Source organism: Girardinichthys multiradiatus, chromosome 3 (genome assembly GCF_021462225.1).
Source record: "Girardinichthys multiradiatus isolate DD_20200921_A chromosome 3, DD_fGirMul_XY1, whole genome shotgun sequence".
Classification (NCBI taxonomy): Eukaryota; Metazoa; Chordata; class Actinopteri; order Cyprinodontiformes; family Goodeidae; genus Girardinichthys; species Girardinichthys multiradiatus.
In genome coordinates, this window is record NC_061796.1 from 13,179,553 (window position 1) to 13,323,731 (window position 144,179).

Consider the following 144,179-nt stretch of genomic DNA (forward strand, 5'->3'; position numbering starts at 1 on the left):
ACAGCGTCTGTCTGACACCTAGTGGATACAGAAACTGCCTGAAGGGTCCGATGCAGTTTTAGTAAAACACTTTTACTGAATACCATGGATCTTGTTTTTCAGAAATTTTCACACTAAAAAAGTCACAAAAGCTATGCAGTGCATTTGAATTTATCCCTCTTTACTCTGATACCCGTAAATAAAATCCAGTGCAACCAAAAACCTTCAGAAGTCCATAGATATCACCTGTGTGTAATTCAGTCTTAGTATAAATCCAGCTTTTCTGTGAAGGCCTCTGACATTTGTGAGAGGAAGTAAATGAACAGCATCACGAAGACCAATGAACAGAGCACAGAGGTCAGAGATAAACTCATGGAGATGTTTTGGCCAGCGTTAGGTTATAAAACAACATCCCAAGCTTGAAACATCTCACAGAGCACTGTATGGTCTGACATCTGTAAACTGAAAGAGTCTGGCACAACTGCAAACCTACCAAGATATGGCCATCCACCTTAACTGAAAGGGTGGGCAAGGAGGCCATCAATCAGTCAAGTGGCCCATTGTAACTCTGGAGGAGCTACAGAGATCCACAGCTCAGGTGGATAAAAAACACAGGACACCTATTGGTCACACTCTCCACAAATCTGACCTTTAGGGAATTGTGCCAAGAAGAGAAAAAGCCAATAAAAATACTCTCTGTCATTTGCCACAAGCCATGTAGGAGACATAGCATACATATAGAAGAAGGTAATCCTGGAAGAAGACCTGTTAGAGGTTGCAGAAGACATGATGGTTCACCTTCTAGCAGGAAAACGTCTCTAAACATGCAGCCAGAGCTGCAATGAATTGGCATAGATCAAAACATATTAGAATGGGAATTGAGCTATTTTGCAAAGAACAGAAAGCACGTTTTTGTTGAAGTATGTTGAAGTTGGTATTTTTGACAAAATGCATGGATGCTTTTGCAAACTAACAGATTTAAGATATTTGTTTTAATTTAAGTATGCCACACTTAATACAGCAGCTGCAAAAATAAACATCAACATTTACTTTTTACATTGCCATGGACAATTTTGTGCCAACAAATTAACACCAGCATAATACTCTTTCAGCCAAGAGAGTATTTTATTGGTTGCATGTTTAATTAGCAAATGGATATCTGGACAGTTATGCAGACAATAACTGATCAGCTGATGTGTGAATTAGCAAACTACTCAGTCACCATGACAGTCTGTTAAAAATATAGCCAAGAAAAATTTCTAATGTTAGGTATAATTCCTCAGGATTTTAATCACATTGCACCTGATTCTTTAATGAAGATCATAGGTTGCAACTCCATTAGGAGCTTCCTCACTAGTTGTGGACAGGTTGGCAGGGTAAGTCGGCACAAAGATCTGTTTGTGTGAACACCTGGTCTTTTTAAATTTGATGACGAATGCGAAAGTCGTGGTGTGTGTACCCAGCTTAAGAGGAGTTCCTGCTTGGGCATAAACAGTGCAAATTTACACTCTATACCTATGAAAACACGTGGTTGTGTCCTTGCGTGTATGCCTGATAGAGTGGCTTATTTAAGTCTGTTTCATGCTACAAGTGATCAATAGATGAGTCATTTTGGACCAAACCCTCACATTTTTAAAGCTCAAATTGTGACCACTTGGTAACATTAGGTGTCTCAAAAATAAACGAACCTGAAATCGCAAGGCTTACGGAAGTCTGTGGTTCATAAATCTAAATTGGCTTGGCTTTAAGGGTGTGTAGAGCTTTTGACACAGTATAGGTCAAATCATAACCCATCTCTCCGGGCAATGTGTCATTCCATTAAAAATAAAAGTGAGTGGCCAAAATTGTAGGAATTTAGCCAGCTGTGCCTGATTCCGCTCTGGAAGTGAAGCTTGTTTGGGCTGTAAGTCTCGGCGAGCTTAGTCAAGCGCAGAATCGGTGCCCCAGCACCAGCAAGACATTGTCTAAACAGAAATGACACAGTGACAGGCCAGGCCACAGACTGCACTTTACAAGTTAACAAAGGGGAGATTTTAGGAGGAAACTTAGAAATGAAGCAGTAGCTGGTGCTACAAGGCGTGAGGAGGTGCCTCTGCATAGCTGTAGAGACTGATGAAAATGTTCTTCAGCACTTTCCCATTGATTTAATAAAAAGGGCCTTAACTGAGCAAACACTGATGAAAGGGAATCATTATCTGTGCATGTATAAGGTCGACCGCTCCCCTGCTTCCATATTTATGGCCAGCGGTTTGTGTTTTATAAAGCCCCGCACACATTTTACAGGGAAAAATTGTACAACATCAACTAAATACCGACTGTTTACAGTGACTTGCAAAAGTTTTCACACCCCTTGATCTTTTTCCCATTTCCTCACATTACAACCACAAACTTGAATGTATTTTATTCAGATTTTATGTGATTGAACAACAAAAAGTAGTGCACAATTGTTAATTGGTATAAAAAAGAAAATGCTTTTCAAAATTGTTTACAAATAAAAATCTGAAATGTCAGTTGTGCATTTTTACTCAGCATCCGTTACTTGGATACCTTTAAATAAATCCCAGTGTAACCAACTGGCTTCAGAAGTCACCAACAATAGAGTTCACCTTGGTGTACTCTAATCTCAGTATAAACACAGCTGTTCTCTGAAGGCCTCAGTGGTATGTTAGAGACAATTGGTGATCAAACAGCATGATGAAGCCTGAGTAACAATTCAATTCAGTTTTATTTATATAGCGCCAATTCACAACACATGTTGTCTCAAGGCAATTCACAACAGTCAGGTACATACATTCCAATTAATCCTAACAATTGAACAGTGCAGTCGGAGTTAGCTTTTTATTCAAATTGGATAAAAAGTTTTTCTATCTTAGGAAACCCAGCAGATTGCATCCAGTCAGTGACTTGCAGCATTCCCTCCTCCCGGATGAGCATGTAGAGACAGTGGACAGTCACTGGCGTTGACTTTGCAGCAATCCCTCATACTGAGCATGCATGTAGCAACAGTGGAGAGAAAAAACTCCCTTTTAACAGGAAGAAACCTCCAGCAGAACCAGGCTCAGTGTGAGCGGCCATCTGCCACGACCGACTGGGGGTTTGAGAGAATAGAGCAGAGACACAAAGAGAACAAAGAAGCACTGATCCAGGAGTACTTTCTATGGGAAGGAAAAGTAAATGTTAATGGATGTAGCTCCTTTAGTCGTTTCATCTAGAAAGAAAGAACAGATAAACTTTGAGCCAGTTTTCAAGGTTAGAGTCTGAAAGAGAGCACATAGAGTCAGTCACAGTAAAAGCTCAGTCAATCGCCATGTCTAGGAGAGAGAAAGGGTTAAACACTAAAAGACAGGGCTATGTGGATCATTGGTAGAGGGTGAGCATTAAGTTGTTGCCAGCAGAAGCTTGGACAATGCCCCTCTCCAAAAAGGTGTCACAGGTAGACAACAGAGTCAGTCCAGGTGTAGCTTCTAGGAAGAGAAAAGAGAGAACAAAGTTAAAAGCTGAAATAACAGCAAATAATGCAAAATTGGAGAGTAGTGTGAGAATGTAGCGAAGAGGGTGAAAGTGGTCGTTATGTCCTCCAGCAGCCTAAGCCTATAGCAGCATAACTACAGAGATAGTTTCAGTTCAGATTATTTAGTTAAACGGCGCTTATTTACAACAATGTTGTCTCAAGGCACCTCACAAAGGGTCCCACTGATGGTCATTGTTATACTAAAAACCACAATGATTGGGATACCTCTCTCTGTCAGACTGATTATAACCATTGGAAAAGAGAAGGGGTCATACAGGTAGCAGAAATGGAGGGTAACCAACAGGGAGGGAAGAAGGCTAAGCCACTCTAACTATAAGCTTTATCAAAAAGGAAAGTTTTAAGCCTAGCCTTAAAAGTAGACAGGGTGTCTGCCTCACGGACTAAAACTGGGAGCTGGTTCCACAGGAGAGGAGCCTGATAACTAAAGATCTGCCTCCCATTCTACTTCTAGAGACTCTAGGAACCACCAGTAAACCTGCAGTCTGAGAACAAAGTGCTCTGTTAGGAACATATGGAACAATCAGATCTCTGATGTATGATGGAGCTAGATTAAGGGCTTTATATGTGAGGAGGAGAATTTTAAATTCTATTCTGGATTGAACAGGGAGCCAATGAAGGGAAGCTAAAATAGGAGAAATATGATCTCTCTTTTTAATTGTCATCAGAACTCTTGCTGCAGCATTTTGAATCAGCTGAAGGCTTTTAACTGCATTTTGTGGACATCCAGATAGTAACGAATTACAATAGTCCAGCTTTGAAGTAACAAATGCATGGACAGGTCAGGGAAAAGGTGGAAACATTTAAAACAAGAAATAAAACACAAGCTTTGAACATTTTACAGAGCTTTGTTCACTCTATCAGCCAAAAAAAAAAGAAAACGTATGGCACAACTACAAACCTACCTAAATGGACAGGCCAGGCAAGGAGAGCATTAATCAGAGAAGCAACTGTGGTAAGAGAGGGTCATGGTAACTCTGGAGGAGCTGTAGAGATCCAAAGCTCAGGTGGGTGAACCTGTGACAGGATGACTATTAGTCATGCATTTTGCACATCAGGCCTTTATGAAGGGATGGCAAGAGTAATTAGTAAAAAATTCAACCTCTACATATACAAAGCTGGTAAAGACATGCCCCTAAAGTCCTCCAGGAGTTGTTTGAGCAATATGCACTGACTCAGGTCACCACATAGAAAACCATTTCCCTTCGTAATTATGCACAGCTCTGTGTCATTTTATCAAAGAAAATCCCAAAAAGCTCATTTAAAGCTTGTGGTTATAATGTGACATAAATGTGAAAAAACGTTCAAGGGGTGTACTTTTGCAAAGCACTGAAAGGGGAGCAGTTACATCAAGTCAAGCACAGACTGAACTCTCACTTACTTTCACCCCCCCACCCCCTCCCCACACTCTTGTTTTGTTATATGTAGTGAGGACCATGTGTTGACTCCCATTGACTTCCATTGATTTTCAGTCATTTTCAACCCTTTCTATGCCCTAACCCTGACACCATTACCAGTGCATGCCTAACCCTAACCTTAACCTAAACTCAATTCACACCTTAGTCCTAAACCTAACTGTTAGCAAAATAGGTCGTGAGGACCAGCAAAATGTCCTCACTTTGGTAAAAATGCTCCTCAGTTTGATGGTGAAATCGGAAAATTGGTTCTCACTGTGATGCCAAAACAGGAACACACACACACACACACACACACACACACACACACACGGTTTGATCTTAATCTCCTGTGTCTTGTTTCTATTAAACCAAGCGCTCAGGAAAAGACAATCATTTGGTGATTTGAGAATGCCACACTGGTGGTGGGCAGCAGAGGCATCATTTATTTTGCTCCTGTGTAAAAAAATGCGTTGCTGCATCCTCAACTTTTAATATAGCTTGTTGCCTTCAGGCAGACATTAATGAGCCCCTTTTTGTCAAGGTGAAGGAACAGAGAGAGCAGACAATGTGCCCAAATTTAAAATGATGGTGTCACAGAGCTGAGTGGGTTTAATGTGTGGGTAATGGGTTGACACTGCTGTGTTCAAAGCAAAGACGTTAAGCTTAAACATTTGACAAAGCAGATCTATAAGACAGCTTAAATATATCTATTTGTTGAAGTTTTATAACTAAAGATAACCAACAGCTGCATACAACAGCTTTCCCTTTGGGATTAATAAAGTATTTTTGAATTGAATTGAATTGAATATAATAACCACCATAAATCTATTGGTTTAGCACTGACAAAAAAAGCAGGTCAAATTTTCAAAATGTTCTTGACATAAATTTTGATAGCAGAGCCACTAGATGATGCTGTTTAGTTGTTACTTGATTGGTGAAGGTGTATTCCCGGCTCTACTGCCAGGATTATCATGACCCAAGTGTTTATTACTACACTAACATTTATCTTAACTTTAGTGTACTTGTTTTGCATCGGATGCAGCACACAAACTGTATAGGTCTGAGTCTTGACCATGGATTCATACTCACTGAATACAATTCTGTGCCCACATGCCGCTCAAGCAGCTTTTTGTGTATAATTTGCTGTGCTCCGTATAAAAGCCAGAGTACAAGGAAAACATGGTACATTGGTAAATGTGATGACTAAAATGGCTTTTTTGTTGCTTATCTGTGCCCACATTTCAGAAACATGCTTTGATTCTTCTCCAGCCGAACAGGGAACAAACAGACAATCCCATTTGTGGATGTCCTCCACAAAAGGTGAGCAGAACGAACCTTTTCTATCTTAGGGAGCACAAAACAAATAAGATGGAAATTAGCTTGAAAAACACAACCCCCCGGAAATGCAAGCATATTTTTTGTTGGTGTGCAGTTAAATAAGAGTCCTCATGAACGCCATCTGTAAAAGTGAAGCCAGGCCCTAATTTTTCTCAGTTTAACCCCTAAACATCTTGTTGCCAGAATATTCTACAAATGCTTGTCCTTATTTCTTGAATGCCAAACTCCCTATTTCTCTGTTTATGTTGCCTCAACAGTAACATAATACTGTTTTTATACCCCTGTGAGCTCCAACAGACCGCCTGGCAAAGAGAGCAGACAGCAAAATGAATGTTCAAGTATCAAGTATCAGTGCCGCTACAATCATGTGCCAGACAGAGAAACAGATGATGGGTTGAATAGAAATGCAAGCTATATAGGTGAAAGGGGAGGTCTCAAATGTTTCTGTGTTTGAAAATAAAAATGGAGAATGAAGTTTCGAGAAAATAACTTACAGGAAAAGAGAGATGTTTATGTGATGGAGGCAGTCAGATTCTGAGAATGTTCTCTTCCATGTCACATGTGAGTCTGCAGCAGAGTTGCTAAAGAGGGGTTTCTATTTTTAGGGGGAGGAATGTACACAGGCCTCGTGGAAAAAGACCATAACAACAAACAGTGTACAACTCTCTGTCCTACAAAAAGAGAAGCACATGCAGTCGCACAGCATCACCACAAGAACGAGAAAGAGAGGTACAGCAGAATGCCAAGATGCCTTTTTTTCTGACCTTGCTTTAAAGACGGCACCCTCTGCAAAAAACACATCTGAGAAAAAAAAGGGAACCAGGTAAGAGACGTTTGGGAGGGTGGTTTTGTTGCGTTTCATGCTTTGCTCTTGTGTTTGCAAGATGTGTTTGGAGTCATATTTTTTCAGACAAAATGTAGTACTGATGAACTGCATTTTTTTAGATTAAAACAACACATTTTCTGCACTTTTATGAAACATTGAATAAAAAATGCAAGGCTGCAGCTGCACATTTGGGAAACAAAACACACCAATGATTGTGTTTAAACCAGAAATCCTGACAAGTAACCTAGACTGATCACATATACACAGCCACTTTTTAAAAATATCTAAAGGCAGAAGTGCTGAAACAGCAACAAACTACAGCTTTCAGTTAAAAGATTGCGAGTCTTTATACAAGCTCAGGGATGTTCAGACTGTGGTACATGTCCCACCTGTGGGACTTGTACCACAGGTGGGACTTGGGTTGTTTGGTGATATTTTGGTGATTGTTTTCAAGTAAAATGCTACATTACCCATAATTGTGATGTAGCACCAACAGCCAAAATAATGATTTGTTTAAGCACATTGATGTTTCCCTAATCAGAAACTACCCAACAGAGAAAAGCCACTGACAACGATCAGCTCTGGAATTTCCAGTACCAACTAAGGCAAACCACAGTGAACCAGTAACAAGTACTGGTGGTTGATTATGCCGTTCCATGTTCAATGTGCATTGGACAATGTCCATGTCCAAGGCAGAGTCAGAAAACCAATAGGATTTGCTAATCGACCATGCTAGCACCTATTAGTTTTTCATGCTATTGACAATGTGTTCTTCTGCATTTTGTACTTTTTAAACCACTTTCAAGATGTTCAATAAAGCCAGGTGTGAGAAGGAAAATCTTCAAAAGACCAAATAAACTGTTTTAAGTTTTATTCACGCAGCAGCCATTTTGGATTTTAAGGATGATAAGAAACGTCTGACTTTCCCACTAAGTGTTTCATCAATTATTCCAACTTGAAACTTGAAAATGGAACAACTGATTCAGTCCTTCAAACAGGAACATTTTGTTCTTCTTGGTTTGTTTTTGTGACATAAAGTGACAAAATGTAAGTCCTGTTCTACATCTGCTTTAAAATGCCAGTCAGATTAGAGGTACTTGGACATAAAAGGTTATGCAGTGAAACTTGTCATAAAAACATTAGGAACCACCATATTAGACATTTTTTGCTTAGTAAATAGGGAGTGAAAAATTAAGGGATGCTAGCAGTTTCTATGAATGAAAGTCGAGGCATATAAAAATATGAGGGTGTAACTGCTCATTAAAACATAACATTAAATGGGTTACCATTGTCTGTTCTCAGCATGGATTCACCTGCGCTTGAAATCCTTCACTACAAAGATGATGAACAGTCCTCAGCCCTGCTTCTGCAGCTGAACAAACTGAGGGAGGAGAACATCCTGACAGATATCATCATGTGTGCTGATAACACTGAAATCTCCTGCCACCGTAACGTCCTGGTGTCCAGCAGCCCCTACTTTAGAGCCATGTTCTGCAATAACTTCATAGAGACCCAGCAGACCAAGGTTGTTATAAAAGGAATTGGACCTATCATTCTGACCAGTATTGTTGACTATGTTTACACTGGACTCATTAGCATTAACCTGGATAATGTGCTCCATCTGATGCAGGCAGCATCCATGTTGCAATATGGCCGCCTTTTTGAGGCCTGCTCATGTTTCCTCCAGGCACAACTGAGACCAGACAACTGTTTGAGCATGATCAGACTCTCAGATATGATGGACTGTGACAGTTTAAGAGAAAAAGCCAAAAAGATGGCTATAAAGAGCTTCACTGATGTGTCCTTGTCTGAGGACCTGTATGAGCTTTCTTTACAGGAACTGATGGAGTACTTGGATGATGACAGACTTTGTGCTGAGGAGGAGCAGGTTTTTGAGACACTTGTTGCTTGGATCCATCATGATCCTATCTCCAGGCATGGGACCATCAGCAACCTTTTCAAAAAGGTTCGTCTTCGACATTTACATCCTACTTACCTCTTCCAATTCATTGCAAATGACCCTCTGATCCAGTCTTCTACCCTCTGCAATGAGATCATTGAATCTGTAAGGCGCCTCATGTTTTCAGTTGGCACAAGAAGCATCAGAGACTTAATGGTTGACTTTAAAACTTTGTGGGCTGCACCACACCGCTGCAGCTACAACGATACATTAGTGGTGATGGGAGGAAGGAGAAACAATGAGCAGACTTCAAGGGAGGCCTTGATCTTTGACGAGAAGAACCAGAAGTGGCAGCGGCTCACCAAGCTTCCTGTTCGTCTTCACAAAGCCTCCTATGTAGCCCTTCACAGCATACTGTATGTTCTTGGAGGTTTGACCACAAACACAAACTGCAGCCAGGTCAGCCGGACTGTCTACACCCTCTCCCTCAAGACCAACCAGTGGAGGACAGCAGAGCCCATGCTGGAGCCTCGCTTTGCCCACCAGAGTGTCTCCTACCTGCACTTCATCTTCATCCTGGGTGGCCTCGGGTCTGATAGACAGCTGACAACCAGTATGGAAAGGTGAGACCTCAGTCAGAGCATTCTGGTGGTAGGATAGTGAGGTGCAATGGCAAAAAAACTATTTTTTAACATTGTTCGAAGGTACAATAGTATGTTCAACCAATGGGAAGCTGTGTCACCAATACCAGAGGCTGTTCTGCACCCTGCAGTTGCTGCTACCAACCAGAGAATCTACATGTTTGGAGGGCAGGATGCCACATATAACCCAGTCAGATTGATACAGGTAAACTCATAGGAAAATATCCCCTAGTTCCTTTGTTCACCCCTTCTCCCCCAAGTATCCACTCATCTTATGTCTCTTTCCCTTTGTTTTCTGCCCCCAATGACAGGTATATCATATTGGCAGGAACATGTGGTCCAAGATGGAAAACAGAACAGTGAAGAACGTGTCTGCTCCTGCTGTTGTTGTGGATGAAAAAATCTACATCATTGGAGGTAGGTATATAGAACAAACACTATTAAAACTACAAAACAGAAGATACAATTGTGTTTCAAAAAACATGGTTCAAAGAAAGAATAAGGCTAGTTTGGTTGGATGGATGGTCACTATAATAAACATTGCTAAGGGCTAGTTAAATTTAAGTTTTATGTTTGTAAAGGAAGGTAAAGATTTGGCATGCCTGAGTTCAGTAAACAAACAACCCTACAAGGTGTGACCTGCGAACCGTTAGCAGGGATCCATCAATGGATCACACTGGATATGTACGAGGTCAATAAGTCTGTGATGTATTTAGCGGCCAGGGCATTTAAAGCTTTGAAGGTGAGAAGGAAGATTTAAAAATCAATTCAGAATGTATCAAGCAACCAGTGAAGGAAGCAGAGCAATTAAAGCTTTCATGTCTTTTAGACCTGGTAATTAATTTAGCCGCAGCCAACTGGAGAGAGTATAAGGAGCTCTGAGTTAACTGTAAAGAAGTCGTGTACTAGAAATAAAAATGGCCCAAAGACTGATCACTGAGGTACACCACAACTTAACTGAGTCACTAAACTATGGTTAAAATGAAGAAAGGGTATACCTTTTGTTGGGAACTATGTTTGCAGTATGATTGCAATTAGGAGACGGGACCTCAATACTAACTCATAGCTAACAATGCAGGACCTGTAATCGGAAATAACAATGACAATGCTTATAGAAAAGAATATTTCAAAAACCAGCACCAAACTCTAAGACATTACACTTCAGAAAGCTTCACATATCAGAAAAAGCAATAAAGAGAAGAATATACAGTTAAACCCAATATTATTCATACCGCTGAGAGATTTAGGTTTTAACTAATCTTTTAATTTCACAAACATGTTTCTTTTGCCTTTAAGTAATAAGTGTTTTAGAGCGGCCCAGCCAGAGTCTATGAATCTATGAAGCAAGCCAAAGATGAGGTTAATGTCAAGGAGGCCTTCCGAGGTCAAAAACTGGGAGCTCATCTCCAATTAAAAACCGTTAAATACCAGTATGCAAAAAGTTGGCCAGCATTTAGAACAAGGGTTTGTTTGCTGAAATGTTACTGATTTTTTAAAAAGGGAATAAAGGATTTTTTACATGCCATTTAAAAAGAAATTGAAATCTGTACATTTACTTCACGTATCAGAAAGTTCTTAGTAAAATAAAAAAGATAATTTTGGGGTTTACTTTGAGTTTTAGAAAACAAAGTGCTTACCATTTCGTACATGAGAAGACATAAGTTAAATTTCTATGTGTTATAAGTTAACAGGCATTCTGAAATGTTTTGTTTGTGTTTGTGTTGTTTCTGAAACATTTTGCCTATTTAGAAAACATTTTTTCACCTTTAACATAGATAGGTAAATGTATTATTTTAAATAAAGAGACCTACATATATTAGCAAAATGTATAAATGTTGACATATATTTCCTTTCAAATGCATTTGTGGATTGCAACACTGTCCTAGCACTCCAAGTGCTGTCTCTCATATTAATGCCTCCCTCGTCACAGGATACACCAGGAGAGTGATTGCCTACGACACCGAGGCCAACACGTTCATTAAATGTGCCAACCTGAAGGAGCGGAGGATGCACCACGCCGCTGCCTGCCTCAACAACAAGCTCTACGTCACTGGCGGACGTTACATCAGCGGTCATAATCTCATAGAAGACCTGGACACTTTAGAGTGCTTTCACCCAAAGACAGACACTTGGACACATAAAGGGACCTTGCCATATAAACTGTTTGACCACGGCTCCCTGACGCTGACATGTATCGTGCAGAACTGGAAGAAATCATAATAAAGGCAAAGGAACATTTTTAAATGTTTACAATTTTTAACTGTGTTGCCCTGCAATGGACTGGCGACCTGTTCAAGGTGTACCCCGCCTCTCACCCGTAGACTGCTGGAGATAGGCACCAGCTGCCCCGCGACCCACTATGGAAGAAGTGGGTATAGAAAATGGATGGATGGAACTAGTTGTGTATTGAAAGTTTGTACTGAAATTTTAATGAAACAGATTTAAAGCTTGTTTATAAAATGCAGTTGCACAATAAACACCTTTTTCTTAAGAAAATAGTCTGATGCCTGAAAAAGCTTTTTTGCAAGATGTTTCTTTTCAACACATACACCTTTGAAAGAAAGCTGCTCTGCTGCACAGCCTGTTCTCAACCAGTCTAACTTCACAAAGGGTGAAAGCACTATTTTCAGCTTGCTCTGAATCATGAGATTTCACTTGTCACGTTTGAATCCCAGAGGCTCATTGGTTTCAGCTCTCAGGTCTCAGTCTGCACATCTGTCTGGCAAACATTATCCAAGGTTTAGTGGAAGCTGAAATCAAATGGTTTGGATGAGATTTTTAACATTTCTTTTATAAAATGTTCCAATCAAAACAGGAATAGTAAAAACATAGTCAGCTTTTAGTCAACCAAGGCTTTTATTCTAGACCCTTTAATTCAGCATCGTTTTTCCCTTTTGAAATAGTTGTTTGTCTCTCTTTTTATCAACATTTTCTGTTTTTGTTTCCAGACATGCGACTTCTTCCCATATTTAACATTTTGTTACATCCCAAAGGATTTTATGTTCTAGACCTACACAAACTATTACATAATTCTGAAGAGGACGTGAAAGGACCGTCAATACCTTGAATAGCCACTTTTCACTGCTATTATAGTTGTAAGCCTTTTAGGGAAAGGCTTTGCAATCTTAGAAATTGAAAACTTAAAAATTCTTGTTGACAAAATACTGAAACATCAATCAGCTTGGTTCTTTTTTCGAGTCTTAACATTGATTCTCAATTTGACTTAAATCTGGAGTTTGAGTCATTCTAACACAAGAAAGCGATCCATTTAGGATCATTGTCCTGTTGGAAGGGGAACCTTTGGCCTCTATTTCACAAAGCCCATCTCCCTGTACACTATAACCAATTTTATGGTTCCTACTCGAGAAAAATATCCCCACAGCATGATGCCACCCCCACTGTTTCTCATTGGAGATGGTCTTTTCAGGGTGATCTGACCAGCAAACCTTCTTCCACAGATTCTGATACAAATTTACTTTTCCTAAAGATCTATTTAAATATTTTTTATTTGTTTTTAATAATGTTATTTCTGTATTTTTTTCTTGTTTTGTCATATTTTAACTTCATCACATTTTAATTTTCATATGCTGTCTTTGCAAAGCATTTTGTGATTTTTATCTTGTGCCATTAATAAGTAAGATGTACTGAAGCGGTTACAACCTCCTTAAAGATGGGTATTGTGGAGTGGACAACTAACAGCTGACAGATTCTACCACCTGAGCTGTGTATCTCTGCAGCTCCTCCATGGTTACCATGTTCTTCTAGGCTAATTTTCTGATTAATGCTCTCTTGCCTGTCACTCTAGGTGGACTGCCTTGTCTTTTTAGGTTTGCACTTATGCCATACTCTTTTCATTGTTTGGATGATGGATTAAGCAAGCACTGTGAGATGTTGGTATGTTGTTTTAGAACTTAAACCAACTTCAAACTTCTACACAACCTTCTCCCTGAACTGCTGTGTTCCTTGGTCTTCATGTAGCTGTTTGTTCACACATGTTCTCAAACAAACCTCTGAGGCCTTCTCAGAACAGCTGCATTATACTAAAATTAAATTAAATACTCATTATGAAGACAGTTTGTTGAACTAGAATTTATTTGGAAAATTGATCATTCAGAGAGCTGAATTCATATGCATGTCACACTTGCAGATTGTAGATATTTACTTCTAAAGAAATAATTTTATACTATGCAGCAGTTTTGTTCCCCTTCACATTTACGCACTACTCTGAGTTGGTATACATTGAGGTTTGTGGCTCTAATGTGACTAATGTGAGAAAGGTGAGCTTAATGAACATATACAACTGAATAAAGTAAATATAACTATATTAAAATAAGGTATCTGTAAAACCAGAACTTACTTATCCTTCTGTAACAGGCTTTCAATTAATAGTCCAAGCAACAGTCTGAGAGGAAGGCTGGAAAAAAACTATAGGTGATCTGACGTTATTTTGAGTAACAAACAAGAAGGCAAATGTTACACCACGTGAAGTATGTGGCTCTGATAGTGAGCTGGCAGATGCGAAAGAGAGCAGAGACAGAGAGAAACCGATGAGCCGTGTTTCACAACAGAGAATTTGAGCGAGTGATGAAACTCATCCACGAGGAGCTGCAACAGGTGTATATTTGGGCAACCGTGCGTGTGTGTGTGTGTGTGTGTTCCTGTGATTAAGGTTCTTGGCGGGTCGACCAGGACTGACCAGCTGTTGTGTCTTATCACAACATCACAACAAAAACAGAGGTACTGGAAATGAAGAGAGAGAGAAAGTGGTATAATAACATAGTTTATATATACATGCAATGAGGTTTAAATGTCTAATTCTATTACCCAACACTCATATTTCAACTGACTGTAGGTAGATTTCAACTAAGCCTAACAGCCACAGCAACCAGCTCATATTTAAAATGCTGAAAATATCCCATTCTAAGTAGTAGTAAGCACAGACCTGTTTCAAAGTCAGAAGATTTTCTAATACATTTCTAAAATCAAAACAACAAAATGAGAATATTAAAATACAAAACTAGTTTACATTTCGTAATGTTACAGAAACCAAGTTTAACATATTTTATCTGGATTATATGTTATGGACAAATGAAAAAAATCTAAAGAGTCATAGTTTAATCCCCTTCTAAATACAGCTGTTCTGGAACGCCTCACAGAAAGAAGGTGCTCTGGTCAGATGATTAAACGTTTTAGTCAAAAAACAAAATGTGTGCAGTGGAAAACACATTATCCTGAATGCACCATTGGCATCATGGAACATGGTGTTGCCAGCATTATGCTGTGGGGTGCTTTTCTTCAGCAAGAATGGGGAAGCTAGCCAGAGTTGATGGGAAGAAAACAGACATAAATAACCTGCAAAAGACTTGAGACTGGGCCAGAGGTTGACCTTCCAGCAGGACAATGACCCCAAACATATACCAAGAGCAGCCATAGAAGGGTTTAGATAAAAAAAAAAAAATTGTGTGTTAGAATGACCCAGTCAAAGCCCGAACTTGAATCAAAACGAGAATCTGTGATAAGATATGAAAATTGATGTCTACAGATTATATCCACCCCAATCCCAGTTGGATTCAATTTGGTGGATATTGAGCTGTAGCTATGGCTTAAAAATACTTTTTGTTTATAAGCTTTGGTCTGTCAAATAAATTTTGTTTAGATGTTAAGTTAGCTTGATGCAATATAAACTCAAATTATACCTATTATTCCACCTTTAACCAGAAGACATATTATCTGATGTTGGTCCACTCAGTAAACTAAACCAAAACAACTCATGGTCTGAGATCATAGCTTCGTCACCCACTGACCAGACACTTGCTGGGACTTTCCATGTCATCCTTTGGTTGAGCTTGCTCTATAAATAGAATTAAACAGACCTCAGGGACAAACTGCAACATATTAATTACTGAATGTTCTTCAGGTTCTCACAGTCATGTGTTGTCAGCCATGAAGCTCCACTTTTGTTTTACAAATATAACATCATTCTATGCAACAAACCACATGGGGAACTATTTACAAAAGTAAGTGTGAATGCAATCACATCTAGAGATCACTTCACCTAGCCAGTGCACATGCAAAGTGCACAGTGAGCTTTGTTGTTTTGTTTTCAATCCTTATGATCATTTTATTAAGGACTTAAAGTAAAAGTATACATATCCATTAAACACTTTTACATTTTGTAATCTTACAGGCACAAATGTCAACATATGTTACTGGGATTTTATATGGCAGACCAACACAATGCATGGATATGTAATCTGGGTTAATTCTTTGTAGAACCACCTTTGTGTGCAATTACAAGCATTGCACACCAAGAGACAACATTTTTACACTCAGTCTTCCCTAAGACATTGCTCAAGCTCAGTCAGAGATGCGTGGAGAGTTGATGTTGATATCAATTTCCCAGTCTTGCCATAAATTCTAACACATAGATGTGCTTTAATCTACACCATTCCCTTGTTGCTCTGGATATTTCCTCAGGGTCATTGTTCTGCTGGAAGGTCAACCTCTGACCCAGCCACAAGTGTATACAGTTTCTAACAGGTTTTTTTCCAGGATTGCCCTGTATTTAGCTCTAACCATCTTCCATAAACTCGGACCAGCTTCCCTGTTCCTGCTGAACAAAAGCATCCCACAGCATGATGCTGCCACTGCCAATTGTCACTGTGAGGATGGTGTACAGTTAGCTGAAAGCCATTTATCGTTTTCCTTAGTTTTCACAATGATGCTTTCACTAATCCTGCCAGTGAAGAAAAGACTCTTCACTGGCGGCTGCATCAGAAACATGTGATAGACAGGACATAACACAACACATGCAGGTCAGCTGAAAACTGCCTGACATTTGTTAGCACATAATTTTAAAAATGCAAACATTCCTTGACAAAAAAAAACTTACTTCTATTGCTGCAGCCTTTTGATCTGAATGATTACATCAACTCCATGTTTGTTGTGCAGGAGGACTTTGAGAAAGTAGCTGCAGATTACATCATCTGTCAGACTGGACACATTTCCCTTGGTTGAGACAGTAAAGACTCTTTGATCACTTTTAGCTATCTTTCTTTCCAGATTGCAGAGGATAAATCTAAAAACACATTCCTTTTTGATCCATCTGTTCATTAAAGTTACTGTTCATTAATCGTATTACACATTGTCAAATAACAGTATAAACCCATCAATAAACACTTGAAATTTACCTCTAATGATGTAATTATCTCTTGTGACACAGGTCAACCCCCCCAATATGCTCTAGAAGAATCTGAGTACAAGTCAAGCTATTTCTAACCTCAGGATTGACAAAAAGCACCAGGGGCTTTACTGACAGTTCACTGGGAGGCATGAATGTATTTTCCCCCATAATATTTGCACTGACAGTCATATTCTCCAACATGAATACATTATGTTTTATAAAATGTACTAATTCCACTGAAATCTCCTAGCAGTCTTAATGTTGAAATGTGCACTAATCTGTAGTGGATTCTGACCTTAACCATATCCCAGTCTCATTTCTTACCTTGAGTTGTCAGAAAAACAACCATTGCCAATTTTGCATTCCATTTCCCATCTACAGGGGTAGGACAATGAAACTGAAACACCAGTCATTTTAGTGTGGGAGGTTTCATGGCTAAATTAGACCAGCCTGGTAGCCAGTCTTCATTGATTGCACATTGCACCAATAAGAGCAGAGGGTGAAGGTTCAATTAGCAGGGTAAGAGCACAGTTTTGCTCAAAATATTGAAATGCACACAACATTATGGGTGACATACCAGAGTTCAAAAGAGGACAAATTGTTGGTGCACGTCTTGCTGGCGCATCTGTGACCAAGACAGCAAGTCTTTGTGATGTATCAAGAGCCACGGTATCCAGGGTAATGTCAGCATACCACCAAGAAGGACAATCCACATCCAACAGGATTAACTGTGGACGCAAGAGGAAGCTGTCTGAAAGGGATGTTCAGGTGCTAACCCGGATTGTATCCAAAAAACATAAAACCACGGCTGCCCAAATCACGGCAGAATTAAATGTGCACCTCAACTCTCCTGTTTCCACCAGAACTGTCCGTCAGGAGCTCCACAGGGTCAATATACACGGCCGGGCTGCTATAGCCAAACCTTTGGTCACTCATGCCAATGCCAAACGTCGGTTTCAATGGTGCGAGGAGCGCAAATCTTGGGCTGTGGACAACGTGAAACATATATTGTTCTCTGATGAGTCCACCTTTACTGTTTTCCCCACATCCGGGAGAGTTACGGTGTGGAGAAGCCCCAAAGAAGCGTACCACCCAGACTGTTGCATGCCCAGAGTGAAGCATGGGGGTGGATCAGTGATGGTTTGGGCTGCCATATCATGGCATTCCCTTGGCCCAATACTTGTGCTAGATGGGTGCGTCACTGCCAAGGACTACCGAACCATTCTTGAGGACCATGTGCATCCAATGGTTCAAACATTGTATCCTGAAGGTGGTGCCGTGTATCAGGATGACAATGCACCAATACACACAGCAAGACTGGTGAAAGATTGGTTTGATGAACATGAAAGTGAAGTTGAACATCTCCCATGGCCTGAACAGTCACCAGATCTAAATATTATTGAGCCACTTTGGGGTGTTTTGGAGGAACGAGTCAGGAAACGTTTTCCTCCACCAGTATCACGTAGTGACCTGGCCACTATACTGCAAGAAGAATGGCTTTAAATCCCTCTGACCACTGTGCAGGACTTGTATATGTCATTCCCAAGGCGAACTGACGATGTATTGGCCGCAAAAGGAGGCCCTACACTATAATAATAAATTATTGTGGTCTAAAACCAGGTGTTTCAGTTTCATTGTCCAACCCCTGTATATGTAAATAGAAGTTGGAATTACAACTTCTGTGATGGTGCAAATTGTAAATCCACAGCTAAATTAAATGTGTGTATGTGTTCCTGTCTGAGAGGCTATTTATCTGATGTATTGAAAATAGCACCAGAACTGAAACTGAGGGCAGGAGCAGTCTGGTCAAAGTACAACCCCCACCACTACACTCAAAATAAATGTTCTTCCCAGTCACATAATAGGTAAATACACTATATTGCCAGATCAATTGGGTCACACCACCAAATCTATGAATTCTCGTGTTACAATCACTTCCATGCCTGCAGGTGATCGGTATCCTGTGTCCCTATCTTTCCATGATAGCAAAAAGGCTTCACTCCTCCTCTCCTCTGTCCATGAGCTGTCGCAACATTCAGGTTGATAAACAAAGCCACGTGTTGCGTTGAAGTTTCCAAAGTGGGCGGAGCTTCAATGGTTCCGGGTTTTGAGTCGGGGGATAAAAGGCGAGCTGCGCAGAGTCAATGCAAGCACACAAACGCATTTAACTTTAAGAAGAAAGACGCAGTTAAACAAGGCAGCGGCCTGAGTGGTATTTTTTTTTTTCACAGCTTTCTCTTAAAAGTTTAGCTGTAAGTTGCCGAGTCGGGATGCCTTTTCTCGGACAGGACTGGAGGTCACCGGGTCAGAACTGGGTGAAAACCGACGAAGGATGGAAAAAGAGGACAGCAGACGACAAAAACAACAACGTCTCTGTGGAGAGGTTGGTTGTTTAAAGGCTGGGCTAGAGAAATGTAGCTGTCTGAGAAAGTTGCGCAGTTTGTTTTAGTTCAAATATGGAGGGATTATGAAGGAAGAGGAGGGAGATTTTTTGAAACGAGTCCAAACAGCAGTGCAAACAAAGGGCAGAATGAGAGGCCTTCGTGTTAGTTTCCATCAGTGTTTTTCTAGTTGCTAAGTTCCTTTTCAGGCTAATCACCGGGCTAATAATAAACCGACAACAAGTGAGGGGATTAACAAACGTCTGCTGAACCTGGCCATTGTCCAAAATATCTCCATTTACTTTCTAAAACTCGAACTGATCTACATTTGATCATTGCCAGATGGTACAGCCAGAATTACCTTTTGGATCATTTTCTAACTTTGTGTTTCTCACATATGAACTTTTTAATTTCCCAGCTTCTGCAAAGTCAATGAGCCAGAATGTTTCAACAAGGAGAACCGACTGCTCTCTCTCAGCTATGACATGTCTGCCAAGAAGAGGAAAAAAGATCTGATGAACAACAACTCCAAGGTCCCCTGTGAGTCCCTGTGACGAGAACCAAACACCCTGACATTGTACAACCACGCACAGAATATATTAATAAGGCACAAGATTCATCTTCCAGATCAGAAGCAGAACTTGTCATGATTTATTTTATGTTTAAATGTAATTTTTATGCAGAGGTGCACAAATTGTTCAGCCAGAGATGGGGATTTGCAACGTTTCCCATGAATAACTATGATTAGTGATCAGCAGATCAAATGCTGCATTTAAAAAAACAAAACAAAAAAGACATCAAATTATGAGATGCATCAAAACATTATCTGTGCATGTGATTCATCTTGGAAGTTGGTACTCAGGTCTAGAATTGGAACACACTCCAGTGGGATTTGCTATTAATTTTGGTGCTGGCAAAAATGAACAACTCAAAGCAGGAATTATGCATTTCCCTCCATTTTATGCATACAAACACTAAAGAATACGTGCTCAGGAAAGGTTTAGTACTACGTGTGCTACACGCTTTAATGAGATACAAACTGTCACAAGTGCTGATAAAAAGTTCATACCTGCAGCGTCGAAACATTTCTTTCTGCTGCTATATGACCTTAGGGCTTCAGGGCAACCTCTAACTTTTTCCCCCGGTTTTTGGAACCCAGAAATTTGAACTTCCAATTACAAATAAAATTGCATCAACCTCAAAAGTTAGGGATATTTGATTTGATGGATAAAAAAAGAGGATGCATGGGCAATCTCCTTCTTTTCTTCATCAAAGAAGCTGCAGTACATCCATTTTTTTATGTGTTATACAGTCTTTTGACATAAAAGATCTTAAATCGGTACCAGAAATCCGTATCGGCCTGGAAAAGTGTGATCGCCGCATCTCTAAATGTTGAGCATTTCATTACCATTATGTCAACAACTAAAGCAGCTCTGAAATTGTATCTTATTTGTGGTGCGTGCTTGTGCATTTATCCCAGAGCTTATGAGCAGCATAATGAAGGCAGGCCACTAATATAAACACTTTCGTCTTTGTTTCTGTCTTGCAGATTTCCATAGGGAAAAGTGGATTTATGTTCATAAAGGAAGCACCAAGGAGGTAAGACCAGTTCAATTAGTTTTTCTATCAGCTTTTGCAATCACAGCTGCTAATGTAAACAACTCCATACTCTTGCGGAGGATTGCTGCCCTAATACTCTGATAATTAAATTCTCCCAGCGCCACGGATATTGTACACTGGGAGAGGCCTTCAACCGCTTGGATTTCTCCAGCGCCATCAAGGACACGAGGAGATTTAATTACGTTGTCAGAGTGAGTCCTGGTCTTTCTTTGCTTTTTAGTTGCTTCTGTCTCTTTGTGTTTGCTAATAGAGGTGTTTTTGTCAGGGACAGAGAAGGGGGCTAAAGTTAAAGAGGGTGGGTAGCCTTCTGGGGGGCTCTTATCAAGGCTCTGCAGACTTCGGCAATGATACTGAAGTAGACGGTATGTGTTTGTCCTATAATTGCCAAAAACTCCCTGCTGTCCCTACATCAAATTAAAACAAGTTTGTATTTAAAAATGTGGTTCTGTTTTGTCACCAGAGATTTATTTTATCTAAACTGTAAGAAGGTTTACATTTGGAATTCCGAATGGGTCACCCTGACTCATTCCATTAGTGCCAAAACGTTTTCATTTGCACTTTTTCCCCCTCTTGTGCAGTGGGGGGGGGGGGGGAGAGGTTTGTGACAGCTGTGCGGTGAGGTGCAGGAGTTTATGAAACCAGACCTGATGCTTGTCAGGTGATTCAGACCCCCAAACACACACACACACGCATGCACGCACTTGAATCTGCCCGATTAAGTCTTCCTGTCTCCTCCTTACCCTCTATTTTCTCTCTTTCTGCTTAGTCACCAGTGCAGTTTGTCTCCTTACACAAGTATCATCCTAATTAATTCTCAACCTCATCTGCAAAGTGTCAAAACTAAGCGGAAAGGAAGAGATCAACATGACGGTTCTGGCTTTGTATGCTGTCAAATATCCATTTATTTCAGTAAAAATAGTTCAAAACCCTAGGCATTTTGCTTATTTTAATCATCAATGAAGAGTTTTGAACCTGGTATTTTGCACAGGTTCCAGCCAACAAGTGCACTGCAGTGCGTTCGGCCCAAAGAACAATACAAGTGTAACTCTAGTATCCGGCCAATGTCCGAGTCGGGTCACCGCTGCTCGCTGTGTGATGGCATGTTAGGGTTTGTTTAACTCGTTCTCAGTTACACAGATCAGCTTGTTCTTCAGCAGAGACAAGTGGTACTCTCTGTTCCTGGGGCTGACAAACTGAGGTTACCTTAATGAACCTCTTAACGCCCCCCGTTCCTCAACCCTTTTGAGCACATGCAGAAGCTTGGTCTCTTATAAAGAATTTGGGGAAGCTGTCAGTCATATTTCCACATTCCTGTCATCTTACGATCATCTCCATTTGAGGGGGAATCTATCAAATCTTCAACTGAAAAGTTTTGTACTAGCAGGGGAAAAAATGCATCTGAAATCACACAATAAAATCTGAAACTGGAAAAACATCTGAAATATGAAAGGAAAAAAAAAATCCAGCAAAGTTTAAAGTTCATAATCACCTCTAAACTTTTTTTGGTTAAAACATGTGTTTAAGTTTTATTTAGTTTCCAGTCAGCAATATGGCCCTAACTTATCTCCATAGCGTTGATGTGCATGGGAGTCTAAAAGTGAATATGGACGCACACATTGTTCTGCCCGGCTGCTCTGCAGCCAGAGAAACGCTTCATTGAGCGGCTAACGGGAGAAAGGCAAGGGATTAGGTATTCGGAATGAAACTGGAATGAAGGAGAATGGCATGTGGAAAGTTGAGACTGCCAAAGCTACAGTGTTGGAAGTCATTCTTTATAAAAAAAAGCACTTTAAGAGGACTAAACTCAATCAGATATCAATGTTATGGGACAAAGAAAGTGGGTAACGTTCCTGTTTTCTGCTTCACGTTTGGGTCAGAACTGATCATGGCTCCAACTCCAGTTTCTCCATGATGTCACGGCGCCTTTCGGATGCCAGTCGTGCCCTTCTTTAACCCACCGTTTGTCTGACAACACACACACATACACGCACACTGTGAAATTAGTTGGCTAATTCACTTGGCTGGAAGATCAGGGGTCAAATGATTTAAGGTTTTTTTTTTTTATCAACCGACTCTTACCCCCTAGGCTGTTGCCCAACACATTTCTAGTAGCTTCTTCTCCACAAAGTGACTCTAATCGAGGAGTGGAAATGTTTTTCTAAGAATTCAGCCTACCAAACATGAAGTATGGAGGCAGTATAACAGAGAGTCTCAGAGGCTGACGGGGAGAAATTTATGTTGTTTCTGTCTTTTCTTTTTCTGCTGCAGCTCCTGGAACTTATCGCCAAGTCGCAGCTCCCTTCTCTCAGCGGCGTGGCGCAGAAAAACTACATGAATATTCTAGAGAGAGTTGTTCAGAAAGGTAAGCCTCATCACGGCTCTCCTCCGTGTGTATATCCAACCTGATAATTTGCATCTCAGATTCTCTCAATTGTCTGTCTGCTAGCCTTTTATTTTTTTTTCCACATCCAGCTCTTACCGTTTTTATTTGCCATTTTTGTTCTGCTTCAAATTGACTCCTTATATTACTGAAAGGTAATAATGCAAATAAGTGAAGGTTTAAAATGCCTTTCAAAAGTATTCACACCTCTTGAACTCTTTCCTATTTTGTCATGTTACAGCCACAAACCTTGGTGTATTTAGATTTTAACTGATAGATCAACATATATTAGTTTATTGTGGCATGCATATATATTCAGCCCTCTTTACTCTGATGCATTCAGATAAATCAGTTGAATCCGGCTCCCTTCACAAGAGACCTGGTTAGTATGGGGGGAAAAAACTGTAGAGAAGTTTTAAAGCGGTGTTCTGTTAAGCAGTAACACCCCAGGACTTGAAAATGATGGTGGCAGCATCGTGCTGTGAGGATTCTTTTCTCCAGCAGGAACATGGAAGCTAGTCAGAGTTAATAAATGGAGCTGAATACAGGGCAATCCTGGAAGAACATCTGTCTGCAAAAGACCAGATACAGGTTCACGATTACCCTAAACATAAAGTGTTACAATGGAATGGTTTAGATCAAAGCGTATTCATACGATAGAATGGTCTAGTCAAAGTTAAAATCTCAATGACTTTAAAGATCAGTGACAAGTCTTGAAAACTGATCTGAGTTTGCATTATTTTGTCCAGAAAGTTCAGTATCTAGATGTGCAAAGCTGTTGGAGACGAGCCCAAAGGGCTTGAAGCTGTAATTGTAATGAAGTGAGATTCTGTGAAGTATTGACTGGGAAGGGCACTTTTCTATCAAATAAATACATTAAAGTTTATAGTTGTAATGTGTCAAAATGTATACAGTTCTAGGTTTATGAATACTTTTAAAACGCAGTGCGTTTGCTTTTGTAGGCAAGTGAATGAGCAAAGACATCTAAAGACAGCTTAGACCTGGCTCTCTAATAGCCTTGTGAAGAACCCTGACAGTCAGCAGACCGCTCTGCAAGCCACAGTGTAAACTAAATGTTCCTTCTGCTAAACACACGCAGGTTGTTTGGGGAGCATCACAAAACCTTGGGGCCAAATAATATAAATGCAACTGAGAAGATTGTAGCCACTTTAAAACAGTGATGATGTTTTTGAGATGATTGACACTGAAGATGTACTGCAGAATTTTTATGTAACACCTAAGGTTTCCTGTGGATATTCAGTTTTTAATTAATCATGATTACAAATGTGTTCCATAGTTCTCAACGACCAGCTAAACGTCCGTCCTATCAAAGAGCTCCTGCAGACCCTGTACGTCTCACTGTGTGGTCTCGTTCAGGACATGGGCAAGTCTGTGCTGGTGGGAAACATAAACATCTGGGTGCACCGCATGGAGAACATCCTGCAGTGGCAGCAGCAGCTGGACAACATCCAGATCAACAGAGTGAGTATCTGTCCACATTAGACATTCCAATAAACAGGGCTCGTTTCTATCATAGCCACAACTGTTTCTGCCACTTCTCCCCCTCCCCTCAGCCTACATCTATAGGGATGACTCTGACCGACCTGCCTGCCAGTCTGCAGCTAAACATCATGCAGCGACTAACGGACGGCAGGGACCTGGTCAGCCTGGGCCAGGTGTGCCCGGAGCTGGGGACCCTCACAGAGGACCGTCTGCTGTGGAAGAAACTCTGCCAGTACCACTTCACAGACAGACAGGTACTTAGAAGTTGAGTGAAGGAATAGAACATTTGACTTGCATGACAAGTCTGATGTGATTATAACCTAGTCTCTGATGATGGAGCTGTCAGAATCACAATGCCTTGCAAAAGTACTCACTCACGTGGACCGTTTCCACACTTTCTCCTGTTAGAAACCCAAGTGTTTATGTCAAAGCGCAAAGCAGTGCTTATTTGAAGTGGCCATTCATCTAAACTGAAATGCAAAGAAAATTGTTCAGCCAAGAGGCCCAAAGTTATTCTGGAGGAGCAGTTTAATTTCCTTTCCACTTCACAGTTATGCTCAACATTATGTTGGTCTATCACTTTAACATCCCCTGACGTTTTTGGTTGTAAGACAACAAAATATGAAAAATTAGTCCAAAGACTTTTTCAAGGCGCTGCAAAGGTTGCTCTGGGTTTAAGTGAAACATTTCTAGACTTTCAACAACTACCAACGTCCTTTGAGGTGTGTAGCTGTGAATGGGGCCCAAAAAAAAAAAAGCTGTTTCTCTGACGGGTCACATTTTTAACTTCTGCGTTCCTCTCCTCTAGATCCGCAAACGTCTGATGGTGTCGGAGAAAGGTCACCTGGAGTGGAAGAAAATGTACTTTAAGCTGAGTCGCTGCTATCCTCATAGAGAGCAGTACAGCGACACCCTGCACCTCTGCACACACTGCCACATCCTTTTCTGGAAGGTGCTGCTCTCTCTTGCACTTTAATTTAGAACAAAGGAAGCATTTCAACTTGATGTCTAACTCTGTCTCTGCTTTGTTCTCAGGACACAAACCACCCCTGCACAGCCAACAACCCTGAAGGCTGCACCACGTCCCTCTCACCTCAAGATTTTATCAATCTGTTTAATTTCTGATCCCTGCAACACACACACACACACACTCCCCTGCTCCTTCAAAAAAAAAAAAAAAAGGTATTCATTCATATTTCCAAGTATGGACTGGGCTGTACATACTGTTCTTGTACATAAAAAAAAAAAATCTTTTTTGTTTCATATCCCAATCATGTCCTGGATGTATATTTACTTGCGGCATGAATCTGGAGGGGACCCAGGCTGTGGGACAACTATGCAATTTTATTTAGTTTGAGTTTTCGGATGAGATTAGCAGCTTGAAGCATTTGAAAGTGACCGAATGTGATGGAGAACGAAGGGAATGTGGGAGCGACTGGCCTGGGTGACGGTGGGGTGGGATATTTGGCCATTAAAGTTTTGTCTTAGTTTAATGGGGCCTCTGAGGGATTTTGGTTTTATTTTTATTCAAATTTTAGTAGTTCATACTTTTGTTTTTATTTTTTTTTATCTGAAATAGAAAGATGATCAGATTAAAATGGTGAAATTAAAAGGCCTCCACTCCTGGGAAGGTGCAATGTGTTTTATGTGGAGCTGTGGTCTGCAGTAATGGGTAAGGGGTGAATACAAGCAAGGGAATTGTTGAGAAACCACAAAATGCTTGAATTTTGTTTTTATGCTTTTTTTTCACTTTTATATGGATTTGATATTTTGTCTTCTGCTCTGCCAGTTACAGCAGCAGCTGAATGCAGTATTACCAAACATTGTAATCAAAGCCAGTGTAACAGTGGTGTGTGCCTTTTTATGAAACTTGAAGCAATTCCAGCAAAATATGTCTTGTTTGCAGCTTTTCTAAACCGTGATGCTGGTTTTTTTTGTTTTGTTTTTTAATAATGTTTCATTTTACAGAGAAGTTGAGGTGCGATGCTCTGAAACCAAAGGTCGTTAGTGGGGAGAACCTTTTTTCTGTGAAGACTCCTGCATGTGTTTTCAAGCAGCCAGCTGATTGTGTTGTTTACATATTTATTTCTTGAGATTTTTGGCGAATGGTTCAAATTTCATACTTTTGGATGAAAGAAGTGAGTTTTAAGTGTAATGGGGGCCCTTTGTCACAGCTTGAACTTTGAGGAACAATGTATGTGCTATGCAATGCAGTCTGTTTATGTTGAATAAATAAAGAAAGTGAAACTGATCAGTGCTGTCCATTATGCATGTAGGACAGTGAGGTTGCGTGAATTCATCAGTACTTTACAAAGTCTAATACACAAATTTGAAAAGAGCATGGGTTTCTTGATGATGAGCAGGTTTTTGAAAAAGTTTACAGATAGTGTGCCATCTACTGATCAAACTATGAACTGCATTGCTGAGGAAGAAGTTGACAGCCTTTTTTTCTCCGAGATTGTAATGTATCATAGGACATTTAATGAAGACACATTAGTTGTACTTTCCCTGTTAAATTCATTTAAAATATATTTTTTTTATTCTTGAATACGCATTCATGATAAAACAAAAGTTTCTTTTTTCAGCACTTGTTGGATTCAGACAGTCGATCCATTACCTACACTGCTCAAAAATTTAAATGAACACTTTTTCATCAGAGTTTAATATGAAGTCAGTTAAACTTCTGGAATATTGATCTGGCCACTTCGGTATTAAAGGGGGCTGTTAATCACTGTCCGCTGCTTTGGTGTAAATGAAATTAACAACAGGTGCACTAAAGGGGCAACAATGAGACGACCCCAAACACAGGAATGGTTTCCCTCCTCATTTTTTTGACTGCTTTTCAGTAGTTTTACATTTGACCAGGGTCAGTGTCACTACTGGTAGCATGAGGTGACACAGACAGTCCAACTCCATCAGGATGGCACATCAATACAAGCCATTGCCCAAAGGTTTGTTGTGTCTCCATGTACAGTCTCACAAACATGGAGATTCCATGACAGACAGGAGAGCTGGACAGGTCTGTCAGAAGTCATTAACCTAACTGCAGGACCAGTATCTGTTCCTTTGTGCAAGGAGGAACAGGACGGGTACTGCCAGGGCTCTACAAAGTGACCTCCAGCTGGCCACTGGCATGAACTTCTCTGATCAAACCATTAGATACAGACTTCATGAGGGTAGCCTGAGGGTCCGACGTCCTCTAGTAGGCCCTGTGCTCATTGGCTGACCTTCACTGGTGCAGTGGGTTCTTAGTTCATGAGTAGCATACTCTTGCCACATAAGAAACCCAGCCTCATGTGGCAAGAGTATGCAGAAATTTCTTGGAGGATGAAGGAATTGATACCCTCAACTGGTCTTTCGGTTCCCCTGACATATTCAGCAGAACATTTCTGGGACATTATGTTTAGGTCCATCCAACGCCACCAGGTTGCAACTCAGACTGTCCTGGAGCTCAGTGATGCCCCAGTCAAGATCTGGGAAGAGATATTCCAGGACGCCTTTAATCATCTCATGAGGAGCCTGCCCCGACGTTGTCAGGCATGCATACAAGCACATGGGGACAATATAAACTACTGAGTACCATTCTGAGTTGCTGCAATGACATTTGAGCAAACTGGACGAGTCTGCTGCATCAGTTTTTCAGTTTAAATTTCTCTGTGACTTTGGCTTCAGCCCTCTATGAGTTGATTTTCATTTTCATCAAATGACGTGGCGTCCTTTTGCTCCCAACACATTACCCATTCCACATCAGTATGGCTATCCAGCATCATTTGTTTTACAGTTGAGGTCTGAAGTGTTTTCAAAGTGTTCCTCTAATTATATTGCAATTAACAATAAAAATAAAGAGATGCAAATATTGGTTGAATTTTTGGCCCCTAAAAACAGTCTCATAAAAAAATAAAGATTGTGTGGAAAGTTTTACAACTGTTTTATTTAAATCTTAAACTGTTCTGTTATTTATTTTACTCCACCATAATGCTTTACTTGTTGATTATGTGTATAAAACAGTACTGAGCCTGGATCGGTGTGTGGCTGTTTGGACCTTCCACAATGACAGTTCACAACAAAAAATGATAAAGAACTAACTAACGTTTTTAAATATAGATATAATAACAAATGCAGGTTTTTAGCCGCTTCATTTTCAGATCTATTTTTCTTGTCATCAAAGTGGAAACTGTTTTTTTCCATCATTTTCCATCAGTAACCCATCCCATAGAAATAAAGAAGATATTCATCCTCTTTTTGGAAATGTTTTATGTTCTCTTTGTTTTAAAACCTAAAAAACAAAAAATAAAATGGTGGTTCTTTTAGAATGACAGCAAATTTACTTTAGCAGATATTTATCAAAAATTTATTTTATATTGCTGGACTGAGGGCAAAAATGGCTCTAAAAGTTTCTGACCCCTTGTATGGACTCTAGGTCGAACTTCCAGCCAAAGAACATTACCGTGATTGGCCAGCAAACTTGCCTGACTTGAACCACAAAGTGTAGGGGATATTGTCAAGAGGAAGATGAGAGACACCAGACCTAACAACGCAGATGACCTAAACGCTGCTAATAAAGCAACCTGGGCTTCCATTACCGCCCCAGCAAAATCACAGGCTGATCGCCTCCATGCCACGCCACATTTATGAAGTAATTCATGGAAAAGGATCCCCGACTAAGTATTGAGAGCATGGAAAAAACATACTTTTCAGAAAACAGTATTGGGACAGTGAATTTTGGGTTTTCATTAACAGTAAGCCATAATCATCAAAATTACAAGAAATAAGGCCTTAGATATTGCACTGTAATATGAGTAATTAATATTTATAATATATGAGTTTCACTTTCTAAAATGAGTGATAAAAATATGACTTTCCCTACCAACCTTTTTCCTCCCACTCAAATTTCCATTTGAATGAAAAGAATTTCCTCAGCCTCGTTACCAGGCCTCTGCAACAACTGATAAGGGAATTCAGCCACATGCATCGGGTGCGTTGGAGAAGTGCTGCATCTAAATGTTGCAGGATAGTAGCTTTCGACGGCTGGACTTGGGCACCCCTAATCTAATCTATATTGTAGCTCTGGCTGTATGTTTGCTGAAGAAAAGCATCCCCACAGTATGATTCTGCTACGGCCATGTTTCACAGTGGCGACGGTGTAGTCAGGGTGATGTGCAGTGTTAATTTTCTGCCACATGTAGGCTTTTCCTTGTAGGCAAACAGTACAATTGTGGTCTCATTTCACCAGAGCAACTTCTTCCAGATTCTGTGTCCCCTACATCGCTTGTGGCAAACTGAAAAAGGAGCTTTTATTACTTTATTTCAGGAATGGCTTTTTTCTTGCCATGCTTTCAAAATGATCAGATTTCTGGACTGCAAAACTAATAGTTGTCCTGTCTACAGATTCTACAACATGAGCTATGGATCTCTGCAGCTCCTCAAGAGTTACCATGGACCTCTTGGCTGGTTTTCTTATTAGCCAGGTGGTCATTTCTTGAGCGGTTTGCAGTTGCGCCATATTCTTTTTGTTTTCAGATGATTGATTAAATACTTCTCCATGACATGTTTAAAGCTTAGGATATTGTTCTATGGACTAACCTTGCTTTAAACTTCCAACAACATTCCCCATGACCTGTCAGGTGTGGTCAGTTGTCTTGATGATGCTGCTTCTTTACTGTTCTCTAGCAGACCACTGAAGCACCGTACTATTAACTGTTAACTTTTACTTTAGGATTTTATTTTTTATCTTGCTGTGTTGATATGGCTACAGGAGGTTTTTCAGCATGGCATCAGTACAACCATCAGTTGTGTTCATATTTGCTTGCTTGTTCTTTTTTATTTTAGACCAATTTAGGCCAATTAGACCCAAAGACACACTATAGTTTTTGAACAATAAGCTCTGACATCAATCATCTTTCTCACTTCTGCTTTAATTATTTTAGTATTTCTTTTCATTGCAGTCAGGCAAAATTTGAGATCAAAAACAAAAACATTTACTGGTTTTAATACAACATAGATAAAATTAAAGTGATACCATTACCTAAACGCATTTATCAACTTATCATATGTACAAATATGTAAATTGTACTTCTATCTAGAAACATCTTTTAGCACATTAGTCAGTGTGCATCATGGCACATACAGTACTGCTCCTGGTCTTCAGGAAACATAGGTTGCAGCTATGGATAAGCAGAGCATTTGGAAGCATGATGCGTATGACTGGCAAAGGCATGAAACTAAACAACGGCATCATTTTAAGGCCAGATAAATGAGAAAATCTGCCCACCTTGAACATCAGTGTGTATTTGTCTTCATCTCTTCCTGGTATTTGTTTGAGTTCAAATAAATGAAAGTAACGTTAATTGTACAGTCGAGTCTTTCATTCATATTTCTTTTAAATTCATCATATTTCTTCACCAAAGTCCTTTCTGTAATACCCTTGTCATGCCAAATTGTGCAAGATCTGTAATTTCTGTCTTGGATTCAAATCTGGTTGACCAAGTATTGTTTTTAGACATTACATTGAAGTGATGTCATACCTCCTAGGAGAGCGTATGATCTAAGCTTTATTGGTATCCTCCTACAAAGGTGTTTTTAAAATAATATGTCTTGTAAATTGATAAATGTATAGATTTGTCCCTGTGTGACAAACACAAAATTAGACATCAAAGCTCAAACATATACAGGGGTTGGACAATGAAACTGAAACACCTGGTTTTAGATCACAATAATTTATTAGTATGGTGTAGGGCCTCCTTTTGCAGCCAATACAGCGTCAATTCATCTTGGGAATGACATATACAAGTCCTGCACAGTGGTCAGAGGGATTTTAAGCCATTCTTCTCGCAGGATAGTGGCCAGGTCAGTACATGATACTGGTGGAGGAAAACGTTTCCTGACTCGCTCCTCCAAAACACCCCAAAGTGGCTCAATAATATTTAGATCTGGTGACTGTGCAGGCCATGGGAGATGTTCAACTTCACTTTCATGTTCATCAAACCAATCTTTCACCAGTCTTGCTGTGTGTATTGGTGCATTGTCATCCTGAGACACGGCACCGCCTTCAGGATACAATGTTTGAACCATTGGATGCACATGGTCCTCAAGAATGGTTCGGTAGTCCTTGGCAGTGACGTGCCCAGCTATCACAAGTATTGGGCCAAGGGAATGCCATGATATGGCAGCCCAAACCATCACAGATCCACCCCCATGCTTCACTCTGGGCATGCAACAGTCTGGGTGGTACGCTACTTTGGGGCTTCTCCACACCATAACTCTCCCGGATGTGGGGAAAACAGTAAAGGTGGACTCATCAGAGAACAATACATGTTTCACATTGTCCACAGCCCAACATTTGTGCTCCATGAACCATTGAAACCAACGTTTGGCATTGGCATGAGTGACCAAAGGTTTGGCTATAGCAGCCCGGCCGTGTATATTGACCCTGTGGAGCTCCTGACGGACAGTTCTGGTGGAAACAGGAGAGTTGAGGTGCACATTTAATTCTGCCTTGATTTGGGCAGCCGTGGTTTTATGTTTTTTGGATACAATCCGGGTTAGCACCCGAACATCCCTTTCAGACAGCTTCCTCTTGCGTCCACAGTTAATCCTGTTGGATGTGGTTCATCCTTCTTGGTGGTATGCTGACATTACCCTGGATACCGTGGCTCTTGATACATCACAAAGACTTGCTGTCTTGGTCACAGATGCGCCAGCAAGACGTGCACCAACAATTTGTCCTCTTTTGAACTCTGGTATGTCACCCATAATGTTGTGTGCATTTCAATATTTTGAGCAAAACTGTGCTCTTACCCTGCTAATTGAACCTTCACACTCTGCTCTTACTGGTGCAATGTGCAATCAATGAAGACTGGCTACCAGGCTGGTCCAATTTAGCCATAAAACCTCCCACACTAAAATGACAGGTGTTTCAGTTTCATTGTCCAACTGTACAAACAAACAGAGAAATGTTGAGATACATGTATCTTTGCAAGTTTCAGGGAAACCAGACTTTTTGTAGCCATCGACAAGCTTCTGGCATCATTCTAGGTGAATATTTGACCACTCTTCTTATCAGAAATGCTACTTCAAATTTAAATTTGTTGATTTCTTGGCACACACCTAACTTTAAATTGATTATATATATATTTTTTAAAGTGTTGAGGTTGGGGACTTACAGAAGTTTGATGTTAGCCTGCTTTATCCATTCCAAAACCAGTTTTAACATAAAATCCAACCGCTCCAAATTCAGAGATTTGGCAGTTGTTTTGAGGCATAGTTGAAGAATTTGAAGTTAGACTTCCATCTTCTTTACTAACCAACGTACCAACTAACCTACCAATTTTTCCAATACAACACCACCACTGGGGGCAAACTAGCCCCACAGCATGATGGTACCACCACCATGCTTGACAGTTGGTGGAGTGATCTTACAATTGAAGGCATCCTCTTAACATTGTTCTTGTCATTGTGGCCAGATAGGTCAACCTCTGTTTTGTCTAACCATGTTTCTTTTTTTCTATAGAAAACATTAGGATTGTCTATGTGAGCAGCTGCAAAATCCAGACGAGCTTTGAAGTATCCAGTTTTGGTCAGCCTCCTCTCAGTCTATTTTGTCATTAAACTTGCTTCATACTGGCCAATGACGCTGGTGTTCCAGCACCTTCTAGTATAAGGCTGGGTTAAGCCTTAGTGGTTACTGTAATGTTGTTGAATGTCCTAACCAATTTTCTTTCATCTGAAGTTCAGTTTCCTTTTAAACTTCCACAGAATGTTTCAAGGGGACAAGGATACAAAAACACACATCAAACCTGTTCCTGAATTGATAACATAAGTCAGCAGTAAGCCTCTGGAATGACCAAAACCTCAACACCAAAGACAATATATGGAGTGTGCTTAAAGGCCAAGTTGTGCCAGGGCATGAACCAATTTAAATGAACTCTACTATTTCTGATAGTAATATTAGTGGAAGTATAAATTTGACCTTTCTTGGATAAGACAAAATCCACAACAAATTCAAACTTATGGTTCAAATAAAAACACTGATGTTCAAAAGAAGTTCAAAACTAATATGAAATTCATGCATGTGATCTGTGAGCTCTTCATGAGAACGTATTTCTATTTTAAAGCTAATCAAAATTGGCAGTTATCAAGCAGTTAGTTTTATTCCACATTAAGATAATTATTTTCAACCTGCTTCAAACTAATCAGAATAATTTATTAGGTCCCAAAACACCAACACTGGCATGATCTTTTTGCATTTACACACAAGTCCTAACAGCCCAGCCCACTATAGGGCTAAATAATAAAAATAACTTAGCGCATCTTCATGTGCAGTACTTCAGAAAGACATATTATTTTAAAAACACTATGTAACTGAGGTTAAATCTCAGATTTTTTTCCAGGCCTACTTACCCGTACTAGTAAACTGCTGAAGACTGACAGATAGAGCTGATGTTATGCATGGAAAATATTGGCGATCCAGGACTGAAACTAATATGGCAGATATAAATCATGGCCAATCCATAATATATAATTTTTGTCAAGTGTAACACAAGATGAGCACCAGTAACATCTCTATACTTTAACCCTCTGCCACCATAGAAGTTCTCAGTGTTCAACAATACAGTATTAAAGTAATTCAAATAAAGCCTTAAAGCTAGTTGCATAATAATAAAATTGCACCGTACCTTGTTAAAAAAAACGTGTGTATCTCCCCGTTTCATCCATTTTCTATATCAAGTATTTTTCTTAAGGTATCACTTTATAAGTAATATAGAGTAGTAATGACATTCAAAATTTGTCTGCTAGGTTTGTTTAGTTGACACAACTCTCTGTTTTGTACCCTGCAGTTACTGGATTGAAAATGAGGAGTTAGCAATGAGCCACAACCATCAAACCTGCCCACACAATCTCAGAATGTTTCAAGAACCATTTCATTTGGCAAAGGTTTAGTTTCTTTTACATGAAACAATCCAACTGCAGCGGATCGGCAGATGCTTAGAGCTCCCCTTCAGGTACGAGGAAAGCTGTCGTCTGTGGATCTGGAATCCTACGACTCAAACAACAGAACATGTTTTATGAGATAAAAAAGACACTTTCTTTTGGCAATCTGATACAATTGAAGAACAAGTCTAAAGGAGGGCAGAGTTACCAGTTTCAGTAAATGTCACAGAGCGGTACGTTCTCCCTTTCAGAGTTTTGAATAATCCATTCAATGGCATCCCAGCCCTAAGGATCGACACAGGGAAAGAGATAATAAAAGACTTCACAGACGAGGAGACAGTGAAACATCCCTGTAAATATTAACATGCTCACTTCTCAGACATGCATTTCAGTAACTATGGCATGCAGACGTTTGGTCAAAGTGATCAAAACATTTAAACGCAAATGTCATAATTATAAAAATAACACACCTTTTTATATTACGTAATAATACATGTTTTTAGTAAAAGTTTAATGTTTCAGTTCTTCTTTGGACATTTTCATCCTGCAACAGACTTGATGAAATTATTTAGCTCTTGTAAAAACGTTCTTTGAGGGTCTAGTCATAAAATGATATTTAAGCTGGAAAACTGTGTTGTGTCAGTCTTACAGCTCTCTAAGTAGACTGTTGTTGATATAAAGATGAGTTTAAGATCCTTTTACATTTGCAAAAGTTGCCTTCAGTTTTTTTTAATAATGATACAACATTTGCCACCTGAATGTACTGGTATTTATTTGAATCTGCATGTTGCTAAGCATGACAAATCCCCAAATCATGATCAGTCCACCCTCATGCCTTACCAATAGACAAGGGTTCTTTCATTTCTTTCTTTTAAAATAAACATAATTTTGTAATCATTTTGCCTCTAAACAAGGATTTTTTAGACTTTTTGAGCAAAACAAATTGATGCACAAAATTCATGGTAACAGACGTTGGGAACTGTGGAAACAGCCACCTTTTTTGTAATCTGCAAGACTTCTACTTTCTCTGCCACAAATGGGGCAAAGAAAAAGCAACACTTCCAACAGACGTCGAGCACCTTTAAAACTGGTAAATTGAATATTATACTATGATGGTGAAGTGGCTAAATAGGTAACAGCCTAAGTTCCACATTTAAAAAACAATCAGATGAGAGCACAAATTTCTTATATACACTACTGGTCAAAAGTTTTAGACACACTTTCCCATTTAATGGTTTTCTTTATGTTTATGACTATTTACATTGTACATAGATTCTCACTGAAGGCATCAAAACTGCGAATGAACACATATGGAATTATGTAGCAAACAAATAATTGTAAAAGAACGTTAAATATGTTTTATATTTTAGATTCCTTAAAGTATCCGCCCTTTGCTGTGATGACTGAAATATTAACCTCTGGACGTCTCTCAATGAACCTCTGGGAAGTTCTTTCCAGACTGTTTGGAAAACCATTTTAGATGACCACCTCATGAAGCTCATGGAGAGAATATCAAGAGAGCAAAGCAGTAATCAAAGCAAAGGGCGGCGGCTATTTGGAAGAACCTAAAACACAAAAATGTTTAGATTTCACACTTTTTGTCTACTATATAATTCTATGTAAAAGAACTTTAAATGTGTTTTATATTTTAGATTTCTTAAAGTAGCCGCCCTTTGCTGTGATGACTGAAATATTAATCTTTGGTCGTCTCTCAATAAACGTCTAGGAGGTTCTTTCCAGACTGTTTGGAAAACCATTTTAGATGACCACCTCATGAAGCTCATGGAGAGAATATCAAGAGAGCAAAGCAGTAATCAAAGAAAAGAGTGGCTATTTGAAAGAATCTAAAACATAAAAATGTTCAGAATTATTTCACACATTTTGTTTACTACATAAATCTATGTGTGTTCATTTACAGTATTGTTGCCTTTGGTGAGAATCAACAATTTAAATGAAAATAAAGAGACCCGTTAAGTGAGAAAATGTATGTAAAACGTTTGACCTGTAGTGTGACATAATGTTTGAACTTCAACACCTGATTTGTAAAAATCCATTTTACTGATTGACAAATAACAAAGATAAAGAAATATGAAGAGAAAATTTGTAATCAAGTGCCTTGAAATACTGTTAGCATATTGTCATGTTACAACCACATGTGCTGCTGTGATCTTCACAGGGAAAGGATACATAGATCCCTTTACTCCAAAACTGCAAAATACAATTGTGGCAGAGGTTCACCTTCATTAGACATACAGCCAGAGCTACAAAAGGATGGTTTATATCAAAGCATATTCATCAATTAGAATGTCCCAGTCAAAGTCCAGGCCTAAATCCAATTGTATAACCTGTGGCAAGACTGAAAATGATCTACACACATATGTTCTCCACTCAATCTGACTATGAGTTGAAGAAGAACTGCAAGAATGCCTGTTTCTAATTGTTTAACGCCTGTGGAGTCATGCCCCAAAAAGACTTGCAGGAATAACTGCAGCCAAGGAAGTTCTGGAACTCAGAGAGCCTGAATACAAAGAAACATCAGACTCTTCATGTTCATAACCATTCAATTTCACATATATGTGCTACATTCTGTTGGTCTATCACATAAAACTCAATAAAAAACACGAGATTTGTGGTTGTAATGTTACAATATACTAACAATTCAATGGGTGTGAGCACTTCTGCAAGGCACTTTTTAACATATGGTCTTTATAGTGTACATTATTATATTAGTAATTATAAATACAAGGAATTTATTCTGTCCTACCTTGCGGGCGTTGGCAGACATACTCCTGACCATCATCCCCTCTAAATAGCTGCTCAGACTGACTCCCTTCACTGTAATGATGGCTTCCTGTGTTAGGACAGTACTGAGGAGCAGACACAGAGATATACAGAAAGGGGGAAAACGTGATTATTGTAAAATCTTGGAAATTCAAGAACACAGCTTATTTTATACCACAATTTGGGTAACATGCACTCTCTAACAAAACAGATGCTTAAAAAAATTAGGTGCAAAATGGAGCAACAGTCACTTACACCTCTGGGTTCTCTGGGTGTGTCGTGTAAACAAGCCTCTCATCTACCGATATCAAGTTGGTAAGGGTAATCTGGTGGATGAAATTTATTCAAAATATGTTATAAATAAGACATTTACATGGAATTTTATACTGCAGAAAGAATGATTACAGATAGATGCAAAGATTAAATGTTTATGATCAGTACTGTTCCACAGTTTACTCATTCACATTTGTAGTTTTTTAGGTGCAAAGGCAGCATATTACTGAATAAAATGTTGGGACTCACATTTGTTGAGCACAACTCCATCTTTTTCTCCTCTGGATCGACTATGGAATGTTCCTTCACGTATGTCTGTGTCTGGTTGGTTCCCAGTATCTACAGACACATAAATACTCAAGCCAATCTCGGGGAAGGTGCTTCAAGATCAGTGATAGGACTTATGTTAGTCACGACTTAACACCCTCTATTAAAACCTAAATGTAGATATATTTCTCTACACCTGAGTGTTTAGGACTGACCGCTCGTACGATACTCGGTAGCCCCCACTCCGTGCTGAGAAGTCTGTGGCTGTGAAGGCGTCCCTCTGCGTCCAGACTGCGATCCAACACATCCACCCCAACCACATTGGGGTTCATGGGGTTGGGGTACTTCCTCATGGCAGCCTTGATCACAGTCTCCCAGGGGTAACTGCACAAAAATCAGGGCAGAATAATGTCAACCTGCAACAATAAAATGAAAAACATCAAATATATCCTGTTGTGGGACAAAATGGGACTTTGTACACGTCTAAGATAAAAAATATGATTCAATTTACCAGTGCTCCGTAAAATGATGCAAGGGCAACTATAACATCATAAATATTGGTGCTTCTGCTAGAAACCAAACTGATGGGGCAATTTAAAATAAGATACACGATAACATGAGTTGCACAGCTGTATAAAGCTTGCTGATGGCAATGCATCCTTTGTCCTGTATCCCCTCTGCTTTTTACTGTATTAAATACTCAAAATCAACCACACAAGGCTTTCCAGTTCCAACATGAAGTGTAACATCGTTGGGGAGTTGTCCGGGATGTACCACAACATACATATATCAGCATGTTGAAGAAACGCTTACATGATTATATGCAGTATATTTCAAGTCCAGATCATTTTCTCTGCAACGGGGTTATTTTTACGAGGTTTTCCCAAAGGGATCAGGCATAACATTATGACTATTGGCAGGTGACATTAACAACAATAATTGCCCATTAGTCATGATGCATGTTTCTACGGCTTCTTCCAAAGTGGCTCGCGGGGAAGCTGATGCCCATCTCCAGCGGTCTATGGGCGGGAGGCGGGGTACACCCTGGACAGGTCACCAGTCCATTGCAGGGCATTGACCGCAAAACATGCTGGGGATATATTTTTGCCTGATTGCAGTATTTCTAAAAGTCAGCCTTTGAACGATATAACAGAATTTGACATTTCCAATAATGTTAATTTCCAACTACAATGGCATTGGAGGTTTGTGGATATGGGCCACATGGGTTCCTATTTATCTTGTGTGTGTAGCTGGTGGAGGGCTCAGAAGGAGGGGCTCGCCCAGGGCACCAGTCATTTAAAACCCGCCACTGCCCATTGGTAGGACCGAATTTACTGACAGTAAAAAACAATAATTATGTAGCTGAATAATTCACCATTACAGACCTACAATCATAGACAGTTTTAACCTTCTTTAATAATGCTCCAAACAACAAACATCCGCAGTACCGACCTGAAAACATGTTCGGTGCTCCAAATCTTCATCATACCAGAGTCTTCTCCTCACTGTTGGAAAAAGAAATAAAAGCCGAAACTACACCTTACCGGATCATCATGATCACCATACAAGAAAAACGATCGATATGTTGAAACCGGGCCTGAACACTGTTCTGAGCTCACGACAGTCAAAGGGCCGAGCCCTGAGGAAACATCACCGTGCAGGCTGTCATGTCTGAGCCGCGGAAAAACTGCGCAAAAATCCTCTGCTGATTCACAGCTAGAAAACAGATAAAGGGATAAAGAATGGCTGGGACAAGAGCCGGTGCAGGAGCCGATTAACAAAGTGTCAAGAGTCACAGAGTAACATACGACATTCTCCTCAACAATGCCAAAATAAAACGCTGCTGAACTCTTTAAACACCGTTTTATTCGAATGCCAATCTTAGAAATGTCATATGAAGTCACATAAATATGAATAATAAATACGCATAATACAGCTGTAGCTCAGGATATTATTTATCCTAATAAAATTATTTTAAAATACTTTTACTATGTTGAATCCACAGACAACTGCCAACGGGCTCTGCTCTTCCTGTCTGCTCTGTCTGGCTGACGTGATGCAGCTGATGCTTTGCTGCTGCATCCGACTCCCGTTGTGCGCATGCGCATCACATCTTCACCCCTCCACCACTCTCCCTCACTCAGCCCTCCTCAAGTGGAAGAAAAGAGGTGCGCAGTATCAAGCCGCACAAGGATACCGCAAACTGCTCCGGAAATTCCTCTCATGGCCATCAAATAAAAGAGGGACAGCTGACGTAACTACATTGTTACTTTCGCAGACAAAATTATTAGAAAGGAAATGTAACATGTTGTGTAAATTAATTAGATGGGGATGTGGATTTAAAGTAATTTGTTTCTTGATGTTACTACTTGTAGAAGATGTGTCTTCTATTTGGGTTTAGATTAATTTTGCAGAATGACCAAAAAGTATCTCTCATCAAAACCAGATTAACAATATATGAAGGAAACAAAGATGCATGCTCTGTTTTACACTTTGCAAAAACACACATAATATAGTAAAACTACGAAAAAGAAAATGTTAATGCAGTCAGGTATAAATAAATGTGTATATACACATGCATATTATTCAAAACAAACACATAGGCACTTGAAACACAACAGTTTGATCCAAAAAAAAGACTTTTACCGAGTTTATATTTCATATTTTTGAGAGATGGACTGCACTGCAGTTTCAATATGACCAACAGTTTCGTATAAAACAGTAGAAAGTACAGCTGATTTATCTGTCTTTAATCATGACAGGGAGGAATATATCAAGTAGGCCGATGTAGACTTGCATACATAACAACACAGGTTCTAAACATATTTATGTATAATGATGCACCCATCCTGGGTTTAACTGCCGCCCCCAGGTCATTTACTGCATGTCTGCCCCTCTCCCTGTACTGCTACTAATAAATAAAGGCCACTAGTGCCACAGAAACCTTTACAACCTGGATCTTAAATTCACTAAAGAATAGTCCTGAATGATAAAACATTTAATTAAATGGCACAATTAGATAACTCCCCAGATAATATTACAATTTATAAGATACAGATAAATCAAACTGTATCAAATAGAAAGAGAATTTAGACCTGTATTAATAAATTATTTTTAATTAAGAAAAAGAGTTGGATTTACAATGTTTTTTTTTTACTTGTAGGTGTAAATATGATACATTTAAATTATAGTTTTAAAACTAAGACCACATATAAGAAGAGAAAAAAGTAAAAGCAACCTTATGTTAAAATATTCCAGTAGTGGAAGAAGATTAAATCAAGTAATGAAATACAATTCAATACATGGATACACTGCTGATTTAAAAGACAGAATGGCTATAATTAATATAAAAGAAAAACTAACACACCCTATTTGGTAGCACAGAAAAAAAATCTGCTGGTAAAATCACATATTTAAAGGTTGTTTAAAAGGAAAAGTGAATTAGCAAATTTTATCCTTCTAGGTGGACTATTACAGAGAATGGGTGCCTTGATAAAAAAAATCTGAATATCATTGGTTCTCAGCATGAACTATGGCACAGCCTTGGCTGAGGGCCTCATGTTTTGGCTAAGAGTGTTTGGTGTTAGGAGGTCAGAGATGTACTTTGGCCTAAACTGCTGGACATTAGTGAAATTTTACAATCAAGTCTAGAATCCCCTTGTTCCAATAAAGAGATGCTAACATATGATTAAGGATGCTTAGTTTGTCTTTTTGATGTATCCGCTGTTTGTTTATCCTTGTTCCTTTGATCTTCTGGTCTTTGTAGGAAGTCTGGCTAATGTATACGGGACCATTTTTATTTTTGCCAGCTTTCTAACTCAAACAAGTGTAAAGTGAGTAACAGCAGTCTAATCAAGACAATGTGGAATTTTGAATGACGTTAGATAAAACTGAACATCAACATGGCATAGGCATAAAAAGTCACACTGTGCCTGCGGATGGCATGTCTCAGATATAACATGCACACTAAAAACTGAAAGGATCCAAGCACACAGCCCTGAGGAACCGGACAGTTCATCTTCCTTTATTACACTTCCCAATGGCCACTCTAAAAGTCCAGCAAATACAGGGGTTGGACAATGAAACTGAAACACCTGTCATTTTAGTGTGGGAGGTTTCATGGCTAAATTGGACCAGCCTGGTAGCCAGTCTTCATTGATTGCACATTGCACCAGTAAGAGCAGAGTGTGAAGGTTCAATTAGCAGGGTAAGAGCACAGTTTTGCTCAAAATATTGAAATGCACACAACATTATGGGTGATATACCAGAGTTCAAAAGAGGACAAATTGTTGGTGCATGTCTTGCTGGCGCATCTGTGACCAAGACAGCAAGTCTTTGTGATGTATCAAGAACCACGGTATCCAGGGTAATGTCAGCATACCACCAAGAAGGACGAACCACATCCAACAGGATTAACTGTGGACGCAAGAGGAAGCTGTCTGAAAGGGATGTTCGGGTGCTAACCCGGATTGTATCCAAAAAACATAAAACCCCAGCTGCCCAAATCACGACAGAATTAAATGTGCACCTCAACTCTCCTGTTTCCACCAGAACTGTCCGTCAGGAGCTCCACAGGGTCAATATACACGGCCGGGCTGCTATAGCCAAAGCTTTGGTTACTCATGCCAATGCCAAACGTCGGTTTCAATGGTGCAAGGAGCGCAGATATTGGGCTGTGCACAATGTGAAACATGTATTGTTCTCTTATGAGTCCACCTTTACTGTTTTCCCCACAAGTAGTTTCAGATCATAAAAAAGTATATGTATCTCAATCATCTTACGAGTAGCTTTAATATGATTAGCTGTCTCATTAAACTGTTTTATTCTAACGAACACCTGTATATTCTTTTGAAAGTGAAACCGGAAACGTCCGATATGCGTTGTGTGACTTTGCCCTCCGCTTCCAGGGATTTGGGGTGCTATTCGTTGGAGCAGCCTCGCATTGGAGGGCAGGATGGTACCTTGAGAAGAAATTTGTGCTGTACGCCGTTGGTTCATCGGTCCGTTCATTTCACTCTGGATCCAGGTTCATTGTTTTTTTTTTTTTTTTCTGAACAGGATCAGCAAACACCAGTGTTATCAGCTGCATCTGCGTGACCTTGCACTGACTGTAATATCAGAAGGATTTTAGAAAGCATCCGCACGGTAAGGTAAAAGCATCCCTACTCGCGCAGAGCAATAGAAGGCGAGATCGGTGCCGATATTATTGTGTTTTAAAGCATGCTTCACACAAATAGGTAAAGAGTTGAAAATACAGGCCATCTGCTTTGTATCGGAAGTTTTCATTTTGATCACTAAGATAAATTTGAATAAATCAGATTGAAGTAGGCCCGGTTAAGCCTTGTATTGCAGTTTTAAGGCCGCGCTGCATCCCACTGAATGTGAATTCTAACGCAACATAACAAGCTCACATTGCAAATATATGAGCCAAGTCCGCCTGGAATTACAGGTCGGCTTTTTATTCATTATTTGGTGATGATGATCTTATTCTTAGCTTGGTAGGACGGCAGATCCTGCAGCATCGCTTGATCCGCTCCCGAGAGGAGGAAGAGGAGGAGCAAGGGAATGATTTTTGGTTTATTAAATCTTACCGTGCTACAGAATATGAGCTCATTCATTGTAGCCTGAGACAATCTCCCCTCTCCTACCACTGGTGGTCGTGTTTAGGTCAGATGTGCTGAAACATGCGCTCTGCAGACCGGTGGTCCCCTGTGTGCGCAATAAAGTCTGTGGCTCATCAATCAGAGCCTCATGGGACAGCAGGCTTATAACAGGCCTCCTGATTGCCACTGGCTCTATTGTTTTGATTGATTTACAGACCCTTATTAACGGGCTGTTATTTCAGAACGATGTATACTGAAAGTAGAATTAACAAAATGATTAGATCCAGCGTGACATTGGCAATGACTCCTCTCAAGACTCAGATTATGACCTGAGTATTTTTTTTTTCTTACCTGTCTGTTTTATTGCAGGTCGTTACCATGGAGATTGTCACACATTTAATCAACGACACCATAGAGTTTTACAAATGGACCCTGACTATTGCAGGTAACACTGAAGTTAGAATGCTTGTTTTATGAATGTGCAGGTGTGTAGGTTTGAATTTCCTGATATGAGTCAGTTTCAAGTAAGTGCAACACTGCAGCACCATGCATTAAGGGATGAATCACAGTTGGGTTAGACATGAACACATTGTTCCTGCCTTAGATGTTAACTGTAGCTACATCGCCTTCTAGCTTTATGTAACTTGTGTGTTAATTGAGTTTTTTTTCTTCCTTTTGTCCTATTTTTTGTCCTATATTTTGTGCTTTCTAAAACAATCCCATGTAAACACAGACCCGTTTCTAGAATTGTTTTTCATCCTTAATAAACAATGACCCAAAATGTCATAGTAATTATAACAGATAATTAGTATAAAGTGTGGTGAGTTAACCTAGTCACTGGCATACATCAAAAACAAAAAAAAAGGCATGCAGCATGTGCTTAAAGATTTCTGGTGAAAATGACATTAGGCCTGGCTCTTTATGAATACTATTTGGCTTAGCTGTATATATTTTGAGGCCCTCAAAACTGGTTTTCCTGGGAAGCCCTTGTTAAAATCCATAAGATATTAATTTTTACATGTTACAAGAGATAATATAACCAAATTAAGCTCTCTGTGTGATGGCTGGGATTGCCTAAAATCATAATTCAGATGGTGGTATGTTCTAATGGAGGATACAATCTTAAACTTTTATAGAAGATATCCTTTATATTAGATGCGAGAGCAGGCTGCAGGGAAAAGTTAGTTAGCTGGATGCAAAAATGTGCATTTTGCACAGGTTACCAAGATGGCAGAACTGTCATATTCTTTATCTTAACTATTAATGCATCTCTTTTTGTATTTAAAATTACAAAAGAGGTCAATAAAATTTATTTAGAGACATTTTGGTAATAAGACCCAGATCGATTAGGTTTGCTATTAAACTTAACATCTGTATTTAGTGTTGTATAATTATTTATTATAAAATAAGAATACAAATAAGTATTTGTACAATACTTATTTCTTTTTCCTATGCTTTTTTTTTTTTTTTTGCAAATCTTTCTCCCAAACAATATGTTCCTCCACACTCTAGTTTTCAGCGTTGCAGCGCTGACTTGTTAGAGATATTTTGTGCACAAAAAATCCCCACGGCAGAGGCCTTCTGAAAATGACAAGAGAAAAATCAAGTGAAATGAGTCTCAGGATATGGGACAAATCAGTCATGATCTTGACCCTTGTTTTGTAGGAAACTGTCTAATTCTTCAGTTTTAGACAAATGTTTAGGAAATTTATACCTTCTGGACAGGATTTTTTATTTTCCTCTGCTTGTACTTTATCTGGTGATGGCACTAGAATTGTACATTTAAATCGTGTTACTGTAAGCAAGATGAATAAAATGGGTATATTGAAGCCCAGACTTTTCAAAAAACATCTTGCAAGTTTTCTGAAAGCAGGTCCTATAACATGAACATTTATCATTAAGTATGCTTTATATAACAGAGCGGTAATGTGTGTCCTGCAGACAAGCGAGTGGAGAAATGGCCTCTGATGGACAACCCGCTCCCCACACTGGCTATCAGCACCTCCTATCTGCTCTTCCTCTGGCTGGGCCCCAAATACATGAAGAACAGAGAGCCCTTCCAGCTCCGCAAGACCCTTATTGTCTACAATTTCAGCATGGTCTTCCTGAACTTCTTCATCTTCAAAGAGGTACATCTGCATAGATTTAGCTGTCATTTCATCTGTGCAAGTTTCAGTCACAGTATTCCCAAAATAGGTATTCTGCAGCGATTACACACTTATTGGTCAGCCAATTTGCTTGTAGTGCGTCTCTTTTTTTATTGTGCTTCTGTTCCATCTGAGTCTGTCCCTTAATAGAGTTACTCTCTTTGTTCTTCTAGCTTTTTATGGCAGCTCGGGCAGCACAGTACAGTTACATATGTCAACCCGTGAACTATTCAGACGACCCCAATGAAGTCAGGGTGAGTGTTTTGGAGCCTGGGTAGCTGAAAGACGTCAAAAACAAGCACATGGACACTCCCCTGCAGAATATGGTGTGCTGCAAATGTAGTCACACCACTTCAATTATTTCATATGTTGTCACATTACAACCACAAACACATAATTGGTTTTCAGAATGGTTTTACAAAACGAGTTGTAGCAAGACTTGAAATTGCAAAGTATTGGTACAACTCTTTAGAGGAATGTATCTACCAGCTTTGCACATCTAGAGACTTTTGCCCATTCTTCCTTGCAATACAGTTTAAGTCCAGACAGATTGAATGGAAAGCTTCTGTGAGCAATTGTCCCCATCTCGCCACACTTTCCCAATTGGGTTTTAGGTCTGGACTTGGACTGGGTCATCCTAACAACTGTATGTTTAGACTCTATGCCCTTCATGAAACTTACCAAAAGTCTCAAGTTTCTTCTTCCAGGAGTTCCTTGTATTTAGCTCCCTCCAACAATTCTACTTGCTAAAAAAGAGCATCCCCACAGCATGATGCTGTCACCACCTTGCTTCATACTGGGATGATGTTTTCAGGGTGATGTGCTGTATCAGTTTTCCATCCCAAATAGCATTTTGCTTAATGACTAAAATGTATTGACTTTGCTAGGCCAAAAACATATGCCCATCACACTTGTGAGACTTTTATTTGTAAAAAAAAAAGAAAACAATGACATATTTTCCTCACTTCAACATAATTCTACTTTGTGTTGCTCTATCAAATAAAATCCAAATAGCACACACTGAAGTTTTAAGTTGTAATAAAATGTTCAACAGGTATGAATACTTGTGCAAGGCAGAGTACATTTACTGTCTCAAAGTTCTTCCAAATTTAAATGACCTACTTTCTTCAATTTCTTCTCTATGCAGTGGCACATTTTCTATAATATATCAAAGACTCGTTTTTGCACATATTTTGAAACTTTATTGGCTACAAAGCTGCAATGTACCAACATGATTAGGACAATCCATGTGAGCATTTCCTTGTTGCTTCACTGTCTGGTGTTGTAAACCTGATCAGCCTTAGTTCAGGTGGACTGTAGAAAAACATGTGAGCTGATGGAGGAATTGGTGTTCAGTTTCACCTTGCTTTCTGTTGCTCCATGACATAGATACTAGCTTGACAGAAAAACCAGGAGCAGATTGTTCTCAGTTTACTCTGAGGTTAAGATGTCAAAGATGAGAGTTCAAAATTAACACATCTCCCTCACACATGTTTAGCTTCTGGTTGTATTAAAGATGGATATCTGAATCCAGTCTGCATTTGTTAGTGTTGAAACTGTTTTTGTTCAAATGTTCTCACCTTTACCTCGCTGATTCCCCATGTGTTCCTTTGGGAGACAGGTGGCAGGAGCTCTGTGGTGGTATTTCATTTCCAAAGGCATTGAGTACCTGGATACAGTGTTTTTTATTCTGAGGAAAAAGTTCAACCAGGTTACCTTCCTGCACGTCTACCACCACTGCACCATGTTCACACTCTGGTGGATCGGCATCAAGTGGGTGGCAGGAGGACAATGTGAGTTGCTCACAACATCATAAATCTTAGCAGCTAATGCAAAATCCACCAATTTTTGTCTACTCTAAAAAATATCCTAAACAAGTAATTATGTTGACCTTTCAAAATAATGATAAAAATGGTCTTCAAAATTAAAGGATCAGTATTTAACTGAGTAGATGATTGCAGGAAAATAATTTATTTTACAAATAGAACAAATTATAAAAAATTTATTATGTTGGCCTCTGAAATATAAGGTTAAAAAACTCTTCAAAATAAAAGCGTCAATATTTTATGGAGTATATCATTGCATTAAATTGATTCCATACTAATGGAACTAAACCAATACTGAAAAAGAGATTGTGTTGCTTTTTCAGAATGAACGTCAAGATAGTGTTCAAAATAAAACCCACAACCTTTTATAGAATAGATAATTGCAAAAGGAAATTCCATGTTACTCATGAAACTAAACCAACCACGGAAAAAGGATAATGCTGAATTTTCAAATTAAAGCTTCAAGATACTCCTCAATATAAAAGGTTTGAGATTTCATTTAGTAGATTACTGCGACATAATATTCCACATCACTAATATAACTAATCCAATCACAAAAAGGGGATTTCAAATTAAGTCTGAATATAATTGTGAAATGATTAACGTTTTCAACAATGAACAATACAAGACAAAAATATTGGAGAGAGATGAAATCCAGTCAGATCTAATTTTAAGTCAGTGAGACTTAATCTAAAGCTGTTTCAAAATATAAAAGTAAATCTATTTCTTTCATAGCAAACTGTAAGCTTAATTCCATTCCATTCTGTGTTTTTTTTTCATCAGATTTAAAAATGATAGATTTCCCCAAAAATGTAAGAGGGCCTAAAAAGTCCATCGCTTTTTGACTTGTTTTGGTATTAGTTTTTTCTGTAAATCTCATTGACCGAGAATTAATTGACAAATACTAGATTAAGACTAAAATGATTAGAAATGACTAAATTGTGACTTAAATTAAGATAAACTTTAGTCAAAATACTTTGACTCAGATTAAAATAAAATATGCTGTCAAAATGAAGACTGCTCCACAAGGGCCTTTAACTGTGCTGGCCGACACCAAAGTTTCGCCAGAACAAGTCAGAAGGACAGAGTTTTCCACTTTGTTGCTTTAATGGAAAAGTACAAGAACGATTTAGAGCAACCTGGTTTTACACTTGCTTAGTCCTACTGTATTCTTCCTGCAGCATTCTTTGGTGCACACATGAATGCTCTGATCCACGTCTTGATGTATCTGTATTATGGCTTGGCTTCTTGTGGACCCAAGATCCAAAAGTACCTGTGGTGGAAGAAATATTTGACTATCATCCAGATGGTAAGAAATCAGAATATGTAAGTAGATTTTTTTCTGTTATTGAATTTAACAAATTTACTTCTGTTGCACGCCTCAGGTTCAGTTCCACGTCACCATCGGCCACACCGCCCTGTCGCTCTACGTCAACTGCGACTTCCCCCACTGGATGCACTACTCTCTCATCTGCTACGCCATCACTTTCATTGTCCTGTTCGGCAACTTCTACTACCAGACCTACCGTCGCCAGCAGCCCTCACGCCGCGACATGTCATCTTCTTCAAAGGTGGGCAAGGCTGTCTCCAACGGCAACCTGAACGGGCTGAGCAGAGCCGCCAATGGAGCGCCTCTAATGGGAAACAAAGAGGAGAAGCCCCAGGAGAACTCTGGCAGGAGAAAGAGAAAAGGACGTGCTAAAAGAGATTAGAAGGGGAGGTAAGGGAAAGGTGAGCTAGGACCTCTACTCTAAACAAGAAACACTTAATTTAAGCAAGGTTTAGAGGGATGGATGTGTCCAGGTAAGGTTTATTTCTTTAAGTCACAATGACCTGAGTTGTAGATAAAAATATGAGGTCTTTGGAAGTGAATTGATCTGTTAAAAGGAGGTGTCAAAGGTCAGAAGCAAGATGACCACCAATAAATAACCCAAAATTAAATAATACGGTTTGGATATATCATGGTATTCTCTCTCTTTATCGTGGTTTAGATGTGGTACAAAAAGAGGTATTTAGTTTCCAAACATGGAGCCTGATAAGGAAACCTTTGTCAGATCCCTCTAGGGGGTGCTGTAAATGCTCCATCAGGGGAGGCCTGAGGTGTTTAAGGAAAGGCTGTAAATAACAAACACTGCTGTAAAGAGACAGGAATACAGATAATAACATACGCACAAACACTTCAGTTTCTACTTGAACTTAGTATTTGTTTGTTTATCATCTTTATAGCTATAAAAATATTAATATAATTTTGTCCTCCTTTTATTCGAGCTTGTTGATGAGATGTCTGAATTAATTTGTTCAGATGTTTTTTTTTTATTTATTATTTCTATTCTGTTTTAATAAGGGATCTAACTTTAAGGATGCCATGCATTAAAATGCAGCAAAGAGTAAAATGTATATAGAAATAAAAAAGGAATACAATCCTTTGAGAGTGGGATGATATTGTTCCATCATTGCCTATCACATGGGATAATGATCATCTCATGCTTTTTGTCTGTATATGACTAAAACTCATTTTATATATCCATACTTGTTTGTCATGTGATGAAATGTTACCAATGTTCTCCGATGAGATTCTATGTTTCGTCCCTCTGATAGAAAAACAGGGCACTTTTTGTTGTTTGACATGTTTAAATGTATTTTTATAGTAGATCTTCTCTGAACTTGCTGTTTGTCTTGGAACCAGAAAGCAAGATGTAGTTGGGTTCTGGATTCGTTTCTCGTGTTTATAGAGATTGCAGAGAATCCATTTTTTGATCAAAGCGACCACCTTTAGCACTGCTTTCTTCAGTTGAAATATCTTAACATTTTTCAAGTGTCTCTGTTTGCAGTCAAATGCTCAGGTTATATTTCATGCCTTGAGCTAAGCTGAATGTAAATTTATCTCCAAAGGACTCCGATTAAAAGAGGTAAACCAGTCCAAGTCCTTCCACTGTTTAAAACTAGATCTGGTGACAGGTATGTTATGTCACTGTTAAAAATACTTTTGCATTGTCTCTCAAATTCATGTTTATCATCTCTCTATCAGCAACCAACCAATGCATTTATTATTTACCTATTATCATATATTTAATCGTATGTAAATACCCGTTTCCATCTAGCTGAGAGTGAATTTCTGTGTATTTGTCTTATTTGTGTGATGTACATATTACATTGTGATATTTTGTACTCTGCTCATTTAAGAGTGGACAGTTATCTATCCACAAGGCTTCTGTTTTTTTTTTGTTTTGTTGCTTTTTTGGGATTATAACTTTCTTCAAATTAAAATCAATGCCTGAACTTATTTATCTGTCTACATTTTGATGATGCTAATACATTTTCCAACACTAGGGGGCGGGCTCTAGTAACAGCATTTTAACAATCTCACTTTATAAACAAAATGCTCAATCCCCACGATTAAAATCATCCTCCGTAATGACAGAATAGACTCCTTTTTAATAAAAAAAAATTATGAGATTAGTGTAATCTGTATATTTGTGAATAACATAATGAAACATTTGATCTCTTGCCTTAATGGATCAAAGAAAACAGTTTTCAAACTGTGGTACAAATACTACTGGTGTACTTGAACTTTAGTGAGTTTAATTTTAGAGGAAATTTCAACATTAATAATTTCCTAGGTGGATTGGAACTTGTTAACTGTGTTGTAGCGGATGAAAGGAAACCACCACTGGTGGCTACTTTTAATGTTTTCCATTTACTAGTTGGAACGTGGATCTGGGAATAATATCAAGCCCATTTCGACCGTGTTCCAGTTTTAATTTCGAAAACCAGTGGGACTTTCTAATTGACACATCTCAATAACAAGAGATGATACGCTCACAAAGCTAACCAGCTAGTCAGGTGTAAGCTGTATCAATCCGCCCATGAGCTGATTGGCCACACAGTTTATTATGAGACAATTTCAAACAACTACTAGACTATGAAAGCACAGGAGAATATGATCTTCAATACTCTTGTACAACTGACAATCCGATGCAAAATTCAAAACGTGACTCCTTTCTTGAGGGAGCTAGAGCAGACTGATAAGTTGCAGATGGTGTGATGGATTGACACAGACAGCAGACTCAAGCAATCAGTTTGAGCTGTTTTAAATCACTAAAGTAAGGTAAAACAGTATGTCTGACAAGCTTATTAGCTTCCACCACTGCTAGGATTATTTTTACCTCTCCAACAAGGTCATTGTGACATGACATTGTTCTATAACTGTTAAAACAAGTGATAATAATGTCACAGATTCTCCCTTTAAAAAAATGCAGACCCTCTAAGTGGTGAAAGCAAATACTTGGAACTTTACATAGACTCTACCCCTAAAGACTCGAGACTCAAATAAGATGGAGAGAAAACTGGGAAGTGTGTACAGAAATGACTGGTTGTTATGGTACTGTGTGTCACAGTATATATGGGTTCTTCATAATGTTTCTCAAAAGTTAATTTCAGTAGAAACAGCAACTTTCTCTTGATTTTGTAACTAAATATGGAGTGCATGAATACACCATATCCTTCAATCAACATTGATGTGTCAATGGGTAAACATGTTGTTCTTTTCCCTTTCTTTTCTATGATAAAACAAACTAAACAGTTTTAAAATGTATGTCAACATGGTGGCATGTAGAAAACTTGGTATTAACTGAGGTTGTACTCGTTATAAAAAGTTTCAGAACCACTGCACTAGGATCAATAATACATTCCATTTTGCACTGCAGTGCTTGCTGGCAGAGTGTTATTTGTAGAAATGGGTTGAACCCCCATGCGCTTAAATTTGAGTTTATTGAAACGCTAAACCTGAGTTTTTTCTGTACTTTGCAGTTCTGTTTCATAAGATTTTTGATTTTACACTGCTAACCGAGTATCTTAACTGAAGTAAACCTTTCTAAATTGAATGTGTGCCATCACAGAAGTAACTACCTCCTACACCAAGAGTAGGTCAAAGGAGTTGATTGTGTGCCAGGACTGTTATTACTGTGATTCATTGTCAAATAACACCATGGTAAAGTATGTTGGCTAATGGTAGTGAATAGATTCCAGTTAAAAACAGCTGCATAAAAAGCATGGGTACCATGAAAGAAATGGGAAAAACTCTTTTCAGTTTAAGTGTATTTTTTTGTTCGGTCCCTTACACATTCCCCTTCCCATTTCAATGAATTTAGACAAAGGTTTCCATGGTTACCTCACACAGCAGCTGTGTGTCTGCCCTCACCTCACAGGCATAAATACCCTCCCAACCCAACCCCTCATTCCCTCTTCTTCAAGCTTTTTCTCCTTAAATCAGCTGGCATCTACATGGGAAAGCGAACCAGTGCAGTAAACTATTAAAAAAGGTTTATGTGTGTGTGTGGTTGGGTTGGTGTGTGTGTGGTTGGAGCAGTCAAAAGGAGGCATTTTGTGTTTTGCTGTGTGTCAGACTGTGAAATTGTTTTTCTGCATGTATGTTTATGTAGCACCCCTGTAGAGTTTAAGAGTAGGAGGCCTGCAATTACAGCGGGTTATTTTATGGATGTTGTTTTCGTTATTCCAAATTTCACAACTTGTTGACTCAGTTCTACGTTCCACAATGCAGCGGCATTTTCTTTGGACTAAACCCATGTCCTATTGGAACCCCTTCCCCACAATCTGTTTGGATGCACAAAACAAGTTCCTAAAGGCACTATTTTAATCATTAAATTGTCAATAAATGTTAATTAATTAGTGTTTATAGTAAGTATCTATTCCATTTCCGTATGCAGATAAATGCAATATATTTTCCAAAGATGAAGTACTTATTGAGACTTCTGACAAAAAAAAACATGGGCTAACCATTTTTTTAAGGATGTGCATGCGTGGGTTCTCACTGGGTACTCCAGCTTCCTTCCACAGTCCAAAGACATGCCTGTTAGGTTAATCGGTCTCTAAATTGCCCTTAGGTATATGAATGAGTGTGTGCTTGGTTGTTTGTGTGTTGACTGGTGACCTGTCCAGGTGTATCCTGCCTCTCGCCCATAGACTGCTGGAGATAGGCACCAGCTTCCCCGTGACCAACTATGGAATAAGTGGTAGAAAATGATTGACTGTTAAAAAAAAGATTAAAAATATGTTTTTGCATACAGTGTCCTATTTAATTTTATTTGCTTATTTAACAGTTTTTGGCTCAACATTTATCTAAGGAGTCATAACTTCTTCCTTCCAGGAGCTTTAAAAATGAAGCTACTCCTTCATATTTATCTCAAAGGGTTAGAAAAAGTAAGTTTAGCCTGCTCAGCACCATTCACAGTAGGATGTTAATTAATATATTTGGTGTCTTATCAAGATTTGACTTAGTTTAAACTCTGGTCTTGAAAACAAAAATTCTTAAACGTTTTCTGTCTGTCACACGTGCTGATATTTGGAGTAGGTCAACAAAGATCAGAGACAAACAAGTCTCTCATTTCACCCTGGAGAAATGGATTGTACCAGTAACATACAAGGTCAACACTTCAGAGCACTCGATAGAAGGAAAAAGCATCGGTTTTAGATAAATGACATCTGACGCCATGTTAAGAATCCTCATCCAAACCTTATTGTGGCAACTAAAGCATGACAAGTTATGTGGGGCAGAATAGCAGAAGCAGCATATGATAGATTTGTCCATATGTTTATAACAGAGCGTTTATAACTGAGCGCATTTTACACACAGTGAGGAGGCGACAATCAGAGACAGACTGTCTGATATGATTAGGAATTGTGTTATTTTCAAATGAAGATCTTCTCATAGTCAGTCCTACTCTGTTAACAGTGGTGAAAGTGAAAGAACTATCAAGAACTAAACTGCATACATTTGATCTTCACGATTACATAAATTGTCAATATTGCAGTTTCTCATCTGCTACACTCATTATGTAGCATGCAAGCTAAAACAGATACAGTTTACTAATTTATTCTCATACCATGAATCAACATTATCATCTTTGATTTTGCTTTACACAGAACAGATTAGGCATGATTGGGAGACAAAGGCCTCCATGATGCAGACATCTGTCACAGAAAATGATTGAATGGTCCAGGGCCAGGAGAGGTTTAAATGTGGGGGAGGTGGCTAATGTGTGACGCAGTGTAAAGGGAGAGCAAGACCCCGAACATCTGTTATCCTATTCAAGGAAAATGGATCTTCATCCTTATCCAAAGCTTGCTTTTTGGTCCTGCAACATTTTGCCTGCTAATTAAACAGGGAGCGAGCAGCGTTTCCTTTTGGCAGATAAAGTCAGTGTTTTCAAAACCTACAAGGACAGAAGCTAATGGATAACACAGAGGAAAGAGACCAAGAGAAGTGGCTCCTGAAGCCTTGACGGGAGTTAAAATCTATGGCATAAAATCCAGAGTGCAGAGGAAATCCTAGCTCTGTCCCAACTTCTTCCCACAAACCTATTTCACATACACATAAAGGTCAATTAAATAACACCAAGCTAACAACAAGGAACCAACAGGGTAGGTGTTTACCTATCAAGCATGAGTTAGGTTTCAGTACTGAACACTATTGCAATGTACTGCTGAGATTAACGTGGCCCGGACAGTCGGGACAAATGACTCAGTAAAAGTGAAGATGTTTTGGGTTTGTGACAAACTACTGGGGATTCTGGCCAAGCACAAAAAAGTGTCTTTGTTTTATGATCTTTTTTTTATATATGCAGCAATATTTTAGAAAAATACAGCTGTAAAGAAATGTCACAGGCAATCCAAGCAGACCTTTGCTCTTGTGAGATCAAAAAAGCCTTATCTCTTCTTCCCAGCACTTAGTATTTTCATTCTTTGATACTGAATCATTTTGTCCATTCTAAGATTCTAAGAAATAAGGCTACATTCACAATGCAGCTTAAAGTGACACAAATTTGATTTTTTGTTTGCCCTTATGCAACCTGTATCAAACGTTTTCATGACACAAATCCGATTTTTTCAAATGGGACCCAGAGCACTATGGTGTCCTAAATCCGATACGTATCTGATCTTTTCAAATGTGACCTGTGTCTGTATGGCCAGGTCGCGTTTGTCCGACCTGTACGTCATTGATACTAGACAAATGTCACTATTCTGGGTCCTGCCACGTGGAAGCGGGAAGAAAAACAACAACCATGGCGGACGTGGCTCACTTTTTTTCCGATCTTCTCAAAAATATTGCATTGTTAATGTGCTGGCTCCAGTTGGAAAACAAATAAAAAATTGCAAGATACAGTCCAACATTTCCATTCATATTTACTTCCGCAAACACTAAGCCCGCTCGCTACATGTGACGTCATTGCGCCGTCTACTGCGCATGTGGGACACTTAAATTGTATGAATGCAGTTCACACTGTAGATCACTACAAGACATATATTTGGAAAAGTGAATGACCACGAAAAAAAATTTAATTTCACAAAAAAATCAGAATGGAGCATTAAGACCTGCTGTGTGAACGTAGCCTAAGTAAGGAGGACACAGCGGCTTGCAAAAGTATTCATACTTCTGAAATGTGACATTACAACCACAAAACCAGTGTATTCAGTGGGCAACTGTGGCTTGCTTGGAAGCGTAGTTGTCTGGCAATCAGAAGGTTATGGATTTGATTCCAGCTTCCTCCTGCCATATGTTGATGTGCCCCTGGGCAAGGCACTTAACCTCAAGTTGCCTACTGATCTGTGTATCAGTGTATGAATGTGAGTGTGATGGGGTGAATGTGGCTCTAGTGTAAAGCACTTTGAGTGGTCTGCATGACTAGAAAAGCACTATATAACTTCAGTCCTTTTACCATTCTAAATTTAATCTGAAAGAGTTTAATCTGAAAGACTTATGCAAGTAGTGCAGGTATAATTTTCAAGTAGAAGGAAAATAAGCCAAACTTATTTACTTATTTATTTACATATAAAATGAGAAATATTGCTTTGAATTCATCCCCTTTTACTCTGATACCCCTAAATACAACCCAGTCCAGTCAGTTACCTTCAGAAATGATGTATTTACTAATTAGAGACCAATTGTGTATAATCTCAGTATAAATACAACTGTTCTGTGGAGGCCTCAGATGTCTGTTGGCAAACATAAGTGAACACATAGCATCATGAAGAGCGATTAACCCAGCAGGCAGCTCAGGGATAAAGTTGTGGAGAACTTAAAAAGCAGGGTTAGGTTGTAAACGATATCCTAAGCTTTGAAAATCTCACGGCCCACTGTTAAAGCCATCATCCGAAGCCAGAAAGAAAATGGCACAACTACAAATATACCTGACCAAATTCAGAGATGCACCCAAGAGACCCATGGTTGCTCTGGAGCAGCTCCAGTGACCAGGTGGGAGATTTGTATTAGTCATTAGCTCTACAAATCTGCCATCAATGAAAGAGTGGTGAGAAGAAAGCCATCATTGAGAGAGAGTCTTAAGAAATCAAATTTGCAGTTTGCCAATAGGAGACATAGCAAACATCATAGAAGATGCTCAGGTCAGGTGATTTTACTTTGTAGCCTATATCCAAAAGGCTCTGTGTGGTGGCAAACTAATGCATTACATCACCCTATACACACTCCCCACCTTGAAATATGGTAATGGCAGCATCATGATGTCAGTAAAAGTCTGGTGTTAACTAGCCTAGTCAACATCCAGACCTAAATCCAATTGAGATTTGGTGGAAGTATTGAAAACTCATGCTCACAGACTCTGTTCTTGCAATCTGACTTAGACTGAGCTATTTGGCAAAGAAAAAGCGGAACATGATTCAGTGTCTATATGTGTAAAGCTTATAGAAACATACCCCAAAATACCTGCATGTGTATTTGCAGTGAAAATTGTTCTGAAATTCTTTTTTGAATTTGCAATTCTAAGAAAGACATATTTTCTCAATGTTCAGGCTACTTAGTTATTTGTAAATATACTGGCTTTGTAACAAACTGTTTGCTAATGCAGAGTTCCCATCCAGAACTCAAGTTAAAAGCCCTGAAATTGCAAAAATGCTATAAGTTCATATATTCAAGGTCAGTACACATCTCAGAATAGTCCGTCAGTTTAAAGCAGTGAGCGTTTGCGTCCAATCACTGTTTAGGATGGGACAGACAGGAAGACAGCAAGACTGTAATGCCCTGTCTCTCCTTCCAATGAGAGCAGACGACTGCCTGCATCTCCATCTCCATCTCCAGCCCCGTCCCTCCCTGTGATGATGTAATGTCATGAATATTGAAACAGGTTGGCTGGAGCTTGGGAGGCGCTCCAGTCAGCATCTCCTCTTCCTCTCCATCACCACTGTTTTTCCAAGATTCGATAAAACAGCCAGAAAAGGTAAGAAATTGACTGTAGGACAACTATTTTCAGAGTTAAATGGCTTTTTATCGGAGCAGACAGTTGTGTTTTGCATGAATTAGCAGCAGTAACCTGGATGAAGGACAAATTGACTGTTATCCATATTGTCTTCTGTAGCTATTGTCAGGCCAGCGACGTGGTTGATTTACTGTTGCTTCTCCCAGTTGCCTAAATGTAGAAAAGAGTTGCGCTTTCTCTTGTTTAGACTAATTTGATCGCTCAGATGATCAGTGCTGAATCAGTGGAAGAAAAAGAAACACCTCATTCTTTGAGCTTTTAAAACCCAATAAAAGATGAATAGATCATGCCATGTTAACAGTAAAATAGACAAAAAAGTATATTTTACCAAGTGGTCTAAGGCATTCCTGCTTAGCTGATACTCCATCCATTTGACTCGGTTTACTGAGTCATCCAGCATGTAGGATGTGGCGAATAAAATAATGGCTGACAGGAAACAGCTCTATTCTTATGAGTTGATGTGCCTTGTCCAGCATCGAGCTGCTTTGTTTCTGTTGAATTAGATCAAGGGGCCACACATCAGCGCCAGTGTGTCAGTGAAATCGCAGCGCAGTTTAACTGGCTGTCTGCTGCCTCAGGTCAATGACATTACATCCCCCTCTCTGCCCGCTCATTGGGCGAAACTGCTACCCGAGCAGCAGCTGATCTCACACAAAGGCTGTAATCAAGCAGGTTCCAAAAGGCTGACTGCATAAGTATTGGTAGTCACATTGTCCCCCTGCTGGCAACTTTCTACTGACAAGAGCCTATCGATCGGGTGAATAGCGAGCTGTCCTTTTTCTAATGCATTGTTTTCCACAGGCAAGACAAAGAAACTTGGAGAAATTGGTGGACCTGTAGAGCAATCTTAGTCTGTTACGTGGATACTGATGGAGGGGGTGGATGTTGAAGAGAATTAACTCATCCTCTGACACCATGATGAACCCATTTTCTGCCGACTCCTCTCGGCAGCCAGACAATAGCAGCCGGAAGCAGCCGCGATCTTCGTCCCCGGCCGGTGTCAAAGAAACTGGTTCTAAAACTGCGCAGAAGGGCAGCAACTCAGCTAAGCCCATCACACCAAAGCAAGCAGCAGCAGCACCAGGAGGTGGAGGCAGAGGTAGTCGAGGTCATTCTCCTGTTTCCGGGAGGCAGGCCGGAGGCGCTCCTCCCAGCAAAGGCGCGGCCGCTGTCCAGCCTGATGGTGCTGAAAGCCCGACGCTCAGTAGGCCCGCTGCGGCACAAGCTGCAGAAGACTCTCCCCGCCCTGCCACGGACGCATCCTTGCCCTCCAGAGCAGATCCGAACCGCGTTGTGTCCGACCAGCCGTGCGCATCCAAGTCCCCGAAACTGAGGAGCAAAAACCCCAGGGGCACAGAGCCCGCCGCGGCTGCCGGTAGCAGCAAGAAGAGCTCCAAAAGCACGGTGGGATGCGGACCCGGTTTCTGGAAGGAGGGATGCTTGCAGTCCGAACTAATACAGTTTCACCTGAATAAAAGCTTGGGGAAGAAAGGAACCAAGATGCAGGCGAAGTCAGCTTCTCCGCCACCAGCGGAGCCGGAGCTTTCTCCCGAGCCCGACACACCGCAGCCGGCTCCACAGTCCGATGAGAGACTGCAAGAAGAAATCGAGAGGCTGGAAGACGAAAACGAGGACCTAAAGGTAAATAAAGCTAAACATCTTCACACATGGACCCCAGGGAAACATCTAGAAGTATCAGCCACACCTGTTGTATTTGCGTGCATGCTGCATGGGCATCACCGATAGCTATAGCTAGGTATACACAGGACCTTGTCATTTTTCTTTGGTGGATGTAATTATCTAAACAAGCTTTCATTTGTTCTTTTTAGAATGAAATTGAGGAGATGCGGGCAGAAATGGATGAGATGCGGGACACTTTCTATGAAGAGGACGCCTGTCAGCTGCAGGACATGCGGAGAGAATTGGAGAGAGCCAACAAGAACTGTCGCATCCTCCAATACCGACTAAAGAAGGCCGAGAGAAAGAGGCTGAGGTTTAATGAAAGTGGCCAAGTGGATGGAGAGCTCCTCAGAAGTCTGGAGCAAGACCTGAAGGTAAGTTTGTGGTGCCTAATCTGTCCCTATATAAAAAAAGCTAACACCTCTTACACTTTTTCACATTTTGTCAATTAGTTACAAGCACCTATTTGGGTTTTACATGGCAGACCAACACAAAGTAATGCGTAACTATGAAAATCAGAAAAAAAGTGTTCAAAATGAAAAACGTCACCTTTTTGTTTTTAATCTCTTTACACAGCCACCTTTTTGTGCAAATGAGCTACATTAAGAATTTTGGGTTTCTTTCTACCACTTTTGCACACCAGGAGAATTACATTGTTGCTTATTCTTTTGTCTCTGAACAACATTTTTCAACTCTTGCCAGAGACTGGACTGGGTCAATTTATTACATGACGATGATGATCTAAACAATGGGTGAAAAACTCCAGTCCTTAAGGGCATGTGTCCTGAAACTTTTGAAGGAGTACCTGGGTCCAACCCGTGGCTGCATGACTGCATACGACATCCTGAGCATGCAGTCAAGCTCCATCACCAAGCTAATGATCTAATAATTGGTCTCATTTTGAAACAGAGACTCATCTAAAGGCAGCAGGAGACCAGCCCTTGAAGAATGGAGTTTGAAACCTGTGATCTAAACCAGTGGTTTTCAACCCCGGTCATCTGGACCCCCTGTCCTCCATGTTTTATGTGTTTCCCTGCTATCACATATGACTTGGATAAATGGGGGATTAATACGATTCTGCAGCACTCGATGGCATGCTGAGAAGGTAACAAAATGTTTTGAATCAGGTGTGCTGGAGCACAGAAACATCTAAAACATAAAGGACAACCCTGGTCCTAGGGCCATTACTAATCTAAACTGTTTTGATTAGTCGTTTTGGCTGTATGTTTAGTACTGTTTCTCTGCTGGAAGGTGAACCTGTGCCCCTGTCTCAGGTCTTTTGTAGCCTGTAACAGACTTTCTTCAGGGATTATCCTGTATTTAGCTCCATCCATCTAGAGGTGGGCCATGTGAACTTAAAAGTTAATCACACAATTTTGTGGTATTTATTGTGATAGCAATAAAAGTAACAATTTACAACTTCTTTTCAGTTTTTTTAGGCAACTGAGTGGCTGTGACTGCATGTCACTGATGACAAATCCCCACAAACACAATTACTTAGCCATTTTAAATAGGCTTCTTTAGGAATATCACTAAACTGCAAACAGTAACTGCATTTAATCATATTTTTACATTTATAGATATTTACTGATGATCTAATGGAACCAACATTGAAACAAAACTGCAAAAACAAAAATTCAGACAGTACAGTCAGTTTTTTGGGATTTTCAGATTCAGTTCAATTCAAAATACTTTATTAATCCCAAAGGGAAATTAAATGTTGTTGTAGCTCATATTATGAAGGTTTCTTCAAAGAGCCGTTGTAGAAGCTGATGGCTGTGGGCAGGAAGGATCTCCTGTAGAGGTCTGTCTTACAGCAGATCTGAAAAAGCCTCTCACTGAAGACACTCTGTTGTTGTAGTCCCATGAAGAGGATGCTCAGGGTTCTCCATAATGTTCTTCAATTTATGAAGAAACCATATTTCCACAATGATCTCCAGAGGTTCCAGAGGAGTCCTCAGAACAGAGCCAGCCTTCTTTATCAGCTTGTTCAGCTTTTTTAAGTCCCTGGCTCTGATGCTGCTTCCACAGCAGATGATGGCAGAAGAGATCAAACTCTCCACAACAGACTTATAGAAGATATGCAGCATCTTGCTGCAAAAACCGATCCCATAAGCTTCCTCAAGAAGTACAGTCTGCTCTGTCCTTTCTTGTAGATGACTTCACAGTTGCATCTCCACTCCAGTCTGTAGTCCAGGTGAACAACGTATTTCCACCACCTGCACATCTTGTCCCATGATGGAAATAGTGTCTGTTGTGACTATGAATCTGAGAATATTATTTAATATTAATATTTTTATATTTTATCAAATAATATTTCGGTCTGTTAAGGGTTGTCCCGTGAATACCAGCCCAGTAAGGCGATGGTATTAGGACAAAATAGAAAGGTGTGAGACGAGCTCTGACATTATTGAACAGCGAAACTCTGCACATATATGGAATGAATTCACACAATTTCTTAAAATACAAGAATTTATTAACAAAAATAAGTCAACTCAAAGTCAAACATATTTCAATCAACAAACTCTTTACTATGCTAAAACAATCCAACTAAACTACCAAGCAGAATTAAAGAATAAGGAAAACTAATGGGCTATGTACTATATAAATAACTTGATTAAAGATGATTGAAAATCATGACCAAAAGAGTGATGCAACATTACCATGCAATGTTTATGTTTGAGAACCAAGGATTATCTTTAAGAATCTGGAAGTGAAGTTAAGTTAGTCTTGGAACCAACTTAGACAACCATTCACAATGCAAGATCAGATAAAATATTATTTTATTAAAATAATGTTTTAAAGAATGATCTGCTGAATAAAACCAACCTTCTGGATGACTAATTCTCAACGGTGTCTCATTAGCTGCCTTTATTTATTGAAATCATATTTAAATAAATATTATTAAGGAAATAGTAAAATATTTAGGGAGGTATTTTGGAAAAGAACCAAATCTTTCTGGAGAAATGGGCTTAAGTATGCAAGCATGTGTTCTTAGCTGTTAGCAGTGAAAGCTAACAAAAGAAGCTGATAGCTTAGCACCAGAATCAAACACATACCTTTAAAATACTTTTAATAAAAGGTTTAAAATGCGCGGATGGCACATTATGATCAATCTTCTGTGTTTAAAATCACCCTTCAAGTAAAGCTTGTCTTAACTTTAAAAACACACAAACACAGAACACAAAACTGAGCACGTGCTGAGCAGATAGCCTGCTAGCACCAAGATAGCTGACGAAGGTTAGCTTCAGCTAACCGAAAAAGCTGTTGGGGGAGGGGGGGGGGGGGGGGGGGGGGGGGGACGACAGTTTGCTTCTGCAGGCCTCAGAGAGAAAATCAGGCAATGTTTGTACCTTAATTATTCTCGTTCTTGAATGAATACCGGATACACATACAGTGATTCATTCGTACTTAACTAGTGCATATGATCGCGTGATCTTATGACACCCTTGGATCCAGTTGAAGAGTTATGTCTGTTTGCCAGCAAAGAGACATTAGCGTGCTGGGTCTCTCTGTCCAGGTCCCTGTGTGACCCGTGTAGAAGAGATTGGACAATTGGAAAGGTGGGGGTTTTAAACGGCCAATGGCATCATGGGAAGTCTGCTGTTACCTCCCCTTTTCCAAATGTTGGAAGTAGGTTAATTGCAATTTATTTTGAAAGTTCCAGAAAAGTTTGTACCGCATCTTTCATGTTGTATCCATGGCTGTGGGTCCCAACATGTCTGACATATTCCTGTTTCTCTTAAGATCTACAATCATCTCCTTTGTTTTATTTATGTTCAAGATGAGATGTTGGTTTCCACCCCATGCCACAAAGCGGTCCACCCTGTATTCAGCTTCTTGTCCATCTCTGATCCACCCCACAACTGGAGAACCATCTGAGTATTTCTGCAGATGACAGGAGTCTGTCTTGTACTGGAAGTCTGAGGTGTACTGAGTGAAAATGAATGGTGAGAGTACAGTCCCCTGTGGTACTCCTGTGCTGCTGATTACCTGGTTAGACGCAGAACCCTTCAGTCTCACAAACTGTGGTCTGTTTGTCAGGTAGTCTTTGATCCAGGAGATTGTTGAGGCCTCCACCTGAGTCTTCTGGAGTTTTTGACAAAGCAAATCAGGTTGAATTGTGTTAAATGCACTGGAGAAATCAAAGAACATGATCCTCACAGTGCTACTGGCTTTGTCCAGATGACAGTGGGTTTGTTGAAGCAGGTGTATGATGGCATCTTCAACTCCAACTCCACAGCAATAAGCAAACTGAAGGACGTCCTGATAGTTTATTGTTTGCTTACTCAGGTGGGCCAACAGGAGTCTCTCTAGGATCTTCATGATGTGAGATGTCAGGGCAACAGGTCTATAGTTATTGAAGACTGATGGGTGAGTTTTCTTTGGTATCAGAACAAGACAGGAGGTCTTCCACAACGCTGGAACCTTCATCTGGGCCAGGTTAAGGTTGAAGAGGTGCTGCAGAATCCTACAGAGGTGCTCTGCACAGCCCTTCAGGACTCTAGGGCTGACAAGATCTGGACGTGCAGCCTTGTTCCAGTTCAATCTTTCCAGATGTCTCTTCACCTGATTTCTTGAGACACACAAGTGGAAGGGGGAAGCAAAGGAAGCATCAGCATCTTCTGATATGGTTGAAGGCAAACATGTAGAAGCAGAAGGGTCTAGGGCTGAGGTACAAGATAAAACATTTGAGGTGTGACAAGCTTTGGGTCAAAGGAGGGTGGAATATCCCTTAGCTGTGAGCAGGAGAGGAGGATGCTGAGCTTGTTTCTTAGCTGAACCTATTGAAGAATGTGTTCAGTTCATTGGCTCTGTCCAGACATCCATCGATCCGATCTTCCTTCTGCTTGAAACCTGAGATCTTCTTCATCCCTCACCACCCATCACTGATATTGTTTAGCTGGAGCTTGTTCTCCAGCTCCTTCTTGTACACCTCTTTGCTGTCTCTTATTTTGACTTTAAGTTGCTTCTGTATACTACTCAATAACTGCCTGCCTCCCTCTCTGAAGGCTCTTTTTTATCTTTTCTTGTTAAGCAGATATTATAAATAAGATATAATTAATTTTAATTTATCATTGTTACAATAAATAAAAATTCTTATTATGATACTTATCATAATTAGAAACGTAACGATTAATGCCCATCCTTACATCCATCTTCCCATCATCTCTAACCACATTCCTTGAATAATAGCCTTCCCACAGTATGATGCTGCCACCTCCATGTTCAAAGTTTTCTATTGCTTTATCCTAACTTTGCTGAACTCATCTGGAGCATTCCTTGGTCTTTTTGACAATGTTTGTTCTCTAACTATTTAAAAACTAAAAACATCAGAATTTGTTTTACTATAATTATCAGGTATTTGGGGTTTTTTTGCTTCTTGCTTTCTAACTTTCTTTAAAGTAACCTCCAATTGGTTTAACAATAGCATGGCATCTACAGGGGTTGGACAATGAAACTGAAACACCTGTCATTTTAGTGCGGGAGGTTTCATGGCTAATTTGGACCAGCCTGGTAGCCAGTCTTCATTGATTGCACATTGCACCAGTAAGAGCAGAGTGTGAAGGTTCAATTAGCAGGGTAAGAGCACAGTTTTGCTAAAAATATTGAAATGCACACAACATTATGGGTTACATACCAGAGTTCAAAAGAGGACAAATTGTTGGTGCACGTCTTGCTGGCGCATCTGTGACCAAGACAGCAAGTCTTTGTGATGTATCAAGAGCCACGGTATCCAGGGTAATGTCAGCATACCACCAAGAAGGACGAACCACATCCAACAGGATTAACTGTGGACGCAAGAGGAAGCTGTCTGAAAGGGATGTTTGGGTGCTAACCTGGATTGTATCCAAAAAACATAAAACCACGGCTGCCCAAATCACGGCAGAATTAAATGTGCACCTCAACTCTCCTGTTTCCACCAGAACTGTCCGTCGGGAGCTCCACAGGGTCAATATACACGGCCGGGCTGCTATAGCCAAACCTTTGGTCACTCATGCTAATGCCAAACGTTGGTTTCAATGGTGCAAGGAGCGCAAATCTTGGGCTGTGGTCAATGTGAAACATGTATTGTTCTCTAATGAGTCCACCTTTACTGTTTACCCCACATCCGGGAGAGTTACGGTGTGGAGAAGCCCCAAAGAAGCGTACCACCCAGACTGTTGCATGCCCAGAGTGAAGCATGGGGGTGGATCAGTGATGGTTTGGACTGCCATATCATGGCATTCCCTTGGCCCAATACTTATGCTAGATGGGCAAAGGACTACCGAACCATTCTTGAGGACCATGTGCATCCAATGGTTCAAACATTGTATCCTGAAGGCGGTGCCGTGTATCAGGATGACAATGCACCAATACACACAGCAAGACTGGTGAAAGATTGGTTTGATGAACATGAAAGTGAAGTTGAACATCTCCCATGGCCTGCACAGTCACCAGATCTAAATATTATTGAGCCACTTTGCGGTGTTTTGGAGGAGCGAGTCAGGAAACGCTTTCCTCCACCAGTATCACGTAGTGACCTGGCCACTATCCTGCAAGAAGAACGGCTTAAAATCCCTCTGACCACTGTGCAGGACTTGTATATGTCATTCCCAAGACGAATTGACACTGTATTGGCCGCAAAAGGAGGCCCTACACCATTTTTCATTGTCCAACCCCTGTATATATATATGAAAGACAAACTGTAATGTTTTTTTTTTTTACTTTTTTACGTTGTGACTCTTGCAAATCTTCTCAAACCTAAAACAAAGCCCTTGTTTTCTTTTTTAACACATTTAGTAATTATCTGCATACCTAAAGGTAAATTTAGGAAAAGGATGGATGTCAATGAAATTAAAGCCTGATTATGTATTCAATACATCAAAAAAACATTAGAAATGTTTTAAGAAAGACATTGTGAACAGAGGCTTGGAAGTTGCCTGTATTGGCCTTGTTGTAATGGTTAGTTTTGAGACTCTGATAACACACAATCACGAGAAGCAGAGAGTATGTTTTCAAACGGTTTATACTTAAACCCAGAGTGGTGGATGAACAGGAACCAGGACTGGGTCAGTGGATCGGACTGGAATAATTTGAGTGGGTATTTTGAACTAGACGGGGGAATAAGTCCTTCTCCATGGTGTCTATGTTTGGCAGGGTGGACAGGCAGGTGAATACTCCTCTGAGTTAGGCTTGGTGAGTTCTTTGGAGTTGGAGAATAGAGCAGGGACCATCAGTCGAAGGCGTCGCAACTTAGAGTTTCCACACTCCTCCAGAAATGACTCAAGACTGCAGGTACAGAAAAATCCATGAAACACTCGACAACGTAGGATCACTGAATGAACAACAACGAGCTGACGCCTTCCGCTGGCTCTCCACTCCATAAAGAAGCCCAGCTGATTACTCTCAGATGCGGAACACCTGTGCAGAAGCACTTGCCCCTCACACCTTGAATGGAGAAGCTGAAAAAACAGCACAGCACAGCACACACATAACCTGCACACAGCCACCGTGGATTCTGACAGGCCTTACTTCCAAACTTTTGGCTTGCTGTGTATGAATACTTTCACAAGGTACTGTATTTGTTTTTTTCTTGGCCTCTTCTTCAGGTGGCAAAGGACGTGTCGGTCCGCTTGCACCATGAGCTGGAGAACGTGGAGGAGAAGAGGACAAAGACAGAGGAAGAAAACGAGAAGCTGAGGCAGCAGCTGATAGAAGTGGAGGTCACCAAACAGGCTCTGCAAAATGAACTGGAGAAAGCCAAAGAGGTGAGAAACTGGAGGTGATGGGTTTGTATTTGTATTTCAGTGTGTTGGTCAGTTACGTAGAGCAAATATAAGCTGGTCTAATATGCATTCAGATAACATGGAGTGTGAATGATAAAAGACAGCAGTGTGAACAACAGGTTGAAATTCCAAGCATGATACACAAAAGTGACAAGGCAGCATGCGATGATGATTACAAAGGAATGTTTAAAACTATAGTAGGCACTAATTAACTGATTGTGGAACTGAATCCAATATATATGTGCAGTACTGTGCAAAAGGTTTAGGCAGGTGTGAAAAAATGCTGTAAACAAAGAATGCTTTCAGAAATATAAATGATGATTTTTTTTTTTTTTATCAATTTACAAAATGCTAAGTGAGCAAACCCAAACATAGAGCCAAAGTCATTACGAACTATCTTCAATGTAAAGAAGAACAAGACTTACTGGAAGTGATGGTGTGGCCCCCAGAGAGCCCTGATCTCAACATCATCCAGTGTGCTTGGGATTACATGAAGAGACAGAAGGCCGTGAGAAAGCCTACATCCACAAAGATCTGTGGTTAGTTCTCCAAGATGTCTGGAACAACCTACCAGCCGAGTTTCTTCAAAAACTGTGTGCAAGAATTGATGCTGTTTTGAAGGCAAATGGTGGTCACACCAAATATTGATTTGATTTAGATTTCTCTTTTGTTCATTCACTGCATTTTGTTGATTGATGAAAATAAATGATTAACACTTCAATTTTTTAAAGCTTTCTTTGTTTACATCACTTTTTCACACCTGCTTAAAACTTTTGCACAGTACTGTATGTTTTCAATCATAGTCAGTAAAACATAAAACTGAAAATATAACCTAAATGAAACTTAAGCAGCAATGTCATGTTTGTTTGTTTTGTTTTTTAGAACGAAGGTTCCTTTCACTAAACTGCAACACAACATTTTTGACCTCATGATGTGTTTTTAGTGATGTTTCTGATTGCATGGTTGAGAAAAAGAAAAGTAAATCTGAGCAGCCTGATTTATATTTGAATATTTTACCTAAAGTGTTAGCAGGAAAATTTAGATAGTATTCTCATTCTGTAAATAAACTTCGTCATGCAAAAATCTGGATTAAATCACCACCTTTAGTTAAAAAAACAGTAATATGAGAATTTTAATTACCATTGTTTCTGTGCAGCTCTCCCTAAAAAGAAAAGGAAGTAAGGACCCACAGAGAACTGAGAAAAAGACACCACAGATGCCTGTTGAGGTGAGTTAACATTTGCATTACTCATCTATCAAGTTATGAACCTGAAAGGATATTTTAAGTAGAAAGGCCTACATAGTAAAATTCCCTGAAAAATATGAATGCCCTTTTAAGGTTTTCAAAAAAAAAATATTTTTTCACATTAAATATATTGTATTTGGATTTAATGTGTCAGACCAACAAAAGAGTAGAGCATAATTGTGAAGTGTAAGGAAAAGGAAACATGGCTTTCAAAAGTGTGGTGTGCAATTCTATTTAGACCCCCTGAGTCAACTGTCTATAACCATCTTTCACTGAAATTACAGCTACAAGTCTTTTGAGGTCGCCCTGGCGGAAGGTGAACCTCCAACCCTGTTTCATGTCTGTAGCAGCCTCTAACAGTTTTTTTTTTTTTTCAGTATTGCCTAGTATTTCACTCCATCCATCTTCCCAAAAGCTCCCCGTCCCTGCCGCACTAAAACAATCCCACAGCACGATACTGTCACTACCATAATGGAAATGTTCACTAGTGAGGTGTTCCTCCAATGATCTCCAGAGGCATAATTTAAAATATGTGCTTAAGATATAAATACACCAAAGTTACAAAACATATGCTGATTTTTTTTATTTTTTTTTTTTTTTTGCTCTAAAACATTCATTTCATCCATCTGGTGGGCTAAAGTAACAAGGCAAGTAAAAAAAAAAAAAAACATTACCTTTTTGCAGGAAGAAAATGAGGACCTGAAATGCCAGCTAGCCTTCATCAAGGAGGAAGCTATCTTAATGAGAAAAAAGATGGCAAAGATTGACAAAGAGAAAGATCGACTTGAGCAGGAACTGCAGAAGTACCGCTCCTTCTATGGGGATGTGGACAGCCCCCTGCCCAAAGGTGAGGCCGGAGGGCCTCCCACCACCCGAGAATCTGAGCTGAAACTCCGTTTACGCCTTGTGGAGGAGGAGGCAAACATCTTGGGGAGGAAGATTGTGGAGCTGGAGGTGGAGAACAGGGGCCTGAAGGCTGAACTGGATAACATGAGGGAGGACAGGTACCCTTTATTTCAATTAACACTATCTGTTGAAATTTAATGGCAATTTGACAACTGAAACTTTATATCACATTTGAAAACTTGCTCTTTGGCAATTTTATATAAAGATTAAGAAAGCCAACAAACCTAAACATATTTATTACCTGTATTTTCTAGTCTTGCAGCAGCAGGAGGGGATGGCACTGGCAGTGGTGGTCAGCAGAGCAGGAAACAAGGGGAGGCCCTGTCTGAACTAAGGCAGCAGCTTCAGCTGGTAGAGGATGAGGCGGAACTCCTCCGCAGGAGCTTAGCTGATGTAGAAGAAGAAAACAAAAAGGTTTGTTGGTTGGATCATAAAAACTAAGTTTTAGATGAGAACAAAGAGCACACAAATTCAAAAGCCTCTGCGAACTCGGACTAAAGATTGCAATTACATTTCTTCAGGTAACAAATGAGCTCAATAAGCTCAAATACAAGGCTGGGTCCCATGAGGCGGGATCAAGACATGGGGGAGGTTTGTTTTTATTTCTTTTAAATGAAAAATTTGCTGCATGGCACAAAATCCTTTTACTGCAGATAATATTTTCTTATTCTCCAGTGTACCAGGTGGACAGATCCTGTATGTCTTACAATGACAATAGCATCATTGAAGAACTTATAAAATAAGTTCATTCTCACCTTAATTCACCTTCAGGTGGAGCTGATCTGGCAAAAGTGGAGGCCCTCCAGGAGGAGCTAAAAGCAGCACGCCTCCAGATCAATGAACTGAGCGGCAAAGTCATGCAGCTCCAGTACGAAAACCGTGTGCTGCTCTCTAACATGCAGCGTTATGACCTGGCCTCCCACCTGGGCATCCGTGGCAGCCCTCGAGACAGTGATGCGGAAAGTGATGGGGGACGGGACGATGACACCCCCTCAACCTCTGCTGCCTCCCCTCGCCTCCTCCCACCACACCGCAAGCGAGAGGGCCCCATTGGAGGAGAGAGTGACTCTGACGAGGTGAGAAACATCCGCTGCGTGACCCCGACGCGCTCCCTTTACTCACCAGTAGATAGCCGTTTTTTATCCAGAAGCCTGCGGGACCGGCAGCAGATGATTGACATCCGCATCGAGGCAGAGAGGCTGGGCCGGACCATCGACAGGCTCATCGCTGACACCAGCACAATCATAGCCGAGGCCCGAGTATACGTCACCAACGGGGAGCTGTTTGCCAGGCTGGATGAGGATGATGAAGGTGGCAGGTAATAAATTAAACAAAATCACTACATTGTATTGTGAAAACTTGGATTTAGTTTTTCTACACTTGCTCTACAGGATCAGAGAGCATGAGCTTCTGTATCGAATCAATGCCCAGATGAAGGCTTTTAGGAAAGAGCTACAGACCTTCATAGACCGACTGGATGTCCCCAAGCAGGATGATAGAGAGTCAGAAGAACCACTGTCTGTACGTTACTGCAAACATGTCATTTTTACTGTTTCCTTGTCTAGTTTCAACATACTGACTAACTGTACTTCTGCTCTTCATCCCTTCACATCCATCCAGATGTTTCAACCCATTATTTTGCTTATCCTCATCCTTGTTCTGTTTTCCTCACTCTCTTATGCCACCATTTTCAAATTGGTATTTCTTTTCACCCTGTTCTTTGTTCTGTAAAGCACATGCTCAGGATCACACAGTGCACATTTTTCCATATTGTTTGCTACTTTATTCATTTGTTTGAGTTCTGTTCTGTTGAACACATCGCATTAGGTCACTCAAGGTACAGGACAGTTCAACTTTCCAAGTATGACTCGAATCGTTCACCTACTGCTAGGCTTGCATCACCCTGGATACAACACATCTTGGGAGTGATGCTGGAGTGTTAGGTGAGTATTGTTCCAAAGGAATTCGCTTTCAAACATACACTGAACAACTTGAGCCCACTGCGTATAATGCAAGCTCTGAGACTGTTGCAAGAATGGGGGGAAAAAAATCTGTTTACCGAACTGTGAAGAGCTTGAAACCACAGTGTGTAGACTGGACTCAGTTTATTTTGTAGTTCATCCACTGGGGGTTTGAATGGGTCGGTGAAACAATGGTTTCTAAAATTTTCCTAAACCATCCAACATTCACTGTATACATCTGCGAATAGACAGAGCTCTGAAAGGTACATGCTGAGGTTTGCGTTATGGCAGCAGTGGTGCATGCACAGAAACATGCAGACAGCAACTCAAGCTCATGCCCACAATAACAGTGACAGTTGCTGTCGGTGTTTACATTTATAAGGCCTATATTTCCTGAAAGTTTTCTTTGCTGAGTCACTGATCTGGTTACATAATGTGTAATCATCATCTTTCAGCCATTGAAACACACTAGGATTAAAACAAAAACACATGCACCCACACAGACAAGCCACCTAATTTGGTGATCTGTTGCATATATCATATTTTTGTAATGTTCTTCCTAATGTTTTTTTTTTTCAGTTTGGTTGAGCCATTTATCCTTTTATTAACTCTGCATCAATTTATGGCTATTTTATATAACTTTTTAGTCAGTAAGGGTAATTTAGTTTACTTCGATTCCACAGCTTTATGCCCTAATTTGATCACTCAAAGCACGGCGCCTTGCAAAAGTATTCACACCTCTGGAGTATTTCACATTTATCTTTTCCGTAACTGTGACCAGTTTCCCTATTCCTACCCCAAAAAAATGTCCCCACATCATGATGCTGCCACCACACATGTTCAGGAAGGTGTAGTGTTTGTTTCATTTTGGTGCCTCTTTCCACATGTTTGCCTTGCACATGACTTGTGATAAACGTTAAGCAACACGTCTTATGGTTTTCTTTCAAAAAATGACTTTCTTCTCACTACTCTACCATAAAGGTTTGTGGAGTCATCTGAGGTCTTCACTGAACAGCTATATTCATGCTGAGATTAAATTTCACACAAATGGACTCTATTTACTAATTAGATGACTTCTGAAGGCAGTTGATTACACAATATTTTATTTAAAGATGTCGGATTAAAATAGGCTGTATATAAATGCATGTCCCACTTCTACAACTTTGAAATTATATCACTTTCTAATTGTGTCCCTTTTTTTTGTTTTATCACATAAGATCCAAGTAAAATACAATAAATTACAATTGTTGTTGTAATATGACAAAATAAAAAAAAAAGGTTCCTGCAGTGTGAATACTTTGCAAGCCGCTGTGTGTTTCCTAAGAGTTTCTCTGTGCTCAGTCACTGAGCAGGTGACATAATGCACAACAAATGATCTATTGGCCATTCAAATTGGGCGCACACACCAAGGCCATATGATTTGTGGGCCATGTGTGCAGATTTTATTTTTCTGTAATGTTCTGCCTTATTTTTTTCTTTGATTATGCTATGTTTCTTTTAAGATTTATAACTCTTTGTACATGTCTTCGGGGTCAGTTAACATTACTTTCTTATCGCTGTTTTTAATCACTATTTATTCTTTTCTTGTCTAGGCACCTTTTTATAGTCATCATAGTGTTTTGTGTTTTACATTTTTTTTTTTTTTTTACTCAATGTGTTAAATTCTTTTAAATCTTGTGATACATCTTTTCATTTTTCATGCATGTAATGTGTTTTCTTTCTCACCTCTCTAGTGTATTTCTGTTTTTAAGAGTACAAGTTTAGTGCAGACCCTCTCAGCAATGTGATTGGTCAGACTGGCATTTTACCTATTTGGATTGTGGTTTTAGAGCAATCTAGATTCTTTAAAAATAGCCACGGGTGGGGTCTGTAAAAACCAGCACAAAAATGTGCAGATGGGGGTTCGGGGGTACTTGTCTGGCCACCAGGATGGGAGGTGGACTCGGACCGCTTCTCTTATCCCACCAGTGGGATGTTTCACGTCACGCGCTGTCTTAGTTCCAGCTGTGGGAGGAAGAGGAGGAGATACAAGAGTAGGACGGAGGAAGAGGAGAAGGGGAATTTTATTCCAGTTAATTAAAGCATCATTTTAACTATAGGCTGTCCCTCTGCAGTTGTTTTTAACAGCCAGACCACGTTCAAGTGTTTCTGCTATCTGAAATCTAGCTGGCCTGTGGCGAGAGGTTTTAAATGAGGACAACCATTTCCACCTCCCAGAACTTTAGAAGACACGGTAAGGCTGCAAGTCACACATGCTTCGTACGAGTGAGGACTTACACCTCGAACTTTAGAGGCAGCCGATAAGCTACCTATTACTTATAGCTTACGAGTTATGTGACGGTTACAAACCAAAGAATATATCGTTTTCATGTAGCGCTGTGTGATGCAAGGCTATCCGCTATCTAGAATAATGAACGCCCACCCCTCTGCTCTCCTCGTGATAGTCAGCCTCCTCTCATACTTCAGCTAACGGCAGAAACAAACCTGCTTTGTTTACAACCCAGCTAAGATAACCTACTGTGTAAAAAAAAAAAAAAAAGTAGCAGTTTGTCAAACATTTTCTCTCCTCAGAACTGAAGTAGTTTGTGGTCTCTAAAAACGGACCAACGGTTCGCATTTGGCTATCAAGCTCATACTGCGACACGTTGCTCGGATTGATTTGTTGCCATGGCTACAGCGCAAGGTGGCGACGTAATTAAAAGTCGTTGATTAACGACGACTCTTCTTCCGCTGTCGCCTCTAGGCGTCGTTCGGCTTCAGAGAGAGAAAAACTCCTGGTTACAGGGGGGTAAAAATACTCTCCGCTGCTCTTGCATCAGAAGCACTCCGTGGTATTTTTGGGAGCTTCTCCTTTTTGCCTCGGAGGGTTTACGGGCGCCTGTCGCTTCAGGGGGACTGCTCAAACCGGGAGCTTGGTTTGAACATGCAAAAGAAAAGCAGCGCATGTGGACAGCCGAGAGTAGGTCTGAAGAAGGACCGAGTCAGAATGAAATCTTGAACTGATCTTTGTGAAGACATGGAGGAGGCTGAAGCGTCCAGTCCCGTCGAGTGCGTTGGGTCAGCGGTGACTGCTCCCAGGAGGGAAGCTGTGTCCCCGAGGCGGGATTTGGCCGGGTTTGGATAACTTCTTAGGCTACAGTTAATGATGATGGAAAATTCCCTGAACTGATCAAAACTTTTCAGAGCAGAAATGGCCGCTTACAACGTATTGTACAAATTTTTCCCTTAAATATTTGAGTCTTTTGTGTGCATGCATTTGAGAGATGTGGAGCGCCTTTATGAACGGCGCCGGGCTGCAGGCTGGCGGCGGCGGGGGATACGTGCAGTCCCAGGGATGGGAGTTTGTGCCTCGCTCCAGGATTGAGAAGGCAGACAGGGGCAGGGGCAAAAACCGCAACCCGCTTAGGAGAATCTCCTCTCCGCCCACAGTTTTCAGCCACATCCAGGAGCCCCCGATCGGCTCTTCGCAAGCCAGGGGAGAGGGAGGGGGAGGGACCCAGGAGCTTGAGGTCCTCAGGGGACAGCTGTGGCCGGGGCCCGGTCCGCAGCAACAGCAAACGCGGCTTAAAAAGAAACTGGAGGATCTGAAAAAACGACACGTTCAGGATAAAGAAGAATGGATGCGTGAGAAGGAGTCGTTATTGAGACAAGTGGCTGACATCCAAGTAATAGACTTAATGAAGGAATAATAGCCTCTTTATATTTCAGTACTAATATTTTATAAGGAGTTCTCTGTCTATATTTACAGTGTATTTATTGTCATTGACTAGAGTCAATATGGCTCCCAACCCAGGGCACCCTTTTGTAGGGGCTTCATTGAGAAGAAGCTTGGCCCCAAGCTTTTCTATTTTCTATTGCTTGTTTACATGTCCTGTCAATCAGTGGGGACGCCCTGTGTGTTGCACAGAGAAAAATGTGAGCACTGTAGAAAATGTATGACTGTTCACTATAGCTTGTTAATAGAGAATTTCTGCTTGCTGCTTCTAGCCTTTCTAGCATCTCACTGCATCTGGCAACAGAAACAGCGGTGCAGAGCCTGATGGTAGGGGGTGTGCTCTGACATTTTGGACAGGCATACACATTCCTTTTTTTTGTAACTTTTCGTTTACAGGAAGAGCAACGGAATACGAAAGGAAGTTTGCTTTCACAAGCATACAATATCTGACTAAATTAAAAAGCTGTTTGAATGTTTTTAAAAAGCACATACTGTACTTGATCATCTCCAGTTTAAAATCTAAAATACTATGACCGATCAAACCTAAACTCAATTATTCCTCTGTGAACAGAAGTGAATTAAAATGCCATCATTAATTTAAAACCTTCATTCTATTTGTGAAATCACAAAAAGAGCACTTAATACTGTTTTAGCATTGGGGTCACCTTAGAATAAAAGATAAGGCATTAAAGGTCAAACCTGGATTAAGTTGACATTGATTACTGATTATGTTAAACCTTTGCTATAGTTGTTACATAAGTACGCAACTCTATATATAAATGACACAAAATATTGGGGTTGCCACAGTCATTCATGCAAGTACCACCATGAATGGCACCACCAAATACCATCTTCTGAAATAACAATGTTCTTTAGAGCTTCAAATTCAGAATTTTAGAAGACAAAACATGCTAACGTGTTTATTATTAGGACTGTCTATTTGGCATATCAAACAAAAGTGGAATGTCTGTTAGGTTAATTGGTCTCTCTAAATTGCCCTTAGGTGTATGAATGAGTATGTGTATGGTTGTTTGTGTGTTGCCCTGCGATGGACTGGCGACCTGTCCAGGGTGTACCCCGCCTCTCGCCCATAGACTGCTGGAGATAGGCACCAGCTACCCCCGCGACCCACTATGGAATAACCGGTAGAAATGACTGACTGACAAAAGTGGATGCCGTCTGTGTATCAATGCAGGGTGGGGAGAACAGGAGGATTCTGCTGGACTTGAAGACGGTTTTGGAGGAGGTGCAGGCGGAAGTGAAAAAAGAGGAGGAGAAGAGGAGCGAGCTCCAGCTGCAGTACACCAGAGACAGATGTGCCTGGGACATTGAGAAGGCTGAGCTGAAATGCAGGATTGCACAGGTGAGAGATGAATTACCATCATAATCAGACTGAAGATTGTGTTATGTAGTGGGATTCAGTTGCTCTGTACGCTCAATGTGTTTGTGCATGTGGATGCACCCACATGTTTCTGCACAGTATAGATTTAGCATGTATAGGTTTTTTGCTATTTGTGTGACTGGTTGGTAATTTTCTAGTACCCAAACTGGAGTTGCCACCCGTACGTTAGTACTTTAGTGTCCCCATGACATCTATCCAACATTTAGACAACAGGTTTGCACTGAAGGGACATACTCTGGTAAACCCTTCTTAGAAAGGCATTCATAGTTTTACCAGCTAGCTCAGAGTAAGATACATATTTGCCTATTTAGGTGGACGGCTACTGGCAAAAATACTGAGGGTTTGCACATCAGAGAAAGGCTAAAACCTCTCCTCTTGAAACATGCATTGCTGTTCTATGGTACTACGGTTTTAGGGTTTTATCTTCTTTACAGATGACATCAGAAAACTGATTTGTTTGGCTGGAGGAAACCTGATTAGACTTTGTCAGCCTCTGTAGGGAAATGAAAGAAAACTTTTAAGCCAGAAAATTATTGTTTAAATTTGTGCATTTAGACTGCATTGCTGTACTATATGCCCATTTTTTTTTTCCCCCATTGTGACAACAGTGCTTTTATCTGTCAGTTGAGGTCCATATGATTTGTATCAGAAGCTTAAAATGGATTTATACATTACATAGACCCCTCCTTTTGAATCTAGAAACAGAAATTCCATAAAACAAAGTCAAAAATAACATTGGTTCAATAATACTGTAGGCTAGTTGTGTGAAACTACTGATGATGAGATAACACATGCATTTAATATTCTAGCATTGGTAGAACACATCACAGACAAATTCATAGTCCCCATCTAAGGTTGTGTGTTGTTTTGTGTTTGAACCCACTCACATCTAGCTCTTACTCTTCAGATTCTGCAAACAGGGCAGGGAAATGTGACTTGGAGGGAGGCCAGGCTAAGCAGGATTAGTTCCATTGTAATACTTGTTTTGTCTAGATGCCACATCCTAGCACAGATGATGACTTTGGCTGCATGTTTGCTAAGTAATAATTTTCTAATAAGGTTTAGAAAATTATGCCTGGAATCTGAAATTATACTCAATAAAACAATAAATTTACTCATGTAGACTACAGACTTGTACTCAGCTTGTATTACAGATTTTGTAAATATATCAGTGACCTTACTATGCATAAAAAGCTAGTTTCTTTAAAAGTTAGCTTTTTACACTCAGTGAAGTGTTTGGAAAACGTCCAGAGGAAGCACTGAGACTGAGAAGCTCTTGAATCTTCTGAAAGGAAACAATATTTTGTACAATATTTTGGGAACGTTTTGTGGTTCCTTCAGGCAGTGAGAGAGAGCAATACTTTGAGCAGACAACAGAAAGGGTGAACGGTAAACAGCAAAGTTGTTCTCTCTATGAACTACAGGGGTTGGACAATGAAACTGAAACACCTGGTTTTAGACCACAGTAATTTATTAGTATGGTGTAGGGCCTCCTTTTGCAGCCAATACAGCGTCAATTCGTCTTGGGAATGACATATACAAGTCCTGCACAGTGGTCAGAGGGATTGTAAGCCATTCTTCTTGCAGTATAGTGGCCAGGTCACTACGTGATACTGGTGGAGGAAAACGTTTCCTGACTCGCTCCTCCAAAACACCCCAAAGTGGCTCAATAATATTTAGATCTGGTGACTGTGCAGGTCATGGGAGATGTTCAACTTCACTTTCATGTTCATCAAACCAATCTTTCACCAGTCTTGCTGTGTGTATTGGTGCATTGTCATCCTGATACACGGCACCGCCTTCAGGATACAATGTTTGAACCATTGGATGCACATGGTCCTCAAGAATGGTTCGGTAGTCCTTGGCAGTGATGTGCCCATCTAGCACAAGTATTGGGCCAAGGGAATGCCATGATATGGCAGCCCAAACCATCACTGATCCACCCCCATGCTTCACTCTGGGCATGCAAGAGTCTGGGTGGTATGCTTCTTTGGGGCTTCTCCACACAACTCTCCCGGATGTGGGGAAAACGGTAAAGGTGGACTCATCAAAGAACAATACATGTTTCACATTGTCCACAGCCCAAGATTTGTGCTCCTTGCACCATTGAAACCGACATTTGGCATTGGCATGAGTAACCAAAGGTTTGGCTATAGCAGCCCGGCCGTGTATATTGACCCTGTGGAGCTCCCGACAGACAGTTCTGGTGGAAACAGGAGAGTTGAGGTGCACATTTAATTGGGCAGCCGTGGTTTTATGTTTTTGTTTGGATACAATCTGGGTTAGCACCCGAACATCCCTGTTGGATGTGGTTCGTCCTTCTTGGTGGTATGCTGACATTACCCTGGATACCGTGGCTCTTGATACATCACAAAGACTTGCTGTCTTGGTCACAGATGCACCAGCAAGACGTGCACCAACAATTTGTCCTCTTTTGAACTCTGGTATGTCACCCATAATGTTGTGTGCATTTCAATATTTTGAGCAAAACTGTGCTCTTACCCTGCAAATTGAACCTTCACACTCTGCTCTTACTGGTGCAATGTGCAATCAATGAAGACTGGCTACCAGGCTGGTCCAATTTAGCCATGAAACCTCCCACACTCAAATGACAGGTGTTTCAGTTTCATTGTCCAACCCCTGTATTTGCTGGACTTTTAGAGTGGCCATTGGGAAGTGTAATAAAGGAAGATGAACTGTCAGGTTCCTCAGGGCTGTGTGCTTGGATCCTTTCAGTTTTTAGTGTGCATGTTATATCTGAGACATGCCATCTGCAATCAATGAAGACTGGCTACCAGGCTGGTCCAAATTAGCCATGAAACCTCCCACACTAAAATGACAGGTGTTTCAGTTTCATTGTCCAACCCCTGTATATTGAATACAATACTGTTCGGAGACCACTGTTTACAGTTGGCATAGCTAACCAGGCTAACCATGCTAATTGTGGAGATACTGAAGGCTCTTTATCTTATTTTACAGTTACAGAGATATCTGAATAATCAAAAAGCACAATCAGTCGGTCAAAAACAGAGAAAAAAATAGAGATCAGAAATTGGACCCTAGAATTCTTATCATTGAATCTCGAATGATATATTGCCCAAAACAAAAGGTAGTTGTTTTGACCTCAAAGACTCTTGAAATAGTTTTTTCTCATCAATTTACTTAAAGAAGCTGTTGATTTTGTAGATGGAAAAACTCAAGAAATAGTTGATTTGCAGCCCTTTAGTGCAGTCAGTTGAGTCATGCAGATGGGGCAGGCACAGTTGAGCTTCTTTGAAAAACTTTCTCTAATGACCCCGTTTGTATTCTGGCCAGCTCAACTTGCTTGCTTTTGTTCTTTTTACTCTTCAAAGTTGAATAAAAAAACAGTGGAAAGGTTAGAAACACCAGAGTCAATTAAAGTGGAATTTTGGAGTTTTTCTTGTTCAAGCTTAAATTGAAGTGACATCTGGACAATGTTACAGTGAAATGTCCTAGTGTTCAATATCACTTTATAACTTGAACTGGCCTTCGCTAATACTGTTTACCATATTATATGCAGCTTGAATTTGAATTGTTTATTCCTTTTTGGACACCTCCACTAAATAGCAAGAAAGCATTCAAGCTCTCTGGCTTCAGCTCTGGCCCAGTATTTCTAGGCATATTTCTCCATGTAACCCTGATTTAAGTAAGCTTCTGGCAGCTAGGAGAGATCTCATTCTGTCTTAGCAGCCAGCTCCCCTTCCTCCCTTTACCTTGGCCCCCCACCTCATCTCAGAATGTGACATTGTACAGGGCTTGGGGTCCGCTATTTATAGTGGGTCACCCTGGTGACAGTTACGTTTTATAAATCCTGTGGCACACAGTGGGACCCATGCTGACTTTGAGTGGGCAGAGGTTGCTCTTTAAACTGACTGAAGGTAATGGGTTAATGTGCAAATACCTGAATGTGTCTCTTGGAGCTTTATGTGATTTTTCAGAATCTGTCCCTTGAATATTTTTAAGAGACAAATCATGTTTCCTGTTTCAGTCATTTAAAACCGCCATTGTTTCTTCAATATGAGTCCAAGCATCTTGCTTTTGCGTCTTGAGCCATGTTTACATTCGAAACCTAAATGGACTGTGGACAGCACCCGTCATCGTCCGTCTCTAATTGTGGAGACCTCTCAGAAAAGCCAAAAGTAAGGCTGACAGAAGATGTTGACTGGTTTTTCTACTCCATAATTTGTTGACCCCAGGCCACAGACAGAAATAGCAGCTTGGAGGAAGGCTCGGTCGGTGTCTGTGGCAGCACACAGAAATAACACGCACCGGCATGCTTGTATGCACAGGCTGCATCCACACTCACTCACACAGAAAGAGAGTAAAGGCATTCATCTACAGACAGAGAAGTTGGATTTGGCATTCTTATAGTTTTTTTTTTAAACTCGCAACGAAATTTCATATGTACCACAGGATGTACACTGTGTACTGAAACACACTTTTTTTTGAGGTCCTTAAAATGGTGTATTGTCTTATTTACAGAATTTGTAAAATGTTTTTGTTTGTGTTGTCACTCAGTACTGATAGTTTCCACATTCGCTTACGTTAAAATTGCAAACCTCAGTGTTTTTCATTGGGATTGTATGTGATAGACCAACACAAAGTAGTGCATAGTTGTGAAGAGGAAGGGAAAAAAGATGCTTGTTTTAACAAATGAAAATTTGGAAAACCATGAAATGCATTGGCATTCTGCCCCCTTTACTCTAATAACCCTAAATAAAATCAAGTGCAACCAGTTGCTTTTGGAAACCACATAATCAGCTAATAGAGTCCACATTTGTGTAATTTAATCGATAGTCTAAATATCTGTATAAATGCAGTTATTCTGTGAAAGCCTCGGAGTTGCTTTAAAGAATATTGGTAAACAAACCTGTTAATCAAGGTCAAGGAACAGGACAGTGAAGCTGTCCAAGCTGCTGAAGAAAACCTGTTGGAGGCTGCAAAAGACCTTAGACTGGGGCAGACGTTCATCTTCAAGCAGGACAACAACCCTAAACATACAGCCAGAGCTATAACGGAGTGATTAAGAATGCATATTCATGCGCTAGAATAGCCCAGTCAAGGTCCCGACCCACATTTCAAATGAGATTCTATGGCAAGACTTAAAAACCGCTGTTCACAGACACACTCTGTCCAGCCTGACTGATCTTGAGCTACTTTGTACAGAGGAATAGGCAAAGGTCTATTTGCAGCTAAAGGTAGTTCTGCAAGTATTGGCTCAGGAGGGGCTGAATAAAAAGCATTTTTATGTGTTACAAATTGTGAAAGCCATCTATCAGCCAAGGAGCCAACGGGAAGGTAGGAACTTGGTGGGAGTGTGTGCACAGGAACAGGTGGAAGCAGAGCGACTTAACCCAGGCTGAAGTTAGCGATTAAACCTGAATGCTGGCTCAGAATGGGCTAATTGTACATAATAGCTAATCACTTATTCTCCCAGCAAGACATGAGGTGGAGGTTTAGTCTAATGAGCATCATCAGGGTCATGATGAGGGACAGAGAGCAGAGGGACTTTTATTTGAGCAGCAGTTAACGTTAAATTGCCTGGTTGTGATAGAAAACAGCAGGGACCCTTCTTGTGAGCTGCTAGCTGGATTTGCACCATGATGTAAAAAATATCTGGTCCTTTACTTAAGTCAAAATAAAATCATTCAATCCTGAAGTTACTAAACACATTAAAAGACCAGTCAGATCATCACATTTCATAACATTGCTTCAGCTAGCCCCATAGTCCAGTTCTGCCTGTAGACTGAAAAAAGATTTGCTCAATAAACTGGGAAAATATAACACATCTGCTGGCTATGTGTTATATTTTAAACACCACGAGTTAACACCCTTTTCTCTCAAAGTGTTTAATAGTAAACACTCAACAGACTGTGTTGTAAAATGTTTCATTTATTCTTGGCAGGGCAGATTTCTTTATAAGTGAAATGCAGAGCTGGAAAGATGGTGGTAAAACAAAAAAAAGTTCATGAAAGAAGCAACAATTTTAATGAAATGTATGGAAAGCTCTCAGCCTAATGGTAAGATCCTAAAACACATTTATTTATATAAATTATGCGAAGATTTAAGAAAATCCACCTTAAACCAGTTTCCGTTTTGTGAAATGTAAGAAATTTAAGACCGTGGAGCCTCAGGAGTGGAACACCTTGCTGAGATAATTTACGTAGATGAGAAAAGAAGCACATCTGTTAGACCCATAAATATCTGAGTTTAAGAACAAGTTTTGTCAGCAAAACGTTCGGATAAAGGTTTTTCTAAATAACATAAAATTTGTCATTATCTGCTTCAGCAAAAAAACCTTTTTCATCAGTCCTAAACTTTCTTGTTTTCCTTCATTCAGTTTTAACAAAAAATTTAAACCGTGTAAAATTATTGTAAACCTTTTTTGCTTGATGAACAATAATTTACATTCAATCAAACCCCAGCCAAGGCAGAGAACTGGTGCAACATGTTATTTTAACTTTAAATGACTTATAAACTGAAATCTGCTATGCAGCACTGATGGATACATAGCGGATTTTTATAAACTTATGAAAAAAATCTTATTTAGCTAATTAAAGAGGCTTTATGTGAGTGGTGAATGTTGGCATCAGAAGCAATAAAAAGTTTGGCCTTCATTTGCACACAAAGCTCATCTTTATATAATGAATTGTTATTTTTCTTGATGGCTGTTGCTTAAATTAGGTCACATCTGCAGACATACTTTGCCCTGCCTCAATCTGCCATTTCCTGCCCTGTATCCTGTGTTGAAGCATAATAGAAAAGAAACTTGAACTCTGTGTCTCTGAACCATCTGTGTGAGATCAAACAGGATATTTTCAATGTTCAATCTGTCTCCCTCTTCCCTCCTGTTAACCCACTCACACTTGTCCCTGTGGTACATTATTTGTCCACCTTCTCTTCCTGCCTTCCTGCCGCTCCTTCATTCTTCCAATTCCACCTTCTACAATTTCTCCCACCATCATCCCGCATGTATTGTCATGTGGCTCTCATCTTTTGGTTCCCAACTACAATATCTCATTTTTACTACCATCTTCCGTCATGTCCCTAACACTTTATCCTTTCCATCTCCCCTCTCTCCTTTGTTCCCTCTGCTCTCTTTGCAATCCTGTTCTCCAAGCTGGAAGCTAGAGAAGCCACAGGATTGGTGAGTGGAGGACTCCAGTCAGCTGTGGGTCTCGGATCAGTGACGTTGCAGAGTCCCCGCAAATCGAACAGTGAGACCTCAACACTCTGCCGGGAAAGGGAAGAGCAACGGAGGATCGTGGCAGAAACGCATTCAACAGCCATGGACCTGCGCTGCCGTCTGGAGCACAGCGAGAGGGACTGGTTAAAGGAGAAGGCCGAGCTGCTGGAAAGGTTTGATGGCGAGAGGAGAGAGTGGGAGAGCCAGCTGAAGGATATGCAGAGGAAAATAGAAGAGGTAAGATCCTCTGATTTGTGAACTGGTTAGAGCATAAAGAAAAAATACTTTAAAATCTTGAGTTATATTAAAAAGCAGTACTGTTTTGATTTTTTATTTTTTTTATTTTTTTATGCATTTTAAATTTTGATTATTTTTGAAGATGTTTTACATACAGGTCCTTCTCAAAATATTAGCATATTGTGATAAAGTTCATTATTTTCCATAATGTAATGATGAAAATTTAACATTCATATATTTTACATTCATTGCACACTAACTGAAATATTTCAGGTCTTTTATTGTCTTAATACAGATGATTTTGGCATACAGCTCATGAAAACCCAAAATTCCTATCTCACAAAATTAGCATATCATTAAAAGGGTCTCTAAACGAGCAATGAACCTAATCATCTGAATCAATGAGTTAACTCTAAACACCTGCAAAAGATTCCTGAGGCCTTTAAAACTCCCAGCCTGGTTCATCACTCAAAACCCCAATCATGGGTAAGACTGCCGACCTGACTGCTGTCCAGAAGGCCACTATTGACACCCTCAAGCAAGAGGGTAAGACACAGAAAGAAATTTCTGAACGAATAGGCTTGTTCCCAGAGTGCTGTATCAAGGCACCTCAGTGGGAAGTCTGTGGGAAGGAAAAAGTGTGGCAGAAAACGCTGCACAATGAGAAGAGGTGACCGGACCCTGAGGAAGATTGTGGAGAAGGGCCGATTCCAGACCTTGGGGGACCTGCGGAAGCAGTGGACTGAGTCTGGAGTAGAAACATCCAGAGCCACCGTGCACAGGCGTGTGCAGGAAATGGGCTACAGGTGCCGCATTCCCCAGGTCAAGCCACTTTTGAACCGGAAACAGCGGCAGAAGCGCCTGACCTGGGCTACAGAGAAGCAGCACTGGACTGTTGCTCAGTGGTCCAAAGTACTTTTTTTCGGATGAAAGCAAATTCTGCATGTCATTCGGAAATCAAGGTGCCAGAGTCTGGAGGAAGACTGGGGAGAAGGAAATGCCAAAATACCAGAAGTCCAGTGTCAAGTACCCACAGTCAGTGATGGTCTGGGGTGCCGTGTCAGCTGCTGGTGTTGGTCCACTGTGTTTTATCAAGGGCAGGGTCAATGCAGCTAGCTATCAGGAGATTTTGGAGCACTTCATGCTTCCATCTGCTGAAAAGCTTTATGGAGATGAAGATTTCATTTTTCAGCACGACCTGGCACCTGCTCACAGTGCCAAAACCACTGGTAAATGGTTTACTGACCATGGTATCACTGTCCTCAATTGGCCTGCCAACTCTCCTGACCTGAACCCCATAGAGAATCTGTGGGATATTGTGAAGAGAACGTTGAGAGACTCAAGACCCAACACTCTGGATGAGCTAAAGGCCGCTATCGAAGCATCCTGGGCCTCCATAAGACCTCAGCAGTGCCACAGGCTGATTGCCTCCATGCCACGCCGCATTGAAGCAGTCATTTCTGCAAAAGGATTCCCGACCAAGTATTGAATGCATAACTGTACATGATTATTTGAAGGTTGATGTTTTTTGTATTAAAAACACTTTTCTTTTATTGGTCGTTTGAAATATGCTAATTTTGTGAGATAGGAATTTTGGGTTTTCATGAGCTGTTTGCCAAAATCATCCGTATTAAGACAATAAAAGACCTGAAATATTTCAGTTAGTGTGCAATGAATCTAAAATATATGAATGTTAAATTTTCATCATGACATTATGGAAAATAATGAACTTTATCACAATATGCTAATATTTTGAGAAGGACCTGTATAAAGGATTCACAAGTCAAACCTGGGTTTTAAATCATCTATTCAGTGTAGAATATGTCAGTCCATGTTTGATTTCTCTACATACTGAAGTTTTTAAATGCTCATTAAGGTGGTCCTAATACCAAAATAGCTCTGAAATCTCCATTCTTATGGGAGCATAAAAAGAGTTAAGGTGTCACAGATCATACTGTATTCTTTATATTTCTTTGTGCAGTGTACAATTATCTTTTCAGGTTTGATCAGTCTACGTATTTTACATTTTGAACATCAGCTGATCACATGCAGCCCTGGCTCCTTATATAACAGTGAAAAATACTTCACATTCACATTAGAAGCTTCAAATCATATGCTAACTTCAGTGGCTTGTGTGCAGGACGGGAGACAATGGAGCTTAGTTTGGGAATATTTCTCAGATGTGTGACACCAGCATCTAGTCCTAATTGGGAAGCAGCTGCCAAGCAAATGCTCAGACTTCATTATTCTTTCACGCCCTTTATGCCAGTGAATCCCAACCGGGGGTGCTCGTACCCCTAGTGGTACGTGAGCACATAGCAGGGGGTACGTGGAAACATTTAATTTCCCACATGAAGGGTAAATATCATCAGTTAGTAGCTATAATTATTGGATGTGTGATGCTTTATTTGGACCCAGGTGCAAAATACACCAAGCTTTTATCAACCAAAAGCACATAAAGGCACAATAAAACAACTACAGGTCAGAAAGGCTGGAGCTGGGTTGTCATTGCTGTTCACCTGTACGACGCTCTGCTACCGGGAAAGAGGGAGAGAGAGCGAGAACTTTCAAAGCTTATCAAGGACAAGCAATTGCAGGTTTCTCATTAAAACTCAGTAAAATGATGAAAACAAAGTAAAAAGTGAACCTAAATATTATTTTTTAAGTGTTCTGTTGCTGATTTGTAAGTTTACATGTCTGTTTATTGGGTACTTCTTCAAAAGAGCTCTAGTTTGTTTATAACTAAAGCAGGTTTATTATTTATGTTGATTTTGTATTTATTTAAATTACTTATTCACTTTCATAGCAACAGAGTTATCTTCATGTTTAATTTGAGCTGAACACGTTTGACTGAGGGCAGTGTTTCCCCACCATTATCCAAGGGGGGCACCCCACCCCCGCTAACAACATAGTACGTTTTCCCAGTTGATGTCATGCATTTTATTAGATCACGTCGTGAGCGATTTCTGTCCCTGCGTCATCACTACTCTACTTTACATGGCCAAACTTGACAAAGCTGGATGAAAACACGCTCCTCATACTCAGCTGACACGCTGAGTTACATGCGGTACGGTCATGTACATGCAGCTATGACGAACATGCCAAGCCTCTTTGCTTCTAGATGATTATGTTTGGCTTGCTTCTTCTTGCTTTGATCGCTTGAAAGCTGCTTCCCATGTTGCTACCATTGTTAGTACCCAGAGGTCCTACTTCTCTGCTGAGGTCAGAACAAGCAGCATCTGCCATCTCCTCCAGTGCTAGTGTCAGGTGTATAGGAGATTGTTCATGTTGCTTGCTGGACTTGTGGGATGTAGTGGTTCCAGTTGTGTGATCCCGTTGAGCTTAGCAAGTGTTTTGGTCACTGCAGTCGGCCTTGCAAGTTCTTGTCCCTTGAGATGTCGTTATACTCCTAACAAGAGAAGAAGACAGAGCTGATAAGTAAAAAAATTGTGACAAATTAAATGTCATGGAAAGAGTAACAAGTAATGAAAGAACCAGTTAAACCTGGGCAAGGCTAATTCAAACCTACTATAAATGCCAGATTAAAATGTGGCATTCCCATAATAAAATAGTTTCTTTATTTCTGTTTGTGTGAGAAGCCATTTCTCCTTAGCGTGACAGAGTAATAGCAAAAGCACTGGAACAATTGGTATGATATAAACATTTATAAATATTTGGCTCTCAGAAATAGGAGGAAAACAACTGAAGAATACATTCTGATGAACAGCTGCAGGTCTGATGTAGATCCTGCTTGATGGGAAGGTAGCTCAGCAGACATAAAACATTTGATGGTTTTATTGCTAGAAATCTAGAGCTTATACCATTTTAATCGAAAGAATAACTTGAATGTCAGTCAGTCATTTTCTACCGCTTATTCCATAGTGGGTCGCAGGGGAGCTGGTGCCTATCTCCAGCAGTCTATGGGCGAGAGGCAGGGTACACCCTGGACAGGTTGCCAGTCCATCGCAGGGCAACACACAAACACTCATTCATACACCTAAGGGCAATTTATAGTGACCAATTAACCTAACAGGCATGTCTTTGGACTGTGGGAGGAAGCCAGAGTACCTGGTGAGAACCCACGCATGCACGGGGAGAACATGCAAACTCCATGCAGAAAGACCCCCGGTCGGGAATCGAACCCAGGACCGTCTTGCTGCAAGGCAACAGTGCTACCAACTGCGCCACCGTGCAGCCCTATATAACTTGAATGTTTCCATTAAATTTAATTGCCCTAAAATATTTGTCATGCTGTTTACTGCCGAATTTTACTGTATCATTCCTAATTGCTTACAAAATAAAAGCACTATTTTCTTTTTTTTTTTTTATTTCCTATTTTTTGGCATTGCTCTTTGTGTTTCCAGCTGTACTTTGAGGTGAGATCCAGTCGAGGAGGGGTGACCCTGGACAGCATGAGGCCGGATGACAATGCGGTGCACAGACTCAGCATGCACTCGACCAGCACAGGCTCTAGCCTGCTCAGCGACAACTCCCGGTCCGAGCTGCTCAGTAGCAGCACTCAGTCAGAACCTGCCAGAAACCCGCCTTCACCAGGATTAGTTCTCAACAGAAACATCAGCACTGAAAGTGACGCCTGCTTCCAAGCAGACAGCCTGTGTCGATTTAATGTGGGTGTTCAGTTCAGTCAGAGTGGCCCCTTAAAACCTGAGCTTTTGGTTGAACCACGATCAGAAGAATCCTGGAAGCAAGACTTATCAGGTGATAATAAAAAAGCTGTGGATACAAAAGAACTGGAGGCTTTTTATTGCGGTTCTTCTGGGCGTGGGGCGCCACAGGAATATGTTTCTATAAGGAGTGGAAAAGGAGTCCATGAAATTCCTCAAAGTCCTCTCTGGGCCGAACTGAGTTATGGCAGTGACAAAAAAAAGAGCACTACTGCTCTCAATGCTGTGAGTATTATAAGCTGATTTTAAACGTGTTAATATCAGAGGACTATTTGTGTTGCTACCTCACTGCACAAATTGCATTTATTATTTCCATAATACAAAGCATTAAGCTTGTCTCACTGTCTCTTTCTGTCACATTTCTTTTTAGGCTCTGAAGGAAATAGCTCGTGTAAGTGAGGAGCTTTGTAGCTACCAGGATGAGATCAGAAAAAAGAGCGGAGATAAGAGGTGAATTCATTTTTAGAGGCAATATGATAACCAGTGTCTGATGAGGCTGAAATAATATGTACTATTCATACGTGCTTCAGTGCTGTATGAAGGCAAATTTAAAGTTGTTTTAAATAAGTCCATGTTTCCTATTCAGTCTGGAAGAGATTGAGACGAGATGTTTATAAACACTGTATAGAAAGACACATTTTCTTTCTCACTTTGTGACATTAAATCAAACTAAACCTTTCTTGTTTTATGTCAGAATTGCCTAAATAGCTATCGTTCATTTATGCCCATGGTTTAACTTCCTGTGGGAGATTTCTTGCGTCAATATTTTCACATTATGTTCTGTCCTCATGATGCCATCTTCTTTGTGCAGCACTATGTAGTACCATGATCCCCTTGTACTTTACAAACTGGAGGGTGTTCTTAGGCTGGCAAGCTTCTGCCTTTTTCCACAAAATGTTAGTCATTATGGCCATGTACTTCAAATTTAGTTTCATCAGATCATATGACATGTCTCTAAAAGTTGATGTTCGTGACCCTGAGTGCATTTGCAAACAGTGAAGACGCCATTACTCCAAAAGAAACAAAAAGTCACATTACAGAGTGGCCATTCAGTCCTTTTCGGTACAGGATGTGTTCCGCTTTCATCTTAAGATCTTTTGCTTGTGTTCTGGGGTTGATACGCACATTTCACATCATAACACATTCATCTCCGGGACACACAACCTGTTTCTTTCTTGAATGGCTTCATTGCTGGACATTTCTTTAGCGTTTATACTTGTAAATAATTGTTTGAACAGATGAGCGTTGCAAGGCAGCCGTGTATTCTAGATGTTGCCTACAAATACGTCCACAGATGTGCCTCTACTTAACTCAGATGTTGTAAATGAACCAGAAGCTTACAAAGCCACCTGAATATTATCTAATCTTTCTCAAATTGTTTAAAAGCATCAGAACCTTTAGTCAATGTAAACATCAGATTTTGAAAAAAGGTATAAAAAATAAACTAAATCCTCTCTCTCTCTATTCTGGCATTCAGCACAAACAAATTTCCTAAATGACCTAAAACAGGAAATATTTAGTCTGATTTAATGTCTTACAGTGAGGTATACAAAAGGTTATGGGTCATTTTATACTGTACAGTGTGTGCTAAAATCTGGTTTCAAGTGTTGGTATTTTGCAGTTTTGGATAGTAAAGTAAAATAGTATGGAAAGATATTTGTTTTATTTCCAGACTTTATTTTCTGGCCCAATGTTGCATGCGTTCATTCCCCATTTTTTAAATTTGTTCCTTCCTTTCTTCTTTTGTTCCTTTTTCACACCTTTCACCTGATACTCCTTCCTGTCTTTTTACTTTTGTCCTTCTAATTTTCTTTCCATTTAAAAAAAAATGCAAAGCCTGACATTAACAGAAATATCACAAGTAAATTTATCGTTGTTTACTGTTGTATTAATACCTTAAAAATTATACGGAGAACTCTGCTTATTTGAGTCTGGAAAAGTTTGAAAGTAAAAAACCTGTGGTCCCCTTTTTGTGAAGGAATCACATCAGGTAGTGCCATGTGAATGGGTTGAAGATACTGTTTGATTTCCTCTAGGAACCAGTCTGAATCCCTGTGTTCATCGGAGAGACATGACAAACGCTTCCTGCAGGTTGAAGAGGCTTCTTGTGACCTTGGCCAGATCTATGATGACCTCCAGGCTCTGCAGCGTGAAAACTGGATAACGTTGTCACCAGAAACCACCTGGAGAGCCAACATAAGTTCAAGTGACACCTGGATGGCAAACACTGCTGATCCATATAGATACAGAGACACAGAAACAAGTTCTGGAGGATACTCTGACATGGAGGCAGCAGCTCCACCCATTCCTCCTCGCACTTCCTCCTGGAATCTAAGCTCCTCTAATCCAGACACAGAGATCCACATCGCAGAGTCCCCTTTGCCCACAGTGAGGAAGTGCCATAGCCCCTGTGTTCTGTTGGACAGAAAGTGTAACAGCCCATCCATTGTCAGGAAGTTTGAGGCGATGCTTCAGGAAAATGAGGGAAAGGTCTTTAAAGATGGCGTGTTAACATCATGCTCCATCCCTTCGAGCTCCAACTGTAACACAGGCTGCCTCCTTAATCGCTGGTCGTGTGATGCAAGCAAGTTGATCCCCAATAAATTATCGACAGACTGGACCGTCCAGAAAAGCTTCTCTGAGGTCAACATATTGACTGCTGGGAAAGATCTGTGCCCAGAGAAGAACTCTGATGCTGGAAAGCTACAAACGTTTCCAGTTATCCACGAATTCCCTGTGGATTCAGTCTCACAGGAAATACAATCTGTTATGCCCAGCCTCAAGGGCTCCAGAAGAAACCTGATGCTGGAACGAAAAACAGCCGAGTTCAACAGAACTTTGTTTCAGGCTGAGATGGGTCGTGGTGTAGATGTACAAGACCATTATACAAGATCAAAGACCTGTTCTGAGGCTTGCAAACCAGTCCTTGCAACATCAGTTCATATATTACCAACCAAAGATGCTACATCTCCATCTATTTGTTCTGATGGCTCCACTAACATTACAGATTCATATCCTGATGTGTCATTGTCACCCTCTATCTCAACGTCTACCATACAGAACCCCAAAGTGGAACAAGTGCAAATGAGGTGTACTACCAAAGTTCAAGAGTTCAGGAAGAAGCCAGAAACACCTTCTGACCTCTCACTGGAAGAGCCACAGGCTGGACTCATGGAGGCTCCAAAACCTTCTCAGAGTTCTGAGGTCAAGTACAAACTGCGGAAAGCGGGCAGCTTTTCCAAGAAATCCCAACAAAGCGCAACCGCTGAGCCTCTTTCTTCTGCAGTTACCATGCCAGATGAATCTGTGGAAAGTTCCAACTCTAAGAGGGAGAATTCAGATGAAGTAAGGCCTCAGACAACCAGAGCCAGTGTCTCGCCCGTTCAGCTAGCTGCTGAGAGCAAGAAAAGACAGGTGACACAGCCAAGACAGAGATCTAGCTCTCCTTACCAGTCCGACTCCTGCAGACCTGTCCCTCGCATCATGAATGAGCATCCCTGGAAGCCTCTCACTCTTGCTGCATACCCTCGACCAGAGGGTTCCAGATCCAACTATGGTGCCGTGGAAAGGATTCTGAAAAATTATGAGAGCGCAGCTCGAGCACAACAGAATGAGATGGTTTCCAACCCCACAGAGCTGGACATGGCTCCTCTGCCTTTAGGTCCCACTCTGAGACACATGCAAACATCACCCACCACCCAGATTGACAGCCCAACTGCCCAAGTCAGCCTCCACGGTGTCAAGGAGGTGCAGCTCACGGTACAGGTGAGTGGACTCCGACTGAAGTCTGTACTCTTCTAATAATAATGAAGCCTTGCGATTCACTAGATTAAAAAGTGTAACACCTGCACACTAAACTGTAAGACTTAAAGATGCAATCATGTAATCATGCATAACATTATGGCCACCTGCCTAATTAAGTGTGTTGCCTCTGCCTCTTATCGCCAGAACAGCTCTGACCCATCAAGTCATTAACTCCTCCATACCCCTGAAGTTGTGCTGTGTTATCTGGCACCAAGATGTTAGCAGCTAATTAAGACCTGTGAGATGTGAGTTTGGGCATCCAAAGATTGGACTTCTTTGTGAAGTACATCCGACAGATGTTTGATTGGATCGAGTTTGGGGGAAAAGTCAACACCTTAAACTAGTTGTTGTTCCATTTTTGCTTTGAGGCAGGATGCATTATCCTGCTGAGTCTCAAGGGAATTATGTTTCCCTTAAGGGGGTTTATTGTCTGTACCAACGCTTTGGAAGGTAGTGCATGTTTAAGCATTATCCACATCTGTGGAAGGACACAAGGTTTCCCAGCAGAATGTTGCCCAAATCATGACATTCCCTGCCTAGCTTGACTTCTTTCTATTGTGGATCCTAGTGCCATCTAATCCCCATGTAAGGCCTTTAAAAGAGCTGCAGTTTTGGAAATGCTCTGACTAGGGCTGCAACTAACGATTACTTTGACAATTGATTAATCTGACAATTATTTTTTTGAAACTATACTATTTCAGGAGTCCTGGATAGAGCGTATTTACTGACAAAGAAAGCTTTTCCATCATAAATGCAAAATTTATAGATTTGTTTATACAATTGTAACTTTCTGCCTAATATAGCTGACCATCTTGACAGTGGTCATAATGTTATGTCTGAAGTGTGTAAATTTTGTTTTGGATAAATACCAACTGTTTGGTTTAGTGGACCTGGATCATCTTGTAAGTTTCTTTTTGTTCCAACACATTGTTAAACAGTAAGTAATTGCCCTTGACAGGGGCCAGCCCTGGTGGGAATGTTGTTTATTTCTGGTATGGGCTAAGAGACAAAAGCAGGCCAGAGCCTCCATTATAATCTGGGCTTCTGGGCCACTCCATTGCTAAAAGGCTCCTGAGGAGCTGACAGTTTAACGTAGGACTAGGGAGGGGGCCTGTAGCCTGGACCAGCCTGCCGTTGGTCTTGAAGTCCTTTCAGAAGGCCCTTGTGTTTTCTGGCCATTGTGTTGTAATTACTGAAGTATCTGCAAGAAGCCAGCTGAGTAACTGGCCTTGGCAGACCACAGAAATGAGAATGCTGAAGTAATTACGTGGCTTTAAAGTCATGCTAATCTTAAAGATTTTGTAGGAGTCATTATGAGGGCAGTTTTGGGAATGTCATGAAAAGAATGCAATAGGGAGGACCACAGTAGTTGAAATGTCAGAGATGAAATGTTAGTGATTCAAAAGGCTTGGCGAGTGGAAGAACTGCCTTATGTGAGCTATCTGACTTCAAACGCTTTTCTCTAGGCTAAAATCAATCAGAGCTGCTTGTGCTTTTCACAGGAGCACGCTGAAGTGTTTAGAGTTCCTGTTTGAAATATGCCCATTTTCTCCAGGTCCAAGAAGACAACAGATGGAACACGTGACACAATGTTAAGCATCTGAGTGTGTCAGCTTCGATGCAGACAGAACAATGTGATCATCCTAAATATTAAATCTTATGTCTCCACAGGAGGACGAAGAGCCGTCTGCCACTCCTCCCTCCACCCAGAAGAACTTTTCAAGGCCCGCTCGTCCTGCCAACCGCCGTCTCCCCTCCAGATGGGCCAGCCACTCCCCCACTTCATCTTCCTCTCCCTCATCCTCTCCATGCGCCACCCCAATCTTGCCCAATTCCTTTCCCCTCAAGAAACACTCTTCATCCTTTACTTACACACATGGCTTTCACATAGAGACCGTCATCATTTGACACTGCATGTTATGTTTTGGAACCAACCAGATCCCCTTTACTGACAAACTCTGAACTTGTTAACCTTTTTTTTTGTTTTTTTTGTTGTATATGCCAAATCCAAATTACATACTCACTACTAAACCCTTTATTCCAAATGTAATCATCAACTAACTGTGTTTATAGCATCCTGTGGAACAGACCTGATCAAGAAAAGGCAAATATATCCAAACAGCTGCAAATATTGTCATTATGCTACCACTAAACTGCCAGGCATGATGGACAGTCCCGGTAGATGTTAGAAATGATTATCTCTGCTCAGGTCTGGATTCCAGCTTTGACTACTGTAGCATTATAGAAATACTTAAAAGTCTTTTACTAACTTCTCCCTACTATGAACTAGATTTACAACCTAAAAGAATTTGTAGGTTATATTAAAATTTGTTATAAATATACGGTACATGGAACATGCAGCAGTGTGTTCAGCTTAGAGACAGACAGAATGGATCAAAGACTTCCCTGAGAATAATTTACCAAGAGCAAAGTAGCCTGCAGTATATGACTGGACTGTACCTTGACTGTGACCAGAATATTTAGTTTTTTTATTGTTTGACTTTTCATTTATTATTAAGCAAAAAAACAAGTTTATTTTTAGTGATAGCTGCATAAAAATAGGACTTTTTTTACAACTGTACTAAAGGCTAGTTTTTTGTGCATTTTCCAGCTATTTTAATGGCATTGTTTGAAATAACATTCTCTTTTCTCCAATTTCTTACATTTTTTTTAAGGTTTGTGTCAACTTCATTTAAAAAAGTGCATTATTATTATTTTTTGCTTAACACTTGCTCATAAAGAAAAATAGGAATGCCTTTTTTTTTTTATCTGAATAATCTGAATCTGTATAATCATATGTCAGGATGTTAACCATCTAAGCAGTGTTTTTTTTTTTTTTTTTTTTTATGGCTGAAAGGTGGTGAAACACAATGACTTTGCTGTCGGTTTCTTATAATAAACACAAGTTCCCAAAAATGTCTCAAATGTTGCAAAAGTATTTGTCCCCCTTGAAATTTTTTACATTTTATCATGTTATAAGCACAAATTTCAGTATATCTTGTTGGGATGTTATGCAACAGACTAACACATAGTATTGCGTATCTGGGAACTTGAAATAAATTGAAACATGGCTTTAATTTTTTTTAATTTTACAAATAAAAATCTGAAAAATGTGGCTTGAGTTTGTATCAATAAATGTAGACCCACCTTTCGTTGCAATGACAGCTGCAAGTCTTTTGGAGTCTCTACCACATTTGTACATCTAGAGACTGAAATGTTTGCCTTCTTTTTGCAAAATAGTTCAAACTCTAAATGGAGAGCATCTGTAAATGGAAATTGCTAGACTGACTGGGCCACTCTGATTCCTGGATATCCTTTTAAACCTTTGTAGCTCTGACTACAGGTCCTTCTCAAAATATTAGCATATTGTGATAAAGTTCATTATTTTCCATAATGTAATGATGAAAATTTAACATTCATATATTTTAGATTCATTGCACACTAACTGAAATATTTCAGGTCCTTTATTGTCTTAATACGGATGATTGTGGCATACAGCTCATGAAAACCCAAAATTCCTATCTCACAAAATTAGCATATTTCATACGACCAATAAAATAAGTGTTTTTAATACAAAAAACGTCAACCTTCAAATAATCATGTACAGTTATGCACTCAATACTTGGTCGGGAATCCTTTTGCAGAAATGACTGCTTCAATGCGGCGTTGCATGGAGGCAATCAGCCTGTGGCACTGCTGAGGTCTTATGGAGGCCCAGGATGCTTCGATAGCGGCCTTTAGCTCATCCAGAGTGTTGGGTCTTGAGTCTCTCAACGTTCTCTTCACAATATCCCACAGATTCTCTATGGGGTTCAGGTCAGGAGAGTTGGCAGGCCAATTGAGCACAGTGATACCATGGTCAGTAAACCATTTACCAGTGGTTTTGGCACTGTGAGCAGGTGCCAGGTCGTGCTGAAAAATGAAATCTTCATCTCCATAAAGCTTTTCAGCAGATGGAAGCATGAAGTGCTCCAAAATCTCCTGATAGCTAGCTGCATTGACCCTGCCCTTGATAAAACACAGTGGACCAACACCAGCAGCTGACACGGCACCCCAGACCATCACTGACTGTGGGTACTTGACACTGGACTTCTGGCATTTTGGCATTTCCTTTTCCCCAGTTTTCCTCCAGACTCTGGCACCTTGATTTCCGAATGACATGCAGAATTTGCTTTCATCCGAAAAAAGTACTTTGGACCACTGAGCAACAGTCCAGTGCTGCTTCTCTGTAGCCCAGGTCAGGCGCTTCTGCTGCTGTTTCTGGTTCAAAAGTGGCTTGACCTGGGGAATGCGGCACCTGTAGCCCATTTCCTGCACATGCCTGTGCACGGTGGCTCTGGATGTTTCTACTCCAGACTCAGTCCACTGCTTCCGCTGGTCCCCCAAGGTCTGGAATCGGCCCTTCTCCACAATCTTCCTCAGGGTCCGGTCACCTCTTCTCGTTGTGCAGCGTTTTCTGCCACACTTTTTCCTTCCCACAGACTTCCCACTGAGGAGCCTTGATACAGCACTCTGGTAACAGCCTATTCGTTCAGAAATTTCTTTCTGTGTCTCTCCCTCTTGCTTGAGGGTGTCAATAGTGGCCTTCTGGACAGCAGTCAGGTCGGCAGTCTTACCCATGATTGGGGTTTTGAGTGATGAACCAGGCTGGGAGTTTTAAAGGCCTCAGGAATCTTTTGCAGGTGTTTAGAGTTAACTCGTTGATTCAGATGATTAGGTTCATAGCTCGTTTAGAGACCCTTTTAATGCTATGCTAATTTTGTGAGATAGGAATTTTGGGTTTTCATGAGCTGTATGCCAAAATCATCCGTATTAAGACAATAAAAGACCTGAAATATTTCAGTTAGTGTGCAATGAATCTAAAATATATGAATGTTAAATTTTCATCATGACATTATGGAAAATAATGAACTTTATCACAATATGCTAATATTTTGAGAAGGACCTGTATGTTTTTGTAACTATAGTTCCTACTGTGAGATATCAGTAGTCGACCAATCGTGTCAGTCTATCAAAAATCATCTCAACTTACAGTATTTAACTAAATTTGTTGTTTATAGATATCTGAGGATCCAGTTGTGGATCCAAATGTAATCTCATTCTCATTCTGGTGCCCTGTATTAATCATTTCCCAATGATCGGTCCTTGTAAGATGTCGTCAGAAAGAAATCCCCCACATTTTTGCCACACCCAATTAATTTAACGTAAAATGGCCTATATTTGCGGTTTACAAACATTATATTGCTGGGATTGACATTTGTATGGACAAAAGTCTTTCTCTTAAGAAAATACAACGCACCAAGAACTTGTCTTCCCACAATTCTGATCTTCGGTAGATCCATCGTTTTCCCATTCAAATAAGTTTTTAGATCGACTTCGAGTCTCTCAAAAACAAGGCAGTTTCTATGTAAATCTATGAAATGACTATCCATTTCTACGATGTGAAATCTTTGTCAGCCTGATCTGTTGATAGATTTCAGAGTATCAGTCTCTTCACAATTTTAATTGCTAATTTGATTTTGAGAACAAATTTTCTGTCATCATTACACTTGATCTGTTTGCACTCAGCTACAAGGCTTGACTTGCCGCATGCTAAAAAACGAAGGATATAAAAATCTTGTTTCTCAGGAGTCCTTAGTATTAGTACAGTACAGACCAAACGTTTGGACACACCTTCTCATTCAAAGAGTTGTCTTTATTTTCATGACTATGAATATTGTAGCTTCACACTGAAGGCATCAAAACTATGAATTAACACATGTGGAATTATATACTGAACAAAAAAGTGTGAAACAACTGAAAATATGTCTTATATTCTAGGTTTTTCAAAGTAGCCACCTTTTGCTTTGATTACTGCTCCACACACTCTTGGCATTCTGTTGATGAGCTTCAAGAGGTAATCACCTGAAATGGTTTTCCAACAGTCTTGAAGGAGTTCCCAGAGATGCTTAGCACTTGTTGGCCCTTTTGCCTTCACTCTGCGGTCCACCTCACCCCAAACCATCTCAATTGGGTTCAGGTCCGGTGACTGTGGAGGCCAGGTCATCTGGCGCAGCACCCCATCACTCTCCTTCTTGGTCAAATAGCCCTTACACAACCTGGAGGTGTGTTTGGGGTCATTGTCCTGTTGAAAAATAAATGATGGTCCAACTAAACGCAAACCGGAGGGAATAGCATGCCGCTGCAAGATGCTGTGGTAGCCATGCTGGTTCAGTATGCCTTCAATTTTGAATAAATCCCCAACAGTGTCACCAGCAAAGCACCTCCACACCATCACACCTCCTCCTTCATGGTGGGAACCAGGCATGTAGAGTCCACCTGTTCACCTCTTCTGCGCCGCACAAAGACACGGTGGTTGGACCAAAGTTCTCAAACTTGGACTCATCAGACCAAAGCACCGATATCCACTGGTCTAATGTCCGTTCCTTGTGTTCTTTAGCCCAAACAAGTCTCTTCTGCTTGTTGCCTGTCCTCAGCAGTGGTTTCCTAGCAGCTATTTTACCATGAAGGCCTGATTCACACAGTCTCCTCTTAACAGTTGTTCTAGAGATGTGTCTGCTGCTAGAACTCTGTGTGGCATTGACCTGTTCTCTAATCTGAGCTGCTGTTAACCTGCGATTTCTGAGGCCGGTGACTCAGATGAACTTATCGTCCGCAGCAGAGGTGACTCTTGGTCTTCCTTTCCTGGGGCGGTCCTCATGTGAGCCAGTTTCTTTGTAGCACTTGATGGTTTTTGCGACTGCACTTGGGGACACTTTCAAAGTTTTCCCAATTGTTCGGACTGACTAACCTTCATTTCTTAAAGTAATGATGGCCACTCGTTTTTCTTTACTTAGCTGCTTTTTTCTTGTCATAATACAAATTCTAACAGTATATTCAGTAGGACTATCAGCTGTGTACTGTATCCACCTCCTGCACAACATAACTGATGGTCCCAACCCCATTTATAAGGCTTGAAATCCCACTTATTAAACCTGACAGGGCACACCTGTGAAGTGAAAACCATTTCGGGTGACTACCTCTTGAAGCTCATCAACAGAATGCCAAGAGTGTGCAGAGCAGTAATCAAAGCAAAAAGTTGCTACTTTGAAGAACCTAGAATATAAGACATATTTTCAGTTGTTTCACAGTTTTTTGTTCAGTATATAATTCCACATGTGTTAATTCATAGTTTTGATGCCTTCAGTGGGAAGCTACGATATTCATAGTAATGAAAATAAAGAAAACTCTTTGAATGAGAAGGTGTGTCCAAACCTTTGGTGTGTACTGTATATGTGTCTTGACCTGCTTGAGATGTTCCATATGGATTGGTTCCTATTGAGACATTTTTCAAGATATGAAATTGCAAAGCACTGGTCCCTGAAATGCAAAACTCTTGAAGATGTGGCTTATATATGTCCGGACGTCATAAAAAAGCTCTTTTTGGCTTTGATGTATAACGGTTTAAATTCGATTCTACTGGTCTGTCATTCATCACATGTTTTTTTTGTTTCCATGGCTACTGCTATGAATTATAGGCATGTTGAATATTTATAGGGCAGTAAGGTTTCTTTTTGTGGGGTCCAAAAATCCCTGGCAGCACCCCTGCTGTTAACAAAATGAACTCTGGAGATGTAGGTATTGTCAACTTCGGAGGATCGCGAAAGGTACACTGCAGAGCTAACTGGATTTAGATAGAGCTTCCAGACCCATTTCAAATAGCTGACGATCTGTGGGTTGACAGTTCTCAGAATTGGTCTCCAGTTTCGTATGGAGACTTTTAAAATTATCTCATTGACACGTCTGCACTTTACACAGCAGAAGCAATGAAGGCATACAAGTCATTAGAAGGCTATAACTTTTTCGTCTGTGGATTTTACCACAGCAATGATTGCATGAACGCAGTGTTCTTGTTGAAGTTTGCAATGATGCCATTGCATAAGACAAGAAAGGGCAGCATTTGGCGTGGGCCTGCCTGGACAAATTAAAAGACTACGTGGTGTCTGCACAGTGCACATGCAAAGCAGGGTAAGATGATTTAATATCTGATTTAAATTTATATGAAAATAATAGATAAAAGGCATATATTTTGGTGTTTTAATTATTGATTGAAATGTAGGCATTTAATATTGACTTTCAACACAAATGACTGTAAAAAATAAAAATTACACTACAGTGTTTACTCGTAATTACATTAACTGAGTAATACTTTCTGTATCATGCAACTTACTGTCTATTTGTTTATAAATGTAGGCTTGGGGAGGCTTGCTGTCACATTGCTGCAGTGTTGTTCAAGGTTGAGGCAGCTGTGAAGCTTGGACTCAACCATCAGTCCAAAACAAGCACAGCCTGTGTTAAGACCTGCTACTACAAAGGAAAGGTAAGAAAGGTTAGCTGTGTTTGTGTGTAATAATTTTAGTGATACCAGTATGATTCAAGGTTATTTTTTTATTCTAATGCCACAAAGTAGTAATAGCAGTGTAAATACATGAACTTTTTGTGTCAATGCTTTTTACAGGTTACAGCTAAACGTGTTGCAGACATGGACTTCAAGCCAAAACATGGTCAGGTGATGAATGCAAGAGGTGGGAATCCTGGCCAAGGAGGATTCTGACACAGACACTGCTTAAGAGGATGAGGATATGCCCCCAGTATGTCAATTACTAAAAGAAATAGGTTGTCAGTCAGTCAATCATTTTCTACCACGTAAGTCGCGGGGAAGCTGGTGCCTATCACCAGCAATCTATGGACGGGAGGCGGGGTACAACCTGGACCGGAGAAATAGGTTGTTTCATTCTGAAATATTCTATTTTAGCTAAATAGGATGTTATACGGAGTATAATAAGTCCAAAATACCTGTAAGTGTTTTTTTTTTTTTAGTTTGACAATGAACAGTCAGGGAAAGCTGATGATCCAGTGTCAGGATATCATCAAAGACACAGGACAGGCAGAGTGCGCTTTGTGGAAGCAACATCGGATTGGGCAAATAACATCAACAGTGGCCCAAGATGTTAAAACTCTGAGGGAATAAACAAGTCCAGTAAATTGTTTGAAGAAAATATTTAAGGATAGCCGAAAGGACATTTCTGGGCTGGCTTCCATAAGGTATGGTATGTCCAATGAACTAAAAGCCAAGACAAAATACAATAATTTGACATGTGAAATCCACAAAAACTTTGTGTTACCAGACTGTGTGGATGACACTTGTTCATTATTTGCTGCTTTACCCGACGGTGTTAGATAATGTACATGCCACGGTGAGGGTTTACTGGAAGTCAAATGTGCCGACTCACAGAAATGTGAAACAGTGGTAGTAGCAATCAAATCTGACAGGGACTTTTATCTGAATCAGGGATCCTTAACACTAAAAGAAAACCATCAATATCATACACAAATTCAGTGGCAGATGTACAGTGCCTTGCGAAAGTATTTGGCCCCCTTGAACATTTCAACCTTTTGCCACATTTCAGGCTTCAAACATAAAGATATAAAATTAAAATTTTTTGTGAAGAATCAACAACAAGTGGGACACAATCGTGAAAAGGAATGAAATTTATTGGATGTGTCAAACTTGTTTAACTCATAAAAAGCTGAAAAGTGGGGCGTGCAATATTATTTGGCCCCCTTGCGTGAATACTTTGTAGCGCCACCCTTTGCTGCAATTACAGCTGCAAGTCTCTTGGGGTATGTCTCTATCAGTTTTCAACATCGAGAGATTGAAATTCTTGCTCATTCTTCCTTGCAAAACAGATCGAGCTCAGTGAGGTTGGATGGAGAGCATTTGTGAACAGCAGTCTTCAGCTCTTTCCACAGATTCTTGATTGGATTCAAGTCTGGACTTTGACTTGGCCATTCCAACACCTGGATACGTTTATTTGTGAACCATTCCATTGTAGATTTGGCTTTATGTTTTGGATCATTGTCTTGTTGGAAGATAAATCTCCATCCCAGTCTCAGGTCTCTTGCAGACTCCAACAGGTTTTCTTCCAGAATGTTCCTGTATTTGGCCCCATCCATCTTCCCATCAATTTTGACCATCTTCTCTGTCCCTGCTGATGAAAAGCAGGCCTAAACCATGATGCTGCCACCACCATGTTTGACAGTGGGGATGGTGTGCTCAGGGTGATGAGCTGTGTTGCTTTTACGCCAAACATATCGTTTTGCATTGTGGCCAAACAGTTGGATTTTGGTTTCATCTGACCAGAGCACCTTGTTCCACATATTTGGTGTGTCTCCCAGGTGGCTTGTGGCAAACTTTAAACGAGACTTTTTATGGATATCTTTGAGAAATGGCTTTCTTCTTGCCACTCTTCCATAAAGGCCAGATTTGTGCAGTGTACGACTGATTGTTGTCCTATGGACAGACTCTCCCACCTCAGCTGTAGATCTCTGCAGTTCATCCAGAGTGATCATGGGCCTCTTGGCTGCATCTCTGATCAGTCTTCTCCTTGTTCGAGATGAAAGTTTAGAGGGACGGCCGGGTCTTGGTAGATTTGCAGTGGTCTGATACTCCTTCCATTTCAATATGATTGCTTGCACAGTGCTCCTTGGGATGTTTAAAGCTTGGGAAATCTTTGTGTTAAAGACGTTGAGCCACCTATGCTCATTGATCAAGATCAAAAGAACAAGATCTTGGGTAACAGCAGCTGAAATGGGGGGTGTACTTGAGGCACCAGAACAAGATATGCCTCCTGCGTGCATAGCAGAACCAGACCTTCCTAGAAACACCTGGCAATCGGCGTGAAGAAGCTGGAGAGTGTCACCGGAGAGGATCTGTTACCCAATGAAACCAAGTCTTGGAGAAATAAAGACAGTGGATGGATGGATGGATGGATGGATGGATGGATGGATGGATGGATGGATGGAAGCCAAATTTTAAACTCATGTCAACTCACATTGTGTGAAAAAAGTGCTTCATTTTAAAACAATTTAATGCTTCACTGACTATCTCTTTGATCCTGTTTATTTTTTATTGATAATTAGTATGTTGACACTTGAACTTTGTCAGGTTCACTGTGAATCAGATGACAGAATACATTAATGAATGGAACATCAATGGTAACATAAAAAAGCCGATAGCCCAACAGCCAATTAGCCCAGCCTGGCAAAGAAAAAGACTGCTTCAATAATAGCTCAAGCCCAACACCGACATCTACTGGTGAAATGTAATAATTCACCATGCAACTCAGGTTTGCCTTAGTGCTGAAACTGTGCATACACCCGTGTCAGTCAGTCATTATCTTTATCCAAGATTTTATCGGGCTTCAGGCAGGACACACAACACACATGTTGCTGCTAACTAGTAAGCATGTTAAACAGTTGACCTCACATGGCTGGGATGTGGGAGGAGAAACATCTAATCCAGACAGAAAGACCTGCTTAGTCAAGATTTTAGCCAGAGACTTAAAAAGTTTAAAATAAATTATCGACCTTCTATAGACTATCAATCTATAGTCTGCAGAGAGGTTGCAAATGATTCGAAGGATATTGATGTACAAAGGCATCGGTCAGGAGAAGGTTACAAAATATTACACAGCATTACCCGTACTCGTCGTCTTCCACTTCATCCGGGACTGGATCACGGGGGCAGCAGACTCAGCAGAGACACCCAGATGTTCCTCTCGCCAGACACCTCCTCCAGCTCCTCCGGAGGGAGCCCAAGGCGTTTCCAGGTCAGCCGAGAGACATAGTCCCTCCAGCGTGTCCTGGGCCGTTCCCTGGGCCTCCTCCTGGTTGGGATGTGCCTGGAACACCTCCTGAGGAAGGCATGCAGGAGGCATCCACTATAGATGCCCAATCCACCTCAATTGGCTCTTCTCGATGTGGAGGAGCAGCAACTCTACTCTGAGCTCCTCCCTGATGGCCAAGCTCCTCACCCTATCTCTAAGGGAGTGCCCCACCACCCTACAGAAGAGGCTCATTTGAGGTTCTTGTATCTGGGATCTCGTTCTTCCGGTCATGATGCAAAGTTCATGGCCATAGGTGAGGGTAGGAATGTACCTAGCAGAGGGTGTAGAGCTGGTCCGGTGTTCCACGGCAGGGACGAAAACCACACTGCTGTTCCTGCAACCGAGGTTGGACTATTGGCTGGACTCTTCCCTCCAATACCCTGGCATAGGCCTTGCCAGGGAGGCTGAGGAGTTTGATCCCCCTATAGCTGGGAAACACCCTCCGATCACCTTTCTCATGAAGGAGGACCACCACCCCAGTCTGCCAGTCCAGAGACACTGTACCCGATCGCCACGCAACGTTGAAGAGGCGTGTCAACCATGACAGCCCCACAACATCCAGAGATTTCAGGTACTCAGGGCGGATCTCATCCACTCCCGAAGCCCTGCCACCATGGAGCTTTCTAACCACCACATTGACTTCAGCCTGGGTGATGAAAGAGTCCAACCCTGAGTCCCCAGCCTCTGCCTCCACCAGGGAATGCGTGATGGCAGGATTGAGGAGATCCTCGAAGTACTCCTTCCACTGCCCAATAATGTCCCCAATCGAGGTCAGCAGCTCCTCGCCCCCACTGTAAACAGTGTTGGCGAAGCACTACTTCCCCCTCCTGAGGCGCCGGATGGTTTGCCAGAATAGCTTAGAGGCCAACCTGTAGTCCTTCTCCATGGCCTCGCCGAACTCCTTCCAGGCCCGAGGTTTGCCTCTGCCACAGCCCGGGCCATTGCATGCTTGGCCTCACGGTACCCATCAGCCGCCTCAAGAGTCCCACAAGCCGACCACAGCCGATAGGACTCTTTCTTCAGCTTTACAGCATCCCTTACTGTCAGGGTCCACCACCGGGTTCAGGAATTGCAGCCGTGACAGGCACCGCAGACCTTACGGTCACAGCTACGGGCGGCAGCATCGACAATAGATGCGTTGAACATGGTCCACTCGGACTCTATGTCTCCATCATCCCCCGGAACCTGGCCAAAGCTCTACCAGAGGTGGGATTTGAATACATCCCTGGCTGTGGGCTCCGCCAGATGTTCCCAGCAGACACTCACTATACGCTTGGGCCTGCCAAGTCTGTTCAGCTTTCTCCTCTTCCAGCAGATCCAACTCACCACCCAGTTGTGATCAGTGGACAGCTCAGCCCCTCTCCTCACCCGAGTGTCCAAAACATGCGGCCGCAGGTCTGAAGACACAACAACAAAGTTGATCATTGACCTCCGGCCTCGGTTGTCCTGGTGCCAAGTGCACTGATGAACGGCTTTATGCTTGAACATGGTGTTCCTTATGGACAATCCGTGACTAGCACAGAAGTCCAATAATGAAACACCACTTGGTTTCAGATTGGAAGGCCATTCCCCCCGATCAAATAAGCATGAATAAACATCCCCTTTTTCCACCAAAAGCCCTGGGATTTAAAAAGTAACAAAACCCCAAATGGTTTTTTTTTTTTGCAGATAGACTGTATCATTTGGGCCTTAAGTGCTGTCTTTATGTTACTGTGCAAAGGTTTATGTAAATTGTTTGTTTCAGCAATATTTGGCCTAAAACCATTTTAGTGCTGCCCTGCTTGGGTTAGATGGTGGCTAATGCAGTTGAATTTTCCTATTGGTTAAAACAGTATAGCTTGTCTACGTCACAGCACGCCGTTCGGGCATATAACCATCTCACTCAGACACACGTGACGAGTCAAGAATTGGAATTGCGAGCATTGCAAGAATTGATCAATAGTGTTTTTCAGGTTAGCATTTTATTGCCTTTTAGTCAGCATACCTTTTTAATTTAGGTACTTAGACTATTTTGTCATATCAAATATCATAGTAATTAGCTTTAATGTTGTAGTAACTGTCTCTTACGACTGTAAATGTTCAAAAGGTGGAATGTTAATCTGATTTACATATCTTGATAAATTTATGAGGCTTGTGATAATCTAATAGCTAGCCTGAAAGAGGAGCTGATTAACTGGAAATTAAGATTAAGCAGGTCTACTATGCAATGAAAGAATGTGACAAAGGTCCGCCTTCTCAATGATTGGCCATGGAGGACTCCTGTCAACAGATTAAGGAACTGGAAGCTACCTCCAAGCTTCCTGCTAAAGTTGCTGGACCTTGATAATCTAAAAAGCCTTCACTTACTTGCCCTGACTGAATCCTCTCTGCAAAACATTTAGTGGTGAAACTGCTTTAGAGCTAAACTAGGCCCATTGCATTCTGGCGCTGAGGCCAAATGCAAATCATTCTCCTGGGCTTGTGATGGGTGATTCAATGTTTGCATAAAAAGGAGCAACTTTGCAGAAAGGCCAGACATAAGGCTGTCCTGAATTACCAGAATAATCAGGATAAAATTGTAAGGGATTACAGTGCTGAGAATTTTAAATTCACAAATTCACTATGTTTGTTTCTGGTCCTGACTTTGAGTCAGGGCCAGATTAACACTTCACTGTACCCTGGGCAACAATATTCAAGGACCCCATCATCACGACCCCAGGATCACCATAATTTCGCAAAATACGAAATAAATTACCATAATATACAGTAAATATACTCAATATTTCAAATTCTAGCTGTCATCAAGTGTATTTTAATGTACAAATGTCAAAATGCTCATTGAACTACAAATACACTACTATGTCCTTTTGTCAAGGACACTCACTCACATATGATGCTATGAAAACATGAAAGCATCAGTATAATCTGGTAAAATTGACCCACTACATTGAGAGAGAGGGAAGTGTCATCCAATTTTTAAAAAATAAGCAACCACCTTCAAACCATTCAATTTTTATTTAATAACACTTATCCCCAATACAAATGGCAAAATGCACAATTTCAATCCTAAATAATGGGGAAACGCATGTTTAAATTTGAATGCTTTCAATTGGCAAACACATCTTACACTGGCTTTTTTCTGGACTTTGACTGTGCAAACTGGTGTATAATATCTTCATAATCAAGGCCACTAACAAGTTCATGTTCGATGGCCAAGAAAGAAAGCGCAGAGAGCCGTGTCTGTGACATTGTGGTCCTCAGCTCATTTTTAACCCGTTTCAAAACAGAAAATGACATCTCACCCTCACAGTTAGACACAGGCAAGGTTAAAAACAGTCTTAGTGCAACATAAACATTGGAAATGTTGTCTTAAGTCCATGTCTCTCAAGAGCTTTCAGCAGCTGTACCGGTGAAGTTTCATTCTGCACAAAGTGCTTGAACTGAATAAGTTCGTCTGACAAGGAAGTATCCAGATCTGTCGGATAAGTGGAGCTCAGCTTGGCAGCTCTTTCACGCACATCACGCACATCACAGTCCCCCCCAAATAAAACCCCAAAGAGGTCACACACGTGTGTAGGCTTCGATGCGCTAAGTCTGTCAATGATGATATAATATGTTTCAACCTTAAATCTCTGACTACTCTCAGTAAAAGCTACTTCACTGTCATCAGCAGACACCTCTGCAAATCTCTTTCTTTTTCTCACACGTTGAATGTCAAACTGGTACTTTTGTGTAGCACTGACAGCGCGTGCTGATTCTTCAAGCTCTGAAAACTGTTCTTGTAGAGTGCCAACATATGAAAGCAGTGAGCGCAAACGGCCAAGAGCCGTAGCTCAATCCATATTGCTTTTTTGGAGTTGGTCACTTGTTGCCTTAAATCTATGCAGTACCTGGTCCCACAACATAGTCATTATTACTGTCTCCAGTTTATAAAGTTTTCTGACCAAAGCAGCAGCTTCAAGTTTGGTTTGTGTTTTCTCATCACAATCTGAAAATATTTTGCATAATATATCTCTAATTGCCCTGTAATTTTCATTGAGACATTTGTGGAGTCTGCTCTGCAATTCCATTGAGTGGTGCTGAGGGATTTAACCGTGTATTTAATGTAATGTTTGCTGTTATGTAGAACTGTATTCCAGCGATGTGTTGGTGCACTGCAAAATGTATACAGAGACTGCAGCAGTTCAAAAAAAGATTTAACCTCCTCACAGCAATTTTCAACGCAGTTAACACCTACGAGGTTCAGCGAATGGGCAGCACATGAATTAGTGGGTTTTGTTTTTTCAAGTGCGCCTGGAGCCCGCTGTATTTGCCAGACATGTTGCTAGCATTATCATAACTTTGGCCACGACAGTTTGACAAGTCTAACCCCAAGCCTCGCACCATTTCAATCACAGATTCAGCTAGGCTTACACCTGTGTGGTTGTGAATGGGCTCAAACCTGATGAATCTTTCCACTACTCTGCCATCTGCATTGACAAAACGAAAAACTAATGTGAGCTGATCTACGTGTGCTAAATCTGGTGTTGAATCAACGATTACAGAGAAGTATTTCGCATGTCTGATTTCCTCTGCTATCACTTGCCTCAGTTTTGTCACCCATTAATGAAATAAATTCTTTGCACACAGTTGATGACAGGTAAGATGGCTTACCTCTACTCTTATTGCCATGCTTCGCAGGTTGCTCCTTTAAAAAGGGGTCAAACTCCACGATCAGTTCAAGCAGCCCCAAATAGTTCCCATTGTGCGCGGAGCCCAGCAGTTTGTTGTTGCCTCGAAATGGCAGTCCTCTCGCTCCCAAAAATTTAATAACAGCAACCACACGTCTAAGGACTTCTTTCCAGTACTGCTGTTCGGTCTCACACTGTCGGGCAAGACAAGTGTCCATTCTGCATGCGTATTTAGACCTGTGCAATAAAGACAACATGTTTTGTTTATGTTCTGGACTCTTTTCGTGATCCCTAACCCTCTCTGAATGTTTCCAATCACAGAATCCGCTGATAAATGCATGCTGACAGGAGTTTGCAGGCATAGCAATAAAGAGATCCAGTTGAAGGGGAGTAAAGCAGTAATTCCCTTGGCACAATTTGATTGTTTTGGAGCTGGCAATGAAGCAAATCGGTGGTCAGGGAGCGTGTCCTACTACCAAGTCCGGACTCCCTCACTGATGCAGGATATTTGGCAGCCCGGTTCTGGAAAGCTGCAGGCCCTCGGTAAATCGCCTCTTCCTGGAACCGCTCCGTAATGGCCCTCCACAGTGCAGGATCCCCAGGGAGTAAAGGCGTTGAGATGCAGGACTGCTCCTAGACTCGACGAGCGGCTCAGGTGGCGGTAAGACTGGAGACCCGCCATCACCGCTTCCCTCAATGGCGACCATTGATTCTTCCCCTTCTGCTGCGAGTGCGACACTCGCAGCAGAATCTGGGTCACTGTTTGAAGATGCTGCCGGCTCTTCGTTCTACGGGCGGTAAATGTAAGTTAGCGCCGGCGGTGAAGAAAGGTCCTGGCTAGCTGAGTTGTTCTCGTTGACAGAAGCTGACTTAACAAAACAGTCGGGAGTGAAGACATTTTTTATTTCTATTTTCGGTATATACTTTAAATTTTCTGCATTTCTGATGTCCTTCTCCTTTTTTAATTTCCGTTTCGCACTCCCACTTAGCTTCTTCTCCATGTCTGAACTTCTTGAGTTGTATAGCGGCGCTTGACGTCACGCAGCCCGTTCAGTGCACATTGATCAGCTTCACCTTTGACCCGCCTCATGCATGCAGACTGACTAATGAGGAGAGGGTCTCAACTCGCGCTCACTGTCACAGGCAGCATCTCTCTATGCAGCGCAAGGGCTCCGGCGGAAAGTTTAACATCAAGCGGGAGATAACCAGACATTTTGCTTGTGCCCTCACTAACCTGGGCCCTTTAGAGGTTTTGCTCTCTTATTTTCTGCATGATTTTGTGGTGCTTTCTGTCCTCATGCCGTGGTCTCATTCAGGAGAGAGGAACTTCTGAACATCAGACAGTCTTCTCTCTGCATTTTTTCACCATCATTCACTGACGAAAGCTTCACGGAGATCTTGGTCAGGGGAGCGGCAGCTCTCTATGGGCTTTACTGTCGGATACCACGGAGAGGGAAGACAGTCTGCGTGCTGGTGAAGCTCCGACAGCGGGGACTACGGGCACCCCTGCCTTCAATCCACCTGGCAAATGTACATTTACTGGCCAACAAGATGTTCAAACTACTTTACCTCACCTGTAAAAACACCCTCTGCTTTACCAAAACCTGGTTGAGTGAGAATAGCCCAGACTGTGCACTTCTGATACTGAGCTTTGAGCTGTTCAGAGCGGTGGACTTGTTGTTGGGGAAAAAGCGAGGAGGCTGAATCTGCTTTTATATAAAACGAAGGTTGGTGTAGAGACATCAAAGTGTTGAAGAAGACATGTAGTCCTGACCTGGAGTCATTTCTCTTAAACTGTAAACCACTTTATTCACCGAGGGAGTACTCGTTTGTACTGGTTGGCGCTTGCATATCTCCTCAAGGCTCCACTTCAGATGCTGAAAAACAACTGGCTGAGCTGATAACAGACGTGGAGAAAAAAACTTCCAGATTCTCTCATCATTGTTCTTGGGGATCTAACAGTGCAAAAACACTCTTTACCACTGCTATACAACTTTAAAGAATGCATATCATGCTGTCACCAAGACTGCTTTGGGACTTTCTGACCACTCTCTGTTCCACCTCATCCCAACCTACAGGCAGAAATTAAAAGCTTCCAAACCTGTGGTTCGAACTGTTAGAAAGTGGACTGATGAGTCAAAGCAGATGTTACAGGCAGATGTTACAGGCCTGCTTTCGCTGCACAGATTGGACTGTTTTTAAAGCTTCAGCCACTGATTTCAACCAACTTACTGAGGTGGTGAAATCATATATCAGTTTCTGTGAGGACATGTGTGCAGACTAAGACCTTCTGCACATACATTAACAATAAACCTTGGTTCAGTTCACATTTGAGGCAGCTGCGCAGGGATAAGGAAGAGGCTCACAGCAGTGGGGACTGGGCCCTAAGCAGGCCAGGAACAAACTGATCAAGGAGATCAAAGCAGTGAAGAGAAGCTACAGTTAGAAGCTAAAGAAAAGCTTCTCATATCGAGACGCTTCTGCTGTTTGGAAGGGTTTGAAAAACCTGACTGCCTACAGGAGCCATTCCCCCAACCCTGAGCAGAATCCTCGCCTGCCAAATCAGCTGAATGGCTTCTACTGCAGGTATGAAAAGCAGCAGTTCACACCTCAACCCAACTCCTCCACATCCCATTCAGACAAACATTCTCAATTCTCATCAACTAACCACTTCCCTACCTGCACTAAGGATCTCAGAGGAAGATGTAAATAGGATCTTTCAATGCCTGAAAACAAAGAAGGCCACAGGACCTGATAATGTCTCCCCATCATCCCTGAGAGCCCGAGCCGACCAACTGGCACACATCTTCACTGAGATCTTCAACAAGTCACTGGAGCTGTTTAAGGTTCCCTCCTGCTTCAAAGGCTCCAAGATCATCCCAGTACCCAAGAAACCCACCATCACAGGATTAAATGGCTACAGGCCTGTCACCTTGACGTCAGTGGTCATTAAATCCTTTGAGTGACTGGTGTTGAAGCACCCGAAGGACATCACAGGCCCCCTGCTGGACCCTATGCAGTTTGCTTACCAGACAAACATGTCGGCAGATGATGCAGTCAACTTGGGATCACATTTCATCCTGCAACACCTCGACCACCCAGGGATGTACGCCAGAATCCTGTTTGTGGACTTCAGCTCAGCCTACAACACCGACCCAGACATCCTCCACCAGAAGCTCATCCAGCTCAAAGTCCCGGCCTCCACCTGTCAGTGGATCACCAGCTTCCTTAAACACCGGCAGCAGCAGGTGAGGCTGGGGAGCATCTTCTCCTGCACAAGAACCACCAGCACTAGTGCCCCCCAGGGATGTGTTCTCTCCCCACTACTCTTCTCCCTCTACATAAATTGACTGCACCTCAGTGGACCCCTCTGTGAAACTCCTGAAGTTTTCTAGATGACACTACTGTAATTGGATTGATCCAGGACAGTGATGAGTATACTTTAATTTGGTGCTCAGTCGACTTCTTTGTGAATCGACAGATAAATACCACACCTTTTTGCAATACAGCAAAAATTGTTTATCTGCTTATTTAAATAGTTCCATTTATACTCTGTGTATTTCATTTTACAATGCTTTTGTCACAGGCTTTTTGTGCATGTGAAAACTCAGCATGCTTCTGAAGCACAAAGGACAACATGATTTGTAACTTTAGTATTTGTAGGAACTTGACCGTCTGAAAGGTTTCAACTGCAGCTCAAAATTGAATTTGAATGGCTGCATTTGTGTGTGTCTGTTTCTTTTGTAACAGTGAATTCAAGTTTTCTTTAACATCATTACAACCAACAATGATAAAAGTGGGAAATCTTCAAGATCTGCACCCTATTCCAACAAAATTCTAACAAAACACCTACATCTACCTGCTGATATTGGTGTCATTGGTGTCACGCCATCATAAGTCTGCAGCCACCGTCATTTCTAACTGTAAGGGAAGCCAATACATGTGGGAAATAACACTAACTAGGCCTTCATTTTTGCAGGGGCCCTTCAACTTCTACCCAAAACAGAGCTCAGACTGCTGAGAGGCCGTGGCAATCGTTACGAAATCCTACACTGGGAGCTTACTGGCGAGTGGTCTATATGGAACAAGGCAACAACAGAACTGGGTAGTTACGTGATGATTAGAGGTTATGCAGCCAAAATGAAAAAAACAAGACCTAAAGGTATAAGTGGTTTAATTCATTAAATGAAGAAACAAAAACAACAATCATTTTCAACAACCAAATTAACTATTGTTCTTGTACTCAAATCTACTGTATTTTCAGGTAACACTCAAGTGTGGAGATTACAAAATATATAACTTGCACAATATGCAGCTCTTATGCTGTTTGTGAAATGTACAATATGATTGTTTCTCAAAGGGAGATTGTAATAAAAATATGCTAACTGTTATGATTTGTGGGTGTTTTTGTTGGTTTTATTCACAGTTAAGGTTTTGAATCGTTCTTCTGTTTGTTTTCCTGGTCATGCTTTAGTTTTTGTATTCATGTTTTGCTTAGTTGTGTATTTGGATTGGGCTTCTGGTTATGCTTTGGTTTCATGTTTTTCTAGTAGATTTCTGTTTGTATCCTTGAAGTTCTGTTTTGCCCCTGTCATGTTGTGTTCTGTCTGTTAATTATCTTTATCCGGTTCACCTGCTCCAAGCTAATCTGTCTCCTTGCTCCACCTGGTTTACTCTCCATATATACACTCCTGTTTAGTTATTCATCGCAGAAACATTTTTCAAACCATGTCTTGTCTTCTGGATCATGCTCATGTGTTTTATGCCAAACCTATCTTGCCACTCTGCCCATGTCTGCTTTTGCCTGTCTTGCCTGCCCGTTTATTGTTTCCATTTTTTTTTCTTCTGCCTCATCTGTGAGTGAATTTTAGTTGATTAAATATTTTTTCACTTACCATCACGCTGCCTGCTCATCTGCATTCTAGGGTCCTATCTTGCAACCCCTAACACTAACAAATTATTTTAAAAGTAAATAATTTTAAAATCAAAATTTCTTCTATAAAAGGAACTTAATTGCTAAATGTTACTATTTTTAAGTTGGTATTTTTGTGTTTTAGTCATTCAAATTCAGTTGTATTCCTCAATAACAAGATGATAACAAGGCGACTTGGTGAGAGGTGAACACAAGACAAATGGAAGCTTTATTTCTGACTACAACACTTTTTGAAGTCACAAACATAAAACAGCAACCTTATTGAAAATAAGGTTTCAAAAAATCTGTCCACATTCTAAATCAAATCATCAATAAAATGTTCGCTCTTCAGAACAGTACAGCTCTCTGAGTAAATGTTGCTTCTTGGCTCATTTTTCCCCCAGGTTCTCATTGTATCTGTTAACAGTAATGAGATTGTTTAACTTCCTTGTACATTGTATTGCAGCTTGAGTTTCTGGAAGGTTTTGTATAGCCTAAGTGCCTTTTTAAAGAGCTCTACGCAGGTAGACATAATTGTAAAAGTCACCACTTTGATATGGGTGAGTTTATATGGGCAACAACACAAACAAAAAAGTTATGTTAGTTACACTCGCAATGTATTATAATACAAATTATTTGTATAACTTTATTTATAAAGCAGCTTTTAAGATAACCCCCCCCCCCCCCCCCCCCACCACCCACACACACACACACACACACACAAGTTCTTCACAGCAAACCTTTAAATTAAAGACTGAGATAACACAAGGTAAAATAGACTTGAGAAACATTTTTCTAGGTCCATCCATCCATTTTCTATACCCACTTCTTCCGTACCGGGTCGCAGCGGAGCTGGTCCCTATCTCCAGCAGTATGCGGACGAGAAGCAGGGTACACAATAGTTTCTAGTTGTGAAATAAAAAGGATGTTCTCATTTTCTCAAACTGGGAGAAATGATTAGAAAATGTTTTCCTAAATGAAACAAACCATGAAATATCCACAGCAACAGGTGAAATGCCGTCCGGTTGATATATGGATTCATATGGTCCAATGTTGTTCATGATGCATAAAAGAGTATGATGGAGTTTGGCCTCCATTATAATCAATTTACCAACTTTAGGTACCCACAGAAAATACAAGCAGCCGTTTCTTAAATTATGTGACCACCATGTAAAGACTAAACAGTCTGCATTGACTCATATGTGCTTACTGCTGATGCTGCCCAACAATTGTAGTTGTGTCGCCCCCTGATGGCCTGGTTCACAGTGACAACATCTACCACAGCTGTCACCAGATACAGAACAGTAGCACAGTAGTTGAAACACAATGACTGAAGGAGACAAAAAAAACAAAAACAAAGTGGAACAGATGTCAGCTGAAGTATTGAACCAGACTGTGTGTGTTGGTGCATGAGGGTTTCCAGTGTTGTCCAGGTGATCTGCGGTATCCTGTTGTGGGCTCCGGAGAGATAAATCACGAACAGACATATGGTTATAATTTAAAGCAGGATGGCCACAAAAATCACCCAGCAAAGAGCTGAGAAGTGGAAATAATCAGTTGCCACCAACCAGGATCCAGACCAACATGCCATTCAGCTACAGAGAGTAGAGATGAAACACTAAAAACCTTAACAGGGATTCATCACAAATAGTCTGTGTTATTTATTAATGTCCAAGTGCTGTCCTATTGACTTCCTCCCTCTCAGCTTATTTAAATGGTGGTTGTGAGTGACAAAATATCCTTCCCTATGAAACAAACACTACCCTTCCCTTTTCCCCACAAAACTTTCCTGCTGGATGTTTCATATCACCGAAAGATTTGTTTTCTTTGTCTTTTTGAATACAAGTTTTATTTTGCAATGAAATCACAAACATGCTTCAGTTATATAACAGTTATCCCTCTGTTTGGCTTTTAATTACCTAATGTAACAAGATTCTGCTTTTGACTTTATTTCAACTCAGACGGCCTCATCCTTGGAAACACTTTCTGTTTGTGGCAGCCAGCCAGACTGTATTTAGAGAAAAGCTGCCCAGGATTTGTTCTTCCAGCTAAAATGAAGAGGAAGAGAGATAATGGGGGACAGAAAGGAGGGAAACTTGATTTGCTTGCTGTTTTTGGTTGACTATTCCCATAGAAACATAGCTTTTAATTTTTTATGGTTTTGTTCAAGGGGGTTATGGTTGAAATGTATTTCCCTTTGAATTATATTCATAAACTTAAAATCGTTTCTTCACTGAGATCCGTGTATGCAAACTGTAGCACCATTCTGAGTGTCTAATCATATAAGATATTTTAGATAGGAAAGTACTTTGCTCTTTTATTACATGAATAAAACATTCAAAACTAATTCGGACTCGTCAGAGAGCGCCTGGTGGCTGAGTTGCTCCTCGCGGGACCTGGCCAGACCTGCTGGGAACGTCTGCCGGAGCCCTCAGCCAGGGATGTATTTAACTCCCACCTCCGGGAGAGCTTTGACCAGATTCCGGGGGTAGGTTAGAGACATAGAGTCCGAGTGGACCATGTTCAACGCATCTATTGTCGATGCTGCTATGTAAGTGGCCGTAAGGTCTGCGGTGCCTGTCACAGCGGCAATCCTCGAACTTGGTGGTAGACACCGGGAGTAAGGGATGCTGTCAAGGTGAAGAAAGAGTCCTATCGGCTGTGGTTGGCTTGTGGGACTCTTAAGGCGGCTGACGGGTACCATGAGGCCAAGCATGCCATGGCCCGGGCTGTGGCAGAGGCAAACCTTGGGCCTGGAAGGAGTTCGGCTAGGCCATGGAGAATGACTACAGGTTGGCCTCTAAGCTATTCTGGCAAACCGTACGGCACCTAAGGAGGGGGAAGCAGTGCTTCGCAAACACTGTTTACAGTGGGGGTGAGGAGCTGCTGACCTCGATTGGGGACATTATTGGGCAGTGGAAGGAGTACTTCGAGGATCTCCTCAATCCTGCCGTCACGCATTCCCTGGTGGAAGCAAGGGCTGGGGACTCAAGGTTGGACTCTTTCACCACCCAGGCTGAAGTCACTGTGGTGGTTAAAAAGCTCCATGGTGGCAGGGCTTCGGGGGTGGATGAGATCCGGCCTGAGAACCTCAAGTCTCTGGGTCATCTGGGGTTGTCATGGTTGAAACGCCGCTTCAACATTGCGTGGCGGTCGGATACAGTGCCTCTGGACTGGCAAACCGGGGTGGCGGTCCCCCTTCATGAGAAAAAAAAAAAAAAAAAAAAGAAGGGTGACCGGAGAGTGTGTTCCAACTATGGGGGATCATGCTCCTCAGCCTCCCTGGTAAGGCCTATGCCAGGGTACTGAAGAGGAGAGTCCGGCCGATAATCGAACCTCGGCTTCAGGAGGAGCAGTGTGGTTTTTGTACCGGCCGTGGAACACTGGACCAGCTCTACACCCTCTGCAGGGTACTCGAGGATTCATGGGAGTTTGCCCAACCAGTCCACTTGTCTTTTGGTGACCTGGAGAAGGCATTTGACCGTGTCCCCCGTGGTTCCCTGTGGGGGGTGCTCCAGGAGTACGGAGTCAGAGGCCCTTTATTAGAGGCAATCCGGTCTCTGTACAAGCGGAGCAGGAGTTTGGTCATCGTTGCTGGCACAAAGTCCGACCTGTTCGCGGTGGATGTTGGACTCCGGCAGGATTTATAGGTGCAGCCAAGGGCCAGAGGGGGTTTGGTTTGGGGACCAGTGGATTTTGTCTCTTCTTTTTGCAGATGATGTGGTCCTGCTGGCCCCCTCTAGAAGACCTACAGCCTGCACTGAGTGTGATGCGGCTGGGATGAAGATCAGCTCCTTCAAATCCGAGGCCATAGTTCTCGACCGGTAAAGGGTGGCTTGTCCTCTTCATGTTGGAGGGGAGTCCCTGCCTCAAGTGGAGGAGTTCTTGTTCACGAGTGAGGGGAGAATGGAGTGGGAGATCGATAGACGGATCGGTGTGGCTGCCGCAATAACGGGGACGCTGTGGTGAAGAGAAAGCTTAGCCAAAAAGTGAAGCTCTTGATTTATTTGTTGGTCTACGTTCCTACCCTCACCTATGGCCGTGAACTTTGGGTCATGACCGAAAGAACGAGATCCCGGATACAAGTGGCTGAAATGGGCTTCCTCTGTAGGGTGGCCGGGCACTCCCTTAGAAATAGGGTAAGGAGCTCAGCCATCCGGGAGGGACTCGGAGTAGAGCCGCTGCTCCTCCACATCGAGAGGAGCCAATTGTGGTGGCTCAGGCATCTATACTGGATGCCTCCTGGACGCCTTCCTCGGGAGGTGTTCCAGACATGCTGCACTGGCAGGAGGCCCAGGGAACGGCCCACAATGGAGGGACTATGTCTCTCGGCTGGCCTGTGTTGGGACCCACATCCATGGATTTCAACATTAAACTCCGGTACGAACTCTTCTGGAACTTTTAAAAATAAATTGCATTAACCTACATCCGGCACAGCTTAGGAATCGGGGGTAATAGCGGACTTCCCATGATGCCACTGTCTGAATAAGAGCACCCCCTCTCCAACAAGCTGACCTCTTTCCACACGGCCTCTAGTGGGACCGGTCAGGGGAGGCCCAGTGGGCTGATGTCTCTTTGCTGGCAAACATACATAAACTCTTCAACTGGATCCAAGGAAGCCATACGATCATCAATCATATGCAAAGATAAGTACAAATGAAATACTGTCTGTGTATCCAGTATTTTCATTCATGAACGGGGAAATTAAGGTGTAAGAGTTGCTTCCTTTTTCCTCTGAGGCCTGTGAAGCAAATTGTCCCAGAGAAGTTCCCTACAGCGACGCGGTCTCTACGAAGCCGAGCGGAGCGGTCTCTCAGTCTGGAAGGAAGACAACAGAGACCCCATCACCTTGCAGTGGTGTTGGCGGACAACGAGCCGTTCTTCATCCACAGCTGGAGGTTAGCGGGAAGCTAACCCTTTTGTTCACTGAACGAACGCACCTTCTGATCGGGAGAAGCTGAAGAGGTTGGCGGGAAGCTAATTCTTTGTTCACTGTGGATACCTTCTTCAAACTTCATCGTCTTTTGGACAACATTCCTCACCACAGTTCAGAGGTTAGGTTTGGACAGATTAACAGTTAGGATGAAATGATCTAAACGTTTTTCATTTTATGAAGTTTCGTTTGTGTGAAACTTGGCTATTTTAGTACTAGCAGGCTATCTGCAGCACACGTGCCCTGTTTTGTGTACTTTGTATGTGTTTAAAATTAAGACAAACTTTATTTAAAGGGTGATTTTAAACAGAACATTGATCATAACGCGCCGTCCGCGCTTATGCATTTTAACCCTTTTATTAACCGAGGTATTTTAAAGGTATGTGTTGATTCTGGTGCTAAGCTATTAGCTTCTTTGTTAGCTTAACTGCTAACAGCTAAGGACATGTGCTTGCTGCCAAATAATATTTACCCAGACAGGTTTACTTTTCAATCCAGTGAATAATAGTTCCTAAACATTATTTCACTAAAATTGATAACTAAGTAAACACCATTAAGCCCCATTTCTCCAGAAAGATTTGGCTCTTTCCAAAATATTCCCTTAATAATATTTCTTCAAATATTATTTCAATAAGTAAAGGCAGCTAATGAAACACTGTTGAGAATTAGTCATCCAGAAGGCTGGTTCCATTCAGCAGATCATTATTTAAAACATTATTTTATTAAAATAATATTTTATCTGATCTTGCATTGTGAATGGTTGTCTAGAGGTATGCTGATTATTGTCTTAGTTAGTTCCAATACTAACTTCACGTCACTTCCAGATTCTTCAAGATAATCCTTGGTTCTCAAACATAAACATTGCATGGTAATGTTGCATCACTCTTTTGGTCAGGGTTTTCAATCATCTTTAATCAACTTGTTTATATTGTACATAGCCCATTAGTCTTGATTATTCTTTAATTCTGCTTGGTAGTTTAGTTGGATTGTTTTAGCATAGTCAAGAGTTTGTTGATTGAAATATGTTTGACTTTGAGTTGTCTTATTTTCATTAATAAATTCTTGTACTTTAAGAAATTGTGTGAATTCATTCCATGTGTGTGCAAAGTTTATGCTGTTCAATAATGTCAGAGCTCGTCTCACACCTTTCTATTTTGTCCTAATACCATCGGCTTACTGGGCTGGTATTCACAGGACAACCCTTAACAGACCAAAATATTATTTGATAAAATATTAAAATATTAATATAAATATTAAATAATATTCTCAGATTCATAATTCCAACACCTGGAAACGCCTTGGGCTTCCTCCGGAGGAGGTGGAGGAAGTTTCTGGGGAGAGGGACATCTGGGTGTCTCTACTGAGTCTGCTTTCCCCGTGATCCAGTCCCAGATGAAGGGGAAGACGCTGAGTATGACGAATACGAGTACGAGTACAAGTTCTTACTTTGGAAACGTCATTTTTCCATCTGTCTTCTGAATGAAGATTGTGGTTACCTTGTTTTGATATGAAAAAGAATAGTAAGTAGGCAGAATGGCTTAGTATACCAATACACACTACTGTGGCAACAAGCAGGTATGGACAACAAGTTTACAAGTATAGAGAAGTCAATTATAAGGGAGAAAACCACAGTTAGTAATACACATCATTATCCTGTAATAAACAATATCCAACATGTGAACACAATCACCCAGTACCAACCACGCCTTCAACACTGTGATTACGCTTGCAGATGACACCACAGTGGTAGTGGTCATTAATAATAATAATTAGACATGCTACAGGCAGGAAGTCCAATATCTGGCGAACTGGTATGCAGACCACGACTTGGTACTTTACACAACCAGTCATCATAGACTGGTTGTGTAACTCAACTTTTCTTGAAGTAGACATAGCTGTTCATGTACTCGGTCAAAGGTGTTGGATTTACTTAAAAAGCCTCTGCAGGAATAAACTGCAGTTTTATAATCTTAAAAGTGAAAAGTTAAGATGGGACTGATCTGTTTTAGGTTATTCAGATATTGAAAAGACCATAATTGGCCAAGAAATAAATCTTGTGGAAATATTAAGTTTCAAGTCTGAGATAGAACCATCTTTCGGAATTACGTTGGCTCTACCGACGAAATAATTTCCTGCATCCAACTGATTTTTTTTCAGAAGTAAAAAAATCAGAAAGGTGGCCTATAAAATCAAGAAATCAGACTTTTATCCATTGTTTAGTTTGGAATCAACATCAACGAACATCAAATTGATATTTTTGTGTGTTGTGTGTTTTAGAGAGATGCTTACTGAAGTGTAGTTTGATCCATTACACTGGCTTTAGACCTTTATCTTTTCTTTTGTTTACAACCATTTCCTCCTTCAATTTTATCTCTGCACATTAAGGTCATGTTTAGGTTTAGTAATCTGCTTTCCTTCAGTACAAGATTATAATTTGACATCTAGCTCAGCAGCATTTTGACAGTTTGGACTCTATTAAATTTTTTAAATGTCCCTACATGTAGCAGTCTGTCAATGAACCATTTTGTGTACATTTATTATCCCCTCCTGGTTTTGTCTTGTTTTACAAATGTGTCTCCTAAACTGGGCAAAGCTGGGTTTTTCGTGCATAATTTGACAGATTTTCAGTAAAATATTTTGGTCAAAATAGGTCATTAGAAGTAACGATATTAATGTTTATTGCAGTGTAAACAATCTACAAATGCTAATGTAAACAAAAAAGCAGCTTACAGAAACAAATTTAAAAACTGTGTGTCTGGGAAAGCTTTAAGTTGGTGTATAAAACTCTGCCAGAATCTGCATTGGACTCCATCTAATTCCCTGCTTGTGATGCTGTCCTAACATGTATGTACATTTAATTTGAGAACATCTCCAGTTCAAGCAGATTAGTGACAACACAAAAACCTCTCTGGTGTTACACAGTGTGCAGGCACTGATCTGGACTGTAAAGATCTCATACACAAGAGAACTCTCATAAACTGAGCCAGGCATTGCTGTAGTGCAGTGCTGAAAACAATACTTGGCTTTCGCCACTTGAGGGCAGTAGTCGTACATGGACAGCATGAAGCCTTAAATCAAAACAAACAGCAGAACTCTGGGACAAAAGAGGCAGGGTTGAAGCCAAGGAAACATTCAGCACTGCTTAATTGTCTTCATGGTGAGAGCGTAGATTACTGTTTACACAGTTTTATTCTCTGGTTGTATTTGTTGCGATTTAGACACAGGAAAGCTGATTTTACCTCCCACTACAGAGGTATTTAGCCTTGGACTTTATTGCATTTAGGAAGAAACTTCAAAAACAGTGAAGTTTATATATGTGTGGAATGCTTGGCTATGTGTGTCATTGTTATAATGTTGCTTATTGAACAACAGATGTATTTCTTTTTTTTTTTGTGGCTTTGGCAGTAACCTCCTATGCAGGCTCTTCTACCTGATTGGACTACAAGGTACAAGGGCAACAAGAAGAATGAGCTAAAATTAAAGAGAAGTCAACAAGACTCTAGAACCAGTTCCTACCATATAGATTAATAATCCCTGCTGCAAACATATAGGCATTCATATTAAGATGTATTTTAGCAACAATCAATGCGTGAACCATATATTATCTGACTCCATATGATTTATCTTGTGCCGCTGATAGAGTAATTCTTCCCTGCTGGGCGTTTTCTGCATTGTGCAGCAGTATATCCACTGCAGCAGTCTATGCTCTGCATTAAACTTTCTACTCTCCAGCGTTAATGAAGCATTAGAGCAGCTTGTCTCATCTTTATTCAGCAGGTCAGTAACTGTATGTTGCCAAAACACCCGGAAAAGATGACTTGAAAGTATTTTTTAACTTGCTTTTAATTGGTAAATGTTGCTCCTATTGCTTTGTTACAAATAGAAACACTGTTAAAATTATGGTGATTTCACATGATCGACTAACATAAAGTGGTTCTTGTGGAAGATAGAGGATAAAAGATTTATACCTCTTTTTACAAATAAAAATTTGAAAAGTGTGGCATGCATTTGTGGTCAGACCTATATTCTGAAACAATTGTCTACCAAAATCAGCTTATTAGTAAATAGGGTCCATCTTTTTGTAATTAAATCTTATTAGAAATCATTTTGTTCTGTTAAGGCCACACAGGTTTGTTAGAAAACATTTAGACTAAGGGAAACATTTGGTCAAAATAATGTAAATATATAAAAGGAATGCAGGTTGACACAACACAGATAAACATGCTGAAAACCATATATTCTTTTCCTTCCTTGAGTTTTTCCATTAATGCAATGAAATTTCAGAGAAGGCTTTGAGGAACTTATTATTATTTATGGTTATTTCCCTTCTTTTATAGTGCATGATTGCACGCCACCTTGGCCTCACATATTTCCCTTCACATTTAATATAGTTAGGAGAGGAACTGAGGTAGAAAATGACAATTATTGTCATTGTCAATCACAGACTTGGGGTAATATGGTCTTCTTTAGCTGAATAATGCATCATGAGAGGAGACAGGCAGCATTTTAGTAAACTGTGTGAAAAAGAAAAAATAAGTACATTCAAATAAAAATTGTTTGCTTGTTTTTTTTTGCAATTATTTAAACCTAGTCTGACGTTACAATTATATGTGGCTATTAGGAGTTATGGTCTGAGACTAATTCAACTAAAAATAAGAAAATTAAATTAGAACATTTTGTTTTAAAGTAAATATAAACTGCTTTAAATCCTTTTTTTCTGAGAGTGTAGAAGGGGAAAATAACGTATACATAACATCTTTCCAGGAAACACTAGCTTTTATTAAAGTTTTTTCTCCCATGCTCCCTTCTTTAGAATCATTTTTCCATTCTCACTATTGTCTTCATTGCCTTTTCATATGTAACCACTTTTGGGTTCCTGTAATTGTCCCCAGCCCTGACGTCTTCTTCATGGTGTGTGCGATTCGATTCTGCTGTGCTGACGCAAAGCCTCATCCCTGTTTAACACATGCTGAAGCTTTTACTCAAGCTTTGCATGCTTAGATGTGAGTAAACTGAACTTAGCTTGGACCTCCTCACGCACACACACGTTTACACATTTACACACACCCATACACACAAACTAATAAATGTGTGCTAGCCCAGATGCTGCACTGTAATTGGGCGCCATGGCTTCCCACTATGGCAAAGATATTTTTAACACACACTTAAAGACATACACATACTAATCCTTGCCTTTGCAACATCTGCCACATCCCTCAATACATGCGCTGGCTAAATGCAGCCCGACACACACACACACAGGAACCATGAGGCCAGCCCCTCCTTGTTTAACCACCAGCCCTGACCAGCCCTAAAATGATGTGAGGGTTTCACAGAAAGGTACGACCTCATCCTATGAGACCGAACTCCATCTGCAGCTGAGTTTTCCTTGAAATGTTTCCTTTGTGCAGTGACGAAGACTCTGGAGCAAAGTCTGAATATGTTTTATCAAAACCTTTGGTGTATAAATTCATCAAAATTCCATGGTTTCAGGACTTACTCTTATTTTCACGTTTTCTTTGGTCACATTATTAGCGAAGTTAAATAAAAAAACACTCATGATTTCAGATTTTAGTTTATGTTCCCAGAACAGAACATGGATAAATGGATTGCTGTTTTGTCTGCAGTCCTGCAGGAGTTGAAGAAAGTTCAACCAATCTGTGGGCATGCCTAGCCTCACCTATGGTCAAGAGATATTCATTGTTACCCAAAGAACAAGATTCTGAATACAACGGGCAGAAATGACCATCAACCACATCGTGATTGGGCTCAGCCTTAGAGCTAAGGTGAACAGGTCCTCTTCTTGTAGTAGAGCTGCTGCTCCTCTTCATTGAGAGGAGTCGGTCTAGGTGATTCAGGGATCTGATCAGCCTCCTTTCGACTGCTTTTTGGAGGATGCAGACCCAGAATTTGCTGGAGGGAATGTAGATATCCCTTCTGGTCTGAAACACCTTGGAATCCCTCAGAATGAGCTGGAGAAAGTTGCTGGATAGAAGGCTGTCTCAGATTCCGTCCTGAACCTGTTTTTTCTGTGAGCTGACATCGGATAGGCGCAGAACTTTACAAGGATTGTTGGATGGCCATATTCTAATGAAATTAATAGGCTAACATAAGTAATCTCTTTGAGCAATGTATAAAGATGTATGCTGATCTCCAGTGGGTTGGGCAGTCAGACGGCGTTTAAAGAAGATCCTTCTAATGTGGTAAATGTGGAGAATGTTTGAAATTTAAACCCAACTATGATGCTTCCCAAAATATAACAACAAACTGTGTGTTGGGGCCTAAAGCTAAGCAACCTGCCAGTTGAAGATAATTCAAATTGTAAATCAATATATTAAACCAATGTCAGAAAATGACCAAGAAAAGTTTCCTGGGAATCTTAAAGTCAGACAGTAGAAAGTTCTGTTTTTAGAAGAAAAAATAATTATGATTCTTAGTTAGAATCGTGTTTCTTAATACAAACACAACACAATATACACCAACAGGTCAGATAGGTCAAAAGCATACAGTCACTATTTCAAATCATCTTCCACTGAAAGTTACATTTCATTTCATGGAAAACACAAAACTCAATTTCTGCTCTCATTAAATTTCATCATTTAAAAGTTATGAGAGGCTTTTTTAAAACTGCTAAAAGTTTTTCAGTCACTGCAGATGGGTCTATGTCCAAGGGGTAGGGATGTGTTGTCCAGGTTGGCACAGAAAGAAGACCTTCCCTCTCTTGAAGAGCGTTTACCATCTACCAGCCTCACTAGTTAAGAGAGACCGAGAGAGATTGGGAGGAAAGGGTTTGTGGGGAGCAACGAGGGAGAGAGCGATGGATGTATCAAACAGCACCCCCCTGCTGAGCGGGGAATGGAAAAGCTGCTGGCACCAACATGAATATTTCAGCAGATAGCTACAGCTCTCTGTACTACCCCCCGCACCCCGTCTCCCTGTCTGTCAGTCTCGCACTTTCTGTCTCTCATCTTTTCCTTCTTTCCACTTCCCTCCCTCTTAACCCTCCAAGCCCCCCACCCCAGCTTGCCTACCCCTTTACCGTCTCATGGAGTGGACTGTAATAATCAAGGCAGGGATGGAGATGGAGAGTGTGAGACAGAGGAGAGACCTCTTCGGACTGAATTTTGGGAAGAGGAAAATATGGCTCCTGAATGTAAATCTGGGAAGGCGGCGTCAGAGTGTTGCTTCAATTGGCTGCTTCACCACCCCCAGCCTCCCCCCTCCCTGCTAGGCGTTTATGATGGTTATGCCTGAGGTAGTTAGACAATAAAAGCAAAATAAATGGGGAAAACAAATATCAGCAAGCAGGGGTCTTCTCTGGAGAGTTCAATAGATTTAAACTGTCTGTTGCAGCAACTCTTTTCCCCAAGAATTTAACAGCATCATCCCATATATGCTGTTTATTTTTGGAAAACGTCTTATCATTTGATTTAGTCAGTGTGAATTTAAATGTGGGTCCTGGGAGCTGGTCTGTGTTCTGATAAAAAAATAAAATAAAAATGATCAAGCAATGCTATACATTGCTTATAAATGATGTGCAATCAACTACATGCAGCATTTACATGCACAACCAACCATAAAGGTAAGCTAATGCCTGAAGGTGCAGTCTCTGTGATCTGAGCTTGTTTTCTATGCAAGAACTGAAAATAAAGTACTTTTTAAAATTTGTCTAGAAAGTGTATGCTTTAAGCACGAGTAAAACAAGTCACCAGAGACCTGGAGATTTATTTGAATAATATGCTGACTTGATATGTGGCAGCAGCTTCTCGTTTGTATATTTTTGTCATCGCAACCAAAATAAACAAAACCCTTGGGTTACACGGAGATTGCCAAACGCAAACTTTCAGGGAATAGGGGAATCAGTGTGTCTCATTTATTCTATTTAGGAAGTTTCTCTTGTTGATTCTTTCACCTGAACCCTTTTATGATTGAGTTATGATCATTAATATTATACTCATTTGCCAAAGATATAAGCTCCAATACTCTCCAGTACCTCTGGAACTGCATGTCATGTGTTGCACTTCAGCCTTAACTAACTGTAAGTTACACGATTTAACTAATCTCCCCCAAAAATATCGGCTTTGTTTTAAAGATTTTATTTGACAATTTAATTTGAACAACAGCCACTGCTGTGGATGGAGGTTTAAAAACAGCTTAGCACCATTATTGGTAAAAACAAATCTGATAAGATATAATCAGTGATGCATGAAGTCCATTTTAATGCATAGATGATAATTTCAATTTCAATAATCATAAAATAAATGCTATAAAATGATATTAGTCATCGATTGGTAATTAATGGCTTTGGGTTTTTTTACTTACACTGGCTAACCAATAGGTGGCAGTATGTGGAGTTACATGGAGATGTAGATGGGATCCCATGTTAAAAATAGAAAGTTTTTACCAAAATTACCAGAATTATTTGTACCCATAATAATCCCTTGAAAATAAACTAAACTGAGGTGTTTTTCAAATTTGTCCAAGTGCCAAGAAGCATCTAATCTGCCATCTACAACTTTCTGTTTCCCCGAGTTTAAATATGACATCATACAGAGGCCCATTTTTGCCCTCATTCCTATTTTTATGTACAGTGGAGGATCTGTGATTTTGTGGGCCTTTTTCTCTTGTAAAGGCTGTGGGAACCATGTTAGAGTGCATGGCATCATGAACTCTTTGTAGTACCAGAAAATTAATAATAAATAAATATCTGATGCACATTACTAATAAACTGAAAAGAGGTCGTTTCACTCATTCTTTTAACCAACCTGTTAAAAGAACCAATGAAAATATTCATTTTAAGTTGGGTCAGATCATTCCCATTTCACAAATGATACAAAACAAAGGGCCAAGTCAACAGAAAAATGGTTCAACAAATATTAAACATACCTTATTCCCTGATCCTTCCAGTCCTCATACCTAAATCCTACAGAAAACCTGCAGAAACCAGGAGATTGGGGGTGAGCTGACGAGAATAGAGATTAAGAGAGGACCTGCGTCTCAGAGTGGTCTAGAAAGATTGTGCAAAGAGAACAAGACTAAATGCTGTTCTATTGGCAAATGGAAGTTTTTTTTGACAAGGTTTTTTGAGACTGAGCTACTGTAGGTTTTTTTTACTAGGTCTGTAATAACTGTGGCCAACACTGTGTAATGAGTTCATCAGAATAGATTGTATGGGATGCAATTGAGAAGATGTGTTGTAATTTTCTGATAACTTTAATATCATTCTTGGCCACATGTTGATATTCTTGATGGATGAAAGGTGTTTTTCTTATGTCTTCTCTTCGTACGCTCACGGCTGTCCTCATTCAGTTTTGCCATGCATGCTCAAACACGTTTGTGTGAGTATACATTAGAACCTCTTTTGAACCTTTTTCTACTGAATAATACGTTTGGCTGGTTTAGAATTGCTCCAATAAACAAATAAGGTCAGAGTTCAAGTGCTTCACAGAGTCAGAGACAGTTTATGTGCTAAATTAAGAGCTTTGCTTTAAGTTTTACTTTTAGTTTTTTGTGTGCTCATTTTGATTCAAATTGCGGCTGCTGTAGGCATGACACACGGTAGTTTTCTAAGGTCAGACTCAATGTTATTAGGAAAATTAAGCGTGTTAACTAGTAAAGAAAGAACCTCTCATTGCTTTTTTTTGGTGTTAACTGGATAGAAAATAAAGTGTTATAAAGCTATATTATGATTAAAGAAAATGTATCCCAAGTAGAAACTAAGTGAAAAAGATCTTGAGATGAAATGTTGCAGTTGCAGTGTGTCTTAAGCACAAATGAGCTTTGAACTGATGATTAAAGTTTCCAAATAAAAAGAAAATAAACATTGAATGTAGTAAAATCCTCTAAAAATGTGAATTTAATTACTGCGTTTTCCCAAAAACTCTAGAAGCAAACTACCAATTTCTGCATTTTTTCACTAACAGCAACATGAAGGCGGATTTTAGCAGCAGAGCAGTTTGGTTTGAGACCATGTTTAGACTTTTCTTTTTTTTTCTTCTTTTTTTTTCTTCAAGTCGTGCCATTTGTAATCATCACCATTCAGACCTCTCCTGCTTGTGCTCCCCGTTCTCTGATTTATTGTTAATACCACGCTGAGTTTCCGTCATGCAAAATGAAAAGGCTCATATTGCTGCACGCATCAATAGTGAACCCAAACATTCAAAGGAATCTGCCGATGTGCTGCATAACTCAAACGCTTCCAATAATTATTGCAAAGGCAGTAATTAAGATTTCATCAAGGTCGCTCCAACATCTCTGAGAAACAATAATAAATGTTGGAGCTTGATAAAATGGTGTTTAAAACCGATTACTTTACTATTTATGACCTAATCTGCCTTCATTCTGGCCATCTTTTATTATACTCTACCTGAATTGTTGTTGAAAGACGTGAGATAAAAGCTAAAAAAGAGGTTTCCAGGGATTAATCCGCCTATCCCACTTTTAGTAAAGTAAAGCACTGTTTGAGTGTGTGCTGTTTGACGCTGAGTGTTGGGCCAGCGGCTGGTGAGTTTTCTATCAAAAGATATGCCTGTCATCATACAGGTCCAAGTGCTTGCCCCAGGCCAAGATATGAACTAATAACAAACTCCGATAGTGCTACAGTTGAAGGCCAAATGAGTGTGTGTGTGTGTGAGTGTGTGTGGGGTACAACAGATAAGAGTGAATGTCTGTGGGTGGAAAATATGGCAACATCTGGCTGTTTAAATGTGTGCTTGTGCGTGCATGTATGTGTGTGTTTAATAGTCTGCTCAGTGTTTCATGGAGGCAAATCACTCGTTCTGTCTCATATTGCACACCACTGGACGGCGTAGTCTGCACAGGCCTGATAACACACACCTGCACTTGCGCAACACACGCACAAGCGGTGCTTTTCCTTTACAAAGAGGAACACACACCAAACCTCAACTTCCCCCGCTGACTTTCCGGACCAATAAATACTGCAAACCTGTTGACTACAAGAAGGTCTGTCGATGTGCATCCCCTGTTGGCAAGGTCTGTTTTGTTAAAAGCTTTTACATTCATGAAGCTCAGTGAAGGCTAAAACACAGCTTACCCACACTTATTCAATTAAAGGAGTTCTGTTCGACCCAAACAGTTTTGCACATTTATCTTAAGACAAAATCACGAAAATGCAGTAAAATGTGTTATCAGCTGCAACTGCGTTACAAAGGTTTTTAGACACCTTAAGCCTTTCCACATGTTGGTATCTTACAGCCACAAACTTCAGCAAATTTCATGTGACAGACCATCACAAAGTAGTGCATAACTACAAAGTGGAAGGAAAATAATAGCTTGAAAAAAACTTGGACGGTAAAAATATGAAAAGTCCTGGTTCAACCAGTTATCTTCACAAATCACATAATCTGTAAATAGAGTAAATCTGTATTTAATTTATTCTCAGTATAAATCCTGCTGTTCTGTTAGGGCCTGACAGGTTTGTTAGAGAACATTAGAAAATCAACAGCATCATGAAGACCAAGGAACGCACCAGACCGGTCAGGGAGAAAGTTGCAGAAAAGCCATGGTTCAGTAATGATGACCATCTCATGATGTACTATCCAGTCCATCACCCCAAATCAGAGGGTAAACACGGATCAGAAAAGGAGTTAAGAGGTCCACAAAAACACTTGACGAGTTTCAGAGATCCAAAGCTCAAGTGAGAGAATCTGTCAATAGGGCAGCTATAAGGTTAGCAATACACAAAATAATGTTTTATTGTTGAAAGAAAATCTTAAAATGTCTTGTTTGTAGTTAGTCAAAGGGCATGTAGGAAAATGATAAAAGGACTAATTTTATACAATGCTTTTCTAGTCATACTTATTCAAAGCACTTCAAATGATAGCCAAATTCACCCAATTGTATTGACCTGCACACATTGGTAGGAGATTTGGGGTTAAGTGCCAACTTCCTCCTACCAACATGTGGTAGAAAGACATTGGAATTGAACCCATAACTTTTGGATCAAAGAGGACTACTCTTTCCACTGCTCCACAATCACCCCAGAAACACAGTAAATATGTGGACAAAGGTCCTCTTGTCAAATGAGACCAAAAGTGAAAATTTTTGGCCAACATGCTTATTAAAACTGAACACCCCCTCCCTTTAAAACCTGGTGGTGGTGTTGGCAGCATCATGCTTTAGGAATGCTTGTCTTCAGCAGGGACAGGTATATGTATCACTTTGTGTCAGTGTATCACATAAAATCTCCCAGGTTTGTGGTTGTATCTGTCATGATCCTGGTGTGAGAGTGTGTGTGCTTGTGTTTAATCTCCCCTGAACAGAGCATCTCTGCTAGAGGGCGTGGCTGCCTGCTGCCTTCTGCACACCTGTTCCCAATTTTCTCATCTGGCAGCTTGGGGATGCCTGAAGCCTGCCGAGGCAGTGGATGAGCAATTCCAAATCCTGACTCACTACGGGGGCGTGTCTTTTATACCTGAACCCAGGTCTGTGACGTTGACATATACAAAGCTGTACCGTTTGAACCAAAAGGAAACTGCAGTAACCGTCGTTCAACCCAAAGAGGGCAGCACTAAGACGGTTTTAGGACAAATATTACAGAATTAATCAAGTTTACATGAAATGTAACAAAAAACACAGTAACATAAAGATAGCACATTTGAGGCCCAGTTTATCTGCAAAAAAAGTTGATTTGTGGTTTAGTTCCTCTTTAAGGAGCCGTTGGACAATCAAACAATGCCTGATGATCAATCATTCTTGATAGGTTCAAGGCTGAGGAATCTCTTCATTTAAACTTTTTGAGTATTTACCTTTCCTCTATGGAGGTTTGTTAATGCTTATCTGCTTACCTCGCCTAGAGCTTACTCCCTGTGTTCTCTCTGCCTCCCAGGTTGAAGCCTTTGGTTTCCATGCCAATCCCTGATCTCCATATCAAATTTTCTCCTCTCCTGGAAAACCCATCCATGGTCATCCACTGCAGCCCTTCCATCTCCAGCCATAACCTGCCTGCCCGTTCTCCAACACTGTTTGGTCTTTGTCAGGATCCCCAAAATTCATCTGCTCCACTTTATGAAATGTCACCCTGGAACATTAATTCTTGCCACAACACCACAATCCACCAGGATCTACAGGTCCTTCTCAAAATATTAGCATATTGTGATAAAGTTCATTATTTTCCATAATGTAATGATAAAAATTTAACATTCATATATTTTAGATTCATTGCACACTAACTGAAATATTTCAGGTTTTTTATTGTCTTAATACGGATGATTTTGGCATACAGCTCATGAAAACCCAAAATTCCTATCTCACAAAATTAGCATATCATTAAATGGGTCTCTAAACGAGCTATGAACCTAATCATCTGAATCAACGAGTTAACTCTAAACACCTGCAAAAGATTCCTGAGGCCTTTAAAACTCCCAGCCTGGTTCATCACTCAAAACCCCAATCATGGGTAAGACTGCGGACCTGACTGCTGTCCAGAAGGCCACTATTGACACCCTCAAGCAAGAGGGTAAGACACAGAAAGAAATTTCTGAACGAATAGGCTGTTCCCAGAGTGCTGTATCAAGGCACCTCAGTGGGAAGTCTGTGGGAAGGAAAAAGTGTGGCAGAAAACGCTGCACAACGAGAAGAGGTGACCGGACCCTGAGGAAGATTGTGAAGAAGTGCCGATTCCAGACCTTGGAGGACCTGCGGAAGCAGTGGACTGAGTCTGGAGTAGAAACATCCAGAGCCACCGTCCACAGGCGTGTGCAGGAAATGGGCTACAGGTGCCGCATTCCCCAGGTCAGGCCACTTTTGAACCAGAAACAGCGGCAGAAGCGCCTGACCTGGGCTACAGAGAAGCAGCACTGGACTGTTGCTCAGTGGTCCAAAGTACTTTTTTTGGATGAAAGCAAATTCTGCATGTCATTCAGAAATCAAGGTGCCAGAGTCTGGAGGAAGACTGGGGAGAAGGAAATGCCAAAATACCAGAAGTCCAGTGTCAAGTACCCACAGTCAGTGATGGTCTGGGGTGCCGTGTCAACTGCTGGTGTTGGTCCACTGTGTTTTATCAAGGGCAGGGTCAATGCAGCTAGCTATCAGGAGATTTTGGAGCACTTCATGCTTCCATCTGCTGAAAAGCTTTATGGAGATGAAGATTTCATTTTTCAGCACGACCTGGCACCTGCTCACAGTGCCAAAACCACTGGTAAATGGTTTACTGACCATGGTATCACTGTGCTCAATTGGCCTGCCAACTCTCCTGACCTGAACCCCATAGAGAATCTGTGGGATATTGTGAAGAGAACTTTGAGAGACTCAAGACCCAACACTCTGGATGAGCTAAAGGCCGCTATCGAAGCATCCTGGGCCTCCATAAGACCTCAGCAGTGCCACAGGCTGATTGCCTCCATGCCACGCCGCATTGAAGCAGTCATTTCTGCAAAAGGATTTCCCGACCAAGTATTGAGTGCATAACTGTACATGATTATTTGAAGGTTGACGTTTTTTGTATTAAAAACACTTTTCTTTTATTGGTCGGATGGAATATGCTAATTTTGTGAGATAGGAACTTTGGGTTTTCATGAGCTGTATGCCAAAATCATCCGTATTAAGACAATAAAAGACCTGAAATATTTCAGTTAGTGTGCAATGAATCTAAAATATATGTAATGTTAAATTTTCATCATTACATTATGGAAAATAATGAACTTTATCACAATATGCTAATATTTTGAGAAGGACCTGTATTTCCCCTAAACTCTCTCAGCCAACTCTGAAACAGAAGCTGTTCCATTACGTCCCTGATAATTTGATTCAGTCCTGTTCACATCTGCCGCTCCATCTAACCCCTTCTCTCTTCCTCCAGGGGTCATTGCACTATAAAGACAGAAGCTTCATTAGTTGTACATTTTTCTCACTTCATGTTGTAAATGAACATTCTTATGGATATATCCAGAATTCTGCATGTGATCAGGAAACCTTCCAGAAACATGACAGTAACGTGACCATTTGTGGAAAAAGTAACAAATACTTTTGCAAGACTCTGCATCTTGAAATTTTTTTTTAAGTATTTTGTTAAGGTTGACATCTAAAGAGAAGAACAGGAAGTGGCACTATGTGTCTGAAAAAAACCAGTTGTCAAACAGAAAATTGTTAAAACTGAAAATGTCTTAAAGTACATCAGAGGATAATGCAAGTTAAAAGAAAACTTTACTTCTTTTTAAGGATTTGCTGTGCCTCCTTCTCGTTTAGTGCTCTAGTGAACTCTCTGGGTGGGAAAGCTCTATGTGGGTAAAAAGCAGGTTGATTTTTTTGTTTATACAACCATTTCCAATGATAACCCTATAAGAAAGATGAGCTGTGCAAACAAAGGTCTAACTCAAGACCTAAAATCAAATGCAAAGAGAAAAGGCAGGAGAACAGTAGTATGCAGTGCTGTAATGCTTAAAGTGACCAAGTCTAAGATGGGATGCCTCTGTTTTATCAGGTTTTGAGAGGAATGTTTCACACTGTGAAGAATGAGCATTAAACTTTACATCTTATTTAAAAGAAATCAGTTTGGCACAGGTAAACATGGAAGTTCTTGACAATTAACCTTAGTTTAAGGGTATAAAAATGCAAATGCATCTGAACTCATCTTAAGCTTGAATGTCATAATTTTTGAAGAGATGAGAGATATTCAGCCAAATATTAGTGACAATGTGTTTGTGACTGTATATATAATTATGACCTTGTGTGGATCAGAGAAAATGCTAAATAAACTTTACCTCAAGCACCCAACTCTTCTTTTAAAAAGCATTGCAGTTGCATGTTCCAATTCCTTTCCATTGTGGAAAAAGAATAGATCAAATAAATCAATAAAAGTTCAAATTTAATATAACATTTCTGCTGGTAATGAATGTGTGTAAATTCATTACTGGAAATGTTTGTGCCATTTCCAATCTGTCTTTGTGCAACATTTACATAGCGTGTAAATCTAGATACTTGTACTTCATTTAGTTTTTAGTGAAGTTACTTCTGCCTGCACAAAACAGGGTATACAGATGAAGAGAAAAAGCAAAATAGAATTTGGAAAGATGTGGTAGAGGAACAGATAAGAGAGGGAAAGTTGGAAAAACTGATAGGAGCAGAGGAGATGGAGATGGGGCTCTCCAGTAGAGTGGAGCGCAAAATGGAGGCAGGGAAGATGAGAGAGGGAAAGATATGTGAGCGGAGGAGAGAGCAATCTCATCTCCCCAGCACAGAGGTTATGAAGCTATTGAACTCAACATAGAGCTGTAATAAAAGGCAAGGACTATGTGTGTTTGAGTGTGTGCTGCGTATGTAAAACGTAGAGTTAATGCTGCTGGCTCTTAATGGTAATTTTGGCCTGTCACTCTTCTAAAGGCCATCTCTGTGGGCCATCAGCCAGCCGCACTCAGACACAGGCACACTGAAAATGTCACCATTATCACGGTTTGGCTGTGCATGTTTATGTTTCAATGTGTCTCTCCTTTTGTCTTCTTCTTCATCCTTAAAAATTTCTCATAACTGCGTATTGACAGGATATATATGTAAATATCTACATATATGCTTTAAAAAAAATAATTATAACTTTAAGATTTATATACATATAATTGCAGCAAAAGGTGTTTCTCAGTCAGTATTACCCTGCATATATGAGCAGGATGCAGGGCAATATTGAAAGAAAACATTTTAGACGTTGCCAAAGTCTTGAACCTGGGATCAGGATCCACCTTTCAATACAACAATACCTTAAATATTCAGACCAAAGCATTTTCAAGTGCTAGAATGGCCCAGCCAAAGTCCAGATCTAAATCCATTTGAGAATCTGTGGCAAGACTTAGGAATCTCAAAAGATTTGCTGTTATAGTTGTAGCAAAAAGTGTTTCTACAAAGAGTTGACTCAAATGTAAATCCCACTTTCAGATTTTTGTTTTTAATGCATTTTAATAACTTTGCATCCCTTACCTTAAGCTTTACAAATATGCACTAAAATAAACAGAGGTTTAAAATTTGTAATGTGTCTGTCTTTATCTATATCTATGTTACAAGTGCACTGTAGTGTTTATTATTTGCCTACAAAGACATCAGTTTTACTTACGTTTTTAATATGAAAGTTTATTTGAAGTAGGTAATACAATTATGGTATAAAATATCAAATTTCTTTAATCAAATTCCTTCTTAAAACAATTGTGACATCATATATATTTATTTATGTATTTATTTATTTACTTATTTATGTTCTTTTGTGTTTGCTTTACAATATCTTGCATTTTAGTTTCACAGACTTTTAGGAATTTCTCAGTTCTATGAATTATTCACTGTGGAATTTTACATCCACCATAGGTAGGTAGGTAATGAGGATGGGCAATTAGGATATTGTTTAACATTTATCCTTCTTCTTTATTGTGGAAAAAAGTTAGTGTGCTAAGAATTCAGATTTGTCATGACTACAGTAAACTCTAATTGATTATCTCTGCAAACCACAAAAACTGATGGTGTGGTTCTTATCTTTGCTGTTTGAACTGTTTTGTACCTTCTGAACAATGTTGGTTCCATAAGAGCATAAATTATATTTAAAATATATTTCAAAATAGGATTCAGGGCAATTATTATGTATTGCTTAGCACTTTAATTGCACTATTTTATGTAAGCAGAGTAGCCTATTTGATAAGGGGTAGGTTGCTTGAGATTGCTGTTATATATCATATAATTGGTCAAGCTGACTGAATTTGAACGCCACTCTTTTCACTGCTGCAACCAAGGGTCTAGTTTTCTGTGAGTGGTTGCAGGGTTGAAGGGCTTTTCTAGGCTTGTAGCTAACATTGAACGGAAGGCTCTGCAATGCATTGTCCTCTAGGAGATCAATGACATTCCCTCCCTTTGAACCGACAGATTATCTGAGCGTCTGCTTACTTGAAAATCTGTCTGCCTCTCTGTCTCACTGCCCTCTGTCCTTCATTCTGCTCTTAGCATTAAGTTTTCATGTTTGCATCCACAATATTTTTAGCATTTCGAGATTTAGAACCACAATACCTAGAGAGGAGTGCTGAGAGAAAGATAACACACCTTCTGCTGGCTTGATGATATAAGTGATATAAGTGTGACTTTCGGGCTGATTTTGGAACATTTATCAAAATATGATGCCAAAAATCTTATATTTGCTACCTTATCGGGCAAAGAATGGTAGGTGATCAAGATCTCTTATATTTCTTTTGTGAGTGCATGTTGGTGTGTATTTTCTGGCACAGGCTCAATAAATGATTGTAACTGTTACTGACATGGACGCTAAGCAGTAGAATAAGGTTTTTGACTGCTACATCTCTACGTGCGCATTTCTTCTTTCTGCTTCCGAGAGTAAATCTCTCTTGTCTCAACCCTCTGCTCTTGCTATTCTTTATTAAGAAACTCTCCGTCAAGAGAGTTTTTTTAGAGGTAGTTTCCACAAATGGAGAAAACATTAAACTGTGGTGAACCTTCCCAAGATTGGCCCACCTCCCAAAATTACTCCAAGAGCACATCCACAACTCATCCAGGAGGTTCTAAAAGCCCTGCAGGCCTCACCTGCCTCAGTTGAGGACACTCTTTGAACAATAACAAAGGACTGGGCAAAGTTGTGTCTATGAGAGCGTTCCAGGGCCAAAACCACAGCTAACCACAACCATCTTGATGATCATTAGAACTCTTGTAAAATAGACTACTGAGACAAAAGTAGAACTATTTGTAAGGTGTGCTTCCTGTTAAATCTATTACAAAACTTACACAGCGTCTCAGAAAACAAGCATCTTACTTACAGTCACACATGGTGGTGGTCATGTGATGGTCTTGGAGCTGCTTTGCTGCTTCAGGACCAAGACAACTTTAAGTAATTAATGGAACTTTAAATTCTGCTTTCTAAAAATACTGATGGAGAATGTCTGGGTTGACCTTCCAAATTATCTCACCAAGAGAACTAATAAAAGTAGTTAGCTGAGGCGTGGTGCTGATGGTGTAGGGGTTAAGCGCGCGACCATGTACAGAGGATACAGTCCTCGGAGGGGCCGTCCTGGGTTTGAGTCCCGGACCAGGTGACATTTGCCGAATGTCTCCTCCTCTCTCTATCCCTCTTTCCTGTCTGCCTACTGTCAAAAAATAAAAAAAAGATAAAGGCCACTACTGCTGAAAAAAAAAAGTAGTTAGATGAGCTGAAAAAAGTAAAAGTGACTAAAAGGTGAAAACAAGAGCAACAGCACTGCAGATCATCATTATTATATTATAATTTCTGCACATCCCTGCCATGTATGTCCAGTATTTCTGTCGGTTCTGAGGCCACTGATTTTAAAAACACTGACAGGTACCTGCTTGTGGGCTGGTTGTGGGTGCAAAATAATGAGGATGACTCCATTCCGGGGAGAGAATAATTCAGTTAAAGAATATATTTAATCTATATAACCTTAATGGACAATGAAAATGTTGTAAGAAAAAAATCTGTTTTATAAAAACAAAAAATAAAGTACCAGACTCAGAAGTTTTTTGAAGTTGAGAACACTCCTGGCCTTCAAGGGCTATTCATTGGTCATTTAGTTGCACTGTGAGACCGGGTGGCACTGGAGTTAAGTGGTTAGGACTTTTGCCTCACAACAAAAAGGTTTACAATTTAAATGTTCAACCCTTTTTGGCGGGCTTTGCATGCCCTCTCCATGCATTCTTGGGTGTTCCCCATATATTTAGGTGTCCTCCCACAGTCCAAAGGCCTCTAATTTGTTTGGGCTCCAGCCACCTTCATCCTTGAAGAAGATAAAACAAGTTCTAAGACTGAATGAAAGATGTAGATAAGCAAGCAGTAAACAGCAGTGTACGTCCACTGACAACAGATAAACCCAATATTTTCACCTTTTATCACTTAAAAATAAAGGAAAGAGGATGTCTTTTTATAAAAGTAATTTCTTGGTCAGAAAATTTAAAAGAGAAAAGCAAAGTTCAAGAGTAAAACAGTGAGGATGTGAATGCCATTTTTGTCATTAAGGAGTTATGTGGAAATCAGAAGGTAATTGACTAGTATAAAAACACATTTTGGTAACTACACACACTAAAATGAAAGAAAAGCATCTAGCTGTCCAAGTGATAAAATCTAATGACTCTGCTATGCTTTTTGAGACAGTACAGTCAAGGGGCCACATTAAAGAGGAAAGGAAATTGGTCTGAGTGGTCATCTTTGTCAAGTAATAAAAGATCTGTACAGATGAGATGTATACCATCCTTCCTGCAAAACTTGTCCTCTCTAGAGAGCTTGCTGTGACCCAAAAGCAAAGAGACACTGAGAGCCAGTTAGAACGTTTAAATAGACTTATCTCATATAGTGTCATGATTCGCCTGTGTTAGGTGTTTGAGTTTCCTTCTTGTGTGTTTCTCTGCACCTCCCTGTTTATGTTCTTTAGTTGCTCCCATTGCTTACTTTTTTCTTGTTTATCTGTAACATTCTGTAAGATTCCTTCCAGTGTTTCTGAGTTCATCTGTGTTTGTTAGCCTCACTCCTTCAGCTGCTCCACATTTCATCTGATTTGCTCTTCAAGATCATTGGTACTCTCACCACCCTGCCTCTGTATTTGTACTCACTGGTTTTCATTGCTTGCTGGTGATACCTACTGTTTGTCATGCCAAGACTGTCCATGACTGTTTGCCTGCCTGCTCCATGCCTGTCATTCATCCCATGCTCCATATTCTGTTTTCCCAGTCAGTTTTCAATTTTGTCATTAGATACTTCAACTCACCATGAGGCTTCCAGATTCTTGTCTGCACGTTGGTCCTACGGAGCCCCATTTCATGACATGTAGTGCTTTCTGACACCAACTAGAGGCACATAACCTAACTCACAATGACACACATTCATACAATATGTACAGGTCCTTCTCAAAATATTAGCATATTGTGATAAAGTTAATTATTTTCCATATTGTAATGATGAAAATTTAACATTCATATATTTTACATTGATTGCACACTAACTGAAATATTTCAGGTCTTTTATTGTCTTAATACGGATGATTTTGGCATACAGCTCATGAAAACCCAAAATTCCTATCTCACAAAATTAGCATATTTCATCCGACCAATAAAAGAAAAGTGTTTTTAATACAAAAAACATCAACCTTCAAATAATCATGTACAGTTATGCACTCAATACTTGGTCGGGAATCCTTTGGCAGAAATGACTGCTTCAATGTGGCGTGGCATGGAGGCAATCAGCCTGTGGCACTGCTGAGGTCTTATGGAGGCCCAGGATGCTTCGATAGCGGCCTTTAGCTCATCCAGAGTGTTGGGTCTTGAGTCTCTCAACGTTCTCTTCACAATATCCCACAGATTCTCTATGGGGTTCAGGTCAGGAGAGTTGGCAGGCCAATTGAGCACAGTGATACCATGGTCAGTAAACCATTTACCAGTGGTTTTGGCACTGTGAGCAGGTGCCAGGTCGTGCTGAAAAATGAAATCTTCATCTCCATAAAGCTTTTCAGCAGATGGAAGCATGAAGTGCTCCAAAATCTCCTGATAGCTAGCTGCATTGACCCTGCCCTTGATAAAACACAGTGGACCAACACCAGCAGTTGACACGGCACCCCAGACCATCACTGACTGTGGGTACTTGACACTGGACTTCTGGCATTTTGGCATTTCCTTCTCCCCAGTCTTCCTCCAGACTCTGGCACCTTGATTTCCAAATGACATGCAGAATTTGCTTTCATCCAAAAAAAGTACTTTGGACCACTGAGCAACAGTCCAGTGCTGCTTCTCTGTAGCCCAGGTCAGGCGCTTCTGCCGCTGTTTCTGGTTCAAAAGTGGCCTGACCTGGGGAATGCGGCACCTGTAGCCCATTTCCTGCACACGCCTGTGGACGGTGGCTCTGGATGTTTCTACTCCAGACTCAGTCCACTGCTTCCGCAGGTCCCCCAAGGTCTGGAATCGGCCCTTCTCCACAATCTTCCTTCAGGGTCCGGTCACCTCTTCTCGTTGTGCAGCGTTTTCTGCCACACTTTTTCCTTCCCACAGACTTCCCACTGAGGTGCCTTGATACAGCACTCTGAGAACAGCCTATTCGTTCAGAAATTTCTTTCTGTGTCTTACCCTCTTGCTTGAGGGTGTCAATAGTGGCCTTCTGGACAGCAGTCAGGTCGGCAGTCTTACCCATGATTGGGGTTTTGAGTGATGAACCAGGCTGGGAGTTTTAAAGGCCTCAGGAATCTTTTGCAGGTGTTTAGAGTTAACTCGTTGATTCAGATGATTAGGTTCATAGCTCGTTTAGAGACCCTTTTAATGATATGCTAATTTTGTGAGATAGGAATTTTGGGTTTTCATGAGCTGTATGCCAAAATCATCCATATTAAGACAATAAAAGACCTGAAATATTTCAGTTAGTGTGCAATGAATCTAAAATATATGAATGTTAAATTTTCATCATGACATTATGGAAAATAATGAACTTTATCACAATATGCTAATATTTTGAGAAGGACCTGTAGATTGATAAGAAACTTTGGTTTAAGTGCCTTGCCCTAGGGTACATAGACCTCTCGCAGGTAGGAAACTAGAAATGAACCCCCAACTTTCTAAATCTAACGTGACTACTCTTTACGCTGAGTCTCAGATGCCCCTAGCACTCCACATACCCTTGAAAATAAAATATCCATAGTGAAACATGGTATTGGCAGCATCATGCTGTGCAACAAATATAAGCTACTCATAGATGAAACCTGTCAGAGACTCAGAGACAAGCTTGGACAGGGCAGGAGGTTGACCTGCCAGCAGGACAGCAACGCTAAACATACAGCCAGAGACTCAATTGAATGATTTAGACCAAAGCATAAATATGCGTTAGAATGGTCCCGTCAAAATTAAGTTGAGACAGTGTGGCAAAAATTTAACACTTCACCCACGCTCTCCACCCATGCTTGAACTATATTGCAAATTAGAATGTATTTATGTGCAATGGTTGTAAAACTTGCAGGTATAATTGCAGTAAAATGTGAAAACTTTTTGAAATGTGTGTTTTACCTAAACAGGAATGAGTACAACTGCATGGCAGATTTTTCAGATGTCTTATTTGGGATTAAAATTTGAAAGTGATTTATTATTTTCTGTCCACTGCACAAATATGCAAGTACTTTGTCTTGGTCAATAACATAAAATCGATAGAAAATAACTTCAGAAAGATTTTATTTGCACTTTTTATTTTCACTCCTTGTGAAAATGTTATTAAAACTAGTTCAGCCATTTAAGCCCTGCAGATGTATATTTCATTCTTGCTTTAAAATATTTGCATCATCAGTAGGCATAAACAAGACAGCCATAGAGAGCCATACAGCCATAGAGAGACTAAGGAATACTTGAAGTATTGGATAATAAAGACCTTCTTGATTTTTTTCTTTCTTTAGGATTTTTTGTGCTGCATAAGTGCAGATATTGAAGTATAAATACATTTTTCTTCAAGGTGCCACTTGTTTATGAGGTAGAGGCTTCTGCTTTGGCTGAAATGTGCAAATTATTTGTTTATGAAAAATAAATGTGTGAAAGGGCTCAAAATAAGCCAAGAAGATGTCTGACGGGGTGAAGGCTAAGAGAGAGAGGTGAGCTGAGGAGAGACAACATGGTGGAAAAAGATAGATCAAAACAAGAAGAAGGGAAAGGAGCAATCTCCCTCATCGCATCCACAGCTGATGCTACTCTGAGTCAGAAGGTTCTAGAAAAACACAACGTAGCCTTCACCATGGAAATGGGCGCACACACACACACACATACAGTTTCCACACTTTAATATCAGTCTGCTCTCTGCGCAGACACATGAGCACACAAAACACACGCAGGTGGGACTGAGAAGTGTAGTTTGCCAATTTGTTGTGCCCCTGGTCCCCTCTCAGGAGGCCCTCAGTCAGGCATCTGGCCGTGCCAAGATTGGCACCCGTCCCACAAACACACTCCTGAACACCCACACCTTCACTCGCAACCTCACTGAGGCTTCAGGCGCTGCGGTATCAATGTTTTCAGTGCGTGTTTGTTTATGTGTGTGAGCTTCCACTTTTCTCCATTTTCACAGATCATAGGAGACAAACGCTGAGGGGAATGTGTGAAAGACACTGTAGCCCTTCTCACAGACGGAGAGGATAGAGCGGCATTCACTTCACGAAACTAAGGCTGCGGTTCACGGTTCCAGCAAGAGTGCCTCCCTTTATTTTCTTCATCCTGCTGTCCATAGGGGAGAACCTAGGATATTAGAAATTAATGACATGGAAAATGAGTGTCTGCATTCTCACACATTCCGCCTCATAGACTATTTTTTACAAATTATTTAGCAGCAGAATAATTATCTATCTCATTGAATGCATCAGAACGGAGAAGAGACTCATTGTCATTTCAGAACGGTACCACATGAGAAAATGTGGTTGTTGGATGACAAGAACATGATGATAAATGTTAAACCTTTCACTTCTACCCTTCTCTTCTTACTGATCAGGGGATCTGCTTGTCTCTGTTTAACTGGATGGGCCAGAGAAACTGGAATCTCACTTGAATATCTTTATATCCTGCTTAGCCATGAAGCAGTTTGAGCTTTTTGATACTCTCTGTCTGGGCCCAAGCTGTAAAGCATAGAGAAGACAGGTGCTTAATTCAAAAATATGAAAAATGGTTAAGAAATCCAAAACTTGTACAGGCAGGCCAATAAAATAGGTCAACTCAACAAACTAGAGTCAAGAATCATTACTAAACAAACATAACACAAACTGACCTCCAGAACTGACACATAAGGGAACTTAAATACTGGTTTAGCTAAACCATATGACACACAAGGGGAAGAAAAAATGTCTGCCACATAACAAACTAACACAAAATTAACTTCAAACAGCCCTCAGTTCAATGAAGCTGTCAGAAGTACTTCAGGTCCTTCAGCCCTTTGCCATGCCTTTTGTCAACCAGAAAGGAGAAGCCAAACCCCCAGGTAACTCAAACCAGTATAAATATAAGAGAATTTTCACCTTGCAGTGTTGAAATGTGTGCACTCCATATAAACATTGTAAGGTTTAATGGGAAAATAAGCTAATTAAAGAAACAAACAATATATTGAATGATGAGGAAAATAAATCTTAAGTTGTGACTACAAAGTTAACTAAAGTGAAACAAAGTATTGGGTGAGGTGTGGATCTTACCATGTGTGACTTGCCATCACACACTCCATCCATTTCTGTAGTTACCGGGTGGCTCTTTTACAGCTTTTACTGCTACTGCCTTCTCATCCCTCCGTTCGAGTACTACCATTCCACTGATAATTTATCATGTTGTTGAAACCATGAGTGCTGCCAAAGATAAATCCAACAATCTTTAGGAAGATGTCACTTTTAGGCCAGTGTTTTGCATACATTTGGTTGCATGATGTCTTCAGCATAAGGTGTTAAGCAGCATGTACTTCATTCATACTCAGCATCACTCTGATAACATTATGACAAAGGGTACGCATTTTAATTAAAGGCAAGTATTTTGCATCATTTTACCTGCATTAGTTCAGAACCCTGCACAATACATTCCTGTATGCATTTTCTATATGTATATATTTCCATCCTTGGAGGGCATAAGAACAGTTTATATGGCAAGCAT

General features: G+C 40.6%; 5 protein-coding genes and 2 long non-coding RNA genes across 15 annotated transcripts in view; 5 read left to right on the forward strand and 2 right to left on the reverse strand.

Annotated features, from left to right (window-relative positions):
• The first annotated feature begins 5,845 nt into the window (after positions 1–5,845).
• Positions 5,846–12,108, forward strand: LOC124865392 (kelch-like protein 38). Of its 2 annotated transcripts, XM_047360413.1 has the most exons (6): positions 5,846–6,225; positions 6,849–7,066; positions 8,372–9,592; positions 9,674–9,815; positions 9,922–10,027; positions 11,541–12,108. In XM_047360413.1, exons 2-6 carry the CDS (start codon positions 6,933–6,935, stop codon positions 11,828–11,830), a joined length of 1,893 nt encoding a protein of 630 aa, XP_047216369.1. In that variant the 5' UTR covers positions 5,846–6,225; positions 6,849–6,932; the 3' UTR covers positions 11,831–12,108. The 2 variants fall into 2 exon arrangements, with proteins under 2 accessions (XP_047216369.1, XP_047216370.1); XM_047360414.1 differs by lacking the exon at positions 5,846–6,225 and having other exon boundaries at positions 6,839–7,066.
• Positions 12,109–18,915: 6,807 nt separating this feature from the next.
• On the forward strand, positions 18,916–26,928 carry fbxo32 (F-box protein 32). The gene is made up of 9 exons (XM_047356945.1): positions 18,916–19,176; positions 19,593–19,714; positions 20,724–20,773; positions 20,893–20,985; positions 23,063–23,156; positions 24,472–24,656; positions 24,749–24,931; positions 25,486–25,629; positions 25,713–26,928. The coding sequence occupies exons 1-9, from the start codon at positions 19,064–19,066 to the stop codon at positions 25,800–25,802; spliced, it is 1,074 nt and encodes a 357-aa protein (XP_047212901.1). The 5' UTR covers positions 18,916–19,063; the 3' UTR covers positions 25,803–26,928.
• Positions 26,929–34,377: 7,449 nt separating this feature from the next.
• prelid3a (PRELI domain containing 3A) lies at positions 34,378–39,923 on the reverse strand. 3 transcript variants are annotated; one of them, XM_047361244.1, is made up of 7 exons: positions 39,381–39,922; positions 38,144–38,312; positions 37,911–38,000; positions 37,644–37,714; positions 37,372–37,474; positions 34,816–34,892; positions 34,378–34,719 (listed from the first exon to the last, which is right to left on the reverse strand). In XM_047361244.1, the coding sequence occupies exons 1-6, from the start codon at positions 39,413–39,415 to the stop codon at positions 34,821–34,823; spliced, it is 540 nt and encodes a 179-aa protein (XP_047217200.1). In that variant the 5' UTR covers positions 39,416–39,922; the 3' UTR covers positions 34,378–34,719; positions 34,816–34,820. The 3 variants fall into 3 exon arrangements, with proteins under 3 accessions (XP_047217200.1, XP_047217198.1, XP_047217199.1); XM_047361242.1 differs by having other exon boundaries at positions 34,378–34,713; positions 39,381–39,921; XM_047361243.1 differs by having other exon boundaries at positions 34,378–34,892; positions 39,381–39,923.
• Positions 39,924–42,817: 2,894 nt separating this feature from the next.
• elovl4a (ELOVL fatty acid elongase 4a) lies at positions 42,818–50,787 on the forward strand. Of its 2 annotated transcripts, none has more exons than XM_047361796.1 (7): positions 42,818–43,078; positions 43,901–43,976; positions 45,473–45,660; positions 45,852–45,932; positions 47,300–47,471; positions 48,686–48,813; positions 48,890–50,787. In XM_047361796.1, exons 2-7 carry the CDS (start codon positions 43,910–43,912, stop codon positions 49,214–49,216), a joined length of 963 nt encoding a protein of 320 aa, XP_047217752.1. In that variant the 5' UTR covers positions 42,818–43,078; positions 43,901–43,909; the 3' UTR covers positions 49,217–50,787. The 2 variants fall into 2 exon arrangements, with proteins under 2 accessions (XP_047217752.1, XP_047217751.1); XM_047361795.1 differs by having other exon boundaries at positions 42,819–43,073.
• Positions 50,788–57,400: 6,613 nt separating this feature from the next.
• LOC124865657 (protein SOGA3-like) lies at positions 57,401–95,520 on the forward strand. Of its 5 annotated transcripts, none has more exons than XM_047360947.1 (12): positions 57,415–57,754; positions 58,595–59,434; positions 59,623–59,847; positions 67,066–67,224; positions 68,399–68,470; positions 69,173–69,492; positions 69,649–69,808; positions 69,916–69,985; positions 70,166–70,712; positions 70,786–70,915; positions 71,222–71,337; positions 76,266–76,401. In XM_047360947.1, the coding sequence occupies exons 2-11, from the start codon at positions 58,676–58,678 to the stop codon at positions 71,321–71,323; spliced, it is 2,544 nt and encodes an 847-aa protein (XP_047216903.1). In that variant the 5' UTR covers positions 57,415–57,754; positions 58,595–58,675; the 3' UTR covers positions 71,324–71,337; positions 76,266–76,401. The 5 variants fall into 5 exon arrangements, 4 of the variants coding, with proteins under 4 accessions (XP_047216904.1, XP_047216905.1, XP_047216903.1 ...); XR_007037642.1 differs by having other exon boundaries at positions 57,430–57,754; positions 71,015–71,337; positions 76,266–76,298; XM_047360948.1 differs by lacking the exon at positions 70,786–70,915 and having other exon boundaries at positions 57,401–57,754; positions 70,166–70,470.
• A 4,426-nt stretch (positions 95,521–99,946) lies between these two features.
• On the forward strand, positions 99,947–113,119 carry LOC124866381. Its single transcript, XR_007037792.1, has 4 exons — positions 99,947–100,412; positions 100,638–100,764; positions 100,903–101,035; positions 112,742–113,119. It is a non-coding gene; the product is annotated as an uncharacterized LOC124866381 (long non-coding RNA).
• Positions 113,120–142,560: 29,441 nt separating this feature from the next.
• LOC124864124 overlaps positions 142,561–144,179 on the reverse strand; it is a 6,867-nt gene continuing 5,248 nt past the window's right edge. Inside the window, exons 2-3 of the long non-coding RNA XR_007037267.1 lie at positions 143,735–143,881; positions 142,561–142,793 (exon numbers count right to left, since the gene is read on the reverse strand). This is a non-coding gene — a long non-coding RNA (uncharacterized LOC124864124). The remainder of the gene's footprint in view (positions 142,794–143,734; positions 143,882–144,179) is intronic.

Excerpts from the sequence above, each read along its gene's own strand:
- prelid3a (XM_047361243.1), bottom strand. The coding sequence starts at position 39,415 with ATGATGAAGATTTGGAGCACCGAACATGTTTTCAG. Across the intron at positions 38,313-39,380 it reads AGCACCGAACATGTTTTCAG|TTACCCCTGGGAGACTGTGA; the intron begins GTCGGTACTGCG and ends ATTTTTGTGCAG. Across the intron at positions 37,475-37,643 it reads CACCCAGAGAACCCAGAGGT|TACTGTCCTAACACAGGAAG; the intron begins GTAAGTGACTGT and ends TCTGCTCCTCAG.
- LOC124865657 (XM_047360946.1), top strand. The coding sequence starts at position 74,619 with ATGTGGAGCGCCTTTATGAACGGCGCCGGGCTGCAGGCTGGCGGCGGC. Across the intron at positions 83,917-88,280 it reads TGCAGAGGAAAATAGAAGAG|CTGTACTTTGAGGTGAGATC; the intron begins GTAAGATCCTCT and ends TTGTGTTTCCAG. Across the intron at positions 88,827-88,971 it reads GCACTACTGCTCTCAATGCT|GCTCTGAAGGAAATAGCTCG; the intron begins GTGAGTATTATA and ends ATTTCTTTTTAG.
- LOC124865392 (XM_047360413.1), top strand. The coding sequence starts at position 6,933 with ATGCAGTCGCACAGCATCACCACAAGAACGAGAAAGAGAGGTACAGCA. Across the intron at positions 9,816-9,921 it reads ACCCAGTCAGATTGATACAG|GTATATCATATTGGCAGGAA; the intron begins GTAAACTCATAG and ends CCCCAATGACAG. Across the intron at positions 10,028-11,540 it reads AAAAATCTACATCATTGGAG|GATACACCAGGAGAGTGATT; the intron begins GTAGGTATATAG and ends CCCTCGTCACAG.
- fbxo32 (XM_047356945.1), top strand. The coding sequence starts at position 19,064 with ATGCCTTTTCTCGGACAGGACTGGAGGTCACCGGGTCAGAACTGGGTG. Across the intron at positions 23,157-24,471 it reads AGAGAGAGTTGTTCAGAAAG|TTCTCAACGACCAGCTAAAC; the intron begins GTAAGCCTCATC and ends TGTGTTCCATAG. Across the intron at positions 24,932-25,485 it reads ACCACTTCACAGACAGACAG|ATCCGCAAACGTCTGATGGT; the intron begins GTACTTAGAAGT and ends CCTCTCCTCTAG.
- elovl4a (XM_047361796.1), top strand. The coding sequence starts at position 43,910 with ATGGAGATTGTCACACATTTAATCAACGACACCATAGAGTTTTACAAA. Across the intron at positions 43,977-45,472 it reads ATGGACCCTGACTATTGCAG|ACAAGCGAGTGGAGAAATGG; the intron begins GTAACACTGAAG and ends TGTGTCCTGCAG. Across the intron at positions 45,661-45,851 it reads ACTTCTTCATCTTCAAAGAG|CTTTTTATGGCAGCTCGGGC; the intron begins GTACATCTGCAT and ends TTGTTCTTCTAG.